We start from the raw sequence: 128855 nt of genomic DNA on the forward strand, positions 1-128855 counted from the left end.
TTATGCAAAGGGAATGTAGTCAGAAATAGACAAATATTGGATGATTTCACCTATACATGCAATATATGGAAATAAAGTGGATGGATGGGCAAAACAAAACAAAAATAACAAGTAACAAGAATGAACGAGTGGACATTGACAAATGAACTGGTGTTGCCAGAGGTGAAGAGGGCAGGTGGGTTGGCCTGGGGGTCAAGGTAAAGGGGTATAGTGGATGGCGGTGGGCGTTTTGCTTTTCATTTTGTTTTGTTTTTCTCTGAAAGAAAAGAGTCCCTGCTTTCCACTGTCAATGGAAACGAACAACGACTAAATATATGTATACACAGACATACTGCATAGATAGAAGTTAACTTCATTAAAAAAAAAAAGCTATTTTTAACTATAGTTTTAGATTTAAAAACCTGTGAAGATAATACTGACAGTTCACATGGTCTCCAAACTGTTTTCCTTTCAGTTTTTTAAAAGATTTATTTATTTATGCGTATAAGAGCTGAGGTACAGGCCAGAGGTGTGGGGATGGTGGTGAGAGGATTCACCAGTGACAGAGTGGGGAACAGAACAGGCAGACTAACTGAAATACACTACTGAGGGGAGCAGCAGGGAGTCAGGAGAGGTCTGCTGCGCCATGTGGGTTTCTTCCTGGCTGGGGATCGAACTTGTGCTACAGTAGCAGCGGACAGCTTCATAGACTGCGTCTTAACCCCTTGTACCACCAGGGAGGCCCTCCTTTTAGATTTTTAAGATTTATTTTATTTATTTCTGAAGATTTATTTTTATTTGTTTATGATTACAAGAACTGGGGTGTAAGCCAGAGGTGCGGGAGGCTGATGAGAGTGTTCACCAGCGACAGAGTGGGGAGCAGAACAGGTGGACCTGTTGTAGAGCAACCCCGATAAAAAACGGGGTGCCTGACTGTGGGTCCTCACCCACACACTTAAAAGGACTTATCAATGCTCTACTGCAGGCACACACAAAAGGTTAATAAAGGTTTATTTACAAGAAAAGGAAAAACAAAAAAATGTACAGCTCAAAAAAAAAGTGAAAAACAAAGTTTTAAATGAGTCCTACCCAATCCGCCAATCAGAAATCCCAAAATGGCGCTCTAAAAGCTGGCCGCGAGCCAGGAACTGTGTAGCCAGGAGGTGAGCGACAGCGAACCCCACCAAGGCCCACGTGTTTGGTTTTTATATCCAACCTGACTGCCCAACTCCACCCTCAGGTCCCAGCCACCCACCCTTTGGTGGTGATGGGATTTGTCTTTCCCAATGTCCTGATGGCTTTAGTCTGGAGTGGGGTGGGGTCCACAAAGCCTGTATGGGATTAGCTCAGGACATCCTTTCCCCCTAACAGACCCACTGAAATCCACTGCTGAGGGGAGCAGCAGGGAGACAGGAAAGGTCCGCTGCGCCCTGTGGGTCAGCTCCCTGGCTGGGGATGGAACCCAGGCCTCAGTGGCTGGTGATAGCTTGATAGTGCTGAGACTTTAATCCCTGAGACTTTAACCAGGGAGCCCCCTCCTTTATTTAGTTGTTATTTTTATTCCCCCCTCCCAGATGTTCCCCTGTTCCTTTCCCTCCCCCTCCGCCTTAACCTCAGAGCCCTCGGGGTATTTGCTGAAGTCCTTTCTCATGGCTAAACACTTGATTTCCTCTAATATCTGAACATATAGTGCACCTCTTAGGATAAATGGACCAATATTCATTATTAACCGAAGTCAGACGTGATTTGAATCCCTGTGGATTCACGTGGCGCCCTTTCCTGCCGCAGGACTCCACATCACACGCAGCACCTGCTTTCTCATCGCTGTGGCTGGATGTGGTGGGAGATGAACTCCAAGCAAGTTCATTGTGAGCGATTCCTGCCCACCAGCCAACCGCAGGGAGGCTGCTGGACCAGGGCGCCTGGACTTTGAATCCACTCCCACGTGGGTCCCCTGGGCCTGTCTTTTCCCTGTGCCCTCTCTGGCCCCACTCTCGTCTGTGCAATGAAGGCCTGGATGGCTGCCACGGGGTGGGGTGGGCCTGGGGTACACATGTGAGGGAAGTTTTCTGGGTGTCCTGGGTGGGGGGCACTGACAGTCGTGGGGGTGTCCCTGAGAGCAGCTGGGACCCACCCTGACCTCACTGAGGGCAAGGTGGGGGCCGGTGCTCTGACTTAGGGCGCTCAAGTCCAGGGTCAGGGCCCACAGAGCTTTGCTGTTTTCCCCAAGACTGTCTTGTTTCTCTGTAAAGTGGTGACTGGCGGGGCCGCTTCTGAGGGTCCCTCTGGCTGGGACGAGCGCAGGGTCACCGTTTCTGGGGGTGAGCAAGCCACACGTGCAGCGGCAGCGAGGCGGGGGGGCCTCTGCTCAGCTGGGGGGGTCCAGCCTCTGCGTCCACCCACTGCCCACACCCCGCTCAGGCAGAGGCCCGGCTCCACGGCTCCACGGCCTTCCTCCCGGCTCCTGCCGGCCTGCCCTGCCCCTGGGCTGTGGAAGGGCCGCCGCTGTCCACAGCCCCTGCCGGGGACGTCCAGGATGGGGGTGGCGCTCACATCATCGCGGGCCAGCCCGCCCCGCCTTCCCAGCACGCGGGCCCGGAGCCCCCGGCGCGCCCCACGCGCCAAAGAAAAGGGGGAACAGAGGACCCCAGAGGTGAAAATAAGGCGCCCTGAGCCTCCAGGCCCCCCACACGGACGCTGCGTTCCAGCTACTTTCCAGGCCCTTCCCAAGTTCTGCGCCTCCGCAGTGGCCGCTCGCTGGCCCCGGAGCCCCCAAGCCCGCCCCCCGCGCAGCCCGGCGACCCGCCCCCCGCCCCGCGGGAGCCCGTCCGGGCCGGGCCGCCCCGGCGGGCGTCGCGCTCCCCGCCCGGGTCCCGGAGCCGCGCGGCCCAGGGCGCTCCCGGGGCCGGGGCGGGGCTGGCCGCCCGCGGGGTGCTGGAGCCGCCGCCGGCCCCGCGCGCCGCGCAGGAAGGGGCGGGCAGGGGAGCGCGGCCGGCCGTGCCGGGCCTGTCCTGCCGCCCGTAGCCGGCGCCGTGGCCTCCTTTCGGCTCCCGCCCTCGCCCTCCCGCGGGCGCGCCCGTCACGCCGTCCGTGGGGCAGGGCCGCGGGCGCACCCCCGGGGGCGGCTGGCGGCGGAGGCTGGGGTGGGGCGCGCTGAAGCCCACGACGCCCCGCGGGCGGCAGCATTCGGGGCCCGGGACCCGCGCGGGTCGCTCGCCGACGGCCGCGATTCTACCCGAGGTAGCCCGGGACGTGCCGGAGCCACCGCGCCCCGCCCGGATGCGGGCGGTCCCCGCGGCCGCCCCCACACCTGGCCCCGCCCCCGCCGGAGGCCACGCCCCGGGGTCCCCCACTTGAGCCTCGCGCGCCGGCCGGGCGGCAGGTGCAGCCGAGCCGAGTCGTGCGCCGCGCGCTCCGAGACGCGCCCCCGGCCCCGCCATGGGCAACAGCGCGGGCCGCAGCGACTTCGAGTGGGTCTACACCGACCAGCCGCACACGCAGCGGCGCAAGGAGATGCTCGGTGAGGCCCCGGCCCCGGCCCCGCGGCGAGGGCCACCCCGAGGGCGGTCGGAGCCGCCCGCGCGCGCGCGCAGGGGCTGTTGCTGCGCGCCCGGAGGCTCTGCGGGCTCTTCCCGACCCCCGCTCCTCCGCCCCTCCGCCCCCAGCACCCCCGCCCGGGGTCCCCAGGGCCTCCCCGCCCCGGCTTGGATCCCCTGGTGTGTCAGCCTCGTCTGGGATCCGGACCCCAGTGGGGATCGGCGCGCGCCAGGGAGCGCGTCCCGGCCGCTGCCTCCCGGCCGAGGGACACCGCCTACTCGCAGGGCAGGTGCTCCGCGTCCCTCGGGGCGCCTCGGGGCGCCGCGCGGGGTGCGCGCCGGTGAGGCAGCTTCGCGGTGGTCTGTCCTCCGCCCGCGGGGCACCTGCGTGCGGACCTCCGGGTCCCGCGGGCCCCCCAGAAGCCCCCAGTCCCCCGGAGTACTCAGGAGCCCGCGAAGAATGCACAGGAGCCCCAGCTCAAACCTTGTACCCCAAACCCGTCCATTCTGCCCCATCTTCAGAGCTCGACACGCAGGGGCCTGCCTCTGTCATTTAGGGTCGCGGCAGCCTTTTTTACCGACATGGCCCCCCACTCTGCCTCCTCTTTCATGATCCACATCGCCAGCTCCGCAGGGGCGTCTCCGAAGAGCCACAAGTCCATCAGGGCGAAAGCCAGAGAACAGCTTGTAGTGGTTGCGGGTTGGGGGGGGCACTCCCCACCAGCTCCTGCGCCCCCAGCAGAGCTGTCCCCCTACAGGTGACAGTGGTGTCGCCGTACCCTCAGGTGCACTGGGGCTGGCAACCGTCACCAATGAGAGCGACAAGTGACACCTTTTCTTTGACGGTTTAAATGGCATTTGTCTGATGGTTGGTTTCATTGTTGAACAGGTGTTTAAATTTTCTTCTCTTGGGTAGTTTTTGCTTGTTGGTACTTCCAGCCTTTACTTAGGCGACGTTTGTCTTTTGTGTAGCAAATATTTCCCCTTTACGCATATGTGTCTTCTGCTGTTTTTCCTTAAGTGCACTGGAGTGCTTCGGATTCTTCCCTCTGGCATCTTGCTGACCCCGGAGACTGTGGGGCCCCTACATTGTCTGGGTGCTGGCTTCACTAGGGGTGTGGGCCTGCCCCCGCTCCTGCACGGTGCGCACGCCCGCCCCCTGCCCCAAGCCTCGGGGCAGAGCCCACGACACCCCCAGGCTGATGGTCCTGTGCTCTTTAACCTCGTCCTGGGGCGCCACATGCAGCAGCGGACTTTTCACCTTCCTGCCCTGGGCATGTGAGGCTGGACCGCTGTGGCGGGGGCTGGGGGTGGAGACCTTGGGTGGGCTTGTGCTGTCCTGGCTTTCTCCTATGAGGTGTGCATAACCCTGCGAGGTCTGTGGTTTCCCCAATGGCAGAGCCTCTCCCATGCCCCTCAACTTCTGGGGGGGTCGCACCTTAGTGATCCTGTGGTTCCCTCCCTCCCCCCCCCCAGGGAGGTGTCTTGGCTGCTCCCCATAGCAGTCCGGGCAGGGCTACCTTCTCCCGCTCCCTCCCCTGTCCTCCAGCGCCCCTCACAGGCCCATGGGCCACCTGGTTGCAGGTGGAGAATCAGGGAGACATTCTGGGGCAGCAGCTTGAGGGGCCACCCAGAGCTGTGGGGAAGGGTGGAGACTGCGCTGCAGCCCTGCCCAGCCCGTTCCCAGCCTGCACAGTGGGCACAGGCCTGCCTCTCAGGGTGGGAGGGGATGGCGCTGCGAGCTGGCGTGGGGCAGGTGGCACCCGGCTCAGGACAGGGAGCTTGTGGAGCAGGGTGGCCCGAGGCGGAGAAGCCTGGAGAGAGCGAGGTCACTTGCTCTGGGGAATGGGGCCACCTCCAGGCCCACCCGGCGCGCGCCGCCTCCCGCACACCCAGGTCGTGCTGATGCACCTGGAATGTGTCATGCTCTGCCCACTGGGCTCTTGCCAGCTGGGTGTTGTCTCCCTGCGCCGCCCGCTCGCTCTGCTCTGTCCGGCCTCCCACAGGACGGCCCCCTGGTCCCTGCATGAGGTGGTCTCCAGCTCCCCAGCCCCCTCCGTGGCTCCAGCCGGGGGCTCTGGTCTCTGGGTGCGGGTGGCTGAGTTTGCGCTGCGGAGCTGCTCCTTAGCTCTCCAGCGCTTACTCATTAGCCCTGGGCCTCTGGGCAGGGCAGTGGACGGATGAGGAAGTTGAGGCTTGGTTGCGTTTGGGGAGGTTAATAATAGTATTCTCCTTACGCATTTGTTGTGCGGATTAAATGAGGTGGTGTTACGTGCTCACCCGGACGCTGCCTGTGCCAGCTGTGACGCACGCAGGCCCCAGCTCTCTGCAGGACAGGGGGCCTTCTCATCCCTCTCTCCTGACACCCACGCCAGCCCCAGCTCAGAAGTCCTGTCTTGGCAGAAGGGGCGGTAGAGTGAGGCTCAGAGTGGGGGGTGAGTGGTCAGGGCCGCCCCGTCGGCTGCCGAGGCCAGGTGGGCCCACAGCCGTGCAGCCCCAGCCAAGCTTTGGGGTTAATGGATGCTTAATAAAGATCCTAATCTCGGAGCTACAGCCAGAGGTCCTTCCAGGACCGGTTGTGGCTGCCGGGCTCGGGCTCGTAGGGCGGGCCAAAGTCCGCTCAGTCCTGCTGGGTGTGGCAGGCTCCCCTGGTGGGGGGCTCCCCAACCCCTCAGCAGTCCCTGAGAGCTGAGGCCCCTGCGCGGGAGGCAGGCACAGAGCAGGCCTTGTCCCCTTGGTGTTCAGATTGCAGGCCAGGCTGGGCCGGCGGAGTAAGGGGCAGGCTTTATCTGTTCAAAAACAAAGTTTTGTGATTTTTTTTTGCTTACGAAATCGGGGAACACACATGGTAAGAAAAATTCAAATAACCAAATGAGAACAAAAGGGGAACACACGGAAGTAAGACTTGGCGCTGGCTGGCCTGTTTGCTCAGGAAGGGCCCTGGCGGGGACTCCGGGAGGGTGTGATCCAGCGCTCGCTGGCTGGGGCTCGGGAACCTGCCACACGCCTCGCCCCGCCCCAGAGGCGCTGCTTGGGTGGGGTGCAGGGCAGGTCACAGGGTCATTTTCTGCTCCCCCTACCCACTGCTGTGCCCAAGGAGACCTTGCGCTCCCACAGCAGGTGCCCACAGCGGGGCTTGCAGGCCTGTGTCCCCACAACTCCCAGAACCCAGAGGCTGTGGCAGCAGCTCCAGTTGAGCCCAAGGCCTCAGGCCAGAGCCCCGAGGCCTGGGGCAAGCCCCCAGCTCCACTGGGATGTGAGCAGAGCCCAGGGCAACAGTGTGAGGAAGGGAGGTGAGCTGTGCCCCTCCTTGGAGGGGAGGGGTGAGGGAGGCAGGGCCCACAGCAGCACAGCCCATGGGCTGTCTCTCAGAGGACCCCCCTGGATTCCATTTGGCCTGCTAGTGCCCTCTCTGCCCTGTCCTCAAGGCCCTCTGCTGGCTCCCCTGTCTCTGCCTGGCCTGGCGGGCACCTGCACGCTCCACCCCTGCACTTTCTTCTCACTCTGCTCTCAGAGCTGCCCCCCCCATCATGCCGCTGCACCTGCCTGCCGCCATCAGCTGTCCCTCCTTATCCTCCTGCCAGGTGACCTGCACTTTCACCTTGTGACTTTTGCCTCCATCTATAAATCTGTATTGATTCTTTGGGGTGAGTAGTTTAATAATCCGACTCCCTGATTCCACCCTGGGCTGCCCCGTTACCATGTCCTCGGGCCTGGTGCATGCAGCTGCCTGAGGGGTTGGACCCACAGGGCAGCGGTTCTCCCACATGCTCTTGCTGGCTCCTGGGGCCTGCCAAGAACGGGGTGGCCGAGCTGAGGACCTGCCAGCTCCAACCCCATGCCCGCAGTGCCAACCTCGCCAAGTGCAGTTTGGAGACACCCATTTTAATTGGCATTTCTCAGTGCATCAGTGAGGCTGGGGAGCACCTGCGTGTAGCCACGCTACCTTCTTTGGGGAGTTTTCTGTGCATGCCCTGGCGCCTATCCCCAAGGGGTCGTCTTTCTCTCGATTGGTCGGGTTTTCTTTTTTTGTTTTTTAAAGATTTATTTCCTTATGCATACAAGAACTGGGGTATAAGCCAGAGGTGAGGGGGTGGAGGGTGGGGGAGGGTTCACCATGGAGAGGGGAGCAGAACAGGCTTTGTGGGGTGCTCCACGTGCTCCCTGCTTGGCCCACGCCCCAGGCGGTCTCTCCAGCCTGTCCTTGGCCTTGGCACTGGAGCGCTGTCTCCCTCTGCCCCACAAGCTGCGACACAGCATGGTCTGCAGACCCGCCGGGACCAGCTCTGCCGCTGCTCACACGCGCGCACGCCAAGAGCCAGCTCACATGCCCCTTGCCGCACGCGCTGGGTCTGCCGCGGCCGGCCTTCACCCCACCTTCTGTAATTCACACCGCATCCTGGAGGTGTGAGTTACATGCCATAAAACTCTCATTTTAAAGGCCCAGCCCAGGGATCTTTAGTAAAGTTGCATAATCCAGTTTGAGAGCATTTCCAGCCCAGTGTCTCGGGACCGCGACGGCCCTCTCCTGGCACCCTCTGCCTGGACATGCCTCACCTCGTCTTGGCCCCATGGGCTGTCTCCACGCACCCCCCTCCCCCGCGCGCTGGCCTGGGAACCTCTCTGGTCTCTGATCCTGGGACCTTGAGCAAATATTTGCCTGTGAGAAACAAGCAGGTTTAGCGAGTAGCAGGTGGGAGGGGGGAGTGCGGCTGCAGGAGGCGGGGGCCCTTGGGAACCCCGGGAGGAAGAGGCTTAGGAAGGAGGGATTAGAGGCTTTGTGTGTTAGATGCTTGTCCAGACAAAGTTACTCCACACCGGGGCAAGGCAGGGAGCACCTAGGCCTCCACCCAGAGCAGCTCTCAGCGGACAGGCCCGAGGGCCAGCCGGAAGCCGGGCCCCGGGCAAGCTGACCTGGGAGGCGGGCCGTCTGGGGCGGGGGTACTGGGTGATGAAAGGCCACGACAAGGCCCCAGCCATCTGCCAGCCTGTCTGCCATGGCCTTTGGCCTCTCTAGGAGAGTGGCAGCGGCCCTCACAGCGCCCAGGCCCCGGAGGCTAGATGGGGCAGCTTAGGTATTTGCTGTTTCCCTCGAGCCAGGATTGAATTTCCTCGGCCAGGCAGTTGGCAGGTGTAGTGGCAGGAAGGGCCAGAGCAGGTTTTCTATGATTCGAGCAGATGGGCGGAGGAGGGAGAGTCCTGGAGCCCTTGGTGGCTTTTGCAGGCTTTTATTGGGATTTACCAGGTACACGGCAGGCTGGGGTGCTGGGGGCCCGGGAGACTGGCAGGCCTCCCAGCCCCCAGCAAGTCTTCACTCTGTCTGGGCCCTCCGGCCTTCTCTGCTCTCGTGGTTCTCTATGCGCTCCGTGATGCCGCCCTTATAAGCCCAGTCTCTCAGCTCTGGTGTTCCCACTTACGCACGCCCACACCCCACTCCAGGTGCCCGCCATCAGGCATGCATTCAGGACCACAAAGACCCATCATCCATCCTGATGGCGCGAGGGCAGAAAAGCCTGATACTTTTTTTCACTTACCCCACAGCAGAGCGGCGAGTCAGCCTGGCCCCGCTCGCCACACTGTTAAGGGCATTCAGAGTGGCCCCGCTCCTGAGGTGGGGCTTCAAGGGGTCTCCTCTGAAGGCCCTGGGTGCCCTGTTGCCCTGGTGTAAGGGCAGGACAGGACACAGTGCAGGTTTTCTGATCCAGCAGACCGGGTAAAGGAGGAATCAGAGTCCTTAGTGGGTTTTTGCAGGTCTTTTATTGGGGTTCACCAGGCATATGGCAGGCAGGGGTGCAGTCCTCCCAGCCCCCAGCAAATCCTCACTCTATCTGGGCTCTCTGGCGTTCTCTGCTTCTGCTTCTGCTTCTCTGCTTCTCTCTCGGCTTCTCTTTCGGCTTCTGCTGCTGCTGGCGTCCCCGTGACGCCGCCCTTAAAAAGCACAGTCTCAGCCCAGGTGAATCCCATCTACCTATGCCCACACCCTGCTCCAGGTGCCCGCCATCAGATATGCATTCAGGACAAGGATCCATCATCTATCCTGATGGCGGGAGGGCAGAAAAGCCTGACATTTTTCCTTACCCTGCACCTGGGGTCCGCGGGTCTCAGCCTCACGGGTCTTGTGGGGCACCCTTCTGGCCGTGGTCCTGGGACCCGCCCCTCATATCTCCTGCTCTGCCTCCGCTCCGGGGCCTGGCCTCCCTGGCCGCTGCCAGCCTCCTTGGAGCTCCTCCTCCCCGCACGGTGGTCCAGAGGGCGGATCTGAGGCCCCTGGCCCCTTCCCCAGGGTCGCCACGCGTGGCCTGCATCAGTTGCCTCATTTTTAGTTGCTTCGAGCAGGGCCAGGCCTGGCGGCTGTCAGAGCCCGGACTGCCAGTTCTCATGGTCAAAGCAGGGGGCGGGGCGGGGGCAGACCAGCCTCCAAGACCAGCACCCTTGGCCCAGAGGCCGAGAGGGAGTTGACTCTCAGATCAGAAACCTGCTCAGTAACCAGGTCAGCTCATGTTGATCAAGGACTTGTACCCCCAGCTCAGAGCCTTCACCCCCACTTCCCAGATGCTGGGGAGGACGTTCCCTATCCTACTAGGTCGGCCTGGGGAGGGGCTGAGGGCCAGGCACCCCAGGCTCCGTAGGGGCCTCTCCTGAGCCGGGGGCAGCTGGGATTTGGGAAACTGTCAGGAAGAGGAAGAAGGGAGTGGGTTCCTGAAGGGGGCCAGGCAGGGGTGGGGCAGGAAAGGGACCCCATGGGTGTTTTCCTTGCTCCCCTACATCCGACCCTGCAGGTGGGACTTATTACTTTTGTTGAGTGCTAAACTTGAGGCCCACCATCCAAGTTCTCAGCCAGTGGGCTCTGTCTGCCCTGATCCCAAGGGCCATGGACTGGGGATCTGGTCCCAAGGCCCCAGCACATGCCAGTTCACTCACCTGGCGCAGGTGTGGCCTGCCCCACTCTCTACCCCAGGCTTGGCCTCCTTCCAAGAGGAAGTGGGGGGAGGGCTCACCCTGGGAGGCCTCTGATCATCTGGGCTCCCAGGTGTGCCCCAGAGGGTGGGCTGGCCCCTGTCCTGGGAGCTGGAGGGTGGGCTGCTCCCAGTCAGCAGTGCTGCACAGCAGGTGCGCCCCAGTGTCACCCCAGGTGTGCAAAGGCTGCGGACTTTGCATGTGATTTCCCTGGTGCCTCGCCCTGGCCGCCAGGAGGCCAGTTCTTCCCTCACCTGCTCACAGCACTCCTGGGTGCCCAGCCCCCGGGCCCAGCCTGCTGGAAGCCCCTACCCTCTGGTGTGTCCCTACCCACTCTGACCCCTTTTGGGGACAGGAGCAAGTGGGGATGAAGCCAGGCCCTGGCAACTCCCTGCCCTGAGTCGGGGCCTCATGCAGAGCCCACAGGCAGCCCTGCCCCCAGCCTGGGCCTTCTCCCCATCCCGGGCCGGCCTCCACCGTGGCGGGGCTGGCAGAATTGGGGTCCTGGGGGACAGGGCTGGCCCTCAGAGGGACGGGCAGGAGAACGGAGCACTGGGGTTAGCGGGGTCACCCCAAGGTCTCCTGGCCCAGCCTCAGCTGCTATTTCTGGAGCTTCAAACATGTGTGTTGCCAGACAGCTCCGGCTGATGCCTGGGGTGGGCAGGGCTGCTCCTTCTGGAGGCCTTTGCCAGCCTCCAAGGGTCACCTGCTCTCCCGTCCTCACACCAGCCTGGCTGGTGGGGTCCCCGTGCCCACCCCTCCCACCTGCTCTTCCTCTGTGGGCCACACTGGGCTGCTGGATGATCAAGGTGCCCTTCGAGTGTGGTCATCTGACCTGGGCCTGACGCCAGGTGCTGCCTCAGTCTCTGTCCATCATCTGACCCCTTTGCAGGTCATGGGATCAGGGCGTGGATATTTGGGGGGCTGTGATTCTGCCCCCACAGTCTTTCTCTCCAGCCTGTGAGCTGCATCCCTGCCCCCACGCTTTGCACCCACAGCCCCGGGCTCGAGCCTGTCCTCCCGCCAGGAGTTAGCAGCCGGGTGCCTCAGCAAGGCAGGCAGGGCCCAGGCAGCCCCACGAGGTCATGCCGGAGCCCTTGGCCTGCCCCTTGGTGTCCCCACCACCGAGCTGGACTGGGGGCTCGTGCGCACCCCTGGAGACTCCCTCCTCGGGCATGGCTACCTCCGGGCAGAGGCGGGTCTGCGTGCTTGCCCTGGCCAGCCAGCCGTGGGCACCTGTGCCTTATCTGTCCACCCCTAGTGACCTCCTTCTGGTTCAGAGTCAGAGCCTGGGGGCTGAGCCCATTCGCCCAGAATTGGGATTTAAAGAAATTATTTTTATTCATTTGAGGGTGTTTTTAGGGGGCACACTCCTGGGTCTGCTGGTGAGTCTACCATGAACTTCTTGAGGAACCACTGAATTGTTTCCCACAGCGGCCGCGCGTCCTGTCGAGTCAGTCTGGAATGTGCCCCTCGTGCTGATGTGGGGTCTCTTCCGGGCTGATGGGAGGAGTGTCTGTTCAAATCCTTGCAGGTTTTTAAACTGAGTTGTCTTTTTGTGGTTGAGTCAGAGGAAAACTTTCTATTTTCGGGAGGGTGACCCCTTGTCCGGAGCCGGGGTCTGAAGCCGCCCTGCATTCTCTCTGGTCCCCAGGGACGCCGTGGCCCGTAGCCCCTGTTGAGTGAGGCTGGGGTTCCCGAGCCCACAGGGCACCTCCCCTCCATCCCAGGCAGGTCCCTTTGCCCACCACGTCCTTCCCTGCACCCCCTCTGTGGCAGAGCATGGCTGGGCGGAAAATTCTTCAGGCTGAGTCATGGCTGGGCTCCGGCCTGCCCGGTGCAGGGCGGGCTGACCGCGGTGCCTGTGCAGGGTGCTGATGGCTTGTTCCTGGCCCATTCCAGTCGGAACCGGCCTCTGCGGCTGGCCTGGAGACCCTCTTCACGGGCAGGCCTAGGAGGTGGAGCCCAAGGGTGACCGGCTGCTCACTGGGCACAAGGGGTGGACACTGAAGGCCAAATCCCAGCCCTCACTGACCTCAGTTTCTCCACCTGCACCCTGGCCAGGCTCTGCCTTTGAGGTTCTTTCTGCTCTTGACTGGGAGCCGGGGCCGGGAAGTGCTGGGGCATCTGCACCCTGAGCACAGATGACGCCAGGGGGCCTGGCTCCTGCCTCTGGGCGCAGCTACCCTCTGCCGGACCCTGCCACCCAGCAGCCCAGGGCACCCCCCTCCCCGCTCCCCCCCCCCGTTTGGCCCAGTCCCATTGCTTTTTCCTTTTCTGTAAAACAAAATCCAGCACAAAAAGTACTAAAAGTACAAAAGATACGATAATAAACACCTCCCACCCAAAATAAATGCATTCAACATTTGATCCTATTTCCTTCGCCCTTGACTGTTTTAAGAACTGAAGCAGTTGAGACAAAGCCAGAGCCCCCGGGCCCCTGTGTCTGACACCCCCGCCCCTCTGAGGTTCCTGATGGAATTGGGGGTGCTCAGCCCCACTCGCCCCTCGACTGAGTGGAGTCGACAGGGCATGGCACTGTGCGCCATGGCCGGGCCGCTCTGGCTGCTGGGACCTCCACGACCCGCGGGGACCAGCCACCCAAACCCCCCCCCCCCCCCCCCCCCCCCCCCCCGTGCTGCTCTGTTTACCAGGGTTGGGGCCTGCAGAGGGCGGACTTCCTGGAAGTGGGAGTTTTTGCTTAGAACTCAAGCCAAGGGGGGTGGGGGAGGGTCCACGATACAAGGATAAAAGCTTAAGCTTAGTTGGCAGCCAGAGGGGAAGGTGAAAACCTGTTGGCAAAGCCCAGGGCACTGGTGTGCAGACTCCTGGCAGCTCGGTCTGCAGGAAGAGGGGCACATCCCCCGCGTTCAGGGTGGGGTCCACCGCCTCCCGCTCTGCCTGGGACTCCTGGGACTTGGTACCTATATTTTCGCAGGAATTTTAGGAGCGCCCGTTCACTTTGACGTAGGCCTCTCAGTCAGGGGTTTGCACCTGTCTCTGCCTTTTCTCAAGGAGAAATAAATTAAGATTTATTTATTTACACATACAAGAGCTGGGGATCAGGCCAGAGGCGTGGGGGGGTGAGAAGATTTACCAGAGACAGAGTGGGGAACAGAACAGGTGAATCCACTGAAATTCACTGCTGAGGGCGCAGCCGGGAGACAGGAGAGGTCCGCTGCGCCATGTGGGTCACCTCCCTGGCTGTGGATTGAACTCAGGCCGCAGTGGCTGGTGATAGCTCAATAGCTCTGAGACTTAAGCCCTGCACCACCAGGGAGGCCCACAAGCGGCTACTTTCAGATGGAAACTTAAAGTGCTTTTTCTCAATTGCCCCCACCTGCCCATCAGTCAGGCTCATTAAGGTAGCAATAGGTTCTAGGGGCCAGAGGCTGCTGCAGGTTTTGGGGGGGGGTCCCTTGATGGCCAGTTTATCTCCAGGTCCCAGGGCTTAAGGGAGGGTGGACTGTGGCAGGCACAGTGGGAGGGAGGGAGCTTAGAGGGAGGGGCGGGCCCTGCCACCCGAGGTCAGAGGGGCACGCTCATGCCTCTCCCACCCTCCCTCCTGCAGCCAAGTACCCGGCCATCAAGGCGCTGATGCGGCCCGACCCGCGGCTCAAGTGGACAGTGCTGGGGCTGGTGCTGGCGCAGCTGGCTGCCTGCTGGCTGGTGCGGGGCCTGACCTGGCGCTGGCTGCTCTTCTGGGCCTACGCCTTTGGGGGCTGCGTGAACCACTCGCTGACGCTGGCCATCCACGACATCTCCCACAACACGGCCTTCGGCACAGGCCGCGCGGCGCACAACCGCTGGTTCGCCGTCTTCGCCAACCTGCCGGTGGGTGTGCCCTACGCCGCCTCCTTCAAGAAGTACCACGTGGACCACCACCGCTACCTGGGCGGCGACGGGCTGGACGTGGACGTGCCCACGCGCCTGGAGGGCTGGCTCTTCTGCACGCCGGCGCGCAAGCTGCTCTGGCTGGTCCTGCAGCCCTTCTTCTACTCGCTGCGGCCGCTCTGCGTGAACCCCAAGGCCCTGACCCGCATGGAGGTGCTCAACGCCCTGGTGCAGCTGGCCGCCGACGCCGCCATCTTCGCCCTCTGGGGGATCAAGCCCGTGGTCTACCTGCTGGCCAGCTCCCTGCTGGGCCTGGGCCTGCACCCCATCTCGGGCCATTTCGTGGCCGAGCACTACATGTTCCTCAAGGGCCACGAGACCTACTCCTACTACGGGCCCCTCAACTGGATCACCTTCAACGTGGGCTACCACATGGAGCACCACGACTTCCCCAGCATCCCGGGCTGCAACCTGCCCCTGGTAGGTGGCCGGCCGCAGGCAGCCCTGGCCCAGGGAGGGGCTCCTTGACCTCACTGGCCGGCCACGTTCTCGGGGGTGGTCCCTCGGGAAAGGCAGGCCGCCTGGGCCAGATGCGCACTGGCTGGAGGAGGGGGAGTTGGAGGGGGGCTGAGAGGCATGTGCTGTGTGCCCTTGGGTGGCCACTGCCCTCTCTGCTTCCACTCCTCCTCTGCAGCGGAGGCGCACGGGGTGTGAGGCCCCCTCCCTTGGCTGGCGCCCGCCCAGCCCTGCTTACTCCTGCCGCTGCGCTGCCCTGTGACCCTCCACGGTCACCTCACGGCACAGACAGCAGGGCGGGCCTTTCCCTTGGGACCCAGGGGCTCGGCCTGCGTGGAAGCTCCCGGGCCGGCCCTCTGCCTTGGAAGAATCGGAGAGTTTATGCGGGAGAAAGGGGGGGATAGGAGGGGAGCCGGAGGGAGGTGGAGGGGGAAGTGTCACTGGTGCCTCTCGCCACAGAGCTGGCTGTCCCATGACCCTCGGCCTGGTGCCTGGCGAGAGGGAGGCTTGTGAGGGCTTGGGGGAGGGACGGAGGAGGGGACAGGGAGCTGGTGTGAGGCGGGGAAGCGGGGAGGAAAGGGAGGAAAGTTGGAGGGAGGACGGTGGCAGGATGGCGGGATCAAGCCCGTGGGCTACCTGCTGGCCAGCGCCCTGCTGGGCCTGGGCCTGCACCCCATCTTGGCTCCAGGGAGAGGGCGAGCACAAGCAGCGGCGCGGGCCGGTGAGATGGGCTGAGGTGGCCCGAGGCACGGGCGAGGATGCGCGTGGGAGGCCCTGCGTGTGCGCCCGCGTGCGCCCGCTGAGGCTGTGTGTGAGCACTGGGCCGGGCCAGCAGGGCCTGGAGTCTGCCCCGGCCGTGCAGCCCTCTGCGCCCCCTGTGCGGGCACCATCTCACAGAAGCTGGACGCAAGCCCTGCTCCTCCCAAGCAGTCATGGGCTCCCTGCTGGTGCCCGGCCAGCCTCTTGAGTCCCCAAGTCCCTGTCTCGGTTATAAGCAGGCCTGGGGCACTGGTGCCTCTTGGGGGAGGGGGTGGAGGGGATTGGTGAGAGGCTGGGTTGGTGCCATGGCAGGTGCTGAGGCTGGGAGCACTTCCTGGAGGTGCCGAGGGCACTGCGGGTGGAGGGGCCGTGGGGCTGCAGATGAGGGTGCTGAGGGTGGGAGGGGGAGCGGTGAGGGTGGGGCAAGGCCATGGGCCCAGCCCTGGCTTGGCAGGGCTCTAGCAGGACGAGTGAGAGCCAGCTCCCAGAGGCTTCTGAGCAGAGGCTGCAGGCCGGGCTTCTGGGTGGGGTGGGCAGGGTGGCTTTTGAGTCCTTGCCTCCGCTGGGTCAGAGCCTGCAGCGGCCTCCTCCCTGGGGCCTCGGGCTCCGTGTGGGCCAACCGCCCTCTGCCTTCGGGCCACACTGGCCTCCCCCCTGGCCTCGTGGGATATGGGTCTTCCCTGGGGGGGGTGACTGGGTGTGTGCGTGTGTGCGCACATGCTCAGGCATGCCTGTGTGCACACTTACTAGTGCATGTGTGCATTCTCACACAAGAGCATGCGTACCCACCTATGCACATGCTCACACCTGCTTGCATTTACGTGACACTCATGTTTGCAGTGCACATGCATGCACACTCTCCTGTATACTGAATGCGCATGTTGGTGCAACTGTGCATGTGTGTGGGCATGTGAGCACATGCACACCTGTGGCAGGAGTGTGTGCAGGGCGTGGCTTGTGACCTGGCCCCCTCTCGGCAGGTGCGGAAGATTGCGCCCGAGTACTACGACCACCTGCCGCAGCACCACTCGTGGGTGAAGGTGCTCTGGGACTTCGTGTTTGAGGACTCCCTGGGGCCCTATGCGAGGGTGAAGCGTGTGTGCAAGCTGGCCGAGGACCGCCTGTGAGCGCCCGCTGGTGCATGTGGATGTGGATGAACCCTGCAGCGCCCTGGCCACACTTCCTGCGTGGAGCTGGCTATGCCTGTGCCCCCACGGCCTGGGGCCTGGACCAGTTTGGCTGCATTCAGTTCCTGTAGCCTGTATTGCTGCTCTTGTCCCCAGAGCCCTGGGGACTGGCCTGGAGGCTGTGGACACAAAGGTCTAGAGCAGCTCCCAGCTTGCTGATGCCCATAGGCCAGACCCTTTCTGGGCCCCACCCGTGAGGCCTGGCCCTGCCTGGGTGCTGCCCTTTGGGCTCATTTCGCTGGTGTCTTGCCCTCAATTAAATTCAGCGTGTATTTCACACCCATGAATTGTCCTCCAGGAGGTGGTCTTGGCACCAGTCTGGGCCTCTGAGGACAAGGTCCAACTGGCTCCGGCAGGGTGTGTCGGAGACCTTTGTGCCCCCAAATCCCACCTGCTCCCCACCCTTCGGGGCTGCAGTTGCTTGCACACTGTCTATGCAGCGTTCCTGAGGGCCCTGCTGTGGGTGCCCAGTGCTGCGGGTGTGGGCAGCAGGAGGCCCTGCCTGTCCTCGAGGCACATGTGGCACCACAGCCCCCCATAAACAGCCTTGGGAGCCCGTCCCCGCTCTCCATCCGCCGAGCCCTGCAGGCAGTCTCCCCTTGGCGGAGTCCATGCCCTCCCAGCTCCACCTTGACCCCTCACCTGCAGAGCCTCCCCTGATCCGAGGGTCCCGGCTTGACACAGGGAGGGGTCTGTCCACCCCGTCCCCCAGCTCAGACGTGGCACTTGAGGTGATTCTCGCAGGATAGGACACAGGTATGCAGAGGCAGGAGCATGGGCGCAGCTTGAGGGTGCAGGCCGGGGCGTAGGGTCGCTGTGAGCCGGGAGGCGGCCCTGCCCTGCTGCGGTGGAGGCTGAGGGCACCGCTGGAACCTGGGGAGGCACTGCATTGGGGAGGGGGAGTCCTGGTCTCCCAGGGATGAGGCCCCAGGGCTGGGTATGGCAGGGCCTCTCAGCTGACCCAGGAGAGGTACTTTGCACCCCCGCCCACCCCACCCCCCTAACCCCAGGTGCTCAGCTGGGACTTCCTGCTGGGGATGGGAGTGGCTTCCCATGGTGCCAGGCACCCAGCTCTCCTGTGGCCTGAACTCCTGGGATGCCAGGGGAGGGGCCTTTGTTGTGCAAGGGAAGCTCTGCTCTACCCAAGCACCATGAGCCTGGCAGCTGCTCCTCTGAGCACCAGCTGCCCAGGCCGAGGGGAGCCCCTGCTTTCAGCTGCTGGCCTCCGGAGCCCCGTGTCTGCCGGTGGCCCATCTGCAGGGGCCTGTACAGGCCCCACCCATGAGCTGGAGGGCGCCTGGGGCAGGGCTGGTGGCGCTTGGCTAGGGAAGCCAGCTCCCCACTCCCAGCCGAGACCAGGGTCCAAGTGCAAAGGGCGGAGGAGGGGCCGCACTCACAGATGGAGACTGTGGAGCCCGCAAGAGCCGCTCCAGGCCTGGCAAGCTGCCCCGGTGGCTGCGCTCCGGCCGCTCACCAGCTGTGGGGCAGGGCCGCCCTCCTGCCCTCGGGTTGTTGGGGGTACTCAGTGGGATGATGTCTGTCCTGAGCCTGGCTAGAAAACGGTCACCCTCCTGTGGCCGTCGCAGGCGGCTGGGGCTGGGCGACCGCTGTGCCTGGTGGCTGTGGGGGGACAAGGCTTCAGGCCTCCCCGGCTGGGGTCGCATCCTGGGGCAGCAGGAGCTGCGGCGAGAGCCGGACACGTCTGGGTGCACGTGCATGGCCTGAGACGTGCCGGGGCTGCCTCTGGACACGCAGTCGGCGGCCCGGCTGCCGCGGGGGTGGGCCCCGAGCTCCTCCCGGAGCTTCAGGGGCAACTGTGGGCCACCCTGGGTTCCCCCATCTGTGCACGGCTGACCGGGCACGTCCTCCCGCCCTGCGGTCAGAACACACCCGGACCCTCTGATGTTCGGGCTTGGGCTGCCGCGGGGCCATCTCCCTGGGGAGGGCTGTCTCGCAGGTCCGGAGGCCCCCCGGCACCCCAGAAAGCTGAGTGGTAGGTGTGCCTCCCACCCTCCCGCGTCTGAATCCAGCGCAGCCGCCAACCGTCTTGCTCCCACGTTTCCGTCACCCTGTCACAGCCCCTTCCCCGAAAAGGGGCCTCCCCAGCACGTGCGCGCGCGAGCAAGAGGCGAGCCGGGCGTGGACAGTGACCGTTTATTACCACGTGGACACAGACACCGGGCGGACGGCCGTCCCCGCCGACGCCGGCACTGGCAGCCGGGCGCCGGCAGCGCCACCTAGGAGAGAACCTGGACACCATCTACTGGAGCGTGACTTGGGGTGTCTTCTCTAGAAACCGAAAGAAATGTACACTTAAATAAGCAAATATAAAATTCAAAAAAAGGCGAGGAGACCTGGTGTTTTGTGTCAGGTAGAATCTAAAAAAATTCCAGGAATTGAACTTTTTTCCTCATGTTAACATTTTCTCACAGGTGAAGACTTTAAGCGAAGCGCGTCCCAGCCTCCTGCGCGGGCGGCGGGGCTCCTGGCCGTGCTGCTGGGGCCGCCGGCTCTAGGAGGTGCTGATCCCACTCAGCTCCTGCCGGATGGCTGCGGACAGATGAGGAGGCTCAGCCGCGCCCCGGCGTCCCCGCCCCAATGGGGCGCCCCCGCGTCCCGTCCCCAGAGCCCCTGGGGGTTTCGCGGCCCTGCGCGTGCTGGGGTGATGACAGCCCATGGGGCCCCCTCACTGTTTCCCAAGCACAGGTTGGGGGCGCCGGGCCTCAGAGCTGGGAGGGGCCCATGGGCACCGGGCACCCCGGACAGGTGGGCGTCCTGGGTGGCTCGTAGGATGAGGGACCTCTCTGACAGAGGGCAGAGGCCACCCCCACCAGGGTGGGAAGCCCCTGCTTCCAGGAGGGGGTTCCTCCCACCTGAGTCTCTCCCCCTCCAGGCAAGGCCTCTCTGGCTCTTTGCTCCAGCTTCCGCCTGTCCCCATCCAAGTTTGGGCCTTTCCCCAGAGTCCAAGGCCGCAAGCAAGAGCCAAGGGCTGGGCGACGCCAGGTTACAAGAGGGATGGTCCCCGCAGCTGCAGTGCCCTGCCAGGTGCCAGGAGGTCCACTGGGGTGGCACCAGGCAGATGGAGCCTCCTCTGCCCCCCCTCCAGCCTGCTCCCCTTCAGGCAGGCTGGCCCCCCACCAGCTCTCGCCCTGGGGCCACCGGGCAGCCCCTGGGGCACCCAGCCATAAAGGGAATTAACGGCTGGCCTCTGTCTCCCGGCTGGCCTCTGTCTCCCCGTGGCTCCCTGTTCTCCACTCATTAACTCCTTATCTGCCCCGCCAGGCCTGCAGGGGGACCAACAAACAGGAACTGAGCGCCTGGCCCGGACAAGGCGGGGTGTGGCGGTCACCCAGCTGGGCAGGGCTCCGGGTCTGCAGGGCCACGGGCTGGCTCCCACCCAGTCCTCTCCTCTGGCTCCAAGTCCAGGCAGCCTCTGCCTTCAGCACCACCCCATTTAGTTCTGGGGATCCCCTCTTGCCAGGTCATCTGAAGCCCTGGGGGCCAGGCCCCCAGCAGGTGTGGGACCTCTGTGGTCGGGGGAAGGAGGCGGGGCCGCAGGCTGCCCCGGCCACGCCCCCCGGCCCAACTGTTCTCGCCTGGCTCCAGATCTGAGCCTGCCAGATCAAAGGTTCGTGAGAACCAGGAGAGGATGTGATTCACGGGCCACGGCCCAGCGGCTCTTCCGGGGCCAGAGCCGCGGGGTCAGGCAGGCTTAGGTTCTCCTAAGTCCCTGGAAGTCCTCAGTTGTTTGTATAACCCCAAACCCAGTGACTGGAGGTGGCAGAACCAGTGAAATGCCCCGAAGCCAACAGGTTAAGCAGAGCCCAGATCTTTCCAGCTGTTTGGGTGGGTCTGAGCTGGGGATGCAGCTCAGATGCCATCAATCCCCTCCCCATGGCAGCTGCGGCCAACCGGGAGAAGGTCCTGGGACTGTGGTGGGCCTCAGTGAGGTGCCAGCCTCAGAGAGGTGCTGGTGGAGCCTCCCCCTCATTCAACGAGAGGTGGCTGACGAGGCGCGTGGGCGCCAAGAGGAAGGAGGAGATCTCCTGGTAGCACACAGCGCCTCCCAGGGCTCGGCTTCCTGGCAACCTCCTGCTCTAGGGGCACAGCCGGATGACGGGCAGCCCCGAGTTGGGGCGCAGCCCCTGGCACTCACCGTCGATGATCTCCTCCTTCACCTTGTGGAGCTCCCGGACCACTTCTTCCAGGATCTCCTGTTGGGAGCAGAGCAGAGGCGCGGGCAGCAGGGACAGGAGTGTGGCCTTGGGGGGGGGAGGCGGCATGGCCCCAGGGGCACCCAGGCCTCCCACCAGAGCCACCACCCTGGCCCTTCCAGTGCTGGGGGTGGGAGGGTGTGTGGGTGGAGCCACCGAAGGGGAAGCTGGGGGCTGGTGTCCTGAGGGCTGGTGCGCTCCCTGTGCTGCTAGGAAGGCCCGGGCCAGGTTACGTGGGCACCCCTTCCTCCACTGCAGGCTCCCCCAGCCTGCAGCCTCGGGGCCACGCCTGCCAGCCCAGCCGCAGCCTCTGGATCTGTCACGCTGCTCAGGACACACTCACCTGTTTCATCCTGTCCAGATCGAAGGCGTCCAGGGCCACGTCGTTCACACTCCCTGCTGGCTTCATCCTGGGGAAAGGAGGGCGGCAGGGAGTGGTCAGGCCGGTGGGGCCAGGCAGGCGTCCTCTCACCAGGGTGCCGAGCTGGGAAGCCGGGGCTCGGGACCCACACTGCCTTTCCTGTCGAGAGCTAATGCTTCCTGCTCTGACCTCGGGTCCCCCTTCAGTCACGCGAAAAGGAGCTAGTGCCCAGTCTCCCTCCCAGGAAGGCCTTGTGGGTGGACACTGACCATATTCCCAGCCCAAGAGCCAGGACTTGGGGTCCAAAACCCCCTGCTTTCTTGTTTGCAAGGAACCCAGATGCTATATCCCCTGTTAAGAAAACCGTAGGGGCCATGGCGTGGGGGTGCGTGGGCTCGGCTAGTGTGGGGAGACTGGTGAAGATGGCAGAGTGGCACAGCAAGCACTTGTCCTAAGGGCACCAGCTCCCGACACACCGTGTCGCCAGGCTGCTGGCCGGCGCTGGTGGCTGGTGGCGACTTCTCAATAAACAGCCTGGGATGTGATCTGCTCTTTTGAGGCAAAGGTTTTGGTTTTGTGTGCTGTACTTTAGAGAACTAGGGTGAGCTGGCTTACTCTGTGCCATCTCCAGCACATCAGCCTCCGGGACATGTTGCCCAAGGGCCATCTACCCGTTTAAGGCAGGATCCCCACTGGAGGGCGCCGGGCCTGTTCCTCTGGGCCTGTGCGGAGGGAGGGCTGCAGGGGTGGGGTGTGGTGCTGGACACCCATGGGGTGGTAGTGACGCTGGGTCAGTGCGCCGCGACGTCTGTGACACCAAGGGCCGGGACTCCGGGGTGGAGGACAGGTCTGGGGCCAGATGTGGGGGGCGGGGGGCGGTGGTCAATGGGCCCAACAACTCAGGGCAGCTCTTCCCCAGGACGCCCCACACCGGGGTTCCCACTCGAAGGAAGTGGACCATCCACAGGGGATGGGTAAAGCTGGGGGGTCCACACCTGGCCAAGCTACTTGGCCGTGTGCATGGAGGACATGCCGCCCGCCGTGCCGGCTGTGGGCTGGGATGAGCCCGAGGTCCATGCGTGGAGGGAGACAAGACTCGTGGAACCGAAGGAAAACCCAGTCACAGAAACAGAGTGGAGGGGGGTTGGGTGGGGGAGGTCAAAGGGCTCAGGCCTCCAGTTAGCGGGAGGGTAAGGTCTGGACTGGCTGCCCGGCTGCGGACTGGAGCTGACAAAACCGCTTCGGATGCTGGAAAGTAGTTTTAAGAGAGCGGATCTTGGGGCCCCACCGCACATCCAAAAAAGGGGGCCTGGTGAGGTGCGGAGGTGCTAACTAATCTAATGAGGTCACTGTTTGTCATACAGATGCACGCGTGCGCGTGGCCGCCGTGCGCCTCAGGCCCGCAGCTCCCGTTGTAGGTTCAGTGTTTTAGCGAAGGTGAAAGGAGCCCCCGGGCGCTGAACAAAGAAAGCTGCGGTCGCGCAGGGCACACATGCGGATTAAGGAAAAGAAAAAGGAAACGTCCCGCGCCCTTCCTGGTAGAGCTTGAGAACGGAGCCAAGTGTGGAACTGAAACGGTTAAATTGTTTCGGGCCCCGGGGTGGCAGGCTCAGCCTGAGCCCCAGCATCGCAGGGTCTGGTCCCTGTTCCGGCAGCACCTGTCCCGGTCACCTGGGCGGACCGCCCTCCTGTCTGGGCCCCGTCTCCTGTCTGCACAGTTCACTGTTCTGGCTGGGGGCAAGGCATGCGGCTAGGGGCCGCGCTCGGCCCTGGGGGTATCAGTCCCGGGGCAGTGCCCCATGAGGCACCTGCCACGCAGCCAGGCCCAGGCTCCAGTGGGAGCTGCCCGGCCATGGCTCCCAGCCCGAGTGTGGGGCTGCTCTGAGGGGCCCCTGGTGCTCACAGCGCCCCGACTAGGCCTGCACGTGCAGAAAGCCAGGCCGGACCATGCCAGCTCCGCTGAACTCGCCTTCTGCACGGGGCCCGTGTCCTGTTCCTTCAGCTTGCCAGCGGGTGGTGGGTGCAGAGCCACGAGCTGGCCCCACGACCCCCACCTGCAAGCTCCTGCTCAGCCAGGCCAACTTGAAAGCCAGCCGGCTCCGGGCTGTCCAGCAGGTGGCCCCCGGCCTGCTCCGTGCGCCTCAGGCGTGGCTCTTCTCACAGAGCAACAATACTGAGCTGGTGGGGATGTACAGGACCCTGCCTGGAGGGACCCGCTAACCACAGGCCCAAGACGCCTCATGTCCCCGTTCACCCACACCTGTCCTGGCATCCTGGCCCCTGCCAGCCAGAGCTCCCAGCTTGTCACCTCTGCTCTCACCCGCCACCTGCTCGGGATAAGGTTGTTTCTCTTCAGTGTGAGGCAGGCAGTGGCGATTCCTTGGCACCAGTTCTAAAGTCCTGCAGACCTGGGCTCTGGGCCTCTGCTTTCTGGGCAACCTGCTTTAAATATTCTATCCTGTGACTGCTCCAGCTTTGGGTTGGGAAACACGGTCACACCCCGGCGTGTCTGTGCGGTCTGTGGGAGGAGTGGGGGCAGGTGCCAGGCCAGCCAAGGGAAGTGGCATGGCCAACAGGCACTTATGGTGTCCACAGCTGTCCACACATCTGCCCCACAAGGGAGGGGTCAGCCAACCTCTTGAACAGGCAGAGTGGGTGAAGGCTGAGGGGTCACCTGCTTGCTTGGGGTTCCTGGGGCCAAGCGCAGAGCCTGGGTCTCAGCTGCACCCCCTGCCGGCCTCCAAGCCTTAGTCCTCCCTCTGTACACCCCCCACGACCCCCAGCCCCACCTCCCAGGTCCGGAAGGAGAAGACATCACCCTTCCCCAGAGCCAGCTGTTAGATGACAGGACACGACACGGGGCAGGTGTTAGTCACGGCGGGGACAGAGGAGGCCCACAGGCCAGGGTTGTTCGGTACCTAGAATGAGGCTGCGACTGAAGGGGGCTCTTAGCTTCGGGGCTCTTGGCCACAGACGGGGTTCTAGGGCAATGGAATGAAACAGACATGTGAATCGGAGCGGGTGCTGCCTTGGCCCGCAGGATGGTACCAGCTCCCCGGGCAGCTCACCTGGACAGTAATGAGGACACCGGCTTCTCCACCGAGTTGCTCCGCTCCCAGGGCTTCCGGCCGGCCTCTGTCAAGTCACCACGTGGATGCAGACTCAGAGCCCAGAGGACTGACTCAGTGCCACCCCAGACCCGAGACACCCCTGGTGGGCAGCCCTCAGTGGCTGGGCCGGCCGTCGGAGGGTCAGCCTGGGCAGAGGGGCAGCCCAGGGGCTTGTGCCCGTCCTGTGGCCCAGGCAGCCCTTGCAGCTTGGAGGTGGCACTGCTGTCACCAGCCCCTCCAGCTCCCAGCCCCTGCTCCAGACACAGGCCCTCCCCCCACCGACCGCGTCGGTCTGGATCAGTGGCTTGAGTCCTCTCACCATGTTGGGTAACCTCTTGGGTCTGCATTTGCTTTCAGGGGCTGGGCCCCTGTGGCCCCAAGGGCACTCGCTGCCCACTAGCCCCTTGATCTCCCCCTGACCCTCCACTGCCCGCTCCCATTCTGGCCTCAAGGGCTGGTACAGCTTTCCTTTCTTAGTGGCTTTAAATCCAGAGTGTGGCTGGACTGAACCTCATCCGCTGACTCTGCGGGGTGAACAGAGAGGCAGGAGCTGAGCCCATACGGGGTCACCCAGAGGCTCTGAGCGGGTCTTCTAAAGGCAGGCCCTGTCCCTGCCCCCACCCCCGTCCCTGTCCAAGGGGCCCAGGCAGCAGGCACATGGCCCTGAACCATACTGAGCTCCAACTTCCTCAGCTGGGAAAACACTTCAGTCACCCTTTCTCCCCAAACCCACGGCGGCCCTGGAGGAGAGGACAGTCACCCAGTGAGGCAGACAGGCCAGAGAGCACGGCGCAGGTGGTGCGGGGGCGGGGCACGCCTGGGAGGCCCTGGCAGCTGGCAGAGGATGGGGCGACCTAATTTCCCCTGCCTCCCCTCGCCTTGCTCGTGAGCACAGGCAAACACGTGTTTGCTAAGTGACTGAGTGACCAACCCCAGCGTCTCCTTTCCACTGGGCAGCCTCAGGTGCTCTTCTAGTCACATCTCAAGCCCCAGGGTGGGGGAAGGGAGGACTGGCTTCTGGAGCAAGGCAGGGTGACTGACCACAGGGGGCATTTCCCAGGGAGGCTGAAGCCACATCATGCTCAAGTCACACTCTGGAGCTCTGGCCCTGGAGGCTGTAGGGGGCTCCTGCGCTGGTGTGGGAAGAGGATCGCATGGGTGGTCTGGCTCCCGGGTCAGTGGGCCATGTAGGGCAGCACAGGGCCTGGCCCTGGGCTTGGAGTGGAGGCGCCTTCAGGAGGCTGCACACGCTCGGGAGCAGCCGCTTCTGCAGTGGTGGCACCTCGCCGCCACCGCCCTGCCCCTGCCCTCGCTGGAGCCTGGCCTGCTCCGGGCGCTCACCTGAGGGGTTGGGAGGCTGGCTGGCTGCGCGGCTCCCCGGGCATGGAGAGGTGCTCGGCTCTTCCTGAAACGGACAAGAGAGGCGTGAGTGGGTGGAGGGGCAGCCCTGGGACCAGGCCACCCAGAAGAGCTCTTCTGGCGGACACGCCTTGCTTTCCCGATCGGTAAAATAGTGAATGTTATAAACAGATCCCAAGTCAGGGCCATGGACAGTGGGGGGTGAGGCCTCGGGGGGCGGGGGCTCTGCCAGGCAGGACCACTGCCCTCAGGCCCCAACGCCCCACCCTGCCCCACCTACCTCCTGGATGACTTCTCTTGACCATGGCACAAGGGGCCTGACGCTGGGGTGTCCACTGACCCCTCTGTAGCCCAGAGGACCCACCTGAGGGAGCCCTCTCTCCAAGCCTGGAGCGGGCCTTGCTGTACGAGTGGGCTGGCTGCTTGGCCGGGCCCTGAGGGGGCCAAAGCTGCCACGGCCCGCCTACATGACTGGGTGTGGAGGACCCCCATGGGGTCCCCCTTCCACGGTGAGAAGGCAGGGCTGAGGATTTGCTTTGAGGTTCTCTCTCCAGCCACCACAAGTCCATTGATGCTGCCGGCGGATAAGCTCCAGGACCTCGCTTAGTCCTCACCACCCCTGGTGGGGAAGTTGCCTGGCAGCTTGCAGGAGGCAGGTGCAAGGCAGTGTCCGGCCCTGCCAGCCCCCTCGCCCCAGCACCTCTCACCCCACCTGTGGGCATACACCCTTCTCCAGCTGGCCCACCTTCCAAGCCCCCCGCGCTCTGCTAGGTCCCTGCCTGCACAATCCAGCAGCTTCTACAGCTCAGGGCAGACGCCACCTCTTGGGGGGCACTAGGCAGGTGTGGCCTCTCGGAGCCCCTGGCACACCTACTTACGCCTTCCTCACTCTGTCTGCTGTGCCCTCTCAAGGACACACCCCATCCATCTCTGCCCCTCTGCAGGCACAGGGCGAGGTCCCAGAGCCAGCAAATGCACCTCAGCCCTGCCCACAGAGCACAGAGAGGTGGCCAGTGCCTCAGCCGCAATGGCGCTGACATCTTCTGCTCTCTGCTCCCACCTGGCCCACTTGGGCCGGGGCTCTCGCACCCCTGCAATACCGCCAGGGCCGGGCTCCACGCTCCCAGCAGGAGGTGCCTGAGAGCCATAGCTGGGTCAGGGCTGCTGACCACTTGATCCCACACCAAGAGCCAAAATGGCACCTACCAGGCCCCCCCAATATCTGTGGGATGCGTGAATGAATCTGGGACTCTGGCCAGAACACAAGAATGTGCTGGGTGTGGGTGGCCCCCTCGGGCTGCTGCATTGGGGAGCAGCTCTCAGCTTGTGCTGGGCCATGTCCTCAAGGCAGCTCTGTGAGCACCTCAGGAGCGATTAGTAGAAAGGCTCCCCTGGTGCACGGAAGCCTGCACCCCTGCCCGCACCTCGCACCTTGACGGGGGTTTCCTTGGGTGATGTACTTGGCCAACCTGGCCCTGGCTGTCGGACTGCACTGGGGCTCTGTCCTCCTTTTAAAGAGCCCTGTTTGGCCCCCAGGAGTTAACCCCAGCCTGTGCGCAGGGCACCCAGAGGCCACTGAGAACTACAAAGTGGAAAAGCCCTGGTGTGTCCCGTGCCCACGTGGCACTTGCCCGGGTGAGCAGAGCCTCCCGGCTCCCAACCTGGTGGGACCACAGCCAGAGCTAGCAGTGACAGGTGGACTGTCCAAAAGGACAGAAGAAGCGGGGGTCGCGGGCGAGAGGCCATCTTGCAGTGAAGGCGTCAAGGATGTGTCTCTTCTGCAAGTTCTGAGACAGAGACATTCTGACTGGGGTGGGGGTGCAGGCGGGCGTGAGGCCTCTGTTACCTGCGCTGCCCCCGGGGCTCTCTGCGGTGCAGAGGCTGGAGGGGTTCCTGGGTGACCACACCCTGTGAGGGCTGCCGAGCACCGGCCAGCGCATGTGACTAAGCAGAGTAGGAACTGAGGGCTGAAAGCGGGGCCGCCCAACCTGGAGGTGGGGACCCTCTCTTGCAGGAAGCAGCGTGCAGCGCTGCGGGCTGAGAGGGAGCTGGCAGGCTGAGGGGGCTGAGTGCAGGGGGGCCAGAGGAAGGGAAGGTCGGCTGGCCGGGCCAGACCAGGTCTGCCGACGGGCGCTGAGCACGCTGGGGCTGGACCTGCGTCTACCGAGCCTCAACCCGTATGCTTCATGGGCAGGTCTGAACGTAGCTGTCACAGCGTCTTGTGGGAAAAACTGATGCCGAGGAAACTGGCACCTAAGTGGGGCAGCAGCTCGGAGTCCAGCCAGGGACCGAGTCCTGGTCACCCCGCCATAGCTTGCCTGGGCACCTGCCGATGGGCGGCCAGGGAGCCTCTGAAAACAGGAGTCACTGGGAAAGCACGACGGCTGCCGTCCAGGAGTCCTTTCCTGCCGCAGCGCCCGCTCGCACCTCTCCTCCCGGGGCCTGTCCCTGCAGGCCCTCTGCGCCCCTCACTCTAGGTTGCCCTCAGGGTGCTCCTGGGCTACCCGGCCCCTCTGCCTCTCAGCTGACCCCCGGGACCTGTAAGTTCCAAACACACGGGGCCTTTGGACACTGGGGGGCATGGGCCTGGTGCCGGGGCATGGGGACAGAGGGAAGCCACCCTGTGCCCTTCTGCCCTGGCTAGGCCTCCGGTAAGGTCCCTGGTGAAGCCCCTACCACTTCCAAGTCCATGCCAGGTGTGCCTTAGCACCCCGAGGTCTGGCCAGGGCCCAAGAGCCGGGGCACGCGCGGGTGGGGCGGGTGCCCTGGAGGGGAGGGTGGGTGTGCTCACCGTTTGGCTTTCGTCTTCCTTTTTGTCAGCCGGCTTGTCTGTTTGGGAGGCTGCTTTTCTCCTAAGGAGGAAGGGGACAGGACCCAGCTCCTGAGGTTTCCATGCTGACCCAGACAGCGCCTCTGGATGGACATAGCCTGGTCCCCGGGGCCCTGACCCATATTATGTGCAGGAGGCAGCCTGTCCAAGCGCCCACTGGGCGTGACACTGCTAGGCTGGGTGCCCAGGCCTGCCCTCACCTCATGACCCTGGATATGAAACCAGCTGGCGCAGAAAGGGTACCCCGAGGACATTCTTCCTCTGTCCACAGCACTGAGGAGGAGTGAGTGGGTTTGCCCTCATTTCGGGTGCCTGGTGCCACATGTTCTCCCAGACTCAAGGCCTGGCCACGCGGGACATGGGGAGGTGCCCCTGGGCAGTGTCACAAGACAGGCGGCGGGAGCCAAGGGGCCCCACGGCCTGAAGCCCTCCCCACCTTGCACTCAGTCCCCAGCCGCCCTGCCCGCCCTGGGACACCCTGCAGGGCCTGGCAAACTGTGAGCAGCAGAGACTTCCAGGGCTGGCCCGATGCCCGGCTCCCTTCTCATGGCCCGGCACCGGCACCGGCTCCCTTCTCATGGCCCAGGACTCACCAGTCTTGTCAGTGGTCTCGCCTCTATCTGGCTGCCCCCCAAATCTGCACATGGGAACCCTTCACATCCCCCAAAACATGCCTTCAGGAGCTTCACTTTAGGGGCCACAGAGCACCCGGCTCTCAGAACTGGGTCAGCGGACACCGGGTGGCACCACCGCCTCCAGGCCGGGCTCCTGCATTGTCCGCGCCTCCGACGGGCAGCTGTCCTGAGCCTGGGCTCAGCCTCCAACAGGGCCATTTGCCCTGCACTCGCTCCACGGCCATCACTGCACCCTCACGCCAAGAGTGAGGATGCCTCCCGCCCCTGGCCGCTCCTCACTGCCCTGCGGCCCCTCTGCCTGGGGACTCTGGCTCTGCCCAGAGCCTGGGCTCGGTTTTTCAGACCAGTGGCTGCTCGGGTGGGGGAGAGTCGAGCAAAATGTTGGTGCAAATTCTACGCCTCACAGCTCAGTAGCATCCTCTTTCGAGTCCCCTGGGAGAGGCCTGGCTGCAGGGAGGAGGCGGGAGCCTGTGAGTCCCAAGGGCCTTCTCCAGTCAACCCTGCCGCCTGGCACCTGGGGCTCAGCCCCACGGAGCTGTGCCGATTCTGCCTGTTCCCTGTGGGGTCCCAACACCCCCGCCAGTGTGAGGGTGTCTCCCTGCCTCCTGGCCTTTTCCCTGTTCTGGGAACTTGCTCTCCACTGGGTCTACACTGAGGCCCAGTGCTGTTGTCCACACATGGGTTGGACCTGGGCAAACTGCATTTTCTTTTCCAAAAATGTCTTCTATCCTCACACAAGGCCAGCTGTTGGGTTCAAATTAAAGTCAAGGTTGGTCTCCCTGGTGGAGGGTGGCACTGCTCGGTCTCCCACCCCCTCAGGTTTCAGGTGGGAGTGACGCAGCAACAGGCGTGGAAGGGGAGTGGGACCAGGCTCAGGTCTTGACCCTGACCTGACCCGGATGGAAGTGTCCTTCCATCTCTCAGGGCACCAGCCACTCTGTAAGTCCTTCCTGCACCCCCCGCGGTAGCCCCTTCTCACGCAGTCAGGGGGTGGGCTCTGGGACCACAGGATTTGTGCTGGCACTTCAGAGCGGGAACACCCTTTCCCTCTGGGCTGACCTCTGAAATGACCCCCGGCTTCTCTGCCCTGCACGGGGCTGGCCCATGATGCCTCGACAGGCAGAGGATGGGGCGCGTGAGGGCCCCTCTGGGCTAGGCCCTCTGTGAAGGGGGGCTTGACCAACACTTGCCCTGAGGGGCTGGGGACCTGGAGGCCAGGCCAGGGCTGTCCCCTGGTGGCTTCCGGACCTGTCGCAGGGGGTGGGGCCTCAACACCCACCTCTTGGCCAGCAGTTTGTTCATTTCTTCCATGAGGCCGCCTCCCCCGCCCCCACTGCTGGCCCGGTTGGCGTCGGACTTGGAGGTCCCGCTGGGACTGGAGCCTCCAGACGCATCTTCTGGCTGAGGGAAGGAGGCAGGGTTTTAGAGTTCGGGGTCTGCTGTCGGCGGCACCCGAGAGGCTGAAGGGGCCGTGCATGCACGTGTGTGTGCGTGTGCGCGTTGTGTGCGGGTGCACACGTGATCCCGATAATGGCAGTGCTGGAGGGGTCTGGGGGTCTAGTCCAACCTCCCGACCCCACCAATGACAAAGCCAGAGGCCTACAGGGAGTGGGACTGGCCGCCAAGGCTGTGGGACTTGGTGGGGAGGAGGCAGCTCTGCCCCGGGGTGCTGAGAACCACAGCCTCATGCAGCTGGTCCCGCAGCCAAGCCCCCAGCTCCTCCCGTGAACGAGGTGGCAAAGAAAGAGCCACAGGTGGCCGGTGTCTGCACTGAGAGCTCACTGAGCTGGTCAAGCAACAGGCCTTGGGCTGCTCTCCGGACAGGGCTGTTGCCTTGCCCACGAGTGAGGTCAGTGTGAGGCTCCGACTCTCTCCACCCAGCACTGCCCGCCTATGTCCTTCTGACGATGGCAGAGGTGGGCGAGGGCCTTCCTCGGCACCTGCAGTCAGGGGTGGCCTGAGCCCGCCGCTGCCCAGGCCACCAGCCCGAAACTCTTACCCGTTGGACGCGTCTCAGCTTGGCCCCAGCCAGGGCGGCGGCCAGGCCCGACACGGAGCTCTCGTCGTGGCTGCTGCCCTGGGCCCCTCCGGCCGGCAGTGGGGGTGGGGGAGGAGGGGTGGCCCCCGTGGGTGGAGGCGGGACAGGGGGTGGGGGCGGGGGTGGAGGCCCGCTACAGGAGAGGGGGGCGCTGGCTGTAGATGAGGGGTGGCCCGGCGGGAGGATGGGTCCTGTAACAACAAGGGCCACTGTCAGTCCCATAAGTCCCTGGGCAGAGGGCGAGGGCAGCTCAGGTCGCGGTTCTGGGAAGACCCCACAGTAAGTGCGTGGCCCTGCTCGGTCGCTCCTCTGCTGCCCCCTGGCACTCTGGGCCTGCTGGATAGTCCTTGAACCCGCTTTCTTGGCTCCGATCCTGGCCTCCAGCAGGAGGAAGCTCTCGCTGGCACAGATCGCACGCTTTGTCTGCCCTGTCTCTTCTGAGCGCCCTGCACCCCCCACCCCCAGGCATCTACAGATGCTGGCCCCCCGAGATGCAAGTGTGGCTGACCGGCCTCTGGGGCCTGAGGTGGGCAGCTCAGGTGGCAGGGCTGACCAGGACGTGTGTCAGGAGCCGTCCCTGGTGCCCCTTCCAACCACCTTCCTCCAGCACCGATGGAGCCCCCATGATGCCTGGCGCTGAGTCCAGTGTGGGGCAAAGGAGCACAGATGCTCTGGTCACGGGCTCAGGGCTGAGCGGGAAGCAGCCCCCAGACACCCAGGGGACGCACAGCTGTGGCTGCAGCCAGCCTGGCATGAGGGCCACTCCTCCGGGAAGTGAGTGGGGGCAGGGCAGGAGGGCAGGGGCTCTTTGTGGAGACGGGGAGGGCCTGAGAGGCCAGGAGGGCAATGCAGGGCGCCTGCGTCAGAGCCTCATTGGAAATGCAGAGCAGACCAGAGCCAGCTGCGGTCCATGCTCTCACCTATAGAACAGGACACTACTCACCTGCCTTCTTTGCAGGGCGTTTGGGAGGAAGACAAAGCTCTTCCTCGGCTGTAAAGCCTTGTTCTTACTCATGCACATGGCGGCTTCTCTCCCCTGCAGTGGGCTGGGCTCAGGGCCAGCTCTGCCACACCTCCTCCGGGATCCTCTTTGACGGGACCAGACCCCGTGGGCCTTTCTACCTGGTGCTCTGATGGGCCACACAGTGTGTGCTCTGGGATGACCTGCTTCGTCCTCCGTGGTCTCCCCACCGGGACACTGAGCTCCCTGGGGAGGTTCCGCTGTCTCCCAGCCCCGAGGGCAGGGCCTTGCCTCTGCGTATGCTGAGGGACTGGGGGCAGGGGCTGGCCCCAGCCGAGCTTCCCACTCTGCTCTGTCCTCTTCTCCCCTACTCTCACCTGCCATGGCCGTCCCGCTGAGAGGAGCCGGTCACCCAGCAGTGTTGTCAGGGGGCTTGCCATGCCCCCCGAGTGCAGCTGTGGGCCCCTGCCCCGGAGGGCACTCACCTGTGGCTGAGGTCCTTCTCTCGAGAGACTCCTGGCGCTGCTGCTCCATCACTTGTCTGCAAAAGCAACAAGAGCAGGGCTGGTCTGATGGAACAAGGGCACCTGTGTCCTGGCTCGGAGTTGGGTTTCACCCTCGCCCCGAGCGCACACGGTGTGCCCTGGGCTGCAAGCTCCTGCGTCCTGCCCTGGGCGCGCTGCCCCACTCAGCGGAGGTGGGGCACCAGACGGGGAGTACTGGCAGCCCTCTGGGCCTGGGTAGCCCTGCACAGGGAGCCCCTCAGGAAGGTTCAGTGACCATGGCCAGGTGACCAAGCCTTCCTGAGGCTGGACGGGCTCACCTGCTCAGGGCCTATGGCCCCAGGATCACCTGTACTCTGCCCCTAGCTTGTTCCCTGAACAACGCTCAGACGCTGCTGGTCACCAGGAGAGATGGACGCTGAGGCTGCAGATCCAGCCACTTGCTGGCCACCACCCAGAGGGCCCCTGGGCAGACTGCAGTCCCTTGTGGGAACTGGCAGCCTAGTTCCTGCGGCAGAGTGGCCTTGGGGTGCTCTCACAGACAGTTGAGTGAGGACACTGACCCAGGAACACACCTACAATATCTGGATTAAGATGCTGTAGCCAGAAGGGGGGCCATGAGGGCCAGGGACGCTGAGGTTTCAGTTGGTGGGGAGTGGCTCTCAGTGCCCCTGAAGGTGCCTGGGTCACAGCGAGTGCTGAGCCCCACTCTGGGCTTGGGGGTTTGGGGGAGACTGGGAGCAGCGTTAGCCCCTGGCAGGGCAGGGCAGGGTAGGGTGGCTCCGGGTCAGGGCCCAGAGCATTTGGCCAGTACTAGTTGCTAGTGCATGCTTTGTGAGGGGATGGACCGTCACCTGGGTGTCAGGAGTCACGGGTGCGGAGACGGCACATCCCCATGCATTTTATGGGGCAGATGGGACCCCCCCCCACCAAAGAGCTGTGTAGACGCAGAGAACTCTTAGGCCCCTGTCCTGGGGTTCCTGCTTTATTATCGCCGGCATGTCACTTCCCTCTCCTGGGCCTCAGCGTCTCTGTAAACAGTGTGCAACCTCCTGTTTCCTGGGGCTCCTGAAAGGATTACGCCTGATGCCCGCAATATAGTACAAGTGACCCTTTGGCACTGCAGGTGTTTGAGAAGCTCCCACCAGCTCACCGCGGGCCCACCGCCAGCCCGAGGGTGTGCAGTGGACGCCAGGCCCAGGGACACCTGCAGGTCACACACTGACCACCAGGGGCCGCTCTGGCTGCAGGCCTCCGACTTGCCTGTGGGCAAAACGGACCAGGACTCCCAAGGGTTCAGAGGATGCAGCCTGGGGGCTAACCGGCTCTGAGAGAGCGGCTGAGGGGTGTGTTTAGTGCCCACAGGCCCCATACATTTCTTCTTGGAGTCTGATGCCCCCCCAGGGTGGAGGTGACCTGGCAGAGGGCTGAGCTGGGCCAGGCTTGGCTGCCAGCCCTGGTTCCGCCGCCCACTTCTGGCTCCTTTGGGCAAGCTCTCCCTGGGGTTCAGCTGGCTCACTTGAGAGACAGAAGCAGCCACAGGGAGGGGAGTGTGAGGCCTGAAGGAGACAGTCTGTAAGACTCCCAGACAGTGGGGCGAGGCCCAGCGAGAGCCAGGGATGAAGAAGAGGGAGCCTCTCCTACCAGGTGCGCTCCCACATGGGCACATCCACCTTCGCTTGAGGTAAGAAGCGCCAGGATTACCGTGATGTTCTAGGGGGACACTGAGGCCGAGAGCCGTCACTTGCCCAAACGCACAGAGTACAGCCCTTGGCTCCCTCCCACAGTGAGAGGAGGCTGGAGAAGAGCGTCTCCCTGCCAGGTGAGGGTGGGGATCCATTGGCCCCCAGCTCAGGGTTCTCCTGGAAGGGTCCCCTTTTCTGATAAGCTGATGCAGATGGCCCTAGCAGGCCCATACACTCTGCGGCAGAGCCCTGGCCCTGCCACTCGCTCAGGACCACAGCGGTGGCCCTTCCGCCAGCCCCAACCCTCCCACAGAAGCCCCTCGGAGGGGTGGCTGCCTGCCAGACCCCGGAGCCGCCTCGATACACAGGGCCTTGCCGCTCAAACCTCAGCAGGGAGTTGAGTCCTCAGGGGCTGTGGCATCTGCCCAGGCATCCAGAGCCTCCCGAGGCTCGGGAGACTGGCGGGGACAAGAGGCGAGCAGGGGTGATGCCAAGGCTACTGGCCTCAGGGCTGGGCAGTGTGTGTGGCGGCGTGGCATCTCCAGCAGTGGGTCTGAACATGGCCACCTTACTGAGTCCTGGAAAGTCCTGATGCCCCAGAGGGGTGGAGCTGAGCCAAGTGGGCAGCACTCAGGACCCCGGCTCTCTGGCGGTAGCTGGCAGGCAGTGTGCTCTTCGGGAAACACCAGACCTGCACCCTCTCCCTGGTCCGTGCCAGTGAACTCGCTTGTCTCTTCTGGGCAAGCCTGTCCCCCTGAGGCCCCAGAGTGTCCCTGGAGTCCAGGCCTGGCTGTGTCCTACCTTCTCTGGATGTCCATCTCGTCGGGAGAGGGGCCATTCTGCACCTGCCGCTGGGTGGAGGGGCCTGTGGGCGAGAAGCACAGATGCAGGGGTCAGTAGAGAGGCTCCCAGACCCTGCCTCTGCTGGAGACAGCCGTACCCAAACTGCCTCCCTGGAATCCCCTCTTAGGACTCTTCCCTCAAAGCCAACATGTGGACCGTATTTTCCAGGTGGTTTGAAACCACCCCTTTGAGCTACTGACCCCTCTCCCGCCCACTCACTGACCTGCTCTTTCTACTTCCTCCTGGCCAGGGTCTCCTCAACCGCCTGACATCCCTCAACCTCCTGGCTCTGGCTTCCCCTTGCCCCCAATCTTGTTCTAACTAGTCAGGGTGGACGCAGTGTGCCAGGCCCTGCAGGCTGCCTTCCCTGCCTCCCGTGCGAGGTTGCCATCAGCGCCAGGGCCCCTGCCCTCTGTCCGTGCCTGCAGCTGGGGCCTGCAGTCGTGGGGGGAGGAGCCAGGGGCAGGTGAGTGGCAGTGGCTGTCACTGCACCCACCGTGTGCAGCCGGGCTGGGCCACATTTACAGGAAGACTCAGGCCTTTGCTCCAACCTAAGAAAGAGCTGATTGTTCCTTCCCTTTGCAGCTCAGGTGTCACTGGGGCGCCTCAGAGCCACAGTGAGCAAGACCAGCTGCTCTCCCCCCTTGCAGCCTCCAGAGAGGAGGTGTCAGCACTGCCCAGCACCCATAGGCACCCGCGCCTCCCACGGGCTCCCGGCGGCTGAGACACTAGCAGGCTTGGTCAGGGCACAGGCGACAGTAACAGAAGCTCAAGGCCAAAGAGATGACCCGGACTTTAGGGCGACCTCTGGTGGCCTCTGGCAGGCCCTCCTCCTGTCCTGGTGTGGTGTGGATGTCACCGCCTACCAAGGGACTGCGTCTTTTCTGCACGGAGGTCCCCAGCTACCCTCCTCCAGGCAGGGCATAATAGTGGCCTGCGCTCTCCCTGCTCAAAGCAGCTGCCATGCTTAGGGTCTCAAACTCCTGCGTCCCAGGCCTGTGGCTGCTCAGCTGGGACTGGGAAGCCTGGTGTCACCCCCTTCTTTGCTGTGGGGATGCTTTAGTTGGGGCTACAGGAGTATTCAGACAAGGGCAGGGGCCAGCTGCATGGGGGGAGGCCTGTTGGCCCTCAAGGAAAATGCCTCCTGTGGACCTGCCCCCCCAGGCCACCCCCACCGCTCTGCGGGCGGCACTGACACGCTGGTGCCTTCACAGATGGGGCCACCGTGAGTACCTGGCATGTGGCTGGCATGAAGTAAGCGCTGGTTCTCTTTCCCTATTCTAAACACATCTTTGTTTTTTAAAATATTGATCGTTTTCTGACAAATACCATGTGTGTTCAGGATGGATACCAAAACATTTAATAGTTGAATAAAGAAAACAGATATTCCCGATTAAAAAAAAAATCCGTGTACAGCAAAAGAGACAATAACAAAAACAAAGAGAAACCCCACCAACTGGGAGAACATTTTTGCACCCAACACTAATGATAAAGGACTGATCACAAAAATCTGCAAAGAGCTGATGAGACTCAGCAACAACAAAGAAAATAATCCAGTCAAAAAATGGGCAGAAGAGCTAAAAAGAAACTTCTCTGAAGAGGAAATGCAAATGGCCAACAGGCATATGAAAAAATGTTCAACATCACTTGTCATCAGGGAAATGCAAATCAAAACTACCATGAGATACCATCTCACACCAGTGAGAATGGCACATATTAAAAAAACTAGCAACAACAAATGTTGGCGAGGATGTGGAGAAAAAGGAACTCTCCTGCACTGCTGGTGGGAGTGCAAACTGGTCCAACCACTGTGGAAAGCTGTGTGGAGATTTCTGGACCTACTAAACATAGAGCTTCCATAGGATCCAGCAATTCCACTCCTAGGTATTTACCCAAAGGACACAGAAACATCAATTCCAAAGAACACCTGCACCCCTATGTTTATAGCAGCACTGTTTACAATAGCTAAGCTTTGGAATCAACCCAAATGCCCAAAAATAGATGACTGGATCAAGAAGATGTGGTACATATACACCATGGAATATTACTCAGCATTCAAAAAAGATAAACACATGCAATTTGCAGCAACATGGATGGCGCTGGAAGGGATCATGCTCAGCGAAATAAGCCAAAAAGAAAAAGAAAAATACCGGATGGTCTCACTCATAGCAGGAATCTAGAAAACTTAAATAAGGGACCAGGAAAATGAATAACTATAAGAAAGTGAAAATCAAAATCAACAAAAAACTATGAACCAGAGACACTTTTAGGGGGGCGGGGGTGGGAGGGGAGGGATTGGGGTCAGAATGGGGGGGCTGCAATTGTATGGGGAATATAACAATAAAATTTATTAAAAAAAAAAAAAATCCGTGGCGTGGGGCTCTCTGCTCCCCTACCTCGCTGAGCCCCACGTCCTAGGGCGCCCTCCCCTCCCGTGCAGGGGTGTGGGGCGGCCGCACTGTGCCGGCCTCTTTGTGACTTAACTGAGATGATCTGGGAGCTCACCCCTCGGGCACTCCCTCGCAGCGGTGAGGGGCGGGCGCGAGGCTGAGCAACTAACTCCGGGTCTCGGTGAGTGGCCCGCAGACCCAGGCTTCCAGCAAAGCCACTTGAGCCAACCCCGTGGTGTGGGGCTGAGACAGGGAAGGATGAAGGAGGCAGACTGGCAGGCGTCAGCAGAACCAGGGGCGCCGGGGCTGCAGCCCCCAGCCAGGGCTCCCAGGTTCGGCCTAGCATCCCTGACGCCTGACCCTGACCGGAAGGCTCTGTGCCTCCTGTCCCAGCCCACATTCGGGCTCCGGCATGTGCTGCCTGCGGCTGGCCTGGCCTCCCGGGTCGGGTCCCGGGTCAGCAGGATCAGCCTGCTGCCCCTGGCGGCTGCTGCTCCAGGCCCGTGCCGCAGCAGTCACGGGCAGGCCAGCCCCGTCCCCACTGCCCTGCCCTGGGCCACTCCCACCCCAGCGTCCCTCACGCTTGCTCCCAGTCTCCTCTTCCAGGCAGGGCCCCCGGCCCCCACGCCACGCCCACATGGCCTGGTCCCCAGTGCCTCCCGGGACACTGGCCCCACAGGGACTCGAGTCTTCCTCCCCAGGAGACCCGGGCTTCCCGGGCGAGGACATCCTCCTGCAGGCCCCCCGCCGCTCACGCCACGCTTTGCTGAATTGGGCCGGGAGGTTAGATGGAACTTGTGGTCACAGCCCGAGGGGATGACGCTCAGGTGAAAATAAAGCAGAAGGAGCCACGGAGCTGCCCCTTCACACTTGCTCAGAGTGGGAGCGTCCCGGCAGCTGCTCCAGGCAGGAAGTCACGGCTGACCCAGCCTGGGGGGGCGCCGCTGACCCCCACTTTATCACAGGACATTCTGCTTCAGACGCAACTTGGCCCCGCGAGGCGCACAAGGCCTGGCCCGAGTCCCTCCTCCCTTCCCGCCTGTGAAACAGGAGCCCGGCTCTTCATGCTGACACCCAGGGGCCCAGCGCTGCCGTGAGGAGTGAGGGTGCCGCGCAGCCCCGGGGGGCCAGGTCCCTGGCCGGCCACGGAGCCTTCCTTCTCCGCCAGTCGTCTGCCAGCCCTGCCCAGCACTGTCAAAAGCTCCCTGAGTCTGGGAGCTGATTTTTCGAGGGGCGGGGATCTGGCCTGAGCACTGGGTCCCCAGCTAAGACAGCTCTCACCAGTCTGACTCACCCAGCAAGTCTTGCCAAAGTCAACACACAGAACCCAGGGGGTCGTGGGCCCATGAGGACGCAAGGGACGTACGAGGAAGCTTGTCAGATGGCCCTTCGGTGCGGCAGTGCCAGTGCCCAGGCCCGAGTGCAGGTCCTTGAGGCTGGCTGGGGAGGGTGGGCCGGGGCCTGTGCCCCACAACCTCCGGGATGAGCAGAGAGCAGCACGCACTGACACCCGTCCAGGCTGGTCCCACTGAGCCCACCATACCGGGTACTTCCTGGGGGCACTGGCTCTTTACTCTCTCCCTGGGTCCAGCTTGAGACCAAGCACCATCGATACCCAGCCAGATGGCAGAGGGGCCTTTTATCCTTGGGGAGGGCACAGACGCTGCCAGGCTGGGGGAGAAAGTGCCCCGAGGGGACAGCCCGCCCGGCTCCCACCGGTGCTCGGGGGTCATGGTGCCGGCCTGGCAGTTCCCAGGGAGGTGGGCGCACAGGCACCGGCAGTGTCCAGGGTCGTCACAGGACAGGGCGCAGGATCCCAGTGCAGGGGGTCATCACGTCAGGAAGGCTGCCCTCTCTGCAGGAGGAGCAGGGCCACAGGGGAAGGCCCTGGGGTTTTGTGGGGGCTGGGAGAGCAGCAGAGGGGACAGGCCTGCCCCCTACCCCCCGTGGGAGCTGAGTGGTGGGGGCTCACAGCGTCCAGGTGCCCTTGCACCCCTGGGGCCTCTGTCAGTGGGGCGCCCCTGTCCTCCGGGATTCGTCACAGAGGGCTGGATGTGCCAGCAGAGCCAGGCAAACAGAACTGGTCTCCAGGGATTGACCCGTGTGGCTCCCTCCTTGCTCCCAGCACTTAACATCACTCTTAGCAAACACTCAGCACTCTAAGGAGAGGTATTTGTTGCTGCAGTGAGGCAGTGGGCCCCCCGCCAACTGTGTGAAGATCTCCCACACGCTGTTGAGCCTGAGCAGGTGCCGGTGCCGACAGCTTGGCCTTCAGCTGTGGGGGCGCCTGGAGAGTGCGCCAGGGAGGGGGGCCGGGGAAGAGAGGATGCCAGTCGGAGCTCCTGCCCTGCTACCTCCAGGGCCAGCCTGACGACACCATGCCCCTCGCTCACCCTCGCCCTCGTCCAGGGGGCCTTGGGATGGCCGTTTTATCTGTAAGAAAGGCCGGGTGTGAGACGCCGTCGGTCACATCACACTATCAGCGGGTCACTAGCAGCGAGGTGCTGGCCATGGCCGCAGGGCAAGGTGAGCACGGGCCGAGGGCCTTCCCGCTTCCGGAGGAAGGAAGGGTGGGGTGCAAACCGGAGGCCTGTCAGCAGCGGCTGTCTCTGCCCTGTGGGATTATTTCCCTGCTTGAACTTCCGAGCTACACAGAAGTGGGGTGTGTGGCCCCAAGTCCCCGCGGAGGGGAGAGGCCCCCTGTGGCGCCACCCTGAGGGGACTGGCTGGTGCGGATGGCACCGGGGTGGTCCTCTCCCCAGGCCGCAGGGGGACTCTCCTGGGAGAGCCGTGCCCTACTGCCGTGAGCAAGCTGGGGCTCCGGGACACGGGCCCTGGCCCTCAGGGACTAGAGGACGTCAGGTTTCCAGCCCTTCTGCAGGAATGGCATCCCCGGGCCCCCCGAAAAGATGGAACCTGAGCTCCCGAGAGCGAGACAAAGGAGCCAGTGCCTGCTCAGCGGTGAGTGTGGAATTCCTGGCCAGCCAGCGACAGCCACCTGGCCCGGGCTGGGCAGGGTCCAAGTCCTCCTGTGGCCCCTCCCCTGCCATCTCTGGCCAGCTCTGTCTCCTTCCTCCAGCGGGTCCTTCCATTTTGGATTGACCCAGAGCAACACTTGAGGAAAGGGCAGCCTCCCAGATCAGCGCCCTCTCAGCTCAAGGTTCTTACTGCCAAGCCAGGGAGTGTCCATGTGGGCTCTGAGTCTGGGCTGCGTCCCTGCCGGGCCATGGCCTCCGGAGTCCCTTTGCCAGGGCCACAAAGGAATGTGTGGCTGAGCTGGGACCAGTGCTGGGCTCCCCCCGCCCCGGGCTCTGGCCCCAGCAGGCTCTGGTTAGACGCAGCTGCCTCTACCCCCACCCGGCTGCGGAGGCTGAGGCAGTGCCATCCACCCCCCCACTCTCTGCTCCATGAAGACAAAGCCTTGCTTAACAGTTTACTCATTTCCTTAAAGTTCCCCTGTGCGAATTTTCTAGTGTTTTTTGCCTAGTCACTATGCGGATTTAGGCTCAGTGGCAGCAGTGACCTCAGGGGTCTTTTGTCTTACCCCCCTGCTCCCAGGGCACAGCCTCATGGTGACTGGAGGTCAAAGTGGGTCTGGATGACCCATAGGCTGGGCAGTCAGCGCGTGCAGAGGCCGAGGCTGCAGTCCAGGGAGGGGTTCATGGCCCCTGGCATCGGTGAGAAGCAGCAGGACAGACTCAGGAGAGGCCTCGGCACCTGGGGATAGCCGGAGCTGCCCCGCCTCTCCCTCTCCCTGCACAGAGGGGTCTTGGCCCAGGGCAAGCAGGGCTGGCCCCCAGCTCCCCCAGCCGCCAGGCCAGGGCACCCCAACCAGTTGGCTTGGTCCCACTCAGGCCATGCCCCTTGGCCAGTTACTTTCCTAGAGAAGCACTTTTCTCCCCTTCCTATCAGCTCCTTTCAGGACACACAAGAGACCTGGAAGAGAACCCCAAACAGAAAATGAAGCAGCAAGTCTGTCCCGCCCCTCCAGAGCCTGCCCCAGCATCATCTTTGTGCTGAGTCTGTCCAACTCTGCGGGGGGGCCTGACGACCTGCAGGTGGGAAGACGGAGGCGGGGAAGGGTGGTGACCTGTGCCAGGCCAGAGGCGCCACAGCTGCCCAGTGCTGGGGGGACAGCCCGGTGGCCCACCACCCGCCCGTGCCGCTGCTTCGAGGATGGTCTCGCGACCTCTCATGGGTCAGACACTTCACCAAGACCCCAGATCCCGCCCTGCCCCAACCCCCACAGCTGGGAGGGAAGGGGCGCCCAGGGAGCAGGGTGCCCCCATCACCTACAGTTCACTCTGCAGAGCACGGTGCAGTCACAGTGGCAGAAGCAGAAGCACTGGAAGGTCCACTCCCTGCTGACCATTATGGGCAGCCCCTGGGCGCAGTCCTGGCCACTTACCTCTCCTTCCCTGGCCGCCCGGCTCCCAGTGGGAAACCGATACAGGGCCCAGCCGTCAAGTGGGCTTCGCTGCTTAATCTTTGATGAGGCTTCCCAGCTCGCCTATCAGAGCCCTCCTGTCTACTGGATGCCAGCAAGCTCCCGGGGCCCCGGAGAGGGGTCCAGACCCCTTTGGGGCCAGCCCCAGGCCTTGGCACCACCAGGTGTGTGCCAGAAGAAATCAGACAGGTGGCTCTCCTCCAGGGCCCTGTGGGTGATGGGCTGGGATTGGGTGGCCTGGAGCCAGGAGGGTGATGGGCTAAAGAGAGGGCCCCGGGCACTCACCACTCTTCAGGGCCCGCCGGCTGCTCTCTGGCCAGCACATCTGTGTCCTCTCTTAAGCCACCCCTGCCGCTCCGGCTAGCGCCCCCCCCCCCCGCCCCACCAGCACCAAAGGCCCGCAGGAACCTGCCAGAAGCTACTCTCTGCCACCCCAGCCTGTTCTGCCCTCCGTACTGTGGACGCAGGAGCTGGTCCTCAGCCGGAAGCACCTGGGCAGGCGGCGCGGTGGAATGTGGTGCCTGCCAAATTCCAAGTACGAGGGACTGGGTACTGGGGTGCTCCGGGCCATACCACAGCTGCCACAGGTGGGGGCAGGATTCACAATCTGGGTCACTCTCCAGCCTCACCCCTGCTCTTCCTGCGCCCCTCTGAAACCTTATTTCTTCCTTTGTCTGGGGTTCCCACGGCGCATGAGGTGGCTCTCCCCACGTCCCCCCCGGCTCTGTGGCCGTCGCTCCTCCCCCAGCCCACCAGCCCTTTATCAGAGTCAGGATGCTGGCCTGCCATCCCTGCTGGCTGTGAGCGCCCACCACACACACACGGGACACCCCCCTTTTTGTTGCCACATTCCAAGCCTGATTCTCAAAAACAGCCCAACACGCTGCTGTTATCACTCCATGGAACAGACCAGAAAGTGGCGTTTTGGAAGCAGGAATCACCCACCTCATCGGAGAAGAAGCCGGGTCGAGCCAGGGCTTCCTCCCCGAATCTCCTCTCCTCTACCACCCAGTCATGCCCACCTGGGGGCTCTAACCCCGCGTCCCAGCCTCCTGTTAGGCCCCCCAGGCCCTGAACACCCCTCCATCACTGCATGTACCACCAAGTTCTCATCTGTTCCTGACGCAGCCGGACACGCCATGCCCCCTCACTCAGTGGCCTGTGCTGCGTGTGGCTCCGAGTAAATGCTCAAAACATCGGTTATTCATTCGTCACACAGACACTGCCGTGCCAGGCTTGGGGACGCTGACCCTCCAGAAGGCAGAGACCAGCACCAAGACTCAGCAGGTAAGTGGTGGGGCTGGGGCTCAATGAGGAGTGGGGTTTAGAAGGAAGAACGTTCCAGGCAGGAGGGCCTTGCGAGTAATGGCCTGAGTCAGGAGTGCCTTGGCCCTCTGGGGAGGCCAGGAGGGGCCAACATGGCGGGAATGGAGCGGGGGTTGGGGGGAAGTGGACGCAGAGGGCAGCCAGGGCCACGCACACCCACCCATGCAGCCCAGGGCTTGGGCTGAGCGACGGGGGGAGAGCCGGGAGTGTCCTGACCCACCTGCCTGCTGTGTGGACGACAGATGGTGGGCTCAGCGGCTACCAACAGGGCCCTCTGTCATCGCCCACAGAGAGTGGAGGAGGCCAGCGTCTCCAGGGCTCACGCCTGTCCACGCCAGGACTCAGCATTTGAGTCCCTGGAAGGGTCACTTGCTAGCCCACCTGAGCGGCTCTCACCCCGTGGCGGGCACCGGAGACGGGCTGCTGGTGGGAGGGTTGCTCCTCAGGAAGGGCCCGTGTCAGCTGTGTGGAACAGGAAAGCGGGTGCCGTCTTCAGAAGATGAGGGCATTTGGCCACCATGGTGGGAGGGTGCCCACATGGCCGACGCAGAGTGGGGTGAGTGATGATGTGGGGTGGGGCCCCCAGGGGGATGCCACTGTGCAGAGGGAGGTCCAAGGGCCAGGCAGAGCGTCTCCTCAGACCTGACTCCCAAATCACCGAGACCTGACTGTGCCATTTCCATCCTCCTCAGCAGGGGTCCTCCCTACTTACCCTCCACCCCGTAGGGCTGGCTCAGACCCCCTTCCCACCTTCCCAGCCCAAGCAGCCCAACCCCCGCATCCCCCCACGCACTGGCGGCACGGCCACAGGAATTCACAGTGAAGTAGTTTCAAAGTGATGGTGATCGACAGGTGACAGAACATTCCAGAACATCATGTATATCCTCACAACACCCCTGTGAGGTAGGGTGACTAACACTGGCACAGAGGGAGAGATGAGGCCCAGCAGGTGAAGGGCCTTGCCCCAGGGCGTCCCCTGGGCACAAGAAGGGCTGCACCCCTCTCTGTCTGGCAGGTCCGCTGGCTCCTGGTCTGGAGGTGGTGCTCGGCGGGCCAAGGTGACGGGTGCGATTTCTGTGTGAGACAATTCCATTTGCCATGTCCCTCACTCACAGATGGCACCCCTCACCTTGAGCCCAACTTCCCAGGCTTGGGGGCGCTGGTCCGGTGCCATCCTGGTCTGTGGACGATGGTGGGTGGTGGGCGAGGCCTGCAGTGGAGGTAGGGCCGGCTGGCGAGCGCATCTACCCACCAGATGACCACGAGGGCAGGGTCCGGCAGACGCCAGGGCGGGAAAGCCAGCTGCCTGCCCTCGAGGGCTCACAGTCTAGCCCACGTGAGAGGCTGCGCATGCAGCGGAGGGACCTGGAAGGCGGCGGCAGAGCACCTGGGCTGCCGAGGGGCACGCGTCCTGGGTGCGGCTCAGCACTAAGTGCACGGGGATGTATGTGCGGCAGGAGCCAGGCCACGGGTGGTTGGGGCGCTGATGGGACAATACAGAAAGGCCGTGTTGGAAGCACCTGCAGGGAGTTCAGACGGAGTGAGGAGGAGCCTGACTGCAGGGTCCTGCTGCCATAGTTCAGGGAGAGACATGAACACACAGACTGAGGTGGCCCAGGCAGGCACTGACTGTCAAGGAGGCACGGGGGTGGGGTTCAGTCACCCCTTCACCAGATGAACTGTCCAGCGCGATCCCAACATAGATCCCAACACTCTGCCCGGGCAGAGTGTCCTGCGAGACCCTGGGTCTGGGGCTGCTTGCTCAGCCCTCTGAGGATGCCTCAAGAGCCCCCACGTTGGGCAGGGTGCTGGTTCTGAGGGTCCAGACACAAACAGCACTTGTTCCCCATGGTCCGGGCCACAGGCTCAGCAGTGCTGGGGTCCAACACGGGCCGGGAAGGCTGCCTCTGAGCAGCCACGTCCGGAAAGGGAGGCGGGCCGGGGAGACAGCAGCCTGGCGCCCTGGCCCCTGAGCCTGGCCGCAGAGGCGATGGGGACGGTCCGTCGGGCATGCAGGCTGTGGCCACCAGGGGGCAGTCAGGAGGGAGGAGGGGCAGGGGGAGCCTGGAGCAGGTCTCCCCAGGTGGGGACGCTGCTGGCTCGGCTTCCTTGCTGTACCTCCGGGAAAGCGCGGGGGGCCCAGAGCAGGAGGGAGGTGGAGACTGAGCATTTCTTTTCCTTCAGGGGAGAAAGGCGGATAATATTCAACAGGAAGGTTTACAAGAAGCAAACTTCAGCCCTAATCATGGCCTAACCCCCATGGTGGAACGGTGCTCCAGGCGCCGTTGGTGAGGATATGTCACAAAGATGGGGGCAACATGCTCCAGCACCAGGGGCGCCTCCCTGGCATGGGCCATGACCATGGCAGGAAGGACATGCCAGTGGAAATCAGTGGTGGCAGGAGCTTCATTCACCCTGCATGCCTTTGCTAGGTACCACTAGGTATGATAGATCAAGTGGGGCTGGCCTGGTTGTGTGGGGGTGAGGGTCCTGGCATAGCTCAGTGAGTCTGGATTCCCTTAAAAGAACCAGCTGGAAATTCACTGCATTCAACCCAGAACCCACAAGCCAACTTGCCCGTGACCCCGCCTGTCCCCACACAGGGCTTCAGCATCCGCAGGCCTCCCGCAGGTTGGACAGGATGCCTGGCTCCCACATGGGGTGTGGGTGAGCGCACACCTCTCTGTGCCAGGCCACCTGCTGGGAAGGGTGGATGGAGCCCCACCCTGCACTGCAGGGTGGACACACCAGCTACAAGGCTGGGAGACTCAGGAGAAGGCTGAGGAGAGCCTCAGCAAGACCCAAACTGAGGAGTCTCGGAAAAGCTCAGGCTGGAAGCCCTGGCCCGGCCCAGCACAAGCATGTGGCAGGCCGACGGGGAGGAAGGGGAAGCGGGCATTCTTGAGGTGCCAGGCAGCACTCCAGGTCCTTGAATCCTCTGCACTACAGGGTTTATTACCTCAAGGCCACAGGCAGCAGAGCAAGGTGTAAGGTGTAGATGCCCCCAAACAAACACTGTTTTCACTGCTGCAACCTGCTTCCTACCAGCGAGGGTGGGCTTGCCCCTGGCACAGGGGCTCACTACCAGGCAGGAGAGGCGTCCGTGCAGCTGGTGGGCAGAGTCGGGGAGAGGGGCTGTGTGCTCACGGTATGAACCCTAACAGGCTGAACTGCCCAGAGCAGAAATGGGGGTCCAGGTGGCATGGGCCCCTGATGCTACAGCAAGGAACCAGCCACAGAGATGGGGGATCCTGTGGATAGATGCTGGAAACAGATCGAGTAAACAAGTGCAAGAAACCAGACACGAATGTATACCCTGTCTGAGTCCATTTATATGACGTGCTGTCATAAAGGCTGACATCAGAGTGGTCCCGGGGCAGGGGCCAGGATGTGGACAGACGTACGCATAAGCTCATCCAGCTGCACATGCGCAGGGGTGCAAGGTCCTGGGGTGGCTGCCCTCAGGGGGAGAAAGAGCTGATGCTCAGTGGGCCCCAGCTCCTCCACAAGGCCAGGCCACAGAGGCCCCGCCCACAGCACCCAGCCCCTCCAAGACCACCCTCCGCCCTCGCCTGGCAGAAACCACGCCCCTCTGAGACCACGCCCACCAAGGCCACGCCCAGGCAAGCTGCTCAGGCCCCTGACCCGAAGCACACACTGAGCCCACCTGGAAGCTAACTGGTGCCCCCAGCCCCCAAGCCTGGGTTCTGAGTTTGAGAGGCGGTTACACACCTATAAGTCATTTCCTCGCCACGTCATAGCTCCAAGCTGAGATGAGGCTGGATTAAATGGCTGACTTGTGATTCTGTGGGGATGTAATACAAGCGTTGCCTGCTAAGGCGGTGTTCTGACCAACTTAGCGCCTTTTTTGCCCCATTCAGGCGTCTTGGACGCACACTCTGACTCTCGCACCTGGGCAGGTGCCGGGTCCTAAGCTCGAGGCTCTGGGGGAAGAGGATTTGAGAAACTCTTGCTGGAAAGGATGTTCCAGGCCCTGTGTTAGTCACGCAGTCCCCCGGCCTCCGGAAGCTTCCCCAGCCCCATCCTGGTCCTCTGCAGGGCACCCCAGACTGTGGTGCCTTCACTGGGGGCACGGCCTCTGCCTAGACCCTTCCTGTAAACCCGTGGGCTGTATAGAAGCAGGTTCTTAAAGAATTTTCCTGTGCTTAGACTGAGTCCCAGAGCGCCAGCACACCAGGCCCGACAGATTCTTAAAAGAGTGTCCTGCAGGTTCTAAGTGCCCCCCCACGCCCGTGTCCCCCACGCCCCCTGACTCTGGTAGTGGCAGCAGCGACGGCAAAGTGCTCGAAGGGCTGAGCTGGGCGACGAGCACATGTGCACTGCCCACTACGTTTCACACTCTCGCTCCTTCACGTGTGAGAATACATCCCCGTTTTAAGGCAGGAGAAGGAAGCGCAGAGCATGGGCCCGCCCAGTGCTCTCAGGCCTAATGTGACAGAACCAGACACAAACCCAGCAGCGCACCCCCAATCCTGGGCTGCCAAGCAGGACCTGCAGCAAACCCTAGGGCCACCCCCAGGCCTGCGAGGCTCCAGGCCCCGAAGCCTCACCCTCCCTCTGAAGCTGAAGCTGCAAAATCCAGAGGAAGTCACACGTATTTCTGCTTCTTGGCCACCACGGCCCTGCTTGGAGGCCGGCCAGCACCAACCACCCCCCACCCCCCAGTCGCCAGCAGGAGTCCAGCCCACCCAGAGTATTCTAGGTCTTTGGGGTCTTTCACGATGCAGTGCCCAGGCATGAACCTGAGCCTGCCCCCCTTCCTCCCCAGCCTTCTTCCTCTGCACCGTCAGCCGACGCCGTCCCTGCAGGCGCCCAGCTTTGTGCCCATGTGCCTGGTGGCTGCTGGTCCTGCCCCCGCTGCCGCCACAGCCTCAGCTTTCAAAACCCAGATCAAGTGTCACCACCGCTGTCGGGGCCGCCTCAGCCGCCCGGTGGGAGAAACTCATTTCTCCCACTCCCTCCATGCCCTGCTCACACCCCTGTTACAGCACAAAACACAATCACCACCGCTTGCCGGTCTGCCCATGAGAGGCCAGGAGGGCCAGGAGGAGCTGACTGCAGCGCCTCATCTCACGTTCTGCCCTGCTGATGTCTCGCTTAGAGGGAAATATTTAGTAAAACTTTACTTAATACAGGAGCAAATGACTTAGTTTAGGGATGAACAGCCGCCCGCCCCCACCCATCGCTGGTGAAGGCTCTGGAACGCGGGAGCAGGGTGGAGCGTGCCCAGCAGGCCCGTGGGGTGCGTCGGCAGACAGCTGCCTCCTAATGGCGGCAGACGCAATGCCCTTCTCTCCTCCTCGACCGCATAGTCTCCACTCGAGAGTCGGGGTGGCTGCCCTGAGCTGGGCGCTGGCGGTACGGGCCCCAGAGAGCACAGCCACGGGGCAGGGGGACAGACAGGCCGGCCCCTGCAGCCCACTTACCTCCTTCTTGGGAATTCATGATGTTCAGGGCAAACAGCATGGCGTTGGAGAAGGTGGTCGCCTCTTCCTTGCTCGCGAAGTTCAGGCCATAGACCTGGCGGGCATCTCGCCACTGGTGGAAGGTTGGCGTCGCCTGGTTGTACTTCAGCCCTTTCACGATTGAATAATTGATCACAACCTGAGGGGAAAAGAGAGCGAAACGCTGTAAATAAATAAAAGGAAAGTGAGCTGGAGGGAGCCGCTGGGGCATCGTGTCCCCTGGGCCAGAGGACAGGGGCAGGGAGAGAGGTGGAGGGATAATGCCCAGGAAGCTCTTCAGTCCCACCTCGCGGGTGGCCAGGTCTGGGCACAGCTATTTCACCAAACTCGGAAGGCTGTGCAGGCTGGAGCTCTATGGAGGGGCCTGAGCCGGTGTCAGCTCCCCTGGGCCTGCTCCTGGCCCTGCCTTCTTGAAGTCACCTGTGGTGCTCACTGCATTCCCTGGGGCTCAGTTCCTCCTGCCCTGAGGTGGGGCAAGAACCCAGACTTTACTGCCCTGCTAGGCCACAGCGAGACCTTTATCTTTGCTGAACTTCCAGGTATAAAAGTCCTCAGGGCCCAGAGCCTTTGCTCACCCTCATTTATGTCTCTCACACCCTCGCAGAGGGCCTGGGACTTAGAATGCATGAATGGGTTATCATTTAAAAGTATCACTCAGACACTTTATCCCATACAGCCGCATCTGGATTGTTATCATGAATGCGCCAGGAAAGCCACTGGCCACCAGGAACCCCGCGAGGCCTGGCAGGGACAGGCCGAGAGGGGTCGGAGGGCTCAGAGTCCAGGCGCTCACAGGCCGTCAGGCCCCATGCCTGACGAGCTGCTACCCTGCTCTTTCCGACATCGAAGGGAGGATGACGTCAAAGCTCAATTGACACCCGGTAGGCGGGGCTCCGGGAGGGCAGTGGGGGCCGGAGCCATTATTCTGTCCTTTCTGCTTAGAGCCACATGACTGAGCACCCTGGCACCAGGCAAGCTCTGGTCTGCACGATGGGCCACGTGCCCTCAATGAGGCCCACCACACACCGGAGCCCCCACGGCTGCCAGCCCGTGCCAGGGCTACACCAAGCTGAAATCTTCTTCAGGGTCGTAACTACGCCGTATTCTTAGTTCTGTTCTCGGGGTACACCGGAAGAGTGAGACTTCTCCCCACATGTGGCCTTCAGAGGTTTGAAACAGCGGCTCTGTCTTTTCAGTCTCTCCCTCTTTGTCCCTCAACCTGTCTCCCCCTTCGGCCACCACACACCTCGCACTGGTTGGGGCGCCCTCCCCTTACAGATTCCAGTTTGGGGCACTGAGGTTGGGCCCAGACATTCTGGGGGAAGCCTGACCAGCAGGATTAGGACCCCCCTCCCAAACCACTACTGTTGCTTCAGCCTGAGGCGTGACGAATGTTTCGGTGGTCATAACTCATTCGACCAAAGATCTTGTGGTTTTTCACCCTCAATCTGAGATTCAGGCCGGTCCTTAGTCACCAATACTGGTCACCAATACTGCCCCCTACTGGCCCTTTTCTCCACCAATGAGCACCTGGTTTTCTCCACCTAGTTAGCAAAATGGGTGATGATTCTCTTATATCCTTATGGGGCAACTGGGAGCTGAAGGAACAGAGGTGAAAAGTACCTCACGGAAGGTGTCCTCCACGTGCTCACACCTTGGCCAGGTCTGGGCACAGCGGAAGGCAGGCCTCCCTGATGTCTCCGGGCCTGCTCCTGGCCCTGCCTTCTTGAAGTCACCTGTGGTGCTCACTGCATTCCCTGGGGCTCAGTTCCTCCTGCCCTGAGGTGGGGCAAGAACCCAGACTTTACTGCCCTGCTAGGCCACAGCGAGACCTTTATCTTTGCTGAACTTCCAGGTATAAAAGTCCTCAGGGCCCAGAGCCTTTGCTCACCCTCATTTATGTCTCTCACACCCTCGCAGAGGGCCTGGGACAGAATGCATGAATGGGTTATCAGTATCACTCAGACACTTTATCCCATACAGCCGCATCTGGATTGTTATCATGAATGCGCCAGGAAAGCCACTGGCCACCAGGAACCCCGCTAGGCCTGGCAGGGACAGGCCGAGAGGGTCGGAGGGCTCAGAGTCCAGGCGCTCACAGGCCGTCAGGCCCCATGCCTGACGAGCTGCTACCCTGCTCTTTCCGACATCGAAGGGAGGATGACGTCAAAGCTCAATTGACACCCGGTAGGCGGGGCTCCGGGAGGGCAGTGGGGGCCGGAGCCATTATTCTGTCCTTTCTGCTTAGAGCCACATGACTGAGCACCCTGGCACCAGGCAAGCTCTGGTCTGCACGATGGGCCACGTGCCCTCAATGAGGCCCACCACACACCGGAGCCCCCACGGCTGCCAGCCCGTGCCAGGGCTACACCAAGCTGAAATCTTCTTCAGGGTCGTAACTACGCCGTATTCTTAGTTCTGTTCTCGGGGTACACCGGAAGAGTGAGACTTCTCCCCACATGTGGCCTTCAGAGGTTTGAAACAGCGGCTCTGTCTTTTCAGTCTCTCCCTCTTTGTCCCTCAACCTGTCTCCCCCTTCGGCCACCACACACCTCGCACTGGTTGGGGCGCCCTCCCCTTACAGATTCCAGTTTGGGGCACTGAGGTTGGGCCCAGACATTCTGGGGGAAGCCTGACCAGCAGGATTAGGACCCCCCTCCCAAACCACTACTGTTGCTTCAGCCTGAGGCGTGACGAATGTTTCGGTGGTCATAACTCATTCGACCAAAGATCTTGTGGTTTTTCACCCTCAATCTGAGATTCAGGCCGGTCCTTAGTCACCAATACTGGTCACCAATACTGCCCCCTACTGGCCCTTTTCTCCACCAATGAGCACCTGGTTTTCTCCACCTAGTTAGCAAAATGGGTGATGATTCTCTTATATCCTTATGGGGCAACTGGGAGCTGAAGGAACAGAGGTGAAAAGTACCTCACGGAAGGTGTCCTCCACGTGCTCACAGACCCAGGCAGGCCTGTCTCTTAAAGTATCTGACCTTGTGGGCTATAAAGGAAACGGCTGTGAAATCCGTCTTTTCCCTTGTGGTCCACGAGAGTCATTACGGGCCCGGCGTCCTGGTGCCTTCTCCAGTGCCTCTGTGTATCAGGAATCTCTTTCTGCTCCCGGCTAACATGCCTGCCCACGTTGGGGAGAGATTCAAGCACATTCTAGGGCCTCCCTCTTGAACACGCAATTCCAAGTGGAAGGCTGTGCTGGCAGCTTCTTTGCCAGGACCTAGACCCCAGGATTTATCACCAAGGTTCTCCCTGCAGTGCTCCCTGCTGCAGTCCTCCCTGTGGGAAACCCCACATGTGGCTTCCTTGGAAGGCAGCAGTGGGGCACAGAGCTCCATGTTGGTCCCAGGGAGTCTCCCACCTGTGCCAGCTGTCCTCTTCCTGTGCCCTGGAGGGCCCCCAAGGGGCCCCTAAGTGGGCACTTAGGGGCTTCACTTAGGGAGCCTACTGTGGTTCAGCAACTGCACTGGCCACGGAGCTTCTGTCAAAGGAGTATCGGGCACTGCTCCCCCAGCCCACTCTCGGTGTGATGTGAGCGTGTCGTCACTGTGATTGGTGCAGAGTGTTATATGTCCCTCCTCCAAAAGGCAGAGCCAGACCAGCAAATTGCAAGACTAGAGAAGCAACTTCTAGGAAGTTTCTAGAAAAACTGTCAACCATTAAGGCCCATCAACAAGGGGAGGAGATACCCCTGCAGGTGTAAGAGTTTAAGGACGGACAGACTGCGTGTTATCAGGGGCCCTGAAGTGGAAGCGTCCTTTTGGCTGCAAGTATCAGAAACTCAGTAGGGCTCTATTAAGATGGAGACCCATTCAGCAGACAATACACTAAAAATAGAGTCTGGAGTTTCCGTTCTCTTTTCTAGGTGCTCACGTGCTGATTCTTTTTTTTTTTTTTTAAATTTATTTATTTATGCATACAAGAGCTAGGGTACAGGCCAGAGGTGTGGGAGGTGAGAGGATTCACCAGAGACAGAGTGGGGAGCAGAATATGCAGATGTACTGAAATCCACTGCTGAGGGGAGCAGAGGGGAGACAGGAGGGTTCTGCTGTGCCCTGTGGGTCAACTCCCTGGTCGGGGATCGAATTTGTGCTGCAGTGGCTGCGGATAGCTTCCTAGTGCTGAGACTTAACACCCTGCCCCACCGGGGAGGTCCCTCACATGCTGATTCTTACAGGGATAGCAGCTAACTTGCCGCTCAGCTTAGCCCTGCCTTGACCAAAGGGGCTGCCAGAAGAGGCTACTTCAGCAGAGTTTTCATAAATCCTGAGACTATGGATCTGCAGGCTTTGCTGCTTAGGAGGCCCTGTCAACCTCTGAGAGCTAAGGGGGTATGTCCAAAATTGACCAGGGCCACCTGTGGCTGCTCCCTCCACCCATGCCATGCCAGGCCACAGCACCCCAGGGACGTGACCATTCCTGCCAGAGTGCATGCATGTTGCGCTGGCACAGGTGCTTACCTGCGATGCCCACACTATCTTATCTGCCTGCCCAGGATGTACTGTGAGCTAAGTGCCCTGGTCTTCAACCCCCTTGACAGTCCTTCCAGAGTAAGAATCGGGGAGCTGAGCAATCAAGCCTCTTTCGTGCCTACCATGAGTCTGCAGGCAGAGAAGAAACTAACACATCCCTCTAAGACACTGCTCAGAGCTGTTTCACATCTACCATATGAGCACATCCCCCCGGGGGCGGCGTGGACACTGTGTTGGATGGGAGGGAGGGAGCTCAGAAAAGAGTTGGCTCAGGGGGCCTCCCCGGGAGCCAGAATTTGAACTCTCATCTTTGGACTCCAAATCTACCTGGGCTCCACCTGCTCCCCAGCACTCACCTGCTGGTCCTGAAGCTTCACGCCCACGACCCGGAAGGTGCTGCTGGCAGTGTTGTGGTAGATGTTGACGCGGCTGAATCCCTGTTGGCCCGGTTTGATGGGCACCCACTTCTTACTGGTGTCATCGTAGACCATCACGGAAGCCCGGGCTTGGCAGATACTCTGTTCACTGCAGAGCAAGAGAAAACCCGAGCGTCAGCCCCTAGCAGCCAACAAGATGCCCACCTTACGGCATTCAGCCGGGCAGCACTGGCCATCATGTGGATGATAAGATCCCGCTCCTGTAGACTAGAGCAATCGAAACCGAAAGATCTGGCTATATCCTGTCTCGCTGAGGACGTTTACCAGATAACTTCTCTGGCCAGAGAGTATGGGGGACACGAGACAGCCCCGGAGAGACAGCAGTCCTCACTCAAATCAGCGCAGTCTTCAGAGGGTGTCTGGGGTCCCGCCCCTTCATTTCCGAGCAGCTCAGTCCATCCTGACCTGTGACGGCTGCAGTCTCCAGCATAGTGGAACCCCCAAGTAGCACGAATCGTCGCCAGAAGGCACCCCACAACGAGAGGAGAGGTGGGTGTTGAAGAGGAGGCCACAGAAACACAATGGAAGAATCAAATAAAACACAAAGCCCAGCAACCTGGCCAGCGGATGGAGAAGCGACACGTGCCGGACGCCGCTGGTCACAGAGCGTCCAGGCAGCCGAGAAGCAGCTGTGTCACGCTCGCTTCCCGAGTTTAAAGGGCAGAGAGGCGAGGGCCTCGTCAGCGCCGTGTTAGTCTCATAAAAGGTAGAGAAACAAGACATTTGACAAGATCCCTGCCCCAGCCCCAGAGATTGCTAGGTGAGAAAGCTGGCCCCTGTGAGATTAGCCCTCAGTGACGTGAAACCTCAGCTGGGTGAGGTTGTCCCTTCCCACAGGTTACAGGGGCGCAGCTCCAGGTCCCCATTCCCCAGAGATTATAGGCCATCCAGTGTGTAGCCACAATGTGAACAATAACTGTGTTGGCAGTGTTGAGGACCAGCCTTTTCATACCAACTCCTCACTTCACTTCAGGTGAGTCCTCACGCACATCACAATTGTCCAGCTGACGACATGGGCCCGGCGCTAGCATCAGACCCACCCGGCGCCTACTCTGCCCCCTCGGCCTGGCTGCTGAGCCCTCAGCTCCACTCTCCAGGGCACCTGTGGCCAGCCATTCACGCCTGGTGCTGAGGGCTCTGTCCATGGACTGTGGTACTGGGAGGGAATGAAAGAGTTTTTGGCAGAGTTCTGCTGCATTTCCTCTGATGATCTGTCATTCATTCAACAAACATTTAAGGGAAAATCAGTGATAAAGCAAGCCTGGTTCTTTCCAGAAAAAGAGTAAAACTAAACAACACTCTGCTATACTTTTTGAGTTTTCTTTTATGAGCATATGTTTAGGAAGAGTGCTTCTCCCTGAGCTGCCTTTGGGGCCTGGAAATTAGAGTAAATGGTACCCCTAATCAGGCTTTGGTTTAAATCATGGTCCCACAAATCCAGCTCTGGGGGAAGTTGTGCCACTTTCTGCTGCTGACCAGTCAGGGAGACCCTGAAACACAGCATGTGCTAGTTAATGAAACAGGAACTTTGCTACGTTAGCAGGATCTGCGCACCCAACCCAGCTCCACCACCTGTTGGGTGTGACCACAGAAGCAGGGAGAGGATCCAGGCAGGGCCGTGCTTGCTGGAACCCTGTGTCGGCCATGGTGCTCCCCCTCCCCCTCACCAAGGAGTCTGTGAAGGGGGCAGAGCAGAGCGCCCACCGGCCTGGCTGAGGCTCTGGATACCTGTGCATGTGCAGGGAGCCAGGCTTTTCCAGGTCGCTCCCCACAAAGGCTGCACACACCAGGAAGCCCGTGTCTGACCACTCCTGCCCGGCGAGAGGGCTGCTCAAGGGGGTGACCCAGCTTGGGCCTCTGCATCAGTGGGGCTCAAACTTTCCTGGCTCCGCTGCGGGCTGCGCCACTCCCTGCCACTCTACTGTCACAGCAGTCAGACCCCTCATGCCGAGGCTGTCCCTCTGCCCGTCCCTTTGTCCTTAGGTCCCCACACCTCCTGCATCCACAGGGTCTGGGCTCTGCTTGGAAGACCCGAAGTGACTGGCCCTGTTCCGGGGCAGGCTCCCAGGGCCGGGGCCTGCCGGTCTCATGCTCCACTGTGCCTCCAGAACCTGGCACACAGCACGTGCCTAATAAGGGCTCACAGTGGAACCTCAGGGCCAAAGAGGACCCTGGAGATGACCTGAGCCCTCCAGGTCAGCAGGGCATAGCCTGTGAAGCAACATACGTGCATGCTGAGCCCTGAAGGATGGTCCTGCCTGCGTGAGTGTGCAAGCGTGCGTGCACCCCTCTCCAGGCACCCCATCCTGCTGCGAAATGTCACCAAGGTTAGCTTGCCCCCTTGTTCTGAGTGGTGTTCCGTTCACTGTCCCCCAGGGGGAGCCTGTGACCCACAGATGGAGCAGCGAAGGTCCGTCATGCAGGTCACAGACCCGCACCCCTGCCCTCTGGCCATGCTCTGGCCCCAGTGCGTCCCTCATAACTGGGTGTTCACTTCGGAGGGCAGTGGTGAGGGTGACAGGCTCTGACCTCCGCACACTTGGTGGGAGGAAACAAGACCTGGGGGGCTGGGGACCCAGGGAGCCTGAGACAATGGTGCACCCCAGCATTCAGGAAGGGGGTTGGGGTGTGGGCTAGAGGCCAGAAGAGCTGGTGTGCAAAGAACCGCAAGCCCTCGTGGGGTCCCAGCGTCCCGGGGTGGCACATGCCTCCCAGGGGCTTGTGTGGAGCAGTCATGAAGCCCCCCCAGGAAGGCCTGAACCCCAGCAGCTAGTTTTCTTGTAAATAAGGCCACAGGTTCCTTTTTATGGTGGTTGTCTATAACACTTCAGGTTCAAATTAAACAGTGGCTAACCAAAAAACCCTGGCTGTTTTGGGCCCCCCGCCAACTGCTCGTTGGTCTCTGCTTAGTTTGTGACTCCCCACAAAATCTAGATGCAAGAAAATACGCGTGTAATCCACTGCAGCGTGGTCTTGCTGATGACCCCTTAGGGCTGATTCTGTAGGGATGGCCTCGGTGGCCTCCAGCCTGGACACGCCCTGAGTTCCAAATGCTCACCTGCTGCCCCACAGCTCGCAGGGTGCATGGCGTCCCAGGACCCAACCCCTGGCATCACCCGTTCAACGTTGAGACCAAAGAGAGTCAGTTTGATAGATGTTAAATATTTTCTTTTCAAAACCACCATTTCTTGGATTTTCTTTCATTTATTGAATGAACTACTTAAAAAAAAAATGAACATGCAAAATTCCTTTTACTAAATTGAAAAAGTCGCTGCCTACGTCCCCCCAACAGAACCTTCCAGTTAGTGTCTGCGCACACACAGCCTTCGCCCCAAGCCCTGTGAAGCTGCAGAGGAAGGTTGGCGATTCTCAGGGAGCCCACGTCTTGGTGAGCTGCCTTTAAAGATCCCAACGACCGGCTGATTGAAGCCCCCCCTCCCCCCAGGGCCTCTGGGCAGCTGGAAGGGCCCTCTTGGCCCTAGGCCTCACCCTGGCCAGTGTGCCCACATGATGTCCCGGAACCCTGGGAATCCTGAGAACCAGGCGCTGGCTTTAATCAACACGCAAATTCCCAGGCGCCTGGCAGGGCAGGTCACACCTTCCAGCTGATTCTGACGCAAGTGGCCCACAAAGTGAACCAAGAGCCCCTGCATGTCTGGGTCAGCCCTGCCCTACCCTGAGCTCACCTGTCCTGGTCTTCTTTCACAGCGAAGGATCCCACCACAGCCTCCGCATGCGGGAGGCCCACACTCAGAAGCTTGAGACAGAAGCGCCTGCTCTCCGTCTCGGCAGCGACAGCCACACCTGCCCAGTCCCTGGCTCTGGAAACCAGAAGTCACCTCTGCTCTACTTCCACAGCCCTCACCTGGCTGGTCCTTCCTCTCTCTCCCTGTGGCTGAGCCTCCCAGCCCTTGTCTTTTCTCCTTGAAACCTTCACCCCTTACTTCTGGGTTCACCCCTCATGCTCCCTGACTCCCCAGGTTCACCAGAAAGACTCTTGGTGCAGGCGGCTCTGGCTAAGCCTCCTTCCAGGGGAGCCTGGCCGTGCACTTGCTCACACCAGTGCCTGACCTGCCTCTTGGGCTCTCCTGGCATCTCTCCTTGGCTGCCTTGGGGCTGTTCACAGACTCAGCGCCTGCCAGCACCTGGAGCAGCACTGTGCCTGTGGCCGAGGTGTCTAACAGCCCTACTCTCTGCCTTTCTGCTCCAGCCCATGCTGTTCCCCAGCCTGGGTTGCTTTTCCCAGCAGAGCTGACCACTAACTCCTCACCCCAGACTGAAGACCCGTGACTTCCTGCGGGCAGCCCTAGCTGTAGGCTGGCAGGTGCTCCTCCTTTGAAGCGGCACCTCCCAGAGCGGCCCCCAGCAAGGACCGGCTTTCCTGCGGGTGGTCACCCTTGGAGGCCACTCTGTCTCTGGAGTGCCAAGGCTGGTTCTTTCTTGGTTGCGGGAACCCCTCCTTGCTCTCCCAGACAGACATGCCTGCCCGGCACAGGCTGTGAGAATGAGGCCTGTGTGCCCGGCCTCTGTGGGGTGCTGAGGGGACCCCACACCTGGGGGCAGGGCCAGCATATGGGTCCACTCCCTTGCCAGGCTCCATCCTCCCTGCAGCCCCTTGCCCCACAGGTGGGTGGGACTCGCAGGTCCGACCTGTGTGCCTTCAAGCGCACCCCTTCAGGGGGTGGTCACAGTATACTCTCCAATATCCATTAAGGACTGGTCTGAAGTCTCCCCGGGAGTGAGATAGCCCTTGCTGCCTAAACCCTGTCTTCCTCCTCTTTCTCTGGAGACCTTTTTCTCAGGGTCCCACTCACCCACTCGTCCCACCGCCTCCCAAGCACCCAGGCCTCAGAGCCCGGGCCTCGCCCCACTGCAGCTTGCGCTCGCTCCCAGCGTGACGGACGTGGCCTGGCCCTGAAGCTTTCCCTAGGCTCTCATGGGGCCTGGGTTCTTTTCGGGACTGTCCCTTTCCGACCACTGTCCTTCTGCAGAGAAGTCAGAGGGAGCCAGGCTTGCCGGGGCTGGCTCGGGGATGCTGTGACTGGGGAAGTCTAAAAGTGAAGGAAATGACCTTCCCGACTAGCTGTCAAGCTTGTTGGGCTAGAGAGACAGGAGCTAAACCAGTGTAGGGCACTCGGGGCCAGCGTCCAGCGTGCCGTCCAGACCAGGAGATGGCCCTGGTGGCCAGCACCTGCCTGAGGACCAGGCGGAGATGCAGGTGCATAGCGGACGTCACCTCTGAGTCTTTCGAGCTTTAAGAAGACCCAGGTGGGGCCTCCCCGGTGGCACAGCAGTTGAGCGCTGGGTTGCGAAGCTGCCCGCAGCCTCTGCAGCACTGGTTCGATCCCCGGCTGCTCCCCGGCCACCGGAGGAGGGTCCCGCATGGCGCGCAGACCTCTCCTGCCGCCCGCTGCTCCCCTCAGCAGTGTACTTCATCACTCTGCCTGTTCTACTCTCCGCTCTGGCTCTGGTGAATTCTCTCACCCTCCCACGCCTCTGACTGTACCCAGTGCTTATATAAATAAATAAATAAATAAATAAATAAATAAATAAATAAATCTTAAAAAAAAAAAAAAAAAAAAAAAGAAGAAGACCCAGGTGGCAGGTTCCTGAAGGTGGCCTGAGAGAGCTGGAATCGCTGGGACGAGGGCTGGGCCCCCCAGGACTGTCACTGGTCCCCAGAGGCTAGGCCTCCCTGCCGGGGCAGGTACTCAAGACTGGGGTTTTCTGTTTCTCCCGTGAAGGCTTTTGGTTTTTTCTTTAAAAAATATTGTTCATTTCTGCGGCTCCAGTAACTGCAACCTAGTGATTGCTCAATTAATAGATTTGCATAGACACTGTCAAGTTTGCCCAGTTTTGTCAGTTCTCACATTTCTCAGCCTTCAAGGAGCCTTGGAGGGGTGACTCACCAGAGACCCAGCCACCCCTGCTTTCCATGTCTCTCTGCCCATGTTCATGTAAAAACAAACCAAGAAAAACACCCCATTTACTGAGTGCTGACTGTGGGCCAACTAGGCTTGTACTTAAAAGATACCCGACTATTCCAGGGAGGGCACGCTCGCACACAACACAGGTACCCTGAGCCCAGATGTGCAAAGTGCCCGGGGCAGGAGAGGGCGTGTTCAGTCCTGCTGGGAGAGGCCGAGCGACGGCGTGAGCAAGGGCTTGGAGGGGATCGAGGCCCCCTCGGCCCTCACCCTGGGCCTCCGTCCTGTCTCAACACATGTCCAAGAGGAACAAGGAAATGCACACCTCCGATGCCCCATCATGTCCCACCCAGTGAACGAAGCCCAAATGCAGGGTTAAGGGCAGACGCCTGCCCTTACACCGTAGCTGGCTGGGAGGCTCAGTCTGTGGTGTTTGCCTTTCTGTATACCGATCCACTGCCCCAGATGCCTGGCCAGCTGGTCTCCTGTCCCTGCGGAGCCAGGGGAATCTGGAAAACACACTCCAACCAACTGTTGAGAGTCTGGTATTCTTAGACTGTCCTGTCTCACAGCCACTTCCCACACATTCTCCACGGCACCCTGGGGCGCCTCAGAGGCCCTGTGGACGCCAGGGCCGCTCCACCCCAAGCACACGCACAAATCCCCTCCGAAGCCTGGGCCGCTCATGCCTGTGGGGGTGCAAGGGGTCGGGGCCCAGCCGGGGCAGCTGTGGCCAGCTGGCTGGGCCACAGGCTGGGGCCACCTGCTCCTCTGCACGGGAAATGAAGACCTGCACGTGGGGCCGCTGAGGCTCCCCGCTGACCTCCAGTGACCAGCATGGCAATCTGGCCCCGCTCAACTGAGGTGCACCCAGCCCACCTGTCACAGGTGAGCACCGCCTCCTGCCACCGAAGAGCTCTAGGCGGAAGGGCAGAGATGGGAGCGAGGATGGCAGGGGGCCAAGGCAGTTTCGCTGGAATCAGCAGCGTGAAGCAGGCTGCAGAGAAAGAGGAGGCGGCCTTGATCCCAGCCTGACCCTGCAGCTTTAGGCGAGTTCCTTTCAGAGGCTCCAGCTCAGCTTTAAATCCCGACTCTGCCAAATGACTCCAGTGATCTGGAATGAGCAGCCACCTAAGCGCTGACCTGCGCGCTCACCTGCAGACGGCACTGACGACGTGGCCCCGGGAGGACGAGTAAGCACAAGCACGCATGGAGCATGATGGTGTGTGACACTTAAAGACGGGCGGCTGCTGCCCCTCTCCTTAGGTTCTGTGATGGGGTGTCCTGGCGGCGCCCCCTTACTCACGCTGCAGCCCCCCCACCCTCCCTTTCCTGACCCTGGAGCCCATCAGGCAGACTTCCCAGCTCAAGGCCTTTGCACTCAGATTCCCCACCCCCACCTTTGAGTGGCCATGGCCAGCGGTTTTCCACCACATCGTTCTGCCTTTTCCGGCCTCTGGGCCGTGCTTTCTTGACCGTGTCCCCTCACTTGGATCCCAGTCCCATCTCTGGGCCTGGAGCAGCCCTGGGAGCTGCTAGCGGACGCCTGTTCGGTCTCTGCAGAGGATCGCAGCCGGCAGAGGCAACCCAAAGGCCCATCTCTCCCGACAGCTACTCTTTTTAACTGTGCCAACTACTATTTCTGTACGTTCAGGGTCTCCGCGTTTCTGTGAGGGCTGTCTCCCCTCTGAGCGAGGTCGCCGCATGCCTAGGGTGTGGGAGTCGGCCGCAGAGTGCCAAGGTGGGGAGAGCTTGCCTGCAAGACCTGGGCCTTTCATTGCTGGCCACGGTGCTTGCTGGGCTGCTCACTTCCGGCCTTGGTGTCTCTTTCTCTGTGAAAGGCAACAAGAAAACCAGCCCCTGCTCTCAGTCAGGCATGTGGTGAGCTGTCCTGTGGGCAGGCACGTGCTCATGAGGGCCAGCCCCAGGCCGCAGCCAGGTGCTCAGAGTCCCTCCACGGAGGGGTGGCCAGAGACGGGCAGAGGAGATACTGTCCTGACACGAGGGCCCTGTGTCCCCACTGTGGGGCCATAGGGACTTGGGCATCTGGGAGCTCACCCCACACGTCGGCAGGCACATTGGGCACCTGGGAGCTTGCCCCACACGTTGGTGGCACATTCTGGCAGAGGTTGCACGCGCAGCTCCCTGAGGCTGGTCCACTGGCCACTCGGCAGGGCGGCAGGGCCACTCACCATGGGCACTCCCCGCCCAAGACGAGCCCTGCCCACTTGGCACCTCTTTTCCAGGCAGTGCACCTCTGAGCTGGGCAAGAGTGTTCAGACTTCAAAATCACCATCAGTGACAACAGAGCCTTCCCCCGGAAGGAATGTCGAGGGATTCTTAGAGGGAGAATTCAGTTAAGGGGCGGTAAGGTGCCTCAAGCACCACTGGCCCTGACAATCCGGTGTTGAGGGTCTCACAGATCCTCTCAAGACAGAAATTTCTAAGATTTCTACACTTTAAAAGACCAGAGAGGGTCCTCCCTGTTGGCGCAAGGGGTTAAGCACCGCACTATGAAGCAATCCGCAGCCGCTGCCGGCCAGGGAGCAACCCACATGGCGCAGCAGACCTCTCCTGTCTCTCCCGCTGCTCCCCTCAGCAGTGGATTTCAGTCAGTCTGCCTGTTCTGTTTCCCACTCTGTCTCTGGTGAACCCTCTCACCCCCCGCATCTCTGTCCTGTGCCCCAGCTCTTGCATGCATAAGTAAATAAATCTTTTAAAAATAAATAAAGACCAGAGAAAATTGCTTTGCTCCCCCATCTACTTCGGATGCTATCTGTATCATTGCTGACAGGACAGCTAAGTGCCTGAGCTCTTCACAGTGTGATTTGCCAGGAAAGAGGCGATGGTCCTGCCCCACTCTGCCCGTTAATGTGCTCCGCCCAGAGATCTCTTAAAACTGCAGGAAACTTTCTAGGATGAGGGAAGCTGGCTGCAAAGGAGCCCGAATAAAGTTGGCTGTGAAGTGCAGGGGTCCGCAGGCCAGGACTTGGGGGCTGAGAGGGAGACCCTCGGCGTGGCTGCATATGCCAGGCCCACGAGCTCCTTGCTCTGCCAGGCACAGGCAGGAGCGCTGGCTGGCAAGTCATTTTTATAAACTCACTCCTGGGGCCTCCTGAGAGGCCCTAAGGTTGCTGGGGAAAACCTGGTCACTTCCAGGGACCCTGCCCATCAGGTCTCCCGTGTCTGCCCTGAGGATGAGAAGAGCCAAAAAGGAGCGTGGAGAGGTGTTCTGGGCTTTGGGAGGCACTTTGAGGGTGAGGGATGAGCCTTCAAGCCGACATGCAGAGCTGAGTTGAGCGGGCGCCCGCACCCCCAGGGGAAACTCTGGCCCATCCCTCTCAATCTCTCGGAGTGGTAGGGACAGCATCTCACAAGGGCAGCGCAGGGCGTGGCTGGCCGGGCCCAGCAGCAACAGCCCGAGTGACCAGCGGCCACAAGTCAGCCCCCAGAGCCTGAGCAGATGGTCAGGGCTCTGCTGTCACAGCCCGTGGAGTTCTGTTCTAAAAGGGCCCCGCTGCTCCCCCTCTGCCCGTGTTCAGAGCAAACAGCCTGAACGCCCCGCGAGTAGGCCCATCGACAGCGCCGCTGAACCACGCCACAGTCAACCCCCTCTGGGGCTCAGACCTTCACTCCCACCCGAGGCAGGCGTCTGACTCCTGAGGAAGCGCTTTCAACCCAGAAGACACTGAAGATCATGGGCACTGACGGATGCAGACCAGCAGAGGGAGGGGCGGGCGTGTGCCCACCCTGCCGTGCGATCTTGGGCAAGTCCTTGACCTCTCCACAGGCAGAACGAGGGGCGCGGCACGATTTCTGCTCTGCACCTTGACTCCAGGGTCCCTCTGACACCCATCCCTCTGGTGCTGGTACTCACCCCGTGGCCATGGTGGACAGGCTTGGGGCAGGGAGCCTGAGAGCGAGGCCTGTGCTCTCACCAGGCTGTGCTCATCGAGACCACAGACCCTGGGAAGGCAGTAACTTGATTTTTAGACTCTACTTGAAGCCAAACAGGAAAAGGAAGCTGACATAGACAAAGGGGAAATAAGCCCCAGTTAAAAACTGAAACTTTGGTAGAAAATAGAGAAATGAGGTTCACAGCAGAGCGCCCCAGCAGCGTGGGCGGCGAGCCCCAATGGCTCACAAGCCCGGCTGGCAACCTCAGCTCCCCGGCTTCCTGCGGGGCAGAGGCAGGGTGGGGGAGGGGGCCACCGAGCAGGGTTGGCGTGATGGCTTCCTGGAGGCCTTAATGAAGAGGCATCAAGAACTGGGTGCATCTTTGCTGCATCCCCCAGAGGATAAAAGACTGTGATGAGGTTACAACAGCTGGGAAAAGCCTAATCGCTCACTCTGGTATAAACTTTGCACTTCCTCTGGGGAGACATTTCACTCTAATGGTGACATTTCAGCCAGCAACGTGGGGCCTAGAAGGAAAATGCTCGAGGTGCACAGGGAACCTGCTGGGCCACTTACTCTCTGAACTGGGGGCCTCAGTTTCCCACAACCCTGAAACGGGGGCTCATCATCGGTGTCCTGTCGGTTTCCAGAAGATGCGATCTGTTCCCAGTGCTTCACTCAGAACTGACGGAGACCCACGTTCTACACTGTGCTGGGCACCAGAGACAAAGCGCGGCAGAACTGCGGGGCTTGCCCTTCACCTCGTAGGAAGGGGCTGACTCGTCAGCAAATAGACCATTAAAACGTTACTATCGACACAGTGAAAAACAGCTGTGCCAAGGTCAGCAACAGAGATCAGGTCCAGCAGACAGCAGAAAGCACTTTAAATGTTGAGTGTAGTTTAAAAAGCTTTTAAAGAGAAACATTTGCCTTTCGCTTTTGATGCAAACCACAAATTTTGATATATTCTGGTTTTCACTTTCTTTTCCTTCAAAATGTTTCCTATTTTTCCTTGTATTTCTTTTGTCCATGGATTATCTAGAAGGATCTTGTTTATTTATTTTTTTTATTTGGTGTCTCCCACATGTTGTTTACTTCTAATTTAATTCTATTGTTTTCAATACCATCTTCTCTTTTTGTTTACATTTTCTTCCATATTTAGGGAGGTGCAAATAATATTGACAAAAATTATGTAAACTGAAGGTGTGTGACGTGATGGATACTTTGGTATATGTTTACGTTGTGGTGAAGAACAGGTTCAGTGCCATTTCGTCTGTTGCTTTTGCAGTGATTCCAATTCTTCTCAATTTTACGGAGAAGGAGGCCTAGCAAGTAGTCTGTCTTGGTGAAGGTACTATGTGCAAAGAAGAGAATGTGTATTCTGAAATTGGGGGCAGTGTCCTGAAAGTATCAGTTAGTCTGGGTTGTTCATAGTGTTGTTTAGATCTATCGACATCTGTTGTGGATTTGCTTATTTGGGTCCAGTTGTTCTATCAATTGCTGAGAGAAAGGTATTAAAAACTCTAACAGTTGGGCCTCCCCGGTGGCGCAGCGGTTGAGCGCTGGGTTGCGAAGCTGCCCGCGGCCTCTGCGGCCTCTGCGGCACAGGTTCGATCCCCGGCTGCTCCCCGGCCACCAGAGGAGGGTCCCACATGGCGCGCAGACCTCTCCTGCCGCCCGCTGCTCCCCTCAGCAGTGTACTTCGCTCCTTCTGCCTGCTCTGCTCCCCGCTCTGGCTCTGGTGAATTCTCTCACCCTCCTGCGCTTCTGACTGTACCCAGTGCTTGTACAAACAAATAAATTAATAAATAAATAAATCATGCCTCTATTAAAAAAAACAAAAACAAAATTAAGATGCTGAATTCTTAAAAAAAAAAAAACTCTAACAGTGACAGTGGGCTTGTCTATTTCCCTCTTCAGTTCTGTAAATTTTTATTTTACATATATTTTAAGCTCTTATTAGATACACATATTTTTATGATTATTGTATCTCCTGATGAGTTAGCGCTTTTATCAGCATGAATATAGTTGATATTAACTAGCCATTCCAGCTTTCTTATGCTTTATTATTTGCCTGGTATCTCCTTTTTCATCCTGCATTGGTTTTCTATTGCTGCAAAACATTACTGCAAATTTATGGCATATAAAAACACAAATTTTTTTATCTCCGTTCAGTAATATAATAGCGGGTCAGAAGTCCAACCCCGTGCGCACTGGGCCAAAATGGAGGCAGCGGAAGCACCACATTGCACTCTGGGGGCTCCAGGGAGTCACTGCCTTGCTCAGTTTCTTCTCTCCTGCTGGCCTTGGCTCATGCGTCTACCCCACCTCCCAAGCCTGCAGTTTAGCCTCACCTTCTTCCATCTGAACATCTGGCAGATGCTCCTAGTTTGAGTCTTGCAATTCCTATCTTTTAATTGGAGTATTCACTCCATTTCCATTTTACTTATTGATATGGCTGGAGAGAGGTCTACCTTTGCTATTTATTCTGTTTGTCTTGACTACTTTGGTTCCACTGTCTTCTTTCTTTTGGATAAACTAAATACTTTTTAGAAATTCCATCTTAATTTCTCTACTGATTTTTCACATTATTTTTTAAAGATGTTTTTCTAGGGATTATAATATACCTTCTCAACTCTGTACCCATATATTTAGAGTATTGCACTACTTCATGGAAAATGTAGGAACTTTGCAACTACAGAAACCCACTCCTATCCTTTATGGCACAGCACTCAGCTGTAGCACTCTCTCACAATCAATGTTACATGCCCTTACTTTAAATTATGTATATGGACCTCCCTGGTGGCGTAGGAGTTAAAGACAGCGCTATCAAGCTATCATCAGCCACTGAAGCATGAGTTTGATACATGGCCAGCAGGGAGCAACCCACAGGGCACAGCTGATCTTTCCTGCCTCACCCGCTGCTCCCCTCAGCAGTGTGTTTCCATAGATCTGCCTGTTCTGCTCCTCACTGTCTCTGGTGAATCCTCTCACCCCCCCACACCTCTGGCTTACACCCCAGTTCTTGTATGCATAAATAAATCTTTTAAAAATTATATCTATGTATGTACGTGTTTGTGTGTGAGTGTATTTGAGGCCTTTTATATTTACTCATTTGCTTATCCTCTCTGGTCTCTTTATCCCTCCCTGTACAGTTGAGCCTTGTGGTATCATTTTTCTACAGCCTGAAGAGCTTCCATTAGCATTTTTTTACATATCAGGTGCTGGCAATAAATTCTCTTATTTTTCTTTTATCTTAAAAGTATCTTTATCTTGCCTTCATACTTGAAGTTACTTTTTCCTGAGAGTTCTCATTGTTTTTGTTTTATTCCTTTCAGCATTTTAACAAATGTTCTACCATCTTCTGACACCGCGGGTTTCTGATGAGAGTCAGCTGTTATCCACTGTCATGTTCTGTATATAATGCATCACTTTTCCTCTAGCAACTTAAAAAACTTCCTTTTTCTTTGGCTTCCGGCAGCGTGACTACATGGGCTTAGATGTAGTTCTCATCGTATTGATCTAGTTTAGGGGTTTGCCTAGAATCTTGGATGTGTAAGATAAGGCTTTCATGAAATTTGGGAAACTTTGGTAACTATTTCTTCAAACATTCTTTCACTCCATATTCTTTCTCTTCTCTTGCCAGGACTCTAGTTACACATAGGTAGATCTCTTGGTATTAGCCCACACATTGCCAAGGTGCTATTAACTTTTTTCAATATTATTTCCCGATTTTTCAGATTAGATGATTTCTACTATCAATCTCCAAGTGCACTAACCCTTCTAATATAGCCTCTGACCCACTATTACTCTCATCCAGTGAATTTTAAATTTCTAGTATTAGAATTTCCATTCAGTAAATTTTCAGAATGTCCATTTCTCTGTTTAGATTCCTGTTTGCTCATTTAATCCATTTTTTTCTTTAAGTCTTTGACCAAATTTATAATCGCAACTTAAAAGTACATGCCTGCTAATTCCAACTTCAGAGTTGGTCGGTGGCACTGCAGGTCTCCGGCACCCTCGGCCCGCGTCTGTGCTCGGCCCCTCTAGCGCCCTCGGTGAATCCCGACACAAACTCTGCTGTCCTTGCCCTACTGCCCACTTCCTCTTCTCAGGGCCTATTTACTGTTCCCCCCCCAAGTACTGTTTTCTCCCAAGTATAGGTCACACCATTTGACTCTTCACACCTCCACGAATCTGTGACTGCACATCACACGCTGTTCTAATGCACTGCAGAGTCTGGTTATGGTGCCTTCCTTTAAAGGTGCTGAGTTTGTCCTGTTAGGCGGGTAAATTACCAACAGATCCTTTAGGTAATGCCAATTTTGGATTGATTTTTAAAGTTCTATTTCCATTTGGAACTCAGTCTTAGGGTGCAGCCCGTACTCAAGGGCACAGCCCCAGGGTGTGACTGGCTGTGCCCGAGCTCCTCAGTGAGGTTTGTTTTTTTCCTTTCGGCATTTTAACAAATGTTCTACCATCTTCTGGGTTTTCATTCGGGTTGAGGGGTCTCTACGAGCTCCCAGCACCGCAGGTCTCCGGCACCCTCGGCCAGCTCTGAGCTCTACGGCCCGCGTCTGTGCTCGGCCCCTCCAGGGCCCTCGGTGAATCCCGACACAAACTCTGCTGTCCTTGCCCTACTGCCCACTTCCTCTTCTCTATTTCCTTGGCCTGCTCAGTCCAGCTATTTCAGTAGCCCGGAACCCCGGCATCTGCCTCCCGAGCTCATTAACATCACCTTCTAGTCTGTGCTCCTTCACTCTGCCAAGCACAGCGGGACCCCGGGCAGAACACCAGGGCCCTGTGGGCTCAGACGTGTGACCCTTCACTCAGGGGCCAGAGTCCAGTGCTGCCTGTTCAATGCCTGGAAACAGCAAGAATTTGATATTTGGTGTGAGTTTCAGTACTCTTTGCCTATTCAGGTGGTTTTTATACTTGGTTAGTTTCATAGTTATTTTTGTCAAAGAGCAAACCTATTCCCATTACTTGGTCAGGGCCAGAAGCAGAAATAAGTGATGATCATTAAAGTACCAAGGGTATTCTTTTTCTTTCCCAAAGCTGTCAGCCTGAGAGTAAACACTGTCACTGAGAGAATGACCTCTCACTTTCCCCCCCACTTCCTGTCCCTCACACGGGCTACTACTCTTTTCTTGGTTTCACTAAGTAAATGACAGAAAAGAGTGAAAGGTGGAGCAGATTTTTGTTTTTAAAGGTTTATTTTTATTTATACAAGAACTGGGGTACAGGCCAGACGCGCGGGAGGGTGAGAGGATTCACCAGAGAACAGAACAGGCAGATTGATGATATACACTGCTGACGGGAGCAGTGGGCGAGGCAGGAGAGGTCTGCTTGCCATGTGGGTTGCTCCGAGGCTGGCGGGGATCGAACTGGCACTGCAGAGGCTGCGGACAGGTTCACAGCGCTGCGCTTAACTGCCTGCACCACGAGGGAGGCCCCAATTTTTTTTTAACTCTACTTCTGTGGGTTTCACAGCCACGCTCTCGGCCCTGGCCTCCATTTGCTCAAGGAAAATGGTGCATTAAGAACAGTGCATTGAGAATGGTGGGCTGCAGGTAGCAGCAACCTCTATATCAATCAAGTCAGCACAATGGAAAATGTTGGAAAAGTAGAAAGGGTGATTTTTAGAATATAAAACTATCGTTGTTGAAATAAAGAACCCAGAGGGAGAAAGCATAAAATCAAGACAGAGAATGGACCTAGACCATTGGGATGGAAAAGGGACAGGGAGGACAGAGAAGGATCAATTTTTGTGGAAAAAGCACCTCAGAAGGAAAGACGAACAGAGAAGAAATATTTGCAGAATGACAGAACTTTGAAGAATTCAAGAAAGATGGAAAAGCTCAGACTCAAAAGGCTAAGAGCATGACAAATAGAATTGATAAATAAAATATGCATGTGTACACACACACACATGGATTGCAATAATATTTAAGCACATCAGGAAGAGAAAATCCTAAATATTTCCCCCAGCGAAAACAGATCACCCACAAAAGATCAGACCAGAGGTCAGCATCCGAGCTGTAATAAAACAATAGGATATTAGTTTCATAAATTGGAGAACGACCTTTGAACCTGACATTTCATACCTAGCTAAACTATTATTTCAATGTGAGGGGGAAATAAATATATTCTCAGGGGCACATGAGCTCAGAGAGTTCACCAGGTATAGACCTTATTTAGAAGAACTTCTGCAGAATGTATTCCAACACAAAGGGATGTAGGGAGAAATTGGATTTGAAAAGCCAGCACATTTAACTGAATACTGTTCACAGAAGAAGGCACCAGGGCATGTTATCCCAGGGCAAACAAATGAAGACGCCGGGCATAAAAGGCCACAGTGGTGTGACAGCATTTGTGTGATGTAGCACACAAATCTGCATGTACAAAAGCGGGTGAGAGGCAACACTGTCATCCACCAGGGTCCCTGAGATGACAGGTGCCTGAGAAAGTTTGATTTCTCAACTCCAATGTGCTCGTGCAGGGCCTGGTCTGGGCACATCACTTCTGTGCTTGTAGCTTGAGAGCAGACTGGACAGAGGCGGGGCCACTTGCCAGGAGCTGGTGCAGGAATGAAGTGAGAGCTGCCCTCTTGCACACATGCCCTTGACGATTTCTTGCTCCCCTTTGGAAGACTCTCCTTCGGGACCCACACACTCTTGATGAGTCCTGTCTGGTCTGATGACAGGCAACATCTCATCAATGTTAGGGTGGAACAGACATGAAGTGGGAACGCAGGAAATGGATGCCCTTCCAGCTGTCCTCGCCACTGAGGCCCCAAGAGGTCCAGATGTGCCCCCGGGAACACTCTGTCCCAGGGTGAAGGTGGAGACCGACTCTGAAGGGGTTAGGATCCCTGGTCAAGGGACAGGGGCTGTTGAATTCAACGAGAAAACAAGAGCAGTGTTAGGCAGTCTGCACGAGCTGCTGGACACAAAAGGAACTTCAAGATGGAGAATGAGGGCCTCCCCGGTGGCGCAGCGGTTGAGCGCTGGGCTGCGAAGGTGCCTGCAGCCTCTGCAGCGCCGGTTCGATCCCCGGCTGCTCCCCGGCCACCAGAGGAGGGTCCCACATGACGCGCAGACCTCTCCTGCCGCCCGCTGCTCCCCTCAGCAGCGTACTTTGGTCCTTCTGCCTGCTCTGCTCCCCGCTCTGGCTCTGGTGAATTCTCTCACCCTCCCGCGCTTCTGACTGTACCCAGTGCTTGTATAAATAAATAATAAATAAATCTTAAAAAAAAAAAAAAAAAAAAAAAAGATGGAGAATGAAGTGGGAAAGCCATAGGCAGAAGCCCAGAGGAGACCGAAGTAGCGGCCTGCATGTCAGACACAGCAAGGAAGGAGAAAACGGGGTGCAGGGTCCTGAGCCATCAAACCCAGGAGAGAATGGCCATGAGCATGGGTGTCTGCGACATGGCTCAACCACGCAGACACTGAACCACACCAGGGAGAAGTTCCGAAAGGAGCAATGCTGGGGAAGACAGAAAGATGCATGAGGACAGGACCTCCCAATGAGGAGCACGAGGTGAAAAGTGAGGCCCTGCTCCCCATCAGACACCCTTGCTGACATTTCCATTGAAATTGTATTTGTTTAAAGCTAGAAAGCAAACTGCAGACAGACAGACAGTAATTAGGCCCCTTCTGCGGTTCTCTCCTCAAGACAGCCAGCCACTGTCAGCACAGCGGAAATGCGTGGGGAGGGGGCTCCATTGCAGCTCTGGGTCCCCTGGAAGGGGTGGGCTGATGTAACTGAATAGCTCACAAACGACACAGGCGCACTTTAACCCAGGGAGCCCCGGAGCCCAGTGAGCCCTGGAGGCCCGTCTGCACAGGTCCCTGTGTAATATGACCCCACCCAGGGCGGGGAATCTATGGAGACGGAGTAGGCAGGTGTCTAGGGTGGGGTGATGGGGAGGGATCCGGGAAACTTCAGAGTGACTATGGGTGGGTGCAGGGTTTGCTTTCAGGGTGACGAATGAGTTCTAAAAGTGATGGTGGGGATGGTACAGCACTGAGCAGCCTTGAGACAAGTGAATTGTATACGTTAAATAGGTGAATTTTATGTTTTTTAAATTATATGAGTAAACTTATTATTTTAAAATGTCCCGAATGCAGACTGGAAACATAAATGCTTTCAAGTGGGTCATGAATTAACAGTGGGGCTCTGAGGCTGTGAAAGAAACCCCAGCCCATCTGGCTCACACAGCCAGAACACAAACCTGGCAGCCTCTGTGCTCACTCGGCTCCAAGGTGGTCCCTTCGACCATGAACTCTGCTCTTGGTTAAAAGACACGCCCATGAACTTGACTGGGAACTATTTCTTTCTTGCCTTATAGGCTCAGTCTGGTGATATCGCCAAAACTTCTGCCTCCTTTCAGTGATTTCCAGTGGATTTAAACAGTCTTGAAGAAAATAGGACACATGAGCACCATTTGGTTAATTACAAATCAAATAAACCCAAAGGAACATCATAATGAAGAGCCGTTTTCGTCATTCCGGTTACTGGAGCTTCTGTTTTCTCAGATCATTTCGTTTGCCTTGACTTTGATTTCATCTCGGATTCAAGAATTTAACACCTGTTTGACCACCCCCAAATCAGGAACTAGGGGAGCCAATGGCCCCCAGCTCCCCCCCCAGCTGACCCTTCATCCTCATTCTCCCCACACTACTGCCAGCTCCCCCAACCTGTTCTCATCTCAAGCCTGGCTTCCTTCACTCAACACGACTCCCTGGGGACCTGCCAAGGTGCACCGACGATCTTGTCTTGAAGGGTGGCACTGCAGGGCTGCCCACGGTTCTGTCCCCTTGGCTGAAGGACACCTGCGTCTGTCTGCAGCTTCGCCATCATGAAGTCACTATAAACAGCCACTGATGCGGGTTTTCCTCTCTACAAACATCCAGGATTGTGATGTGTGTTTACCTGTACAAGAACTGCCAAATTGGGGCCTCCCTGGTGGTGCAAGGGGTTAAGACACAACCTATAAAGCAATCCGCAGCCATTGCAGCATGAGTTCGATCCCTGGCCAGGGAGGTGACCCATGTGGCACAGCAGACCTCTTCTGACTCGCACACTACTCCCCTCAGCAGCGTATTTCTGTCGATCTGCCTGTTCTGTTCCCCACTGTGTCTCTGGTGAATCCTCTCACCCCCTGCACCTGTGGCCTGTATCCCAGTTCTTGTATGCATAAATCAATCTAAAAAAAAAAAAAAAAAAAGAAACTGCCAAATGTCTGTGGTTCCAGAGTGGCTGTGCGTTTTTTGTCCCCACCAGTAGGAGGTGGGGGTGGGGAGGGGGCATGGGGGGCTGTTGCTCTGTACCCCAGCATTTGGCAGTCTTTATTTTAGCTGCTGTGATGAAGACCTAATTATATCTCACTGTGAATGGAGCTTGCATTTCTCAGATGACTGGGTATCCTTTCTCAGGTTTACATGCATCCTGCATACCTTCTTTGGGGAAGTGTCTATTCAAGTCTTTCACCCACTAAAACAATTTGGGCTGTTTCCTTCTGCTCAATTTTGGGAGTTCTCTATACATTGTGAAGACAAGTTGCTTGTGGTTTGCAAATATCTTCTCCAAGTCTGTGTCTCCAAGTCTGTTCATGCCCCTAACAGCGTCTTTCACAGAGTAAGAGTTTTAATTTTTTTTTTTTTAAGATTTGTCTATTTATGCATACAAGAACTGGGGCACAGGCCAGAGGTGTGGGGGGTGAGAGGATTCACCAGAGACAGAGTGGGGAACAGAACAGGCAGACTGACTGAAATACACTGCTGAGGGAGCAGCGGGCGAGTCAGGAGAGGTCCGCTGAGCCATGTAGGTAGCTCCCCGGCTGGGGATAGAACTCATGCTGCAGAGGCTGGGGACTGCCTCGTATGTTGCGTCTTAACCCCTCGCGCCACCAGGGAGGCCCAAGAGTTTTAATTTTGATGATGTCGAATCATTTTAATTTTAGTCCAATTTATCTTTTTCCTCTTACAGATAGTGTTATATCTGTGAACCCTTAGCCTGACCCACACCGTGAAGGCTGGCTCCAGTTTTCTATGGGGAGTTTTATAGCTTTCTAGACATTTCAACTAAAAGCCCAGCTGAGGTAACTGCTGTACAGTGTGTGAAGATTAGGTGCATTTTTTTTTTTTTTTTGCATATTGATGTCTAATTGCTTTAACTCCACTAGTTGAAAAGATGATGCTCTGGGTATCTGACCTGCCTTTGCCATTTTGTCAAACGCCCATTGACACGTGTCAACTTTTTCTGGACTTCCCACCATGTCCAACACTTCTGAAGGTCGCCTTGAAAACTCAGGAGGCGAGCTTGCAGGCACCACTCATGAGGGTCATGGTCAAGTTCCGACCACACATGTAATATCGAGATCAGTTCTGATGTCCCCACAGGGGAGGAAGTGATAACCTGAAAGGATGACCCTGAGGGTGAGGCAAGCAGAACCCCTAACACAGGGGTAGGCTGGGGAAGGAGGGGGGCTGTGTCCCCTGGGAGATGCCCCGAGGCTGTGAGCACCGGCTCTGGACCACGACCTGGAGTGGGCATGACCTTATATAATTCTTGGAGAGCAGACCCTGGTCTGCACTGGCCCCGGAGGTGCAGAGGGGAAGCCACGGCGGGGAGCACTCCCAGGGGCCTCGGGCCACTCGCCGACTCTGGCCTCAGCACGGTGGTGTCAGGACAGCCCGGGCCGGCTGCACAGCTGCTCAGGAGGGCCCACCAGGGCTGATGTTCTGATGGACGTAGACCTCTTGCCTCTGCCTTTGGGCCTGATGGCCTCATGAAGGGCCGGATTGTGGAAAGAAAGGTATTTCCCAAGTCTCAAACAGCAACTGCAAAGCTGAGTCTGAAGACTAGGGCTCCTTTTTACTGTTTCTCAGCATTTTTTCAACAGTTTTTTGAAGAATTATTGAGCAACTGAATGCCTCCTCCTCCTCCACCCTGTCTCCCGGTCTTCAGTCTTCAGCTCACCGTCTCCGTAGGCCTTTAAAGAAGGAATCCTACAATTTGAATTTCAACACTATTTTTTTTTTTATGACTACATGGGGAAAAACACCTAAGTCAGACAGGTCTCTTCGAAGATTTTATTTGTGCTCCGAGCTGCTTCTGGGTGACCTACTGCTCTAATTAGGCTGGAAGTAAGTGTGGCCTCCATGAGACTCCGACCTGGCTGGAGGAAGGAGCTTTCAAGGCTACTTTAGCTCATCAGCACCCACAGCGGCCTCAGAGCATTCCAGGAACTCGTGGGGCCACCTCACACATTGCCTGCTGGCTGGCGGCAACACGGGCATGCAGGGAGGACAAGCTTCCGAGCCCGGCCGGCGCAGCCGCAGGTGAACAGTGACCCTCCAGCTCTACTGCCGGCGCCTTCCCATGCTCCTCAGAGGGGGTGTGGCCCTGACGCCTCGCAGCAGCGATGGGCCTTCTGAGAGCTTGTGCGGCACCCCCACTCGTCACCACAGCCTTGCTGGAGAGGGGGGCCAGGCAGAGACCCGGTTCCTTCTTTACACAGCCGAGAAAAGGGAAACGCTTCACCTGAGCTCAGCCTTGGCGAGGAGGCAGGCTCCCGGGTTCCGCCAGCTGCATACCTCTCCCCTGGCCCCCGCAGGGGCAGAGGTTGCCTCCCGTGAAGATTAAATCCGATCATCAGCAGAGAAGATTCTTGAAAAGTAGAATTCGTCACCAGTTGAGCACTGTGCTTTACCCACTCCAGGCCCTGCACGCTGCCGCTCAGGCTCAGAGGAGCCCTGCGGCTGGCTCAGGACGAGGGCCCCAGGGAATGTCCGCAGGGTGGGTGCGGTGGAGCAGCCACACCTGCAAGACTGACATGTCTCTCCACCAGAGCCAAGCCAGGCTCCCCCATCACTGCCACATATCTCACGGCAACACAGTTTTCCGCGGGGCAGAATCACCAGGCACACCGGGGCCTGAACCCTGGGAGCGACACCATGTCTGACAGTCATTTCCTGGTGTCGGGACTCCCCCCGTCTCCCATGGAGGTCCAGCTTCTCCAGTCTGGACCTAGCTCACGACGGAGTATGCAGTTAGAGCAAATGTTTAATCCCACCACCCGGCAGGGAGTCTATGCGAACGCACTGGTTTCTCCACATGCCACTGGCATTTCTCCATGCTCGCCAGAGGGAACGCGCTGAGCTTGCCACCTGAAACTCCCAGTTCCGGGCTCGAGGCAGTGAGGGGACCTGGTTCCTGCCTGGGCCAGCCCGTGAAGCCACAGCCTGCAGCTCTACACAGAGCTGTGAGCACTTGTGACAACCGCCAAACGCTGGTTCCCACTCAAACTGAGTTTGTCTTTCAACCGTGAGCTCATGCCAAGGCCTTGGAGGGCCATGCAGCATGGGTGTTGGGGCTTGGGGAACCCCACTTGGCCTGGGCTGCCTGGTCCCCTCTCCGTCTCCCCTGCACACAGCCCGCACTGTACATCTCCATGCTCTGTTTAAGGGGCTGCTCCACTTCTGGACTGGGCAAGCAGTGTGGGCTCACCGCCTCTGGCTCCTGCCTGATGCGGGTCCTTGTGGAATGGAGGGTCCCAGACACAGGAAGGCTGACTCAAACCGCCTGGCCTGGAGCAGCAGTGGGGCTGCATGTGGGCCTCCTCCCGCTGCCCTGGGCTGACTTGCACAGCAGAGGCCCCAGGTCCTCGGGTCCTTGTTCTGGGACTGACAGGAGCCTCGACCTGGAGGCGAGACACACTCAGAGCAAAGCAGGTACGGGGTCAGCGGCTAAAACCTTCCAAAGCCTGCATCTGGGGTGGTGATGGCACGTCCCACTGGCACTGGGCGCTTCTTAGCCTGCAACCGGGGAAGAAGCCAGGCTAAACCCACCCACAAGCACCTTCCATAAAACTTTAAGTGTGGAGACACTCTTCGGCAGTGCTGGGGAAAGGGGCCCGCCCAGGGGGCATGAGACATGGGTAGATGGTCCTGCCTCTGCCATCAGGCCCCCCGGGCCCTGCGTGTCCTGGGAACAGGAACGAGACACGCAGGCCACTCCCAGCCTTGGGTCTCCTAGCCTCCCCACCCTCGCCGTCTTTCCCTTTCCCTGGCCCCCCTGCTTTCATCCACCGACCCTGTAGGGGCTCGGCCCCACTGCCGTGACCAACACCCTGGCTGGAATTCTTTGCTCTCAAATCAGCTGTTCCCAGCTTCCCCTCCAGGTGTTTCTATTTTAACTAGTGTTACCACAATTTATTTCGCAGGCAATCTGGAAATTTCTTCCTTACCCCTCACTGTCTACATCCAATTATTTGCCCAGAACTGACAACCCTGATCCAGGCCTGGACCAGCTGGATAACTCAGTAGCTTCCTTACTGGCTCCTGGAACCCCGCGAGGGCTCCAGCACACCCGCCTTCCGTGTGGCCAGTTCCTGAGTAAGTGGTCTGGCCGGGCGGCCCCTGAAGCAGACCCACCTCCCGCCCTGTGCTTCCCTTGCTGGGAGGAAGGCCCCTTGTGGGCACCGCCCTGGCACAGATGCCCACAGCCGCCCAGGTTTCCTGGGCATGCGCGGTCACACATAACCACTGGGTCTGTCGTCACTGAGATGTCCCTGTCTCCCTGCGCCCCGCACGTGCTGCAGCCTGTGCTTGAAGCCACCGGACTGTGTTAACATGGGATTCTGGGACAAAGGTTGGTTGTTGTGTGCTTAAGTCAAAATCTCTATGTTTAAGAAATATTGCATGTCACAAAAAATTCAAATACATAAAAAGAAGAGAGAAGTTTCTCCCTCCTCACTCAGCTCCCTGCAGAGGCGATGACTGGCACTCGTTTTGAGTACCTTCTTTCCCAGCTCCCAGGACATTTAAGCAGCTTGTGAACCCCTGGCTCTCTGTTCACAAGTCCTGGGAGGAACTAAAGGAAACCCTGGTGCACTATTAGTGGCTGTGGACTTGTGCAACCCTGGGAAAAACAGAATGGAGGTTCCTCTTTAATTTAATAATAGAATCACCATATGACCAATTGGACTTCTGGGTATTTATCTGAAGAAAATGAAAACACAAACGTGAAAAGATAAATGCACCCCCACACTCACTTGGCTATCCAAGACCTGGAAACAACCCAAGCGTCCATGCGCGGATGAGTGGATGAGGTTGTGGCATGTATTCAATGGAATACTACTCAGCCATGAAGAGAAATCTTGCGGTTTTCAACAACCTGAATAGATCTCGGGAGCATTAAGCTAAGTGAAATAAATCAGAGAAAGACAAACACTTCATGATTTCACTTATATGTGGAAACTGAAGAAAAACAAAAGAAACAAAACAAAACCTTACTCCCCCACCCACCCCGCGGCTCACAGCCACAGAGGCACTGGTGGTCCTCAAAGGGAAGGGGAGGGGGAAAGAGAGCAAAGGGGTTAAAGGTGCAGACTTATAAACACGCTGTCACGGGGTTGCCGTGGACACTGTGCTGATGCTAATAGTGCCCCCTGGCATGCCTTAAGTTGCTAAGAAAGTAAATCTTAAAAGGTCTCGTCACACGCAGAAGACATGTGTAACTGTGTGGTGATGGATGGCAACCAGACTTCCTGTGATGAGCATTTCACTGTCTATACAAAAGCCAAACCATCATGTTGCACACCTGAAACTGACACAGTGCTATAGTCAGTTACGCCTTAATTTAAACAAAGACTTCAAAAAGACAAGGCTTCAAGCAGTGATATTTCAAAGACGGTACAAAGTCATGTGATACAGCTTATAAATAATGTTTACATTGATTACGTGCTGACATGAAAATATTTTGGTTAGAGCAGCCAGAATAAACACACTGACAATTAACTCGCTCTCTTCTTTTCACTTTCTCGGCAGCGCTGGTCGATGTTTGAGCTCCCACACGTGCTTGCATTCGAGGCTGGTGTGGGACACGGTGGGGGAACAGAGTGGCGCAGACCTGGCTGAGGCCGGGGAGGAAACCCCTCAGCACCACTTGTGGGGGGACAGCCCTGCCCTAAGTTCTCCCAGCGAATGGTTGAGTCACAACGTAAGTCTGTCTTCTGTTCCTTCATCCACAAAGCATACCCACGTGATCCATTTCATTTAAAATTCTTTAAGCCTGACAAGGGTTATTTTAATTTGAAAATGATTGAACCTCATCTTAACCGACAGTGGAAAGCTAGAAAAGCTAAAATTAAGGGGTAGCACAGGAGTGTTTCCCATCGGGGCCTCTGCCCCTGAAGCCTGAGAGGCTCAATTGCTCATGCCCACCCTGCCCCCTCAGGGCTCAGGCTTGGGGGAGTGTGGGTCCTGACTGCACTTCCTCCCTGACCTGCATCCCCTGCAGACAGTGACTGGAGGAGACACAGCCCTGAGGCACTGTGGGCCTGGGGGAGAGGCAGGAAATACTCAAGAAGCCACAGGACATCATCCAAGTGACAGTGGCCCACACTCGACACCTGACTGCCAATCATTGAGTCAACAAGCTGGGACACACACACACGCACGCACGCACGCACGCACGCACGCACGCACGCGCGCTGAAATCCTAGGCACCCGGAGTCCAGGCTGCTCCAGTACCCAGACCTCTTTTTATTTTTTGAGCCATTATTTTTCAATTAATAAAATTAGCTTTGGGCTTTCCTGGTGGCGCAGGGGTTAAAGTCCCAGTGCTCTCAAGCAATCGCCAGCCACTGCGGCCTGGGTTTGATCCTCCACCAGGGAGCTGACCCACAGAGAGCAGCAGATCTCTCCTGTCTCCCCACTACTCCCCTCAGCAGTGGATTTCAGTAGATCTACCTGTTCGGCTCCCTACTCTGTCTCTGGTGAATCCTCTCACCCCCGCACCTCTGGCCCGCACCCCAGTTCTTGTATGCATAAATAAATCTTTTAAAAAAAATTAGCTTCTTAAAACAATAAAAAATGTTTAAGGGTGCAAAGAGAGCAAAACGCAAATGGGCCCCTGTCCACTCGCTATGGAGCGAGCCGCCCGCAGGATAAGAGCTGGCCTCCAGGCCGCGCGGGCAGCAGAAACCAGGCCTGTCACGCCTGTCACACCCACCTCCTGCCCTCGGCACATTACCAGCCCTGGAGCTGGCCAGTCTGGCCGGAGGATGACAGGAAGACATCTGTTCTCTAAACCCCAGTGCTTTTGCTTGGCCCCCATTTAATTTTCTCTGCCTGCCATGATGTCCTTAGTTTTAATTTCTTTTTTCTCCCCATTCTCTAGGGTGTGGCCAACATGACCCTTTGCAGCATCTCTGGGCCTCCTGGGGTGTCCAGTCCCTGCTCTGCCTCCCATTCTCTGCCGCCGCCATCACAGTCTCACTCAGGGTTAGGGCTTCAACCTGTGAATTTGGGGGGCACGATTACCTCTCCATGTCCTGGACCCCAATCTCCACTGACAACCTTGAGGATGACGAGGCTGCTCCCCCCGCTCCTGGTCACATGGCACAGTTTCTGTCGGCTCTGCTTTGTCTTGCCCAGGTTCGTGTTCTTTGGGGTTCACACTGTACAAAGAAATGCAGGCTGGGGGCCGGGCATACGCCCAGACACATTTGCCAGGCGCCGGGAGGACTGGGCTCCTGGGTCACAGCGGGTCTCTGCCTCCCTTGGTCAGCTCTTCCCCAGGTGTGGGAGACACTTGGATGGCTGAGGCCGCCATGACCCTAACCCTTGACCCCAGAACACCCAGTGCCTTTCCTTCCAGTAGGGGGCCCAGTCCCAGGGAGGACTCAGCCCCTCAGCCCATCACACAGCAGGGCATAGCGTTGGGCCTCGCCAGTGGCTGGGAGCCAACCCGAGTGGGTGAGGGTGAGACCACACAACCCATCTGTTGCGGCCTGGGCCGAGAGGCCCTCTACCTCACTCCTGTCCAAGTTAAATGCCAGGCATGGCACAGAATCTTTCTAGAAAGAATATTACTACTCCAGCTAACCAGCAGGCTTGCTAGGAAATGATTGGTCTCTGTTTTTTTTACTTCTCTGTGCAACATCCTACCTATTGCAACACTCTCAAATGCATCTGTCTCCTTGGCCAGGGGCCAAACAATAGGACTTCTCTCATGTGGACAGGGGGAGGGACCCCACCCCAGCATGTGCTACCAGCGAGGACTGCACTGGGTACAGAGGCAGCAAGTCTTCCCCACAGCCCTTAAAAGGTTCAGACTTTACACGGAAACACCGAGAGCAGTTCCATCAAGAGGGTGAGCCACAAGATAGTTCTTTAAAAAGACACAGATGGGCGCCTCGTAAGGCAAGAGTAGTGTAAAAAAAACAAAACCCAACACACCACACTGCTGAATGAAATTCACCATTTTGCAACTGTCCAAAAATTTCTTGCTGCCAGGGACATGTCAGAAAAACAAAATAAACTGCCTTAACAGGCCAAGCGGAGGTACAACAATGTGAACGAGATAAGTATGGCTCCTGGTTTTCCAGCGGAGGGCTCCGCTCAACTCCAAACACACAAAACCAGCAAATGCCCCATTTAGAAAGAAAATCCAAGGAACAAAATCTCATTAAAAAAATTTTTTTTTCAACTGTGACATACGGGTTACAGAGCCCAGGGACACAGGAGATAAGTGCTGTCCACTTCCCCACGGCCACGGCCACCTGCCAGGCATGGTGGGGGCACTGGACAAGGGTGGTGGCCAGAGATGGCAACACCAATAACTTGGACGTTTACTGTCGACTGGGCACCTTGCTTGCTAGGAAATGATTGGTCTCTGGTCCACTGCTGTGATCGCACTGGTCCACTGATGAGGCAAGTGGGACCAGGGCGGAGGGGGCGCGGCTGGGCTACGCCTGGGCTCACTCCCACTGAGGCTTGCAAGCCTTGCTCCGTGCCCCGTCTGCATGGGCTGCCTGAGGATGCTCTCCCGCCTTCTGATCCCAGGCTCGGTCTCCTCCCGCCACAGCAGTGTTCCAGCCAAAGCCCCCCATAGCCTCTCAGCGCTTCCTGCTGCCACGCACCGTCCCTCCCAGGGTGGAAGGCGGGGAAACGTCTCCAAGCAGCTGACAGAGGATGCCTCCCATGCGGGACACAGGCAGCACCGGGCTGGGAGCCTTGACCACAGAGGTGACTGGTTCCCAGGATGCTCATGAGCATGGCAGTCCATGTGGATGTGTGGAAAGTGCTCAGGAGGTGACAACGGTCACAGCCAAGGCCCAGTCCCAGTGACACGTTCGCGTTGTCAACAGAACAGCACACAGAAGCAGGCGTCTCAGGGCGCCTGCTGGCAGGAGCTCCCAGTGTAAGACTCGGGCAGGCCGACGAGAGAGACGCCGCAAGCAGGGGTGCGGCTTGGAGCAGGCGGCCTGGCCTCCTGGGTCTCGGCGCCCTGGGTGCCCAGTCCCGTTCCCGTCTCCTGGGAGGGCTGTGAGCGCAGGCGGCCATGACGCCTGGAACACGGGGCCCCACACACGCGCCAGCCACCTGGGTTCCGACACCGGAAGAGTCTGAAACTGCCATGTGCACACGGAAGGGCCTTTCTAAGCGTCACTTGCATTTTCAACAACTCAACCGCATGGTAAACCACGTGGGCTGTGAGAATCCACCCCCAGCCTGGGCGCCTTCGACCTAACCTGACGCCTGGGCCGGTTCTGGCCTCCGAGAGCCTCCTGCTGTGGATCCGGCTTCCTTCCCTGGTCCCTACAGGCCTGCATTCCTGGACTGAACAGACAGCAACATCTCTGTCCAGAGCCTGTCACTGTGGCTGGTACGTGGCAGGGGGCCGTGATGATGCAGGAGGATGGCGGGACCACGAGAGCCAGCGGGGCAGTAGCCAAACACCAGCCCCCAGTAACCCTCAAACCAGTCAAGGAAATGAGATGGAGAAAAAGGAGTATTTGCTCATGTGTTCCGCGGCAGAGTGTGTGTATTACTCGTGTGTTCCACAGCTGAGCGTATGTATTTGCTCGTGTGTTTTGCAGCTGAACATGTGTGGGAGTTGAGGCAGAGACGCCGAGGTCGGAGCGGGGCTAGGGAAGCGCGTGCCGTGCTAGGCTGGGGGCATCATGGGGTGAGACCTCAGGTTTAGAGACTGGAGCCAGGGGCACGCACAGGGGCTCCCCCTTGTTCCTTGGAATTTTGGCAGGAGGGGCCATCCTGGGTGCTGACCCCGGGCACAAGTGTGCGACTGTGCCGTGGGCTTTGCATGCAGAAGGCAGCGAGGAGCTGGACTGGAGACACACAGGCCGCGACATGCTCAGGGGCCAGGTCTTGGCCCTCTCCTCCCCCTCTTCTTTGACAGGAGCTGGAGTCACACTTCACTTGGTACAGGGATAAGCTGATCCACACCCCAGTTATTCCTGTGATCCAATAATCATGAACGCTCCAATCAAGAAAAATACAGTTAGGGACTCCCTGGTGGTGCAAGGGGTTAAGACGCAACCTATGAAGGTGTGCGCAGCCACTGCAGCACGTTCAATTCCCCAGCCGGCCGGGGAGGTGACCCACATGGCGCAGCAGACCTCTCCTGACTTGCCCACTGCTCCCCTCAGCAGTGTATTTCAGTAGATCTGCCTGTTCTGCTCCCCACTCTGTCTCTGGTGAATCCTCTCACCCCCTGCATCTCTGGCTTGTACCCCAGTTCTTGTATGAATAAATAAATAAATAAACCTTAAAAAAAATACAGTTATATCAACAGTGGCAAACGTGTCCACCGCCGTGCCCAGAAGCCCTGCCTCCCACATCCAACGAGCTGAGAGTAATGGAGCACAGACTTTCTGCTACAGCTTTGAACAGTGGTTGTCTGACCATGGATGTGCCCTTTCCCAGGATAGGGTGACCACTGGGGAGAATGCCCCTGACGCCAAGGCTTGTGCCTTACCCTGCCTTACCCTGCTCCCCACCTCCCTCAGAGGCTCTACCTTGGCTTGCTACAAAGCTGGGGGGCTGTTCCAAGCTGAGAAAAATGGAGAACAGAACACACCTTCTGAGCACCAAGAGGGGTCCCGGAGGGGAACACCCACCTTTCTGCTCTGGCTTCTCCATCCTGTTGCCCTGGGCAGCCTGCAGCCATGGGGGGGGGGGTGTCTCTGAGAAGGAAGCACCGCGTGTCCAGGCTTTCCCCAGACCCCACAAGTCAGGGCGCCGTCTTCTCCCCCCCAGGGTGCGTGCTGGAAGATGAAGGGGAGGCTCGCCTCAGAGCAGGCGCAGCAGATCAGCCCTGGCACCTGCAGGCCCCACACTGGCTCAAGGCTTCACTGGTAGAGCAAAAGCCATCCCTCTCCCTGGCAAATGGGTAAAATGAGCTCCCGTATGGGCTGGTGACTGGGCACCGAGTCCCAGGGCCCACAGCAGAGCATGGGTCAGCAAGAGCGAGGTCAGTTTGGGCCTCATGCTCCCACGCACGTCTCACTCACCTGGCCCAGCAGCTCCCGCGGGGCCGGCTGAGCGCAGAGGACAGGCACCCACCAGGGCGCCAGCCGGTGCTCTCTGGGAGAGCGCTCTCTGCAGGTCAGACTGCACTTCCATCCCCCAAGGGGACAAAACAAGTGAAGCTAAGTGACTGGTGAGGGCTCCCGGGCTCCAGCTCAGGTCCTGGGCATTGATCATCAGTGGAGCCTCAACAAGTACCCAGGCCAGGTCCCCTCTGTATGTCTGGGCTCAGTAGGTTTGAGGAGCAGTCTCCCCCAGAGGAGAGCCATTCCAAGGCTCCCCACGTGATGCTCTGGGCCAAGGCCTCCTGATGCCACAGGCTGCCGGACGCTGTGCCATCACGCCTGTGGCAGCACCTTTTACAGATAGTGTGCTCCCGCCAGCCCCAAGAGACTCGCTGTCCCCTCTGGGTTCAGCCCGCATGGGCTTGACACACGTGGATTCTCATGCCAGGCCCTGGAGGTAGAGCTGCCGGCAGAGGGACACGGAAGCAACAGCCGGGCTGGCTAGGGCCGGCGGACGCTGGGAGGTGGGTGGGGCTGTTGCTGCAGCTCACCAGAAGGCGCTGTGGTGGGTTGGCGCTTGGTTCATCGCCCAAACCAAAGCATGTAAAGTTGACCAAGCCAAGATCCAGGCTTTCACTGAGTTATTGAGCCGTGGCTAGTCCACGCCACACGCACGTTTTAGTAGCAAAGTGGGTTCTCTCCCATGACGCTGGCATTCTGAGTCTGAGTACTCAGGGAGCCGAGCGTCAACATGGTCAGGCCTCTCTGCTAGCTCCCAAGCAATTTCCAATGCAGACGAGGGTCTAATTAAACGCTTTGCTACTTGAGGAAAATTAAAGGAATTAATTTATTGAGTAGCTACTAAGTGCCAGGTACCTTGCCAGACACTGTATGGAAGCAGTCTTGCTGACAAACACCAACTCGGGGAAGCAGGTGAGACCCCATTTTATAGTCGGAGAAACTAGAACACAAAGAGCTTTAGTAACGTACGCGAGGAACAAGTGGAAAACGAAAGGTACTGCCGGCTTTGCAAGACATTTCACAGGCTCCCGGGACCGCGGCCTCACCTCTGAAAGGAGTAACTTCTGGGCAGAGAAGTTGCCAGTTGTGGGGAAAAGACAAAGCACACCTGGTCTCATCTCCTGCCAGGGCTCCCGCCCTCCCACCTGCCCATCTCTGACTCCATCCACCCAAATCTTCATTCCCCAAGACTCACCCCAAGAGACAGCTCCTCCTGAGAGTCCCCTTCGCCCTCAATACAGCAACACCGCGCCCTCCTCCAGGCCCACAGCACCCTGTGGAACTGGTCCCACTTTTTCTGGGCTCTCTGCTCTCTGCTTACCCCACTGTGTCTCCCAGGACAGGGACTTCCTGAAGGCAGAACTCAGGATCACACATATTTGCATTTTCAAGTGTGGCTTCTATTTAGATGTTCGGGAAGTGCTTGTTGAGTGAGTGGTTACCTGAAATAGCAAAAGGCCCTCCCGCCTCCCTCCCCATCTCCAGGAAGGCACACGCGGGGCCTCAGAACCTGCATGGTGCAGCCATGGAGCCACGCGCATCAGAGGGCACCGGACTCCAGAACTCCCTGACCCCCGGCAATGAGTCCAGTTAACGCCTTTTCTCTTGGTTTTGTTTGTTGCTTTTACACGAGAGACCACGACTGGGCAAGGCAGAGAGGAGGGGTATGGCGAGAGGGCTGACTGTTTTAAGAAGTAGCACTTGGACCAGTTAAATAGCAACCGATTACTCTTCCCCTGATTCCAAATATTGAATACAAACATCACCGCCAACCATCTCAGCTTATGCGCTTCCTTTGCACATGCTGTCCCCACAGTGGCCCTTTTCCTGGAGAAATAAGTGGTGTATACCAGGTCACAGCTTTTAAGTTTACACCGAGTAAAGTCTTTGGACTCCAGATCCCCCACACTGCCTCTCTTGGAGCAAAATCAGCAAGAGTGGTAACACTTATTTAGTGAAGCAGGTACTTTAAAACATATCCGCTTCGCCATCCTATCAGCTAAATTATTTGTTTCCCAAAATAACATCTTGCTTGTGCCTAGTCAGACAGATACCAGGCAGAGCCGTCAAGTCCACGAGCCCTGCCCGCTCCTGCTCCATCTTTCTCTCCCTCGCTCTCCAGCCTCTGCCACTTCCTTCAGCCAGGTGCTCCTACCACCACCTACCAGAGACCCATGTGGCGGCGCGTCCTCACAGGCCCTGGGGTTCAAGGGCAGAGTGATCATATGCTCCTCACAGTCAGGGTCTGTGGCTTGCTTAGTACAGTGATTTTAATCCCTGCGACATTGCAGACATTTAATAACAGACACTGACTGCTCCCTCCGAGAGCGGCACTGTGCCAGGCTGCTGGGGATGGAAGGTAGCTAAGGTGCCTCCCTGGTCTCCTCCAGCGCAGGAGGCTGAGCGGGGAAGAAGCCAACTGGGCTAGGCTTCTTGTGGGCCCTGCTGTGCAGGAGTGGATGTGGGGGCTGCAGGGAGCAGGGTAGGGTCAGTCCATACTGCCTGGGTGGGGTCCTCAGTGCACTTCTGTTCCTTTTCCCACAAACATGGAGGCATGCCACGCTCCAGACCTGCAGCAGGCCTGGCCTATGGGAGACTCAGGGCGACTGTTGGACGAGCAAGGCCACCTCACAGGACGACTTCCAGGAGTGGAGGGTCGGGGGAGTTGGACAGAACCCTTCCCTGCTGGGTGGCTTCAGTCCAGTTACCCAGCCTCTTTGGGCCTCTGTTCACACTTCATTCATTTAACAAGTATTTCTTAGACTCCTATTATGTGTAGGGTGCATGGGACAGGGCACTGAACACAGACTGTTCTGCAGGGAGGCGAGCCACACAGGCGGTGGTGAAATGTCCAGTGTGGACACGGTGGTGGGTGACCTGGAAGAAATCCGGGGGGGGGGGGGGAGGGAGCAGGTAGTGTCCACGCAGGGAGGGGTGTGTATAAGAAGAGATCAGGTCAGTATCAGGGCACCCAGGGCACCCCCAAGGACAGCAGTGGCCAGGAGGCGATGGACGTCGGGGTGCTGCTGGGGTGAACCTGGGTGGCGGTAGGTAGCTTGAGCCATGGGAGGGCTGGTCCCACTGTCAGTGAGGGGCACTGCAGGGTCCGGGGGGTGCTGGTGTGACTGACTGGACAGCAACAGAACCAAGAACAGGGGCCTGGGTGGAGGCCAGCTGGCCGCCAGGCCACACAGCACTTGGGGAAGGGTGTGGCGCTGGTCCAGCTCGCAGTGCTGGAGGCAGGAGGGCATTTGGGCTGGGCGGGTCCATGGGAGGAGCACTGCCAGCACCCAGATGCCTGACGGGAGTAGAAGGGTGGGAGGGAGTCCAGGGTGCCGAGCACCGCCAGGAAGGAGCTGTCCCATGTGGGGTGGCAGAGGCTGCGGAAGGTTTAGGAGAGGATAGTGAGCGGCGTGGCCACATGCAGTGGGTCAACAAGCAGACAGACGGTGGGAAAGAGCTCAGGGAAAGGTTTTGGGTGGAGGTGCATGGGTGGGGGTGTCCCTGTCTCCAAGCCTGTTTCTATGCATGAAACATCGTGGGGTGAAGGTCACCCTGGCAGAGCCAGCAGCAGTGTCTGGGTTCCAGCTCTGCCCCTGCCCGGGTGGATGGCGGGGAGGGAGCCACGTGGCCAGACACCTGCTTCTGCACGGGGCCAAGGGCCCGGCATGGCCGGCACCACGCTGGCTCCAACGCCTGGCCAGGCTCTCCTGGCTGCCCTCAGGTCTTCCTGGCACTCCTGCCTATTACAGTAGCCAGCACTGCGGGGGAGGGGCAGAGAGTGATGGTCCGTCCAAGACGGAACATAAACATGAACTGATAAAGGAGGAGAGCTTGTTAGGAATTTGAACCTCAACCCATGCACGATACTATTTTATTTTAAAACAAAACAGACTCAAAGTCGTCACTTGCCATTTTCATACAATAGACACGCTCCAACTGTGGAATTTTGACCTTGGAGTTGGTAAATCTCATTCCTTCTAGAAATAAACCAGAATAAGTCAGGTACCAGGAATTCCGAGGAACCGTGGCTTCTGGTTTGGGTTCCAGTCTCACTCATGGACCAAGCTTCCTGCCAACAGAATCCCAGGGAAGGCAAGAGGGAAGAGTCACTGCTCTGGGGTCTGGGGCAGAAGGTAGTCCTTGCCGTCCACAGGCTGTTGCCAGGGTGCTCAGGGGCATCTTGGGAGATGAAGGACCAGGTCACACATGTTTCATCTACATAGATTTGAGGGTGTGGGCCAGGACAGCTGGCACCATAGCGTGCTGGTATGGGGGGCCACTGCCTTGTACTGATGACTGGCCAAGGGTCTCGAACAGTGGGACCTGCTGGGCCAGCTCTCAGGACTGCAACTCTTGGGGCCTTCTCCCCGGCTCCAGCAAGCCAGTGTTGTCTCTGCACGTCCAGAATGAGGCCATCCACAGAGCTCCTTCAGGAACTGTAGTTCCCTGACCCTCCAGCCCCTAGGGTGTGCGGAGGACACTGTGCCTTCTTCTCAGGACGTCAGCTGCCTGCTCTCCAGCACACTCAAAGGCCCTGTGGCCCGAGGCCAGGCCTGCCCCAGGGAACCAGGGAGCGCCCACCTCTGCTGCATTGCTCAACCCTGTGCGGACGGCCCGCGTCTGGGGCCCATGGGGGTCTCACTGCACCAAGCTGCTTTGGAACCAGACACGAGGGTTCACAGTGCCATGGAGAGAAGCGCAGGTGAAAGTGCTGGTGTCCATGCCAGACGTCCTCCGTGAGATGCACGCCGGGGCTGGGTGTGCTGACCGCGTCCTCCTGCCCTCACGGAGGAAGAACGCTGCATTTATCGAGGAAGCTAGTTCCAACAGCATCATAGAGTTTCTCGCCAAAGGCCACTCTCCCCATTGTTCAATTGTGAAAACCAAAACTCAAACATCAAGGGACTAGCTGCTTCCACCAGAAATGCAGGAGCCAGACTGGGAACCCGTCCTCTGCCTGCTGGACCCTGGGCCCAGCCCGCCTTCCCGCTGCCTCAGGGCTGTGGCCACTGCTGGGGGGACTCCAGGCACCGGGCCCCTCAGCCGCTGCCTCCTGCTCCCCATTTCTTTCCGGCCTGCACCTCTACCTGCCTTTGCCTCGCACACCCCACCTCAAAGACAACAGGTCTGCTTCTCCCACCTCAGCGATTCTGGGGTGCGTTCCCAGACCTGTGGCATCGGAGCCTGGGAGCCTGCAGTGGCTCTGATGCCGGACTTGCTGACCCTCTGGGCCCGACACCCTGTGGTTGGGGCCTTGATCTGACTTCTCACAAGCTCTCCCAGGGATTCTGCCCGAGGTGCTAGAGAATAGCCTTGACCCGAGCTAGGAAGCTGAGCCCCTTTCCTGTGCCCGTGTGGGCCTCTGCCATCTCAGCCCCACGCAAAGACCCCAGGTCACAGAACGCAACCTCACCGCCTGCTCTCCAGGGCAGGTCAGGTGGAGGCTCCTAGTGGGGTGCAGACCCCCATTTCTGATCTACGTTCCCCAGCGGTGCCCCACTTTCTCAGCCAGCAGTGGTCTGCATCCCGAGGCCCTCCATCTCACCACACCACTGAGGCCCTTGATCAGGAGCCAGGAAGCGGGACGGCTCCTCCCCGACTGAAAGGGACCCCGGGGCTGGTCAAGGCAGGGGCCAAGGCTCGCTCCATCGAGAACACTCACACACATGCACACACATGCACCGCTACCCACATTTCTGAACGCGGGACTGGAACCCGGGACTCCTGCGTCCTACCCTTGGGACCCATGGTGTTAGGCATGAAGTGGTCCCGGGAGCTGTCGACGGAGCAATGGTTAGATAGGACGCGCTGGGCACTTAGTTGGGCGCAGGCCCCAGCCCACCAGAGCGCATGGGCCAGGGAAGGAATGCCCTCTTCAAGCTCGGTCCATTAGAAATAACGTAGAGACACTCTCAAACAAAGGCCAGTTTCCCAGATCAGAACCCCAAGTTCACCGAAAGGGGGGCACCTTGGTAGCCCTGCTTTTCTTTGTGGAGATCTGAGGGCCCCCTTGTGTGCTCCCTTGGTTGTGACTGAAAGGCCTCCCGTTTCTCCTTACAAGTAACGAAAGGTGGCTCTTGCATTATCACGTCAGCGTCTAGTGCAGCAACATTTCGAGGGAACAAAAAAGGCCTGCAGAGCCAGGACCGAGGGCCCACATGCCGCGGCACCAGCAAGATGGCATTTACACTCGGCTTACACACAGGCTCCACTCGAGAAACGCGAGGCCGTCAGGGGTCAGGGACACAGGGCCCCTCCTTGTGTTCCAGCGAGGGGGGCCCGCACGTAGGGGAGGCTCTCACCTCCCGTCCTACCTCCTTTATCCTCATTTCTTAGAAACTGTCTCTGTGGAACAGCCCTTCCCACATCCACACCCCGAGAGAGTCCTGGAGCAGAGATTGGAGAAAGGGGTTCACAAAAGACTCTCATTTGGAGCATGAACGATCACGGCAGCTGCAAAGCCCACCGAGGCAAAGAAGGACCCTCTTAACAAAACCCCAGCGGGCACTTCCCAGAGAGGCCCGGCCCGTGATGACCTGTCACAATGAGGAAACGGCCCTGCAGAGCTCACCGAGCAGACAGACTTGCAAGCATTTTCACCTTCGCTGCTACAATTAGCATTTTTTAAAGGAGCAGCAGTTTGACAAAGGGAGAAAAACAAAAGAGCAGGAGACTCCTGGGTGCACTGCTCTGCGCCCCGAACTCCACGCTGGCAGCAGCAGCTTGCCGCCGGCGCGAGGTGGGGTCCCGGCAAACGCAGCCATCACACCAGTTACCCACGCCTCCTGGAGCCTGGCCCGCACTCTCGCCTGCACCGCCTCTGCGCCTCCCACCACGGCTCACCCCCCCACCCCCGAGGCAGCAAGGACCCCTTCTCGTGAGGATCCGCGGTGCCCAAGCTGGCATTACACAGCAAAACCCGCGAGCACAAAAAGCCCGCGGCAGCGGAGGCTGCAGGAGGAAACCCAGCGCGTACCTGAATTCTTCAAATGCAAACATGACCTAGTCAGAGGCGATTTCCTTAGATGGTCTGGTAGTCTTTTTGGTTCCGAGGCCAACCATTTAGTCAGTCAGCTGGTGCAAAGTGCAGAAAAAAGAGGCGGGGTTTGCACCCCCCCCAATATTCTGAAGTAAAAGGCTTTCTGCAGACGGGGGCCTGCAGCCTCCAGCTCCGCCAGCTGCTGACAGGCGCAGCTAACAGGGGAGGCAGCTAGAGGACCATGTGATCCTCCAGCAAGGCTGATTAATGCAGCGGCTGCTGAGGCTCCAGGACCCGGGCGGGATTAGTCCAGAGAAGCCAGTCCAACCCAGGCGCCCCGAGTCCTGGGCAAACCACGTCCACGCCCGCCCCAACCCACCAGAATCCTGCAGGGTGGGGGTGGGGAGCAAGCCTGGGGAGAAGGACCCTTTCCCCCTGCCAGCTGTCCCATGACCTCACTCTCCTGGGGCTGCTCTGCCCCAAAGGCCAGTAGGACCACCGAGGCAGCGAGCAGGGCACACGGGCACATCCCCCCGAGGAGTTACCGGAATCCTCTGCTACCACGCCCCTGCCCGACACCATTTCAGCACCAGTGTGCGAGCCGCTTCGGGGTCACAGAAGTCACATTTCGCGCCCGCTGCCTTGACCTTGCAGGTCCACAGTGGTGAGCAAGTGCGTCAAACATCAGCGTATGTGTTTACTGAGTATCCAATATGTACCAGGCTCTTATCAGTTCCTTGAAGTATAAAAACTGCTTCATAAACTCAGAACAGAAGTTAAGAAGGAGGAGATGCGACGTCAGCAAAAAAAAAAAAAAAAGGGGGAAGCGTTTACTGGTTTGTAAAGTCCAAGCTGCAAGATGGGCCAACATCTGAGGCGGGGGCCCGGGGCTGCTACCAGGAGGTCTTGAGTACTTGGATCACGGTCCCCATAAAATAAGGAAGACAGACCCCAAACACACACCTAACAGACCTCACACCCCGCTCTCGGCTGCCCTTCTCCCCGCCGCGCCACAGTGTCACCAGTCCCTGACTCTGACCTGCCCCTGGCCCTCCGCCTCAGCACCTCCTGCATTAGGAACTGGCCTTCCTCCCTCTCCCCTTCTCTAAGAACCTGCCACAGCTTATCTAAGTCAGATCTGGACGTCCCTCTTCTAACCCTGCACTAGTCCTCAGGGGCCACTTTAAGTGAAAATACATCAGCCCAGACGCAACACCTTATTTTCTAATTTCTTCCCAGGACAATCTTCACCAACTAAAAAAATCAGTCAGACATTCTTAGTTCCCCAAACACGCCAGGGCCTCCTGTCTTTGGTCCATGGCCAAGGACCCCAACCACTGCCTGCTCCCTACATGTCCCGCGACTGCCCTCGGCACCCAGAAGCCTGAGCCCCTCCCCTGGCAGGAGCCGCTGGCCTTTTCCTGCATCACAGAGGAGGCTCTGGTGGCCCTGGCCCTGCCCTCAGGGCCGGCACAAGCTTGACAGACAGAAGCCAGTCCAGAGGTTTGCCGTCTGGGAGAAGTGTGACCAGCTACTGTGCCCACACGGGGTGAGTGTCCCCTTTCCACAGGGCACCTCAACTTGTGGCCACATGGGGTGCCCTGGGCAAGTGACCCCTCTTCACAGGGCGCCTCTGCCTGTGCCCACACTATGTGCTCTGGAGAAAATGCCCCCTCGCTATGGCAGCTCCACCTCATGAAGCAGCACGAGCCTGCAGCCTGACTGAATGTGAGGGGCAAGTAAGGCTGACTGAGGCCTGAGATAGCCACTGTGGGGTCTCTGCTAGGCTGAACTGAGGCCTCCCCCATGCTCCTGGCCAAGACTGCGCTGCATGGGGTGGACCTCCTGGGAAAGCCACAACAGGGCAGAATGCTTGGGAGACGCAGACACTCGGGAGCCCATCTAAACCCAGGTCTGGTCCCACCAAGCCCGCTAGCGGCCAGAAAATGGCCTTCTCCAGCGCCCACGGGGCTGGGGAAAGCGGCCAGAAAATGGCCTTCTCCAGCGCCCACGGGGCTGGGGAAGGTGCCCGACTGTGCCCTCTCAGGGAGAGCGGTGAGGACCCAACAGGTGGGGCTGGGGACCTCTTCCTCAAGCACAGCGAGGCCCACAGCGAGGCCAGTCTCCTCCGTGGTCCCCTTGATTTCAGGGGCACTCTGCTGATGCTCTGAGGGCGGGACAGCTCGTCTTCCCTCAGAGGCACCTCATCCCTCGCAAGCTCAAGTGCAAGAGCTCACTGGTAGCTGGGGTGGGAGGGGGCAGGTATTCCTGCCTGATTCTCAGGAGGGATGTGCGTGTGTGACACACAACATGTATGAGCACACATCTAAAATCATTGTTCTAGGCGCCCCCCCCCCCTCAATTTGAAACAAGCTGGCGGAGACTGCTCCAGCCTTGGGAAGAGCCGTTCACCTGCACCAGCTCAGCCCCAGGAGGTGCACGAGATGGCGGGGGGGGGGGGGGGGGGGGGGGGAGAAGAGGGGGAGGGGAGGAGAGGGTGTGTGTGTGCTGGCAACTGCAGGGGTACCAGTGGAGAGGGAGGTGTGGAGCAGCCTGTGGCCCGCCCTTCCCTCCTCCAGGACCCAGGTGACAGCGGGCACTCGAGAATGACTGGATGGACCTGCTGGTTGGTCTAAAGGTCAGAACCCACATCCTCGGGCTCTGGGCAAGGCCTGGGGAGGAGCATGCTGGGAACTGCCCTGGGCAGCTGCATCAGGGCTGGGGCCGACGAGATGGAGAACGCCAAGACTTGGCGCTTCCCCACCAGCCACTTAGGACCGCTCTTGCGGCGCCAGTTCCAACCTTCAGCACGGTCCACACGGTCTGTGTAGCACAGAGTTGATAAAATGGTGGCGTCTCCAAATGCCTGCACCAGGTGCTTCAGTCATACTTTTCATGCAATTCCACTGTTCACACTTGCCCAAGGTCATGCTGCTGGTAACGGCGGGGCAGTGACCTGGCCCCAGTGACCCTGGTGCCATCCTGGTGCCCCCACACTGACAATTAGCCTGCCTCCAGAAGGGGCCTCGTTCAGCAGACTCAGGCCACTGAGGCCCAAGACGGGGCTGGCACTGGCAGGCCCTAAAGGCACTTTACCCAGCTGGCCCTGCCCAATCTCAGATTCAGGGCTGAAAAGGGCCTCGGCTACCCTGGCAGTGAGGTGTGGAGTCCTGAGTTACTTGGCCTTGAGGTCAGCCTGGAGGTCACCTTTAAAAGCAAGGCACTCCCTCCATCAACACTAGTTGTTGCCCCTATAAATACACATGTGGTCTAAGGATAAACTGCATCCTTGTGAAGATGCAAATATAGCTTTGAAAGAAATCTATTCTGGTTTGGGGGCACCACCCCCAAGTCTTCCTATCTGAGAACTGTGGGGAGCCCACTGGCAGAGACCCTGGTTTTCAGTCTCTTAAAGTCTTTGTGTGGCCCAGCCTGTCCTAGGCATGTAGTGGGTCTTTGGCTGAGAGCATTCTGAGTTCATAATACACTTTCATCCCAATGGAATGAACCTTCCCCAAAACTTTAAAACAAAAGGAAAAGCCCTTCTTGAATCAATAGGCAAGTGGGAGTCCTCCACTCTGAGCCAATTCTCACTCTCAATGACATCATTCTACTGACTTCTGCAGTGGCATTTTACTTTAACATAAACATTTTAAATAAAATTATCTCTTACCTTCATTTTTACAGTTCCATTTATTTATTTTTTTAAAAGATTTATTTATTTATGCATACAAGAGCTGGGGTATAGGCCAGAGGTATGGGGGAGAGAGGATTCGCCAGAGACAGAGTGGGGAGCGGAACAGGTGGATTTACTGAAATACACTGCTGAGGGGTGCAGGGGGCAAGACAGGAGAGGTCTGCTGCGCCCTGTGGGTCAGCTCCCTGGCTGGGGATTGAACTCCTGCTGCAGTGGCTGTGGATAGCTTCATAGTGCTAAGACTTAACCCCTGTGCCACCAGGGAGGCCCCACAGTTCTATTTAAACTAAAAGTTACCCCAAAGCCTTTGACCTTAAAGCAGACACAATCACAACACATTTTTCAGCCAACTGTCCTCAAAAGTAGATATTTAGTAGTGGTTGTTTCTGCACTGCTGTCTCCCTCCAGCTCTCGCACCAAATATGTGCTCCAAATCCCAGCGCCAGGTTACCAGAGACCACCTGCCCTTTGCTCAGCAGACACCGGGTTCCCCCATCCCCAAGGCTGCAGAGAGCCCTGCACAGGCCACAGCCCACCTTAGGGTGCTGGCCCTCTAGGGAAAGGGGCCAGGTAATGAATGACAAGAGTCTTTATATAGCATGCAGTACCAGAGAGATGGGCACTGATAAACTCAGAGGGGCGCTCAGAAAGTTCCCCCCAAGAAAGTGATGCTCGAGCCGAGATGTGAGGGGCAGGGAGGCGGCTGTGCAGAGGTGGGGACTGCGGAGGGGTCCTGGCGCAGGGCGTGAGGCGAGGGGCACACAGAGCGCCTGTCCCCTCCAGCAGTGAGGCTGGGCAAGACTAAGGGCGGAGGAGGTGGCAGAGGTAAGGCAGGGCTTTGTTAGCTGGGAAATCGCTGGTGGTTGCAGGTGGGAGTGGGGGAGGCGGGTGGCGGTTGATGATGGTGGATGGGGCGGGGGGAACCCGATTTGACTTTGGCTTTTAGAAGAACAGCAGAGTAGGGAGACGAGGCAGGAAGCTCCTGGGCAGTCCAGGTACGGGGATGGGCCTGGGCTTGGGAGGCAGCAGAAGATGAGAGAAGATGATGGATTTTTAAAGTCTGTCTCCCAACTCAGTTATTTCATCTGATTGTTAAAGAAGCAGAGACGGAAACTATGTCAACAGAAACCCGCAGAACGTCACCAGGTCTATGGTCAAACAAGTGTACATTCCAGAAGAGGAAGGACTTTGCCTCCTCTTGACCATCCCATCCCATCCCAGGGCCCGGTACCCAGAATGATTCAACAATATCAGTTGATTTAATGAATCAGCAGTCTGTAGGTTTTGAGAAATTGACCTAAGTCAGCAGCCCTCCTTCTGGTACAAGAGCCAAACAAAAGGGCAGATTAGTCTTTCGAATGAACAAGTACAGCTGTTCCAATGTCACCAGAAGGACAGAAATTTGCCAAGAAAGTCCTCCCAGGAAGGTGGGGAGAACCAGGAGATAAAGGCACATAGAGCAAGCTCATGTGTTCAGTCAAAACATATCGACTGTGTGGCCAGCACAGCCCTGTCCTGGGAAGAGGAGGGAGGAAAGAAGGTGCAGATGCCAAGAGCGGGGAACAGACCCCAGACTCCAACATCACTGAGAGGAACAGTAACCCCACAGCACAGGAGCAGGGCGGGGAGCAGGGGCAGGGCGGGGGCAGCTTTCCCCACGTGCAGGGCCGCCTTCTCGTGCAGGCCTCTTGGATCCGGTGCCCCATATGCTGGCTGCCCATGAGCTTGAAGAACGAGCAGCGGGTGGTATCCTAGTCTCACTCCTGGCCAGCTGGGTGCTCCTTTGGGATCCTAGAACCTGGCACAGGCTCAGTTTAGTCCCCTGTAAGTGGTGATCCCCACAAAGGGAGTCAAATAGTGGGCATGCCAGCATTGCATAAACTGTGTCTGCGCATGTGTGTGGACGTATAGCGATGCGCACACACGTACGTAGTGCTAGATACCCCATAACATGGAGTAAAGACAGCATTATTATTAGCAATAAAAAGAAACTGTCCTTTTCCACTTTCTGTGCCAGCTGAAATGTTGACAAAGGCAGGAATTTTAAGTATTCATCCAGGCCATTAAGTGATCCAAGTGACCAAAACAATTTAGATTAAAAAACACTACTGGGCCTCCCCGGTGGTGCAGCGGGTTGGGTGCAGTGCTGTGAAGCTGTCCGCAGCCTCCACAGTGCCAGTTTGATTCCTGGTCAACCAGGGAGAATCCCACATGGTGCGGCAGACCTCTCCTGTCTCACCCGCTGCTCCCCTCAGCAGTGTATTTTGGTCATCTGCCTGTTCTTCTCCCCACTCTGTCTCTGGTGAATCCTCTCACCCTCCTGCGACTCTGGCCTGTACCCCAGCTCTTGTATAAATAAAAATAAATCTTTAAAAAAAATTAAAAAAAAAAACAAAAACAACAAACACTGCTAACCGGGGGCCTTCAAGGCTAAGTGAGACTGGGCAAAGCCTGGGGGGTGTCACGGTTTGTGGGGTCTCACCTGTGGGCTCACCACTGTGAGGCTCAAGTACAGGGCTCAACAACAGGGCTTGTCAATGACAGGGAAACTGGGGAAAAGGAACACGTTCCTAAGGCCAGAAACGGCCATCTGTCCTACCCTTGCCAGAGTCCAGTGGCCCAAAGCAAAGGTGCTCATGCAACCAGGCACTGTCCCTCCAATGAGAGCCTGGAGCTGGTAGCACAATGGTAATCAGTGTACCAGGATTCGGCTCATGGAGACAGCTGGGATCACAGGAGGTGCTGCTGAGGTGGCCCCCAGCAGCCAGCAGCACCTACCTGGAGCCTGGGCTGGACAGCGCCAGAGGCCACAGCACCAGCGGTGGTCCTGGAGGGTCAGGAGCAGTGGACAGCTCTTAGGTGTGGCCAGGTGCAAGTCAGCAGTGCTGGTCAGCCCCGGCCAGCAGGTGGTGTTGCCAGAGGACCAGGCATTGGTGTTACAGCTCTTGTAGAGAACTGGGCATAGGCCAATGGTGCTGGTCAGGAGGTGATGTCGGAGGCAGGGCTGAGGTCTGCGGAGGTTTCGGAGGTCTGGAAAGGTCTGAGTTCAGATGAATCTGTCTGAATCCTCTGAAACATGGGTTTACATCCTCTTCAGGGTCCCTGCCTTTCAAGCCTGATTGGTTTGTTCACAATTCCAGCTGTTTCAAGACTTGACTGGTTCCAGTGGAGCTCAAATCTGACTGGCCCATTTGCGATTCCTTGAATGACACCAGCGGGAGCTTGACATATCAGGTCCATCAACAAAACCAGCCCTGAGCTAGGTCAGGCGGCCTCAGGCCGTGCTGGGCTGCAGCAGCGGGGAGGCAAGCCCTGGCGAGGGGTCAAAGCTGGCCTGTGCTTCTCAGCCTGCAGGCTGAGCTGGGGCACCTGTGCCTCAGGGCTCTCTGAGGTTGGTGTGGGGGTGGGGCCAGGCACCCCCTACCTGGAGCCAGGAGGCTGGCCCCAGTCGCCCTCTGCACTCTCCTCAGACCTCTGTCTCCACAGCTTCTGCGGTCCCCTATTACTCTTGAACCATGAATTCAGATCAGCAGTAACCCCACCCCTGGGCAGCAGAAAGACCTAAGATGCCTTATCCCTCAGCATGTACTCATTTCTGTCAAGGAACAACTTTCAAAGAAAGCTACAAACGTAACTGTTAAACAGAGTCTGCCGTGTCAAGACAGCTCTAACTCATTCATGAGGGAGCCGACAGGATGACAAAGCCACCTCCTGCTCGGCATGAAACTGGCTGACACCCTGCGTGGCCATGGGACTGACCCTCAGCTCTGAGGCTGACGGTCCCTCAGCTCTGAGGCTGTCTTCTCTGCGAGCCAGAAATCATTTTCTCTCTACTAGGCGACAATCATGTAACATCGGAGGGACGATGCTCTTGGGTGATGCTGCAACACACTAATCTTTCCACCTTTTCTCTAGGTTTTAGATCATTTTCCTAACGTATCTTTAAGACAGCTAAACATAGCTCGTTGTCCACCCCAGGGCGCTGGCCAGTAAGTTCTCTCCTATCTGGTCTGCGTTTGTTTCTGCCTTGTTTATATTCTCTCTACTTGTGAAGGGCCTTTCAATGGTTTGAAGTTAATTCTAAACTATTGCTTCGCTTACTTATGTCAAATCATTCTGAAACGGGGTGGGGGGGGGTGCTGTTTTTTGGAACTTCATCTTCAGGGCTTCTCTGCATTCTCTCCAAGCATCACCCTTGTGGGTCGCTCAGGCAGAAACAGGGGCGACTGATTCACAGGCGCTGACTCACAGAGCCCCCTCCTCCCCCGGGCCCTGGCTATTCCGAGGCACTTACCACAATTAACTCTAATTTCCTAACTTCACAAACCCACAACAGTGCTTGGAAGTCACAGCCCAGCCCACGCCAGAGGCATGTATAACCCAGCCCACACCAACTGGCAGGCTCACAGGGAGTCAAAGAAGAAACACAACGAATCAGAGAAAGCCAAGTCCAGATCTGTGTTCTCCACAGAAGGCAGGGAGCTGGCATGAATGGAGAAACGAGCTAATTAATTAGATGTTCTAAGAACTGGAAGAGGGGGTTCCAGAGGCTTTGGCATGGTAAGGGTCTCTCAGGAAGCCGAGGAAGGGGCTGTCTGGGGCCAGGCCAGCGGCCCACTCCAGTCTGTTCCAGCTGGGGTGTGACTACACAGCTGGGCTCACGCACAGGCACACACATGCACACAAGCGCTCACACATACGCACATGCTACTCATCACAGTTCCTGAGGCTGGAGTCCCGGATCAGGGCGCGGGAGGCGGTGAGGCTGCAAACGGTTCCTTGAATAGGGGCTCGGGCTCCGCCTCACTCCCTACTCACCTCTCAAAGGCTCCTAATTCCATCACCCTGGGAAGGCAGGGAGGAAGATATTTTATTTTGCAGGTTGGGAAGTGAAGAGGGTGTAAACAGGTGGGTACCCTCTTCCCCCGGCTGCCCCGGGACAGAGGAGCTGGCCTTGGAACCCCAAGGCCTGGAGGCTGGGTGCCTCCCCAACTTGCTGTATCTCCTAACCTCCAAGCACCAGGGGGAAGCCTTCCTTTCACACAGGTGGGGTCAGGGCGGGGCCAGGGAGGAGAGGCTTGGGAAAGGGCCGTGTGGCCAGGCCGGGGGCCACTGGAAGAGTGATCAGACGAACTTATTCTGTTCCCTCACAACCCTAATCTTGTTCCTCACGTTTTATTTCTGATAATCAGGCTTTCTCTACTAAAATGTCCAAGGGGAGTTCTGCCTCATCCAAAATAGCTCAGCTTCTTTGCTTCCAGAAGAGCTCCCTTTGCATGAGACTTGAGATGGCGTTAATATTCTTCCTCACACAAAGCTGACACCCAGCCTGTAACCTGGATGTTTAAATTAATAGGTATGAAGACACACTGATTAAGACCTTCCCGGGGCTGGCTCGTGTCACCCGGGGACTGCTGGGTAGCTGACGACATCTGGAACTGTGGCCCTCTTTAAAAAGAGAGATTCTTGCTAACATGGAAAAAGCGAGCCCTTGATTATTTTCTAGGCCTCATTCTCAAAACTATCAATTCTCCTGCGGTATACCCCTGCCTGCTCACGGCGAATATGGGGTGAAAAAGGAAGTCTGGGTTTGGGGGCAGGGGCGGGCGCTGGCGAGCGGGTCTGGGGATGCTGTTGTAGGCAGGAACGGTGCACACTGGGGAGGGTTCACAGACTTCTGTCAAGTGGGACGTGGCCTAAGAAAAATGTCAGTCTGATCTCATTTTCACCAAAGAAAGAGGAAAGCACAGCACCTTGCCTCAAACACAGAGTAGCTGTCGAGGAGGAACTAGAGCAGGAATCAGCCTCCCGATTTCTCACCACAGAGCTTTTCCAGTTCACAGCGGTTGTGAAAAGTGGGATCCGCATCCCTGGGGAGCTTGCCAATGACCAAAAGCCCCAGTGCCCTCCCCAGACCACCCGAACCCGAGACTCAGGGTGGCTGGAAGCCGGCAGTGCGTGTGGACAAACTCTGCGGGGTCCTGATCCCTCAGAAGCATCATCCCTGTCCCAACTCGGGCCTTCTGTTTCACATGTCACGCCGGGAGAGCCAGGATGGTGCTAAGCTTCCTGCTATGGGAGCCCCGGCCCCTCACCATCACGCCAGGTGGGGAGACCCGGCGCTGCACCTGGGCTACAGGAAGCCGCGGGCTGCCTGCTCCCTAACAGGCCTGTGCCACGAGAGGGAGGTTTCTTCCCTCCCTGAAGGGGTCCCCTCCCCATGTGCAGACAAGGGGAGCTGGCAGTGGATCTCGCCCCCAGGCCTCACACTCCCACCAGCTCCCCAGGAAAGCCATGACATGATTCAAGGTTAGAGAGCAGCACTGACCTTGAAAGTGGGGCCCTCTTCATGGGAAGCAGATGGCCCGGGGGGGGCTCCTCTTTCCCTAGAAGGTCCCCCCCATACCTCCTGTCTCCTGTGGCCCAGCAAGAGCAGTGCTTCCCCAGCACCCCTTAGGTCTTGTGGCTCCTACTTTGCAGCGGTCAGCTGAGCCAACCTTGGGCTGGGTGGGGGGCCTACTACCGCCCACCTCACAGCTAAGGGAGACACGAGTCATTGCCCACAGTTCAAAGCAGCCTGAGTCCTGCCTTTCACCATGACCAACTGACCCCTGTGTGACTACGAATTGGGGAAACCAGGGGTGACATCCGGCAACAAGGGTGGGCCCAGCAGCGGGGGCGTGGATTCGGAGCAGCCGTCAACACAGACCCACACCCAGGCATGGCTACCACAGAGCAAAAACGTAATTATGATTTGCTGTTCTATAGTAAACTCCTCCACGATCAAGAGGAAAACACAACTGAGAAGAGGCTAGGTCCAGCACTGCTTGGTCTCGGGCAGACGGACTCGCTGCTCTCAACCTGCTTCCTCTGCATGAAAGGAGGTGACCTTACTCCCCTGCAGTGCCTGGGTGAAAGTCATATGGGGTCACGCAGGACACCTGTTGGCCAGAGCGGAGGAAGCAGCTCAGTGACGGAGCTGCCTGGTCTGGCGCCGTGTGCACTAGTATGTGTCTGTGGATGCTTGGGGGTGTGTGCACGCGTGTGCTTGGGGGTGTGTGTGTGGATGCTCAAGATGTGTGCAGGTGCTTGGGGGCGGGTGTATGTCCTCATGCTCAGGGTGTGTGCGTGTGCGTGTGCGTGTTGCTCGGGGCATGTTGCCAAAATCTAACAAGTCTCATCTCCAGAGGACTGAGGTCCTCTGGAGGTCTGAGGTCCTCTGAGGTTCTCCACAGGTCTGGTCATTAGTACTTTATTTTTTGTTTTTTCTGTACTGTTCATCTTTAAAGTAATGAGCGATAGTGTTTTAAAAAACACAAAGAGTTCTGGGTCTCCCCAGTGGCGCAGTGGTTGAGCGCTGGGCTATAAAGCTGTCCGTAGCCTCTGCAGCACCGGTTTGATCCCCAGCCACTGGCGAGGGTCCCACATGGCGCGCAGACCTCTCCTGCCGTGCCCGCTGCTCCCCTCAGCAGTGGATTTCGTTGGTCTGCCTGCTCTGCTCCCCGCTCTGTCTCTGGTGTGAATCCTCTCACCCCCTGCACCTCTGGCTTATACCCATCCCAGTCTTGTATGCATAAATAAATAAATATTTAAAAAACAAAAACAAAAATACAAACAGTTTTACATAAACCACCCTGGCTCATGGGTGACTGCATAGTATCTCTCTGCTGGCAGTGTCCGTGCCTGTGCTCTCCCAGGTCAGGGGCCCACGGCGGGGTGGAAGGGGTAAGCTGGGTGAGTGGGACCCAGGCCCGGAACACTGGCAGGCACAAGCTATTTCTTGACTGAATGAGCACAAGGATTGAAAAAAATACAGCACTACCTAGGGTAGTGAGTTTTGGAGCTGATTTAAACATCAGCTCAGTCACTGCCTACTTGTTCCCCTTGAACAATTTACTATTTTTTAAAAAAATTTATTTTATTTATTTATGCCTGTAAGAGCTGGGGTGCAGGCCAGAGGTGTGGGGGTGAAAGGATTCATCAGAGACAGAGTGGGGAGCAGAACAGGCAGATCTACTGAAACCCACTGCTGAGGGGAGCAGCGGGTGAGTCAGGAGGGGTCTGCTGCGCCATGTGGGTCAGCTCCCTGGCTGGGGATCAAACTCAGGCCACAGTGGCTGCCAATAGCTTTATAGTGCTGCAACTTAACCCCTTAGACCACCAGGGAGGCCCTGAACAATTTATTTTTAACCCCTTTTCTCCTCTGTAACACCCCTCCAGTTCGCAAGATAATGGCACAGACTGAGCGCGGTGGTAAATGTAACGCAGCCTACATTCAGCTGAAGTTCAGTAAATGCTACTTCTTTCCCGGGGCCCCCGGATTGCCAAAGACAAGCTATGGCACTGGGTGAGCTGGCTCTCACCAGCAAAATGGGAATACTGACCTGCCTCCTGGGGGCTGTGACATCACGGGAAGGCTCCGGGACATTGCGAGGCACCACATGAACTGGGAGACTGTCCAGGACCATTGCTACAGGAGTCTGGGCTCATTTTATAGGCGCCAAGAAACTGAACTCAGGTAGCCTTCAAAATCTGACAGGCAGGTTTTATTAATGCGCAAAAACTGACTGGCCCTTGTGAGTAGTCTCAGAGGGGCCTACTCCCTGGTCAGCTGCAAGCCTGTTTCGTCCGTCTGCCCCGCCTGCCTCCCGAGTGAGCGCTGGTCTGGGTGAGGCTGCCACACCACCAGGGCCCGGCCAAGTGGCTGGCATGGCCCAGACCTCTCTTTGTCCTAGTGCTGGCGATGGGAACTTCTTGCTTCTTCCCGCTGCCTGCGAGGGAGTGTGGACTCTTTGGGGGAGCCTGCTGAAGCACTTCCCCAGCTGGTGTGCAGCGCCTCCAGGGGCACCTCAGGGACACCTACCACAGACCCCTTCAGAGGACTTCTCAAACCTGTATGCAAGGCCAAAGCACCACCACCTGCTGTGGGCCTGACAGGTATGGCCACCCTTGCGTTACAGGAGCAAACTGTGGCGTGAGGGGCCTTGAGACCATCCAGCCTTGCAGGGAACTCTCCTGCTTCCAGAAAGGAAGCTGCGGTGAGGAGGGAAGGAGGGACCCATTTAATGTGTAGGGTAAGTAAAAGGTGTCAGGTTTTTCCGCCCTCCCACCATTAGATGAAATGCATGCCTGATGGTGGACACCTGGAGCAGGGTGTGGGCCTACATAGGTGGGAGCACCTAAGCCAAGAGACTGGACATATAAGGCCAGGGCGGCAGAGGAACGACCAAGAAGAACAAGTGAGAGACGGGAAGAGAACCAGCAGGGAAGCAGAGGCCACAAGGGAACACTGGAGAGCCCAGAAACAGTGAAGATTTGTTGGGGGCTGGAAAAACCTAGGGGAAAATCTTCCTGATCATGGGTTAGCGAAGGCAGGATCCCTAAGAGAAAATATTGGTGAACATCACCAAAATTAAAAATGTGTTTTAAGACACCACTAAGAAAATGGAAGGGTAAGCTACAAGCTGAAAGAAAATATTGAGAATCGTTGCTCTGACAGATGATGTATATCTAGAACGTGCCACGAAATCTCAAAACTTCCCAATAAGACAACAGTAATATAAAATGGGAAATCACCTAAATATCCAACAGTGAGGATTGGTTAAATAACTTAGCTGCGAGCAGCAAGGTGCTCTTGTTGCTAAGAAATTAAACTCTAACAGAGAAATGAGATGAACTAATGAGAGGACAGAGGGATGGACAAGTGGACAGAGAAGTGGCAAAGCAGATGTGGTGAAATGGTGGGGGCATATAGTTCCCTTTTTTTGAATCTAAAATGTTTATATTAATATGTTGAAAAGTACTGGAATAATTAAGGACACCAACGTGTCATGGATCACAATGCATTGGTAAGTAAAAAAGGTCACAGAGCTGCAAACAAGGGACACACCCACACCCGTAACGTGCCATGGGCATAAAGGGCACGTGGCGTAAAGGGACGGTGGTTACTTCTGGGTCATGTGAAAACACGTGCTTTCCCTCTGCTCTCGCTCATCCACATTCCTTCCATTTGCTACCACACTTCAGTATTTTTGTGATTCAAAAAAAAAAAAAAAAAAAAAAGAAGAGGCGGCACCTTAGCAGAAATGAAGCAAAAAAACAGAATCAGTTAAGAATGACTAGCATTTACCTGATCATCGTAAACTCAGTGACAGAACACACCGCCCCCCGGAAGGAGCCTGACAAGTCTTAAGGTCATTCAACATACATGCAATGAACAAGCATCTCCGCCAGCCACGTGTAAGTTACTGAACGCTTAATTATCAGGAAGACAGGACTGGGAGAGCCCTGCAGTCTGCATGGGTCAACCCCATTTGGCTTCAGCCATCTGTAAGCACCTCTGACAAACTGAAGTCTGTTGGCCGTGGTGGATGAGGCTCGCAGGAGGGGAGCGCAAAGGTCACCCTGACTGATATGTTATTGTCTATCTTGGTATCCCAGCCATCCTAGTGGTGTGAAGTTGTGACTCACTGTGGTTTGGGTTTATATTGGGTTATCGGAAAAGTCATGATGCTTTTGCTTGAAAAACTTGGAAAATATCTGTCATGACTTTATCGACAACCCAGTATTTCCTCATAACTAATGACGCTTATCGGCCATTTGTGTCTCTTCTTTGGAGTAGTGTCCATTTAAATAATTGTCCCATTTTTAATTGGACTAGTTCATCTTCCTATGATGGAGCTATATGAGTTCTTTATGTATTCTACCTATAAGTCCTTCACCAGATTGTGATTTGCAAGTGTTTTCTCCCCTTGTGTAGGTTACCTTGTCATCTTCTTGATAGTATTATGGTTTGCAGCATGTTTTAAATTTGATGAAATTCAACTTGTCTACTTTTTCTTTTATCATTTGTGCTTTTGTTGTCATTTCTTAAATCTTCAATGAGAGTTTAAAGTTTTAGCTCTTACATTTAGTTCATAATTCATTTTGAGTTAACTTTTATATATGGTGTGAGTTAGGAGTTCTTTTGTATGTGGGTTATTGGTGTTCCCAGCATTTGTTGAAACAACCATTTCCCCCACTGAATAATCCCGGCATTCATGCTGAAAGCCAATTGCTTATAAATACAGGGACAGTGAGTCTTGTTTTAGACATGTTGACCTTGAGGTGCCTCTGTGCAATTTTCTTGGGACTAAGTTACATGCACAGAAAACCAGGTCTGCTCGTAGCCCAGGAACTAGCACAGTGAATACAATAAATATTTAATGAAATATCATCCATCTGTGTGACTCACAATTATGCGCCTTGTCACCCATAGACTTGGACACTCTGAAGCACAGCACTCTGCTCTGGTGATGGGACCAGCTGGTCCTCTTCCTAGTGCTGCTCCTCTATTTGGGTCTCTTTCTTTATCTGCTTCAGTCTGTTGCTTACAGTTTTATTTTGTACAGTGACACCAATTGAAAGCATTTTCCTTCTTCCCAAGAAATGGAGTGTTTATAAACAGTACCCTAAAGCTGCTCAGTTAGAAATCTCAGCTGCGAGGAGAAAGCAAAGCCAGTGGATACATCTGATTTTTATCTGTCTATAGGCACACAGGCTCCAAGGCCTGGTGCATTTCTATTTTGTATTAAGGGTTTCATTTGTGCGCCAGGCCTAACAGCTTTCTATGTTGATGCCAAAATCAGAGCACTTCAAACGCTAAGTTGCTAATGGGACTTCTGAGGTCAGAGCTCAGTAAAGGAAGGTTCCTCAAGAGAGCCACTTGTTACAGAGAAGTTGCGAATCCCTGGCAGAATCTAGGACATCTAACTAAATGCAAGACTTTCTGAAGACCATGGTCTTCAAGCAACTGAAAAGCCAACTGGAAGAAAGAATAAACTAGTTCAAAGACGTACAAAAGGAAGACTCAGAAGAGAAGATCACCTCCCCTAGCCTAGTCAAAATGTTACCAGTTCCCTAGGCTTATCACAAGTGTGAAAAATAAAAGTCTTAAAAAGAAGTAGTTGTTCATAGCCCTCTTCTGGCACCTTTATCCCACAGGCCCCAAGCTCCTTCTTGGCTATAGCCTTTTTGGCTTTAGGTCTGACTCCTACTGGCGTCTGTCACCCTCACCTTAGCCCTACTAGCCTGCAGGCACTCAACTGATCTTCCAAGTAAAATTTTAAACAGATGAATACATAGTCATGTATTTATAACACAAAGAACTCTAAACTTAAAAAGATTCATATTCACTGTAGTAAGCTTAAATTTTTAAGTACTTTAAAGTATTTGCATTTACTACAATCAGGTTTATACTCAATATTTAACACATTCAATATTTATGTGTAAAACAAAATCCATGTGCATTTGCATTGCCTAAACCAATCACAACGTACACTTCTCTCAAAGACAAAGAAGACAAGGTCTAAGTCTTTTTTTTTTTTTTTTAAGATTTATTTTATATATGCGTGGAAGAGCTGGGGTACAGGCCAGAGGTGTGTGTGTGGGGGGGGGGGGTGAGAGGAGTCACCAGAAACAGGGTGGGGAGCAGAATAGGCGGATCCACTGAAATCCACTGCTGAGGGGTGTAATGAGGAGACAGGAGAGGTCTGCTGCGCCCTGTGGGTCAGCTCCCTGGCCGGGGATCGAACTTGTGCTACAGTGACTGCTGATAGCGCCACAGTGCTGAGACTTAACCCCTTGGGCCACCAGGGAGCTCCCAAGGTCTACGTCTTGACCTCTTCTAGCTTGAAGGTCTAAAAGCCTATGATCTGGGCCTCCCTGGTGGTGCAGGTGGTTAAGTGCAACTCTGTGAAGCTGTCCTCAGCCTCTGCAGTGCTGGTTTGATCCCCACCGGCCGTGGAGCAACCCACATGGTGCGGCAGACCTCTCCTGTCTTGCCTGCTGCTCCCCTCAGCAGTGTATTTCGGTCCTTCTGCCTGTTCTGTTCTGGACTCTGTCTCTGGTGAATCCTCTCACCCCCCACACCTCTGGCCTGTACCCCAGTTCTTGTATGCATAAATAAATAAATCTTAAAAAAAATAAAAGCCTGTGATCTTTACCCCAATTTCTCTCCTGTCCTAACCTAAAAGCCACATAGTATGGGATTAAGCAAAGATATTTACAAATCTTTACAAACTGGGTGTATTTACAAATATACCCAATGACAAGCGGCAGAAACACTTGATCACACCTGTCCCCCACAGACAAACTATAAAAAACACTCCTGTCTAGAGTCAGTCTCTAAGCTGGGGTGGCCTGAAACCGAGAAAAGGTGCAACACACAATTTCTTCCTTGAGCATCTAATCAAGTCTAAAGATTTAGTTGCGTCTGCTTCTATTGTCTACGCTTTCTCTTGGGTTTTGGTTGCATCTCATCTCTCATGTATCTGTTAATTCCTGACTGTCAGTCACTGTAATGAACAGTGTAGATGATGTGAGACTCTAGGGAGGATTTACTTCCACCTGGCAGGCAGATCATGGCACAAACCAGCCCAAGTCACCTTCATCTGATCAGATATTGAGATGATTCAAAGCATCACTTCCGCTCCCAGAGGGTCCATCTATTTTGATCTACACCCCACCCCCACCCCAACTAAACAGGGCCTTATGAAAATCCTGGGGTGTTTACTGGGGTTCCTCTTCCCTGGCAAGCTCCCTGCGCTAATTTTTACCTCCCAAGTCCCCTGGATCTACCTAAAGCTCTAATCTTCTTCTCAGCTGACAATGGCAACTGGTTCAAGGAGAGGAATCGGCCAGATCTTGGCTCTGCAAATTCTTCCTGCCAGTAGCTCCTCCATCCCTGTAGGCTGGTTTCCTTTTCAACTTCTCAACTTCTTGTGTTCTTAATAGGCTTGGCCCATTACCCCGATCCACCACTGCCAGAAGCTGAACCCCATTCCAGTGTGGCTGAGCACCACCTGTGTCTAAAAATGAACCAGGGTAACTTTCACATAAATTTCTCATTATTTCACTCAAGGTTTTTCTGGTCGGTGTCCACAGCTTCGCAGTTTTGGAATTTGAGTCTTGTCGAGAGGACTACCCAAGTCAGGACTACATGCAGCAATTTAGGGTGTGGGGAGACAGATTCAGAATGACTGTGAACTAACAGAAATCCACCAAATCCTAACTCAAATAAAGCATTAAGCACAGACAACGCCACCATGTGCCCTAATCAGAAGTCTGATGTGCTCTGCTGCTGGAATTGGGGGTGTGGTGCTCCCTTTCAAAAAATGAGATGGCTGTGACCCACGGCCCAGGGCCTGATCCACAGCAGACACACTGATGCGTGAGTCCCAGTGCCCTTGCCTCATCCTCCCCTCCGCTCCCACCTCTCAGGGCAGAGGTTGGAACCTCAGCCAGTTCAGTTATCTTACTACAAGTTCAAGGCTCCCCAAGTCTCTCCTGTATCTAGCAGGAGAACCCAGCGCGAGGTCACTGAAATGGACAACACAGGTGTCAAGAGCGCAAAAGCTCTGGCCTCCGTGTATCTGTCATTACCGAGGGAAGCACGGATGGAGGACAGAGAAATAAAGACCAGCGTCGGGAGACAGGAAAGCCGAGCTAAAGGTTCCTGTTCCACCCACCACCCCGTGAGCCCTAGGCGCGAGTGTGGGGCCTACATGCTGTCTTCTGAGAAGAGGGGAGCAATGCACTACTCCGCAAGTCTTTATTGAGCGCTTACTACATACTAGGTACACTGCCAGGTGTGGGGACCGTTCAGAATAAACTGGCCTAGTCCTGACCCTGGTTGGCAGTTCTCAGCAACGGCCATCCATTTACACAACCTAGAGACTTAACAGCAACACCTAGCCCTGCAATGCAATGTCTGAGCAGAGCCCAACACTGGGGGGAAGGCCAGGAAGAGGCCTTTCCAGGTGCTCCTGATCCACAGGGAGGGTTGAGAGCCACTGCACTCAGGTAGAGGATTTCTAAGTTTCTGAATCTAAGCTTCTGTGGTTTTACAAAGAATTATCTTTTTATGGGTCAAAAACTCTCCAAAATAAACCACAGTTTCATTAAAAACATTGGGAGGAGTTTGAGGGGGGAACCCCTTGTCTGTGCTACCAATCCTATCCAGAAGAGGCACAGAGGCTTCAAGCTGTCTCCGGGGGTCATATTCCAGAGCCATGGAGTGTGTCATTGACGGGGAACCCCCCGCTGCCCCTGCCAGGACGTGCTGCTGTCGTTAAAGCACATTCAAGGTCTTCCTTCTTCCTGTTTAATATGAGTGCTGGTCCCTCACCTCTGTCTTTAAAGCAAGCTGGAACAAGCAGAGGACCAGCCCCGTAGAGAGTGAACGCATTTCAGACCCTCCTCAGCTGGGTGCGGTCCTGGCGCAGGTGACGATACATATCAAAGGAACGTAACAGAAATAGTTCAAACTAATTAACTATGACAAAAACAGCATCTCAAAACGCTAGGAAAAGATGGAATTTTTCTCATAAGTGGTGTAGGGATAATGGAAAACCAGATGGGAGAGGGTAAATTTGGATCCAGCCCTTAAATCACATATTTAATTCTAAATGGAACACAAGTTGAAATGTTTGAAAAATAAGAAAAGAATAGAAACCATACAACAAGCAGTCCCACCTGGGAATGCAGAAAACTTTGCAGCTATGACCGAAAATCAAGATACCACAGATAAAAAAGATTAAAACCACAGAGTCTATTTACTTCCCATCCTGTAACAACATCCCCAGGCCGGCACCCAGCACCCGGCCTGCAGCTGTCCCACTCCCTGGTCGGTCACCTTGGCCAGCGGGGAGGCCCAGGCCCTGCTGCTGCCCAGGAGCCGGCCGGCATGCTCCGCACGTGCACAGCGCTAGGGGCAGAGCCGGGGAGGAGCACCTTTTTGTGGAAGGTAGACCGAAGCTAATGATTATGCGCTGCTCCCCAGATATGAGTCCTGCAGAGCAAGCACTTCAGCGCCGTGACCTTCCTCCCCCAGCTTAGAACCCAGTCAAGACAGAGTCAGGAGCGGACACCAATAGAGGGTGTCCTACAGTACACCTGAGCTCAAAGCAGCCAAGGTCATCAAAACCAAGGAAAGTCTGGAACATCTCACCGCCAGGAGCCATGCAGGGAGACAGAACTGAATGTGGTGGGGGTGGGGGGGGCGGGAACAGGGAAGGGGCCTCAGGTGACAACAAAGGACTGGATGGACTCCCGACCCCAGTTGCTAAGGATGGGTCAACGTGAGTTCACAATTTACAGCAATCACAGGCTGGGCGGGTGACGGCCAGGAATGTACTGGGGTGGGAGGGTGCAGGGGGACTCTGTGCTAGCTGCTCCACTTTTCTGAGTTGTTCTAAAACATGAAGTCTGTTAAAAGGAGAGAAACATTTGAAAGCAGCCTTCTCCCATCCCTGGAAAAGGGGCCCCAGATGTGCACCCTGGAAGGACAGAGAGGCACGCCGTGCACACCGAAGCCTGTGAGATGTCTGCGCCGTGGAGAGGTGCAGCACATGGCGGCTCACAGGGAAATAGCGGGGACACTCCAGGGCACATCGCCCAACAAGTCCCGGCCGTGGCGGCAGCACCAGCTGACAGCCGAGCCCCACCTGGCCTGTGTTCTCGCACCAGCAGGTTCCCCCTCAGGTGCTGGGCCAGTGTCTGCCTGGAATGATGATCCGCTTTGGGGACAGGTGGCAGGGTCAACAGTGAGGAAGCATCTACTAAGTCCCAGGCTCAGAGCTGGGCCCGAGGGCCCCCCCAGAGGTGCAGGTAACCCTGGCAGCCGGAAGCTCACAGCGGGGCGGGGCGGGAGCTGGGGAACGGCAGGCAGACAGGATGAGCTGCAGGGGCGGGAGTGTGCGGAGTCAGAGCAGGTAACAGGGAAGGGCCCTCAGCCAGGGGAGGGCCAAGGTTTGCCTCCTGGGAGTGACGTTTAAAGGAGGACTGGAAGGCTGAGGACTTGGCGAGGTGAAGCGGGAGAGGAGGCAGGAGAGGAGGCAGCTACGATTCGAGTCAGCCTGTGCATCGTCCACCTGATCCCTGCTCACCCACGAAGCTCTGTGAGAAGGGACAGGAGGCGCGCCCAGGGGCAGCGCGGGAGGCGGCCAGAGCGCTGCGGGCTTTAAGGAAGGCCCTGTGCCCAGGACAGGGCAGGGCTGCCTGGAAGGGGCTTCCACAGCCCAGTGGCCCGTGTCCTCACGAGAGTGTGGCAGGGCTGCTCAGAGCCAGCTGCCCCACAGGCTGCCGCTGCCCCAGGCCCGCGGTTCTCACAGTTCAGGAAGCTCACAGACGGGAGCGGCTTCCTCATCTACATTTTCTGGATCTCCTCTCCCCTCAGACAACAGGCGTCTGCTTTGCCTTTAATCCAATAGCTGTATTGTGTCTTTCACAGAGAACGTCCCAGGGGGGTTTCAGCAGCGGAAGGGCCAAGAGGCGCGGTGGTTCCCAGGACACAGAGTGCCCACAGGGCGGGAGCCACACGGTGAGGGGACACTGGGAATCAGAGCCTCGGGCCGGCCGAGGGACACGCACTGGGGAGAGTCCATGTGCTCTCCTTTGCTCCTCACGGACCCGGGAGGGCAGCGGGGGAGCCTCACTCACAGTTGAGAAAAACGGAGGCTCTGTAAGGTTGTCACTGGCTCGTCAGTTGGCAGCGGTGGCTCAGGTGCAGAGTCCAGGTCTGTCAGACGCTAAACCACCGGCAGCTTGGAAAACTGGGGGCAAAACGAGACCTAACCGCAACCCCAAGTTTTCACGTGGCCCAGGGAGAGGAGGTCGTTCTGGCCGCAAAGACAAAGACAGCACCGCGCAGCCGGGGCGGCGCTCCCTCCACTGGCGAGCGCGCGCAGCTACACCGTCTCCTCCTGAGCGCCCCAGTCCTGCCTTCGCTTCATGGGGAGGAGGGGGGGAATCCTTAACTTTCTCTCTCTCTCTCTCAAAGTTAACATTCTGATACTATGTGTCAGTAGTCTTGGAAACATTTACACTTGTTGGTACCAGTAAACAATATCATTTTGCGAATTTGTCTTAAGGAAATAATCAGAAATGCGCCCTAAGATTTAGGCACAGAAATATTTATCATCATGCAATGATAAAAGTCAATTTGGGTGGTGCTAAATAAAGTATGGGAAACTGTCTGAGAAGACCATTACTCAGCTATTTAAAATGGTTCCGAAGAATACTTACCAAGGGGAAGTGCGTCCAAGTGAGATGATGTAAAGTGCCCACTACAAATACACCAGCTGGTGCCCCCAAACCAGTGCACCTCACTCCCGAGGACACAAGAGCCCCACCACCTTTAAGGGGCCTCTCCTAGTCAGCTGAACCAATGCTGATTTTATATTGTTTTCTTTATATCTTTCTGCATTTTCAAATCCTTTACACATACTACACTCAAATCAGAAAAAAAAAGTGATTGTTTGGCAAGAGGCCACGGCCCTTCTCACCCCCTCCTAGACGCTGGCTTTGAAGCCTCGCCCGTCACCGCAGGCTCAGGGCTCAGTCATCTCACAGGGCAGTCTTCAAGGCCAGGGGTCAGGCTTGGGTAGCAGAGACTGTCCTGAAAGGGGACAGATCTTCATGTGAAGCTACGTGGACTTAATTTATGCAAACGATGTTGATGTGATTAAATTATTTACAGTTTATTTATGTACAATGATAAAACTAAGTTCAAATTTATGTTTCTTTAACAAAATAGAAACAAAACTACCAAGCCAGTAACACTCAAAATGACATTAAGAGATGATGTTGCCCAAATTAGATCATAATCCACAAGGTAAGAAGGGTAGCAGCGCTGACTGAAAAGAGGCAGGCAGCGCACAGGAAAACCCAGGAAGACATACGGAGGCACCCAGAGACCCTCAGCACGTCTCCCTAGCAGGCCTTCCAAAGATACCGGGGGAGGCTCCCAGCCTGTGCTCTGCCCGGCTGGATCCACAGTGTCCTTGTCAGCCAGTGTGGCTGAGGCGATACCCAGGCCATCTGTGCTCTGTATCTCACACTGTACCCGCGAGGGGAATGCATTCTGCAACTGCACAACCAGATGAGGGGGCTCCCTGGCACACCCCCAGACATTCCCACTCCCTGGGCTGGGCGTGCCTCATGTATACGGGGCTGTCTGGTTTTGGACTGGAACTGACCTTCATACAGATGTTCATAGCTACAATATGCACCCCAGAGAGGATTCTGGGATCCAGAAGTTTACTTTCATCCAAACTGGAAAACAATGCTGATCTCTCTGCCACATACCCACTGAGTCAAGTATCTGAACAGCAATTTTGAAGAAAAACATTATTTGAAACTTCACCTCATACTTCAATTTGAAGACTGAACTTTCAAAAACTCCTATCTATAAAACAGAAAAAAGCTTAATAATTACTAAACTTCTAAATGAATACTATCCTGTCAGAAATGACAGAAAGGTCACAAATGAAACTACTCAATGACATAAAATTCTTAAACTCTGTATCTCAAGTCTTGAAAAGATAAAATATATGGACAGTATTCATAGGAGAAAACGATCCCAGGGGACAAATGACTGAAATATATAAACAGAAACACAATGTGTGCGTAGATTTTTTTTTTTTTAATTGGGAAGGGCATGCAGAAAGGGACATAGTTAAATTTCTTTAAATCGTTTAAGGACGGGGCTACTGGCAGAGGGCAGGTCTCCTTCCGTCTACCTCCTCAGCCACCTAATGCAGCAACAGGCAACAGTAAGCACTCAAAACTAACTAACTAACTAACTAACTAACTAACTAACTAACTAACTATGAAACCAGATAAGATGTGCTAGCAAGGGGCAATAATTCACGTAGTAGTCTAAAAAATAAAGAAAACACAAACACCCTTAATTATTCAGGCAATTTGACAGGACAAAACTTCTTTTTGGCTAAAATGTAGACAAGTGCCTTGAATGTTCAGTCAGTTTGTTAGGCCTCCCAGCCTTCTCGTCTGCTTTTCTGAGACTTAAAAGGGACATTGTGGAAACTACACTTAAGACCTTTTCAACATGTCACATCCATTGAAAGTGGCAAGAAAAAAATGATGTGCTGTTTTCATTTAACAAATTCAGGATTGAATGAAAAGTGTTTTTATGGGTGAACCAAATTGCTTATAAATATCCACATCAAATGGGTTGACAACTGAGGTAATTAATAAACCTCTCCCTCACCCCCAGATTCATCTGCAGAAGCCAAGCCCTTGAGGTGTCTAGAAGTGTGTGTGCATGGGTGCAGACAGCTGTAATCGGGGTGCAGACACACACAGCTCTGGACAGTCTGCAATAGAGAACGGGGTTTCACTGTCAGGAGCCCTGGAGAACATCTGTGTAAAAAGGTGACTTCAGAAAAGAAAAATGAATAACTGAATGACTCATTTAGGAGAAGCCATTCAAGAACTTTCAATTCCACATCCATATGTATATGCTCCATAAGAACGGGTCCTGAGAACATGGGAAAGAAAAGACTATGCACAGAAGAGAGAAAAGCACCTCCTTCTAAAATCCTTTGCTTTATAGTTATGACCTGAACAAAATTGTCATTCTTTAATGAATCACATATAAAGCGGAATTAAATATTTAAAAAATTGTTTTGACTTCAAGAGCATTTCACAAACTGACAATATGAAATAGGTTTCACAGAAAACTTGTGTTATTATTCTCCTTGACTTCCATGACCTGGTGGCCTAAATCTCCTTTAGAATTGAATATGGACTCAAACTGCCAATAAAAGCATATATTGATATTAGGGAATTTTACTTCCACTAACCAAGAAATAAGGAAAGCAGAACCTCCCTGCCCAAAGAGAACCAGAAAAGCAGGGGAGCGGGTGGATATAATAAATACCTGCTTGGGAGAGTCAAGCATATCCTCTATTCAAGGAGATAAAACACAATTTTTATGATTTTGGCAGATAACTGGAAACTATAAAGAGAATCAAAATGGAAATTAAAGAATAAAAAAATACTAACTGAAATAAAAAAAAACCCTCAAATGATAGGTTTAATAGCAGATTGTTTCCAGCAGAAGAGAGATTAAGTGAGGAGATACCCAGAACAAAGAACTGAAAGACAAACATAAAACACCAGAGAATGAGAACACGACCAAGACCCAGTGAGACGGTTCAGTACAGGTAATTGCAGCCCCAGAAGGAAAGGTGAGAGAATGGGGCAGAAGCAATATCTGAAGTGCTAAGGGCTGAATGACTTCCAAAGCTAATAAAAGACAGGAAGCCACTACAGATTCCAGAAGCCCTAAATACCCCAATTATAAGTTTAAAAAGAAGTCTTTGCTAGCAATAACAGAGAAAAATTGGCAAAAAAATAAAAAAACAAAAAGAACATTTTAAAAGCAGCCAGAGAAAAGACTACTCTCAACAAAGTCAGACTGACAAGCACCTTGCAACAGAAAGAAGGCAGAGATAGAGATGTCTTTAAAATGCTAAGTGAAAACAAGGCAAACCAAGAATTATGTAACTACCAAAAAGTTCCTCCAAAAACAGAAAAATGTTCTCAAAATAGACTGTGGTAATAGCTACATAACTCTATGAAAATACTAAAAACCACTGAACTGTATACTTAAATGGATAAATGTTATGATGTGTGAATTATATCTCAATGAAGTTTTTTTTAAAAAACTGAAGGATAAATGACATTTGCAAACTGTTGTTCCTTTTTATTGATCTACATAGGACACCCCATTTGTTCCACTGTTAGTGGACATTTGCACTGGTTCTAGCTTTCTGGCTGTTAATTATGCTGCTATGAATAGTCTTGTGAGACTCTGGCTGCACTCACTTCTGTTGGGTAATTTGCAGTGGAATTTCTAGATCCAAAGATACGTGTATCTTTAACATTACTAGGTTAGCCTGAGTTTCCAAAGTGTTTGTACCAGAATCTGTCACCAGCAGACCTGCACTGAAGGATATTAAGGAGTAATCTTTAGGGGTGGGTGATAGGAAGATGACTCCAAATGGAAGATGACAAAGGAAGTATTGCAGAGGGAAAGGTGACCTTTTTGATAAACAGTGTTGACTAAATAGTGGTGGTAAAAATGAAATTCCAAGCATATTAGGTAGATCTCAATATAAAAGGCAAAACAGTTAACACTTCTGGAAGATATTATAGGAAACCATCTTCTTGGCTTTGGAACACAACAAATTAAGAAGACAAAGACATGCCAATCCCCAAAGAAAAGCACCCTTGAACAGGCACTTCTGTAAAAGGATACCAAACGCACAGATTTTCCACCTCAGTCAGCAGGTAGCTGCAAATTAAGACCACAAGAGAATACCGCTTCACATCAGAATGGCTAAAATTTAAGGCCGACAATGCCAAGTGTTGGCAAGGATGTAGAACACAGCCACTCTCATACATTTGCTGGCAGGAATGGAACCTGGCACAAACCTTTGGAAACTCAGTGTTAGCTACTAAGGTTGAAGATATGCATGTCATTACATTTAGAAATCTCACTGCTAAGTATCTACCAGTGCACTGGAGACACCTAGGGCCATCCATCACAGCACTGTTAACAGCCACAAAGCTAGAAACAACTCAAATGTCCACCAACAGCAGAAGGGGTGAATAGTGGTATATTCACACAAGGGAATCCTACAGATCAATAACAATGATCAACACTTACAACAGAATAGATGAATCCCAGGAATGTCTTGACGGAAAGAAACCAGACACAAAAGAATGTATATTGCATTATTTCATTTATATAAAGTTCACAAGACCGACAAATGAAAGTACAGTTGGACACTACCGTTCCCATGGGGTATGTATTCACGAGACAAAGGGAGGTGATCACACCCCACAAGTCAGGTTAGGGTGATCTCTGGAGAGGGCGGAGGGTGCGGAGACCGGGCTAAGGAGCCGGGGCTCCCGGGGGCCCGCCACGTTCCCTTCTCGACCTGATAACCTGCAGGTCCCCCGGCCGGGCGGCCATCACGAGCGGCACATGTGGGGTCCCGGCGTGGCAGGCGCAGAGGAGGGAGGAAGGGGGTCAAGGAAACCCGCCCCCCGCCCCGGTCCACGAGCGGGGGGCCCGCCCAGCGCGAGGCTGGGGCCCGGCGGAGGCTGGGGCCACACCGGCGCGGCCCGGGCACCACCCCTGCGCGGGCCCCGCCGCCCCCGCCCCGGCCCCCCGCGCCCCCGCGCCCCCGCGCGGCGCCCCCCGACTCACCTCATTGTCGCGGCCGGGGCGGCGGGGCCGGGCGGCGGCGGGGCGCGGGCGCGGGGCTCAGCGGGGGAGCCGGCCCCGGGCGCGGCGGCTCCGCGTCTCGCTGGGCTGCGGGGGGCAGCGGGGGCGCATCTTCTCGCGGCGGGCGGGCGGCGGGCGGCTAGCGGCGGGGCAGCGCGGCCGCGGCGGCGCCTGACAGCTGGGCCCCGGCCCCGGCCATCTTGGCGGGCGCGCGTGCCCGGGCGGCGGGGGCGCGCGTGCCCGGGCGGCGGGGGCGCGCGCCGGCGGGGCGGGGGGGCGCGCGCCCGCCGAGACGCGGGACCGCGGCCCCCGGCGGGCGCGGGCGGCTCCGGGGGCGCGGGGCGAGGCGAGACGGCGCGCGCCGGCGAGGGTCAGTCCGCGGGCGACTCCGGCGGCGGCCCTCGCCCGCGGAGGGGAGTGGGCCCGGAGCGCCCCGCCCGCGGCCGCTGAGGGGAGAGCGCGCGCGGAGGGCCGAGCCCGACACAAAAGGCGCGGGGCCCCGGCGCCCGCGCCTCTGCGAGCGCCGAGCCGGGGGCGGGGCCTGGGGAGCGGGGCGGGGCCGGGGCGGAGCGCCGGGGCGGGGCGGGGCCGGGCTCGATGGGCGGGGCCGTGTGAAGGGGCGGGGCCTCGGGGCGGGGCCGGGCGGACCGCGGGTGGGTGTGGCCTAAAGGGAGCCCCCCCCACTCCGGCCTGGCGCCCAGGGACCCGCAGAGCCTTTGGCCTCTGCGCCCAGGACTTAGCAGTAGCCAGTGGAGTCTCCCTACCCCGACCCGCCACCTGCCCCCCCAGATCCGAATGTGAGGGCGTTGTACATAAAGATCAAGCCTGGAACCCGGGGCAGCTTGGGGCAATATCAACACCTGGATGATCTCCCCCAGCCCAACGGGAACCCCCAAACCTAATTTGTGACAAATTACACCGACAACCTACTGCACAAAGTAGGCGTTGGGGTTTCCTCTGGTCATTAGACCCCGTCCTTTCCCAAAGGCTAGCGAGCCTCATCGCCGGCCGGGAACCCTGCGCCCTCGGGGTGCCGGACACCACACCCGGGGAAACACAGTTTGCTGTGCTCTCTCGATCTTGCTGGTGTCGCCCCTGCCCCTCCATCACAGCGACCTTGACGTCATGTCACCTTTTAAAACGTCAGCTCCCAACAAGAGCTTAACAAGGGATTTGGGGGTGCCTGGCTATAGCAGAAAGGGCAATGAAGCGTCTGTACTCTTGGCGGGGATTGATAAGAGACTCTGGGAGTTGAGTGGTTTTAGCTGGGATGCAGGGAGGGGAGGAGTCGGTTCTCAAGCCCAAGTTATTTTTTTTTAAAGATTTATTTATGCATACAAGAACTGGGGTACAGGCCAGAGGTGCAGGGGTGGGGGGTGAGAAGATTCACCAGAGACAGAGTGGGGAACAGAACAGCCAATTGACTGAAATCCAGTGCTGAAGGGAGCAGCGGGGAGACAGGAGAGGTCTGCTGTGCCATGTGGGTCATCTCCCTGGCCGGGGATCGAACTTGTGCTGCAGTGGCTGCGGACAGCTTCACAGTGCTGAGACTTAACCCCTGTGCCACCAGGGAGGCCCTCAAGCCCAGGTTATTCTGACTCAAAAGCCCAGTGTCCATCCTTGTTTGCTGAAGTGGCTCCTTCTCAGTCCTTGGGCTGTGGCTGTGTCCTTATCCCCTTGCTTTGCGCTCCGCCCCCATCACCTGGCTTCCTCAATCTCCAAAAGTCACTTTGGTCCCTTGCAGTCCTGTAGTGGGCTCAGAGGGTTTCAGCACCCCCACCACCTTATCTGTCCTTGCCAGGGTCACGATCCGTCTCCTTATTGTAGAGGAGGCTTGTTAGCTCCTGAAAATATTAAAATGGACAAGGCACAGTTGCTTGGGGGTGTCCAGGTGTGCGCTGCAGAGGCTGTGTTGCCCTGCCCAGTGTGTCTGTGAGGAGCCCCTGGACACTGGCCTATTGTTCCCATCCTGGATTACTGAGGCATGCGGCTACTCTGACCTCCAGTTCCGGAGCTTCCCCTTCTGCCCCAGAGCCTGCCAGGTTGTCCTGTGCTATAACTGGAAGAAGACTCACTGGGAAGTGCTGACAGCAGATTTGCTACAGATTAGCACACAGAAGGAGACAGCGCAAGCCCTGCCAGCCTTTCCTGCCGCCTGCTCACCCCCGGGACTGGGAAGACTCACTTCCTTTAAGGAGGATCAGAGAATGTTGATATTGGAAGGGACCTGCAAATCCTTCTCTCAGGAAAGTGGGGGGGGGGTACATGGAACCCTGAGAAAGAGGGTTCTCATTTGGTTCTGTTACCATTGACCAAATAAGGGCTTTATTCCATAAAAGTATCCAAATTCTTATTTTCCATTCTACTGATAGAAAGTGAACATTATTTTGAATTTGTGTCCCCCAAACGATTTGTTTCTGGAGGTCATGGTGCTTGCATTTGGAAAGCTTGCTCCCAGGGGTCCGTGACTGACACCTGTTGTCTTAGCTCATGACCGGCTGAGCAGGACAGGTGGCCAGGCTGACACCTGGGTCAGTTCCGAGGCACTCGGCTGGACTTCCATTTCTGGGGAGGCAGGAGGGGTCTGCTGTCTGCTGAGCCCAAGACAGTCATTGCATCACAGACCCATAGTAGAGCTAGAACATTCTTAAAGGGGACCCTGCCCAGCCTCCTTGTCCGAGGGGAGAACAGCCCAGAGAGGTTACACAATGAGCATGCAAGTAGCTGGTGAGCCCGCGCTGCAGACTCCTGAGTTCCAGGAGAGCCCAGCTCTGCCCAGCGCCTCCCAGGCTCTTGGACTATTTCTAGTCTGGAGTTGCCATTGAGAATCCACCGTGGACCATCTTCTCTGTTAATTGGTTGTGGGATCCCCGCCCCTCTTGTTCTCGGGGATATTGTCTTGGTGCCCAGAGTTCCTGCTGGTCTGCTAGGTGTAGGGCCAGGCAGGGGGCCTCTCACCGGGGCAGAAGTCCTAGTATGAGGAGCATACAGGAAAGTGTCTGCTGGTAACAGCAGGCAATATTAGTAGAGATAACAGGCTTAGATGCAGGAATAACGGAGCCCCCAGGCAGAGCCCCTGGTCACTCCCCCCAGCTTACATACCTAAATCCCATCCCCCGCATGCACACTCCCTAGTGCTTGGTGCCCCTTGGTACTCGATGCTAACAGACCAGAGGCTGCCTCCGGCCAGGCTGTATGTCACTTCCGGAGTAGCCCCTCTGAGCCTCTCTTTGCTCCACATGGACTTTGAGTGACCCTTCCCTCATCCCGCCTGCTTCCACACTGCCACCCCCAAGGCGACACTTGGTGTGTTGTTAAAACAAACCTTCCTCACCCCAAATAATCCAAAGAAATGCATTTTGCATATGATGATTCACCAAGGTGACCAGGTCTGGTTTACAGTAGCCAGCAGAAGTACATTACAAATTCAAGCCAGAAGTCAAAGTGAAGACAACAGACTTGGGGGCCACTTGTGACTGCACCCCTTTTTGAAAAATCCTCATTCATACCATTTATCTCATTGACCAATTCAGTTATGACCAACACTTGTTTTCTTGAAACACAACACGCTTCAATCATTCCTGCTTTGCTGAGCCCCTACATGCGTCTGCACTTCTGCATGCCAGCCTGCCACCTCTGACCCCCTGGCAAAATCGTCTTCAGTCCCCACCCTTCTGTGTGTGTGTGTGTGTGTGTGTGCGCGCGCTGCCTCTCCCCTGGGACCCTAACCCCTTCACAGGGCTATAGGACCCCTCCCAGCTTGGGGCTCAGGGCTCAGCCCCTCTCCCCCACTCCTGAGTGGGTGTAATGGCAGGAATGACACAGGGCAGGTTTTCTATGATTCAAGCAGATGGGGTGAAGGAGGAGTCCTGGAGCCCTTGGTTGGTTTCAGGCTTTGTAGGGTAAGGAAAAATGTCAGGCTTTTCTGCCCTCCAGCCATCAGGATTGATGATGGATCCTTGTGGTCCTGCATGCATGCCTGATGGCGGGCACCTGGAATAGGGTGTGGGCATAGGTAGATGGGATTCACCTGGGCTGAGACTGCTTGTTAAGGGCAGTGTCACGGGGATGCCAGAAGAAGCCAAGAAGCCGAGAACGAACAGAAGCCGAGAGAGAAGCAGAGACGGCCAGAGAGCCCAGATAGAGTGAAGACTTGCTGGGGGCTGGGAGGCCTGCCAGCCTCCCGGCCCCCCAGCACCCCTGCCTGCCATGTACCTGGTAATCCCAATAAAAGACCTGCAAAAAACCACTGAGGACTCTGACTCCTCCTTTACCCGTTCTGCTGGATCCTAGAAAACCTGCACTGTGTCCATTTCTGCTCCCTACAGGCTTTTATTGGGATATACCAGATACATAGCAGGCAGGGGTGCTGGGGGGCCAGGAGGCTGGCAGGCCTCCCAGCCCCCAGCAAGTCTTCACTCTGCCTGGGCTCTCCGGTGTTCTCTGGTGCTCTCTGCTCTGCTGGCGTCCCCATGACACCGCCCTTAAACCCAATCTCTCAGCACAGATGTATCCACTTATGCATGCCCAAACCCTACTCCAGGTGCCCGCCATCAGGCATGCATTCAGGACCGCAAGGATCCATCATCAATCCTAATGGTGGGAGGGCAGAAAAGCCTGATATCATTTACTTACCCTACAGTGGGGCATCATGGGTCAGACTGGGAACTGCACCAGTCAGGAAGCAGGGCTTATCCTTCTCTATCCTCCTGCTTGTCTCAGCCCAGACCTGAAGAAGCGGAGCTGGTGTGTCCTTGTGGGCACCCGCCTGCAGTCACTATGTTCTGCAAACTGGAGCACCTGTTGTGTTCCATCTAGAACTAGAAATTGCTTGGGGTGTCTTTTGCCTTGCACAGCATGGGGTGCTCTGTGGTTTCCAACTGGAGCTTCTCTTTTTACACCACCTTCCAGGCTCCTCTGCTCAAAAAGTCATTCTCCTTAAGAACAAGTTTCAACCCCTTGAAGGTTCAGGAGGGGTATTCTGGAGAAGACTCCTATGCCTCTATTGGGGTAACTCAAAAACCTGGTCAATCCAGGAGAAGAAGCCTGGCCTGATTTGGAGGTTGTGGGGTGTGGGGGGGGTACCCATCCAGCTTCTCAGTGTTGCTGTTTGCAATAGGAAGAGGGCTGAGGACCCAGGCTGGGACAGGCTTGCCTTGTTTGGAGGAAACTGGAGCCAAGTTCTGCCTCCCCAGCTGCCTGAGTGCCCCCACTTATGGGATCTTAATGTTCTCACTTCATTAAGATAAGACAACTGAGCCAAGTGCATCCCTCAGGTCAGCCCAGCCAGCAACCCAAAGAGGGCTGCTGACCCCAGGACCCCCTAGATCTTTGGGAAGGGGTGCCTGCCCAGCTCCTACCAGCAAAGTCCCACCACCCCACCCAACTCCCCAGTCCCATTTGCAGGCAACTGATCCCAGCATTAGGGACTACTCACCAAAATCCCTGGGAAGGAACTTTTAGTTGCTTCTCCCTATCAGTCAGGCCTTTATGGGGCTGAAGGACCTCCCAAGATGGGGTTGGGAGGTCTGGGCCTCTGAATGTCTGTGCAGACATTTTAGGGGGACTTGGGGCACTTAAAATCTGCTGCCCCCTCCTATCCCTGCCCCCCAAATTTTAAGAAGTTCACTAGAGCCAGAGGCATACTGAAAACCCTCACCTAACATGAGACTTGGCATGCTTTTCTGCAAAAGGCCAGGTAGTAAATATTTTTGGCTTTTTGCAGGCCTTTTGGTCTCTGTCATAACTACTCTATTACTATTGCCTGAAGGCCACAGACAATACATGAATGAATAGAAGTGACTGTGTTCCAATAAAGCTTATTTATAAAAACAGGTGGCAGGTGGATTGGGCTTGCTGGCTATAGTTTTGACCCAGAGCCTAGAAGATCAAATGAAAAAAGAACTTCACAGAGTGAAAATAGAAATGAATGGAAATTATCATTGACAAAATAAGACACATAAGTGACAGATTCAAGAAAGCTAACATAACAGGAGTTCCAAAAGGGATGGAGGGAGGGCAAGTCATAATTGAGGACACCCTAGAGTTTTTAAGTGGAAGAGCATCATAAGACTGAGTGCTTCCCCCTAAGATCCAGAATAAGACAAGGCCATCAATTCTCACTGGTATTCAATACTGCTGAGGTTCTAGTTGGGGCAATTAGGCAAGAAATAAAAGGCATTCACATTAGAAAGGAAAGAGTAAAACTATATTTGCAGGGGCCTCCCTGGTGGCACAGCAGTTGAGCGCTGGGTTGCGAAGCTCCCCGCGGCCTCTGCGGCTCTGGTTCGATCCCCGGCTGCTCCCCGGCCACCAGAGGAGGGCCCCACATGGCGCGCAGACCTCTCCTGCTGCCCGCTGCTCCCCTCAGCAGTGTACTTCGGTCCTTCTGCCTGCTCTGCTCCCTGCTCTGGCTCTGGTGAATTCTCTCACCCTCCAGCGCCTCTGACTGTACCCAGTGCTTGTATAAACAAACAAACAAATAAATAAAAAATACATGCCTCTTTAAAAAAAAAAAAACTATATTTGCAAATGACATGATCTTGTGTATGGAAACTCCTAAGTAATCCACTGAATAACTATTAAAACTAATAAAAGAGTTCAGTAAGGTTAAAGGTGCAAGATCAACACATTAACGATCCATTCTATTTCTAGATACTTGCTACAAACAATCTGAAAATGATATTAAGGAAAATTCTGTTTACAGTAAATCAAGGGAACAAAATACTTAGGAGTACATTTAACAAAACAAGTATAAGACTAATATACTAAAAACTACAAAACATCATTGAAAAGAAATTAAAGAGGACCTTAAAGAATCCAATCATGGATTGGAAGACTTAATATTATGAAAATGACAATAATATCCAAATGGATCCACAAGTTCAATGCAATAACTGTCAAAATTCTAGCTGCTGCTTTATTTGGTAGAAATTAGCAAATGCAAAGAATAGTCAGAAAAGAAAGACAAAGTTAGATCATATTTCCTGATTTTGAAATTTACCAAAAAGCTGTAGAAATCAGGACAAGGTAGTACTGGCTTAAGATGTATAGATTGCCACAATAGAGAATCTAGAAATAAACCCTTACACTTATGCTCAATTTTATCTAATTCAATGAAGGAAAGAACAATTTTTAATACATGGTACTGGAACAACTAGACATTCACATGCCAAAAAAATGAAGTATTTTACTATACAACTTACCTCAAAATGGACCATGGGCCCAAATGTAAGAGCTAAAACTATAAAACGCTTAGAAGAAAACAAATGTGTAAATCTTCATAACTTTGGATTAGGGTTCCTGGGTATGACACAAGGAACCTTAGGAAAAGTAGGTAAGTTGGACGTCATCAATATTAAGTCTTTGCTGCAAATACCATTAAAGTAAAAATACAGCCCACAGAATGGGGAACATATTACAGATCATATCTGTGAAAGGAACTTGTATCCAGAATATATAATGAACTCAATAGTAAGAAGACAGTTGAGCCCATGAAAAAGAGGCAGAGGATCTGTGCAAATATTTCTTCAAAGAAGACATACAAATGGCCAGTAAGGACTTGCACAGATGCTTAACATCATTAGCTATTCGAGAAGTACAAATCAAAACTACAGTGTGACACCACTTTACACCCACGAGGATGAACATAAAATTAAAAAGGAAAATAACAAGTAATGTTGAAGATATGCAGAAACTGGAGTCCTCAAATGTTCTGGTACAACTGTAAAATGGATCAACTGCTATGGAAAACAGATTGGTAATTCTTTAAACCATGCAACACGGAGTTATAACACAGTAATTCCTCTCCTGGGTATATGACCACAAGAAATGAAAAACATGTCCATACACAAATTATACACAAATGTTTAGAGCAGAATTATTCATAATAGCCGAAAAGTAAAAAGAACCCAAATGTCCATCAACTGTTGAAGGGATAAACAAAATAAAGACTATCCAGACAACAAAATATTATTTGGCAATAATGATATATGTAATCTTGAAACATGAAACTAAGTGAATGAAACGAATCACAAAAGACCACATGTTATATGATCCCATTTATATGAAATATCTGGGACAAAAGTTATTAGTGACTGCCAGGGCCTGGGTGGCAGGGCGGGAATGGGAAATAGCTACGTGTTATGGACTGAAATTTATTTCCCAATTTCATATGTTGAAACCCTAACTTCCAGCATCTCAGAATGTATTCAGAAGTAGAACCATTAAAGGTGTAGTTAAGCTTAATTAAGTTAAACAGACTGAGGCTGTTTGGGTGCGCCCTAATCTAGCCTGACATGTGTCCTGACACAAAAGAGCATGTTAGGACACACAGAGACATTGGGGACAGAGGAGCCAGTGAGGACAACTGCAGGTGGGGAAGGTGCCCCCTGTAAGCCAAAGGCAGAGGTCTCAGAAGACACCAAACCTGCCGGCGCCTGGATCTTGGAATTCCAGCCTCCAGAGAAAACACGTTCCAGCTGAGAGAAAGTACGTTTCTGTCATTTAGGCCACAGTCTGTTATGTTAGCCCTAACAAATAAATACACTTCCAATAGGCACGGTGTTTATTTTGGGGGGTGATAAGGGTGTTATAAAATTATATAGTGGTGACAGTTGTTACCAAGCAACTGTCTTGTTGCCTACTGTGTCTAGAAACCAATTACTATGGAACCAGGTTTTGAGAAAAGAAATACTTTTTTTTTTTGAAGTTCATTGGCAAGGAGGTAGGAAGAAAACCCACCTGCCTCCCTGTCTAGGACAGGGAAGGGGTTCATACGGATTTGGGGGAACAGGTTTGAGAATAAAGGAGTTAAAGTTTATTGGCTAGCAAGGAGTTTGGGAAAGGAACGTGTACTTGATTGAAACTCGTTGGCTGGTCGCGGGGGATTCACAAGTGGGGAATTAGGAAGAGGCTTCTCCTGTTGGGATTTTGAATTTATTTGATAGGACCCTCGCTTCTGCATAGGCCCCTGCTCTCATGCTTGGTTTCTCCTCAGCTGTCTCTCGGATTTGGGGCCATTTGCCTCTGCACGTCTTTGGGTTGTGTCATCTGCAAAGTGTCTGCTGTGTCTGCGGAAGCAAGACCTCACAGAAAAGTTAGGTTTTGTGTAGCCTCGGGAACTGGTCGGCTTTGGTTGCACAGTTCTGCGGAAGTCCCAACACCCATTGAGTGGCACACCTTAAATGGGTGAATTTTTGGAATGCAATTACATCTCAATAAAGCTGTTTGTGAAATAGAGAATCCCCCAGGCTTGAAGGAGGACCAGTATAGAAACACTTGCATCTAGACGTGTTCTGGTCACATGGCCTTGTTATATTCTCTCATGTGGACGAAATCCTGAGGCCTGAAGTTCTCCCCTCAGAGATCTGTAAACCTCTAGTTTGAACCACAGCTGAGAAATCTGATAACCAGTCTGGTCTCTATTCCTGCATCGTGCGTGCATTTCCGATGGTTGCTAGGCAAATTGCCAAAAACCTGCTGGCTTAAAACAACACATATTGATTATCTTGTAGTTTTGGAGGTCAGAAGTCTGACATGGGCTCAGGTGTGGTCAGGGCTGGTTCCTTCTGGAGGGGAGGACCTGTTTCCTGGCCTTTCCCACTTTCTAGAAGTTGCCCACATTCTTTGGCCCCTGGCCCCTTAGGAAGGCGCCACCTTCAAAGTCAGCAAGGCTGGGTCAGATCTGTATCACCTGCATCACCTGCCCTTTCTTCTGTAATCACAGCTCCCTCACCAACTCTGTCTCCCACTGGGGACCCTCCCATTAGGGGCCTTATGACCCCTTTGGGCCCACCTGCATAATCTATGATCTCTTTTAAATTCAGCTGATTAGCAAGCTTCACTCCACCTGCGACTTAACCCCCTCTGCTCTGGAACCTGTGGTATTCTCTATTAGATGCGTCTGTGTCCAATTCCAGGGATAAGGACTAGCCAGGCAAGGGCAGTGTTTGGGGTGCATTCTGGCACACAGGCAGTTGTTTTTATTTCCTCCCAGGAAGCTGGAAAGGGGTTCTTATTATCCTTGGAGTTCAGGAATTTCATCAGAATGCAATGGAGCTCTAAATAATCTTTTTTTAAGATTTTAAAAAATGGCTGCATAGGGTAAGGTAAAAAAGTATCAGGCTTTTCTGCCCTCCTGCCATTAGGATTGATGATGGATCTGTGGTCTTGAATGCATGCCTGATGAAGGGCACCTGGAGTACGGTGTGGGCATGCCTAAGTGGGTACACCTGGGCTGAGAGACTGGGCTTATAAGGGTGGCGTCATGAGGATGCCAGCAGAGCAAAAGGGAACAGAAGAGCAGAAAAGAGTGAAAGAGAGAGAGCAGCACCAGCAGAGAAGCAGAGGACACAAGAAAACACTGGAGAGCCCAGAGAGCACTGGAGAACCCAGAGAGAGTGAAGACTTGCTGGCGGCTGGGAGGCCTGCCAGCCCCCCAGCACCCCTGCCAGTCGTGTACCTGGTAAATCCCAATAAAAGCCTGAAAAGCTACCGAGGGCTCCAGGACGACTGCTTCACCTGTCTGCTCAGGTCATAGAGATCCTGCCCTGTGGCCTTCCTGCCACTACAGGCTGTCACACAAAGAATATATAAAAGTACTCTTCTAGAAAACTTAACTGAAAGAAATCATTAAAACTACAAATTAATAAAAACTCAATGAAAATAAAACTATAGCTACACCTATGGGAAGCAACAGTGGCTTGTTATTATATAACAATGAATATATATAAATGAAGCCTTCAACTTCCAACAACAAAATAAATAAATAAAGTTGAAAGTAATGAATTAGAAAACAAATACTGAACAAATGAAATGAAAATCTGCTTTCCTTTTTTTTTTTAAAGATTTATTTATTTATTTATACAAGAACCGGGGTACAGGCCAGATTTGCGGGAGGGTGAGAGGATTCACTAGCGACAGAGCGGGGAACAGAACAGACAGACTGATGAAATACACTGCTGAGGAGAGCAGCGGGCGGGACAGGAGGGGTCTGTCGCACCATGTGGGACCCTTGCTGGTGG

The 128855-nt window shown here is 56.7% G+C and overlaps 2 protein-coding genes across 6 annotated transcripts; one reads left to right on the plus strand and one right to left on the minus strand.

Annotated features, from left to right (window-relative positions):
* Positions 1-3393: 3393 nt before the first annotated feature.
* Positions 3394-18003, plus strand: DEGS2 (delta 4-desaturase, sphingolipid 2). Its single transcript, XM_037503912.1, has 3 exons — positions 3394-3499; positions 14044-14786; positions 16562-18003. The coding sequence occupies exons 1-3, from the start codon at positions 3418-3420 to the stop codon at positions 16706-16708; spliced, it is 972 nt and encodes a 323-aa protein (XP_037359809.1). The 5' UTR covers positions 3394-3417; the 3' UTR covers positions 16709-18003.
* Positions 18004-18885: 882 nt separating this feature from the next.
* Positions 18886-117852, minus strand: EVL (Enah/Vasp-like). Of its 5 annotated transcripts, XM_054692432.1 has the most exons (16): positions 117814-117841; positions 80036-80172; positions 77764-77910; positions 53797-53965; positions 48918-49095; positions 35266-35329; positions 32762-32817; positions 31277-31506; positions 30557-30678; positions 28604-28664; positions 25795-25858; positions 24412-24478; positions 24262-24324; positions 21326-21392; positions 20925-20982; positions 18886-19318 (listed from the first exon to the last, which is right to left on the minus strand). In XM_054692432.1, exons 3-16 carry the CDS (start codon positions 77799-77801, stop codon positions 19281-19283), a joined length of 1275 nt encoding a protein of 424 aa, XP_054548407.1. In that variant the 5' UTR covers positions 77802-77910; positions 80036-80172; positions 117814-117841; the 3' UTR covers positions 18886-19280. The 5 variants fall into 5 exon arrangements, with proteins under 5 accessions (XP_054548407.1, XP_037359813.1, XP_054548414.1 ...); XM_037503916.2 differs by lacking the exon at positions 77764-77910 and having other exon boundaries at positions 117814-117846; XM_054692439.1 differs by lacking the exons at positions 77764-77910; positions 80036-80172 and having other exon boundaries at positions 117814-117852.
* Positions 117853-128855: the final 11003 nt, after the last annotated feature.

The sequence above is a fragment of the Talpa occidentalis genome, unplaced genomic scaffold, assembly GCF_014898055.3.
Source record: "Talpa occidentalis isolate TD23 unplaced genomic scaffold, MPIMG_talOcc4v2.1 talOcc4.11, whole genome shotgun sequence".
Classification (NCBI taxonomy): Eukaryota; Metazoa; Chordata; class Mammalia; order Eulipotyphla; family Talpidae; genus Talpa; species Talpa occidentalis.

What these genes read in the sequence shown, in the direction of transcription:
- DEGS2 (XM_037503912.1), top strand. Translation starts at nt 3,418, where the DNA reads ATGGGCAACAGCGCGGGCCGCAGCGACTTCGAGTGGGTCTACACCGAC. An exon ending in GCGGCGCAAGGAGATGCTCG is followed by an intron (nt 3,500 to 14,043) that starts GTGAGGCCCCGG and finishes TCCCTCCTGCAG; the next exon opens with CCAAGTACCCGGCCATCAAG. An exon ending in CGGGCTGCAACCTGCCCCTG is followed by an intron (nt 14,787 to 16,561) that starts GTAGGTGGCCGG and finishes CCCTCTCGGCAG; the next exon opens with GTGCGGAAGATTGCGCCCGA.
- EVL (XM_054692432.1), bottom strand. Translation starts at nt 77,801, where the DNA reads ATGGACGCTTGGGTTGTTTCCAGGTCTTGGATAGCCAA. An exon ending in TGAAGCTTCAGGACCAGCAG is followed by an intron (nt 49,096 to 53,796) that starts GTGAGTGCTGGG and finishes TTTTCCCCTCAG; the next exon opens with GTTGTGATCAATTATTCAAT. An exon ending in CCAGCCTCCCAACCCCTCAG is followed by an intron (nt 24,479 to 25,794) that starts GTGAGCGCCCGG and finishes GTGACTTGACAG; the next exon opens with AGGCCGGCCGGAAGCCCTGG.